General features: G+C 34.0%; 6 protein-coding genes and 1 pseudogene across 8 annotated transcripts; 2 read left to right on the forward strand and 5 right to left on the reverse strand.

Annotated features, from left to right (window-relative positions):
* Window positions 1–408: 408 nt before the first annotated feature.
* LOC114193522 (chaperone protein dnaJ 1, mitochondrial) lies at window positions 409–21,496 on the reverse strand. Of its 2 annotated transcripts, none has more exons than XM_028083353.1 (20): window positions 21,204–21,496; window positions 21,004–21,112; window positions 20,833–20,919; window positions 20,631–20,722; window positions 16,361–16,444; window positions 16,173–16,211; window positions 15,878–15,988; window positions 15,544–15,585; window positions 15,371–15,458; window positions 15,123–15,187; window positions 14,982–15,044; window positions 14,807–14,879; window positions 14,338–14,429; window positions 13,022–13,093; window positions 5,550–5,606; window positions 4,361–4,409; window positions 4,190–4,259; window positions 1,871–1,960; window positions 1,251–1,453; window positions 409–818 (listed from the first exon to the last, which is right to left on the reverse strand). In XM_028083353.1, the coding sequence occupies exons 1-19, from the start codon at window positions 21,228–21,230 to the stop codon at window positions 1,354–1,356; spliced, it is 1,410 nt and encodes a 469-aa protein (XP_027939154.1). In that variant the 5' UTR covers window positions 21,231–21,496; the 3' UTR covers window positions 409–818; window positions 1,251–1,353. The 2 variants fall into 2 exon arrangements, with proteins under 2 accessions (XP_027939154.1, XP_027939155.1); XM_028083354.1 differs by having other exon boundaries at window positions 1,251–1,489.
* Window positions 21,497–43,039: 21,543 nt separating this feature from the next.
* Window positions 43,040–49,737, reverse strand: LOC114193143 (phosphoribosylaminoimidazole-succinocarboxamide synthase, chloroplastic). Its single transcript, XM_028082847.1, has 12 exons — window positions 49,327–49,737; window positions 49,143–49,244; window positions 48,239–48,368; window positions 47,370–47,462; window positions 47,207–47,295; window positions 46,663–46,743; window positions 44,914–45,003; window positions 44,728–44,817; window positions 44,426–44,476; window positions 44,298–44,344; window positions 43,502–43,559; window positions 43,040–43,429 (listed from the first exon to the last, which is right to left on the reverse strand). The coding sequence occupies exons 1-12, from the start codon at window positions 49,642–49,644 to the stop codon at window positions 43,370–43,372; spliced, it is 1,209 nt and encodes a 402-aa protein (XP_027938648.1). The 5' UTR covers window positions 49,645–49,737; the 3' UTR covers window positions 43,040–43,369.
* An 8,420-nt stretch (window positions 49,738–58,157) lies between these two features.
* Window positions 58,158–61,786, forward strand: LOC114193242 (annotated as a pseudogene).
* Window positions 61,787–69,199: 7,413 nt separating this feature from the next.
* Window positions 69,200–72,973, reverse strand: LOC114193222 (bet1-like protein At4g14600). The gene is made up of 4 exons (XM_028082941.1): window positions 72,673–72,973; window positions 72,481–72,598; window positions 70,221–70,277; window positions 69,200–69,584 (listed from the first exon to the last, which is right to left on the reverse strand). The coding sequence occupies exons 1-4, from the start codon at window positions 72,732–72,734 to the stop codon at window positions 69,423–69,425; spliced, it is 399 nt and encodes a 132-aa protein (XP_027938742.1). The 5' UTR covers window positions 72,735–72,973; the 3' UTR covers window positions 69,200–69,422.
* An 11,827-nt stretch (window positions 72,974–84,800) lies between these two features.
* Window positions 84,801–87,147, forward strand: LOC114195464 (esterase AGAP003155-like). 2 transcript variants are annotated; one of them, XM_028085946.1, is made up of 7 exons: window positions 84,801–85,143; window positions 85,334–85,432; window positions 85,694–85,735; window positions 85,877–86,006; window positions 86,421–86,522; window positions 86,862–86,960; window positions 86,996–87,147. In XM_028085946.1, exons 1-6 carry the CDS (start codon window positions 84,928–84,930, stop codon window positions 86,924–86,926), a joined length of 654 nt encoding a protein of 217 aa, XP_027941747.1. In that variant the 5' UTR covers window positions 84,801–84,927; the 3' UTR covers window positions 86,927–86,960; window positions 86,996–87,147. The 2 variants fall into 2 exon arrangements, with proteins under 2 accessions (XP_027941747.1, XP_027941746.1); XM_028085945.1 differs by having other exon boundaries at window positions 86,862–87,133.
* Window positions 87,148–95,493: 8,346 nt separating this feature from the next.
* LOC114195238 (mitochondrial succinate-fumarate transporter 1) lies at window positions 95,494–100,019 on the reverse strand. Its single transcript, XM_028085636.1, has 2 exons — window positions 99,311–100,019; window positions 95,494–96,260 (listed from the first exon to the last, which is right to left on the reverse strand). Exons 1-2 carry the CDS (start codon window positions 99,719–99,721, stop codon window positions 95,727–95,729), a joined length of 945 nt encoding a protein of 314 aa, XP_027941437.1. The 5' UTR covers window positions 99,722–100,019; the 3' UTR covers window positions 95,494–95,726.
* Window positions 100,020–115,924: 15,905 nt separating this feature from the next.
* Window positions 115,925–119,215, reverse strand: LOC114194166 (transport inhibitor response 1-like protein). The gene is made up of 3 exons (XM_028084255.1): window positions 118,244–119,215; window positions 117,626–118,139; window positions 115,925–117,519 (listed from the first exon to the last, which is right to left on the reverse strand). The coding sequence occupies exons 1-3, from the start codon at window positions 118,861–118,863 to the stop codon at window positions 116,758–116,760; spliced, it is 1,896 nt and encodes a 631-aa protein (XP_027940056.1). The 5' UTR covers window positions 118,864–119,215; the 3' UTR covers window positions 115,925–116,757.
* Window positions 119,216–144,179: the final 24,964 nt, after the last annotated feature.

Consider the following 144,179-nt stretch of genomic DNA (forward strand, 5'->3'; position numbering starts at 1 on the left):
ATTATATTTAAATGTGCTTAGTATAAGTATAAATAAGTTATACAGAAATTTAAATATAAATAAAATAAGGAATGAGTGTTAGTCTATGTATAACCTGGCAAATTCTAAAATATGCGTAGAAAAATTATGAACGTGATTTTGAAAGAACACCCTAAGAAGGGTGGATGCTAGATGCAATATCTCTATAATTAAATCTTTTAGGTTTTATTCATAAAATAAATTTTTAATTTTTTATATTTTATATTTAAAAATTTTAATTTAAAATGTTTATAGTTTTTAATTAAATTTTATCTTAAATGTTATTTTAAAATAAACTAAGAAATAAGGAACATTCCATTAAAAACATAAATGGAGGAAATATTAGTTTATCACAAATATAAGAAAAAGAAAGGTTAACATTTTTTTTTCTAAAAGCTACAAAGTGTATGACTATTATTTTATTAAAATTTTAAGTCTCTATCCTAAAATTAGATAGAGTACAAGTGTAATGAGATTTTAGTAAATGTAATTTTCCCTCTTTTTATCTCACTTTTGGCATCTAAATTACAACATCAAATGCACTACAAATATATCACTATAAAGCCAAGGGAAACAAATATACATCGGAAGTTCCCATCTTCGATAGGTGTAACCCACGGCGACCTTCGCATTAATCAGTAAAACTGTAGAAGTCTCATGAAATAAATTTTCAACGTTGTCAATCTTATCCATTGAAAAATTGAGAACATTTAAAATAACTGGCCTCCATGAAAGAACATCATTCAGCGATAGCCCAACTCCACAGATGTCAGTTGCAACTTCGTCCACTCTATTCATAACTGGCACAATGGGACAAAGTGAGTAATCACCAAAATTATCTATTGTTCCAAGTTCTTAGGATAATTTAGTCCCTTGATCAATCTATGAATGGACCAAGTATAATAATGAATCATGCTAACTGCTTGACTGTTAAAAAAGTATATTATGTGATTTGCTTTTCTTGGCAAACTAATCTTATTGCCTTTCCTTTCTCCAGATGATTGGCAAGAAATAATGAAACTTCTAAAAACTTGATTAGTATAACAAGTGCATGCATGCAAACTTTTCGATTAATTGATAGGACAGTCAACAGCATTAATTGGCATGTGCTACTTCATGGAGCTGCATCTAGAACAACCAACTCTTTCTGCACTTTTTTTGAAACATGCATATGCATCAAATGAAAGACATAGCTGAAACTACCAGTGAAGGAGATAAATTCAGTAATATACCTTATAGTTTACTTGGTTCCTAAGAATGAAGAACTTAGCAACCACAAAAACTTGGTCTTTGGCTAGTCTGCTGTGCAATCCTATTTGATCTTTGATCCAGCTATCAGGTCAACACTTTGTTAATGAAGACAAGGAATAATATCAGCACAGATAGTTCCAGCATAAACTTTGGAGCCGTCGTGTGTTCAAGAATTTGCTGCCACCTGTAAGTTCAACCAGTAGATAGCTGCTGGTAAAGCCTGTTATCCATTTTTGTCTCCATTATAATCAGATGTCACTCAAAAACACAGATAATCACACAAACCTAAACCAAACAAATAAAGCAAGCATACTCAAGAAATTATCAAGTAAATACATACAAGGGTGAGGTCTACGCATGTCAAAACTGGTATCTGTGATGATTATGCAATTCATAGGATAAGACAAAGAATGCTTTACTATTATATGTTTTACAAGTTACTTTAATTTCAAAGCATTCTGACCCACTATTCTCTCAACTGTAATGTGTCCGTATTGTCATCTAGCCCAACCCAATTAGCCATGAAATCATCAAATATTTACGAGGACCACAGGCAACTAAAACTAGTACGGTATGCCAAGAACTTAGTGAATGTGCATACCAATTTCCCCCAAATGAAGAGCTGTTTCCCTCATTTATTTCTTCCTTCGCAAGTTCTTCAAGTATAGCACGTTGTCGTTCATTGATTGCACTAAAAGAATGAGTAGACCAGAAGTGAGTTGATGTAAATGCAACTTGGAAGAAAGCATATCAGAGTTTATTGTAAGGATAATCAAAGAAAAGGCAAGCACTATCCAGATACCATTTATCGTAAGGCACAAAAAAATCACACATAAGCAAATTCAATAAGATATGGTGCAAATTCAACACGTAGCAGCAAGCATTCACCAAACAAGCATAAACAGTAACACAATAAGTAGTGAAATGGCTTTAAAAGGTACTGCAAAATAATGGGTCATACACACGAGTTGCTACTCCTTGCATGGTATCTGTTACGTGTAACGGTTAGGCCCATCTCTTTGTACTTTTCTATTCATAAATACATATTCCTATGTGTTCTACACACATTAGAGATTTAGTCTATGCCTTTCTCTCTCTTTTATTTTAATATGCCATCAGAATTAGGTTTAATCCTTGCCTCCTGATCGGTTAACCTGTGCCAAATTTTTTTTCCTTTTTCTCCGACGTTGTTCTTGGTTTTTTTTCTTTTCCAGCCATTGTTTTTTTCAACCACTATATTACACCACCTAGTTTGATACCCCGTCTTTTCTTTTGAAAACTTTCTCCGACATTGTTCTGTTTTTCTTTTTCGAGCCATTGTTTTTCTCCACCACTATATTACACCACCTAGTTTGATACCCCGTCGTGTCGCCGCTGCCTATGCCATCTCCATGCTGCTTAGACCAGTGACATTACACCACCTAGTTTGATACCCCATCATGTCACCGCCTATGCCATCTCCATGCCACTTGGACCAGTGACACCACAATTGTGATCGTCCAAGCCAAGCGACCACCACACAATAAACATTGTTGTGATCAAAGCTCCAATGCGCTTGCATTGCACATGTCGCATCACTTCCTATTGCACATGTCGCATATGGCCTCAAGCAGTCTCTTAGATGAGGCAGGTTCAACAATTTGGTATGACTTACAATGAGACAAATCATTCAATATTTTACTGTCACTCAAGTGTTGGGTGTATGTATATATAATATTATATTTTGATGATATTGTACTTACACGTGATTACCATGGCATCTCACAGGTAAAGCAACACCTTTGTCACCACTTTCAAACCAAAGACCTTGGCAAACTTAGATATTTGTTAGGAATTGAGGTAGCACAATTGAACAATGATGTTGTTATTTCTCAAAGATACTATACATGGGATATTTTGGAGGAATTTGGGTTGATAAATTCAAAGTTTGTTGAAACACTCATGGATCCCAATGCCAAACTCCTACCTAATCATGGTGAGTCACTCTCAAATCCTAAGAAGTACAAAAGATTAGTTGGAAAATTAAACTATCTTACAGTTATTTACGCTAATATTTCCTTTATAGTTAGTGTGGGAGTGGATTTCTTAATTCTCCATGTGTAAATCATTGGAATGTTGTCATTCGTATATTGAAGTACATTAAAGGTTCTCCTAGACATAGCTTGTTATATGGACACAATAATCATACTAGAGTTGTAAGTTACTCAGATGCTTCTCCTAGACAAAGCTTGTTATATGGACACAATAATCATACTAGAGTTGTAAGTTACTCAGATGTTGATTAAGCAGACTCTCCTTATACGAGATCCATTTCTAGATATGTTGTATTCATTGGTAATAATTTGATCTCTTGAAAGAGCAAGAAACAAAATGTACTAAGATTTAATGTGGAAGCAGAATATAAAGCTATGCCCTAAGCTACTTGTGTGCATATTTGGCTTAAAAATTACTTAAAAGACTTGCAATTTGGATAGGTCACTCAAATGACCCTTATATGTGACAATCAAGCTACTCTTCATATTAGCTCAAATCCCATCTTTCATAAAAGAACCAAACAAATTAAGATTGATTGTCATTTTATTCGAAAAAAGATTATATATGGAGAAATAAAAAATGAGTTTGTTAACTCTAATGATCAATTAGCAAATATTTTTATTAAACTATTATGAGGACCTAAAATTGATTATATTTGTAACATATGCTTAATACATATGATTTATATTAACCAGTTTAAGAAAAGTGTTAGACGTAACAAACTTTGGCTCGTCTCTTAGTATTTTCCTATTTATAAATGCATAAACCTAACTCTATGTGCTCTACACACTATCATATTGCTTCTTTACATTATAAATAACACATTCCTCAAAGACTAAGGTCTTTTAAGTTAAACTACAAAAGAAGATGAGTGCAAGGAACGTACATTGGAAGGTTAACACGAAACCGTACATATTGATCCCCATGATGTACAAGAAATCCATGCTTTGGAAGTCCTACATCAACAATGATGGTAAATATACTTTTCGAGCACCACGAAAGAAAAGAACTAAAAACTCGTCAAAAAAACTGTCTATAAGAGAACATTTCATTTAACCTTTGCCTCTTAATACCAGAAGCTGTCCATGTTGAACACCCTTGGGTATCTGAGGGGAACACAATCGCAGAATATTAGGCAAAGCATGGTCAAAAGAAGCAGTCATGTGAACAATAACTCCAGCAAGTTGGAAGTCAAAATTTGATAATTGAAACAATATGATAGAAACCAGTTCAAATACAAGTGAATGAATGAAATGTATTAAGACCACTCCTGGACTCTCAAAAGGTCGAAGCCTCCCTCGATTCCTATACAAATTCTCACACAATGTATCACCCAACTATCAATCCCTATGTATATTTATATACATCATCAACCACTGGATTCATTAATTGAATAACCACTTAACTAACAAACAGCCAGGCTTGTTTTTCTCCCACCACATCCCTTCAGCATTAAGATTTAGAACATAAATTTGGAATACACAACACAACGAAGTACAATGCTAAGTAAGCAGGGAAGTTATCTTTTTGACAAAAAAATGTTACAATGGCTACTACTGTCCTATTGTGTGTCACTTTAACACGTGAATGACTACTATGGACTTAATTGTGTACACTGTTGTACTGTAATTCTTTAAAGCTTAAGGGATTTAAGGTCAGAGGAAGGAAAAGAGATCGAAACACTAGATTGCATTGCATCTATTAACTAAGATGCATTGCAATGTATGCACATAGTGTGATCATAAAACCTAGGACACTAACTCTTATTTATATTAATATAATCCCAACTAGTTAGGGAAACAAACCATATGACAGAATAAGGAGTATAATAATCAAGCCTAAAAAATATTGAGAGGATAGGTGAGAGTAATCATTGGAGATAATGTAAGGTATTGTGTGATAAGATATTTTCATATATTCCAACATTCTGGAGGTTTAAAAAGAACGTCTCTCAAGACACGACTCAGGAGGAAAACCTTTACAAAAGAAAAAGAGGGGTATGCTAATCTTATATATCATTTCCATTTCAGTCTAATAAAAATATTATATTGACGAAGTTGTCTAAAATCACTCAACAGGAAAAGATCTTATAGTATCAGTAAAAGCTGTAGGGATTCACTGGTAGTAATCTATAATTAACATGCCTTGACCTTTAAATGAGCCATACTCCATTCCTTTGAACTACTCTTTGCCAAAAAATAAAAATAAAAAAACTAAACTAACATTGAAAATAAATCTTGTCTTACTTTTAATTGCGTCTTCCCGGATAAAGTAGGCACCTCAACTTCGCCACCAAGAATAGCCTGCAATGTTAAAGCTTTTGTCTGATTAATAACACTGATATCAACTTAGGTGCACTGTCAATCAGACAATTAAGACGCAAAAGGTATGTGCAAGTCTTTTATAGTGGGACTCATTTAAATAATATTTTCTAATAAAATGCATGTAATGGCACTTGAGAAAAAAATATAGAGGAGTTAGAGGGAATTTGAGAGAGTATGTAATCCCCTCTCCTAAGAGTTTCATATTTATAATATCTTGGGATAAATCAAATACAATGAACAAAAGAGAATTCTAGAAGACATTTCTAGGAACTAGGTTTAGTACAAAACACACAGCACCTAATGATAAATCATATTAAAGATCATTTATTCTTACACTCCCCCTCAAGCTGGAGTATACAAATCAAATTGGAGTATACAAATTATATGTACCAAGCTTAGAAAAAATAAATCCGGTCTAGGGACTTCTAGAATTATATGTATCAAACTTGGGACAAATAAATCCAATTTAGGGACTTCTCAATGATTTTGTTAATATATATGCAAGTTGATCATATGATCCAACAAACTTGGTGCAGATTTCTTTGGAAAACAACTTTTCTCGAATAAAAAGGCAATTTATTTTTGTTAGATATATCGCGTTAATTAGGGAAACATAGCGTTTATTATTCATAAGGGAAAATAGACATTGTTTGATATTGGTAAATATTGTTGATATTGTTTATTACTCTTAGAAGAGTAGTTTTAAGCCTAACTCAACCCCACAAAACCGGCTTACAAGGTGAGGTTTGCACCTCACTTTTATATTATGAAATTGTCTAATCTCTAGTCGATGTGGGACTTCCAACATAACCCCCCATGCCAAGGTATATACATCTCGTGCGTGGGACTAGAAATTAATGGGTGGTCCATTAGCAGCCCGATAACGAGTGCAACAGAATATCCAAGAAATTTCGCTAGGATAAACTTTAACTTGGCTATGATACCATGTTAGAAGTGGACTTTAAGCCTAACTCACTTATATATTATGAAATTGCCTTATCTCTAGTCGATGTGGGACTTCCAACAATTACAATATCTTCTATTTAGCATATTCATATCTGGTTGCCATATATTCTTGTATCAGTATTATAAATACATTCACCCTATGTGTATTTTACACAAGAGGGAGATTAACCCTATATAGTTTTTCTCAATATTCAACATGGTATCTAGAGCTTAAGGTTATTTTGGCATTATTTTTTCATTGCCCCTGCCACAACAACCATTGCCACTGTCGCCCACCGTCGTCGTTGAAGTGTCAGTTTCGACCGGTAACCACACAGTTATGATCGTCTTGGCCAGATGACCTCAACACTGCAAGAATCATCGCCATCAGAGCAGCGACACGTCCTCACGCACCATTCGCAGTCGCGCCTCCTCCCGTTTCACTGCTACGTGTGGCGACATGTCGTCCATCCTCTCCAACAATGATCCCCTACGCCGAAATCGCCTCGTTCTACTTTTTTTAGGTCTGGTCTTGTTGATCCAATCAGACCTCTTTGGTGTTTTAGGGTTTTTCTCTCTCTTCCTCCATGGCATCTTTTGCTGCCTCTTCTAATTCTAAAATCTCTTCTATAACCACCCGTGTGTTTGACCAGTCCATTTTCACTATCTCAGTGTGAATTTGGTCATTGATAAGTTAGATGGCACAAATTATGCGACTTAGGCATCGAACATTAAACTTTGACTTGAGAGTCAGGGATATCTTGATTATCTTATTCAAAAAATGATTGATATTGCTCCAGGTGGTTTTTCTCGTTGGAAGAGAATTGATGCTCATAAATGCATGGTTCTCAAGAACATGATCCAATCCTCTTTAAAACAAATGTTTCGGACTTACGCCACATGTTCTGAAGTCTGGGAACAAGCCAAATTGTTATACACTAATGATACTCAACGTCTTTATGGTGTTTGTCACAATCTTTTTGATATTGTTGCTCTTCGCAATCAGGACCCTATGGCTGATTATTTGGGTAAGATGCATCCTCTTTTTCATGAATTTAATGACTTATTATCTCCTACCTCTACTTCTGCCCAAGAATTAGAGCAATGGTCAAAGTTCTTCATGGTTTTCATTTTACAAGGACTTCCTGATAAATATTCCCATGTTTGTGATCAGATATTGGGTTCCCCTGTTATAGCCAATTTTACTTCTACTTGTTCCACCCTATTATGTGTGTTATGCAAATCTCTCAATGATCCATATGTTTTTGCCAATAATTTCTCTACTTTGACATCTCAACATGATGATCGCAATCGCTCTCACAACACAAGCAAAGGGTGTCCCAAGTGTGACCATTGTGGCAAGCTAGGCAACAAAATTGATAAGTGTTATGCTTTACATGGTCGTCCTCCTCGATATGTTGCTTTTGCTCAGACTAATCCTCCCTCACAATCATCTCTTGTGGATCCCCCTTCATCTGCTCCTATCGTCAAATCTACTCTCTTCAATGAATTTCTTAAATGGTGTGAGGATCGTAAGCCCTCTAGTTCCATTGCTTTTGTTGCACGCACAGGTATATCTTTTGTTGATCTGACTCAATCTTCTTCTATTGGTCCTTAGGTTTTCGACTCAAGAGCCACATATCACATCACTAGTAACAAATCTCTACTTACTGTACCTAGTTATGTACCTAGAATAGTCCCTTAACCTTCCATCTCCCTATTGTGTCAACTCTTTATCAATATAAATAGAAGAACATGAGAAGGGTCCTTAAAGCCCTCTAGAGATATATTTCCTGTTTTTAATCTCAAGTTGGTATCAGAGGAGGATTGCTAGCAGGTCAGTCCCACTTTGGTTTTTGTCTCGTCTTGTCAGTCGGACATAATCACTATTGTCTACGATTGTCTAGCTTTGTTCGCTACTATCCACCTTTATCTACAATTGTCCACTACCTTCTGAAACTATCCAACACTGTCAACCACTGTTCTCTGCCGATTCATCATTGTCTGCCACCGTTTACCACCAGCCATTTTCATAGTTAATCCAGCGACCACAGAATCTGGATCGTCACTCTGAGCGACGCCAACCCCACTGGTGTAGAAGGCCAGTTCACTGCCATGCTCGCCGTCTATGTTTGCGACAACCAGGCGTGTGTAGTCCACACGACATTGTCCTCTCATCAGAACGTCACCACGCCCCCTCCATACTTGTCGTCGAAGCCCCCTCTCTCTGTTCTATCCCTCGAAACTTCATTTCAGAGAAGTCTAGAAGCCACTATTGTCAGACATAATCACTATTGTCTACGACTGTCTAGCTTCATTCGCTACTATCCACCTCTATCATGGTTACCACACGAGGAAGAGGAGGACGAGGCACTAGAGGAGGACGTGGAGGTCGAGGGTGTCCTCAGTGCACATACTATAAAAGGATGGGTCACACCCAAGAAAACTGCTACTCCTTGCATGGTTTTCCTTCCGAAACAGCCAATGTCTCAAAGGCCGAAACTGCCGACTCCTAGTTCACTAAGGATGAATATCAAAAGCATCTACAGTTAAAGTCTAACAACTTGGCATAAACATCTCAAACTCAAAGCACATCTATAGCTTGCATTTTCAATCTAAGGAAGGTTAAAATTCATGAGTAATTGACTCAAGTGCTGCTAAACACATCTCTGGTAATACTTCTTTGTTCTCAACCATTTTCTTTCAAAAAAAAAATCATTTACAACCCTTACAAATGGCTCTAGTAAACAAAATATTAAGAAATGGCAATGCCAAAGAGTACTTCTCATCCATTTTTTTTGCAGTTTTGAGTTCACATAGTATATTACATCAGTCCACTTGTCCTCATACACTACAGCAAAACAATATAGCAGAAAGAAAAAATAGACAATTGGTTTTAAGTGTTCGTACCCTTTTGCTGGGTGCCCATATTCCCATCCATAACTAGGGGATGTCATCTTAACTGCATGTTTTCTTATTAACAAGATGTCATCCTCCTCTCTCAATCCTTTCTCCATTTTGTTTGCAAATAATCCTCCAAGGTTTTTTGGTTGTGTATGTTTTGTTCATGACATGTCTCTAGGGTTAGACAAAATTTATGCTCGTGTTATTCTTGGACTACTCATGACTTCAAAAAGAATACTAGTGTTACTCTTCTAAAACCAAGAAGTACTACATGTTTGCCAATGTTACATTCTTTGAACAGACTCCTTACTTCTATCCATCTATTCAAGATGTTCATGTCATACAGCAAGTCCTACCTATTCCAGTGATTTAGTCCAATATCTCCAATGTCTTTGTCAATCCAAGTCTTGATCAATGTTCTCCTGAACCATCATCTCCACATATTGATATCCTCCAACACAAGACACTGATGGATAGTCCAATTCTCCAAGAACATGGTGAATCCCCTACTTTAGATTCTCCTCCCTCATCACTTGATATCATGACTCCTGGTGAAGCTGATTCAGGATGGTCCACTGCTCTCAAAAGCGTTCCACTCAAAACCCACATCCCATTTATAAAGTTCTTAGCTACCACATATTGGTGCCTTCCTATTTTCCCTTTTATCCTCGGTATCTTTTGCTGTTATTCCCAAATATGAGAATGAAACACTTGATCATCCTGGATGGTAAGGAGCCATGATTGCAGAAATGCAGGTCTTGACCACAATAATACTTGGGAGCTTCTACCTCTCCACCTAGCAAAAAGGCAGTTGGTTGTCGATGGTGTATGCAATTAATGTCAACCCTGATGGTGAAGTTGATCGACTCAAAGCTGGTTAGTTGCAAAAGGGTGCACTCAAGTTTATGGCCTTCATTATTGTGACACTTTATCACCTGTGGCCAAGATGATTACTATTCATCTCTTCTTTGCAATTGTAGCAATTCGTCACTAGCCAATTCATCAATTGGAGATAATAAATGCCTTCCTCCATGGAGATCTCGAGGAAAATGTTTACATGGAACAACCTCCTGGGTTTGTTGCTCAGGGGGAGTTTGGTATGGTATGCAAATTGCATCACTCTATAGATGGCCTCAAGCAATCATCATGTGCTTGGTTTGGAAAATTCAGCTCCATTATTCAAAAATTTGGGCTAAGATGCAGTAAAGCAGATCATTCAGTCTTTTCCTATCATACTTCTCTCGGGAAAAATGTTTACTTAATAGTATATGATATAGTGATTACAAGAGATGATACTGCTGAAATATCTCAACCGAAAGAGTACTTATGTAGACATTTTATAACCAAGAATCTTTGAAGCCTCAAATACTTCTTTGGCATTGAAGTAGCTCAGTCAAAAGATGGAGTTGTAATCTTTCAGAGGAAGTATGCTCTTGATATATTATAAGAAAATAGCTATGATTGATTGTAGACAAGTAGACAATCTTATGGACGCAAATCAGAAATTAATGCAGAAGAAAGTGAATTATTCTCCAATCCAAGGAGATATAGGAGGCTGGTTGGAAAACTAGTTTATCTCACTATTACAAGGTCTGATCTATCTTCTGCAGTTGCATTGGTTCGTCAATTCATGCACACTCCATATGTTGGCCATTGGAAGGTTGTTTCGCATTCTAAGGTACCTCAAAAAGGATCTTGGGCAAGGGTTGTAATATGAAGATAATGAAAGCATTCAGGTCTCTAGGTACTGTGTACAAATTGGGCTGGTTCGCCAACTGATAGACAGTCTACTACTAGATAGTGTTTTACTTGGAGGAAACATTATTTCATGGAAAAGTAAGAAACAGAATGCAGTGGCCCGATCGACAGCTGAAGCTGAATATAGGGCAATGGAGCCACTAACGTGTGAACTTACATGGGTGAAGCAGTTCCTTCAAGAGATTAACTTTTGTGACATCCAGACTATGAAGATGTATTGTGATAATCAAGTAGTTATCCACATTGCATCAAATCCAACATTTCACGAGAGAACTAAACATATAGAAATTAATTGTTATTTTGTTCGTGAAGAGTTGTTGACAAAAGAAATATGTACCAAGTTTGTTAGATCAAATGACCAACTCGCAAATGTTTTCACCAAGTCGTTAAGGGAACCTCAGATTGAGTTTATTTATTCCAAGCTTGGTACATACAATTTGTATGCTCCAGCTTGAGAGGGAGTGTTGGAACAATTATTAAGTCTAACTATGTTAGTGTGGTTAGTATGACTAAACTAGGGAGTAATGTGTTGGGTTATATTTACTTACTGTACCTAGTAGTCTAGGACAGTCCCTTGACCTTCCATCTCCCTATTGTATCAATCAACTCTTTATCAATATAAATAGAAGAACATGAGAAGGGCCTTCAAGCCCTCTAGAAATATATTTCTTTGTTTTTAATCTCAAGTGAAACCTTGGCCAAGGAACTAAAGTTCCAGTAATGCAAAAGAGAAGTAATTTTTTCCATTTAGTGTTTCAGAAGTTATAGTAGAAGGAGTCCCGGAAAAAGATGTTATAGCCCCTAAAGACATGATGAGTGGGCAGGAGCAAAGAGATCATCAAAAAAGTAGAGAACATAAAAGGAAAAAAACACAAGGGGTCTAGGATCTATGATTGGCACAAAGCACACAGCACCTAACAATAAATCATATTAAAGATCATTTATTCTAAAAATGGCAAAAGATAATTGTTGTGATTAAGCACATGTAAAATGTGATATAGCCGCTGTTACAGAATTTCAGAATTTGCAGAACTTACTATTCTATGTGTTAGCAGGATGACTTAGATATGGCAGAACATGTATGTTATAATCAATATGGTACAAAGATTACATAATAGATATTTGCAGCTTTCTAATATGATGAAGGCTTAGAACAAAAGCTGTACCACTTCATGTAATATGTGTAAATCTGTTTCCTCAAGCTGAAAGACTGAAGGTACAGGAGATACTCATTTCAATACTTTCTTTGATCACTACATGCACATCAACTTCTCAAGTGTGAGGCTCTATTATCTGAATTTTCCTCAGGTAAATGAGCACGGTGGCCTAACTGCTCTCAAGTAACAGGAGAGGACACTATTGCTTTTGTTAGAAATATCATATCGACTAGAGATAGAACCAATATAAAGTATATGAGAGTAATCATCATCTTACAAGTCAGTTTTGTATCATTAAGTTAAATCTAAGTGGTATCAAAGTCTATCCTAACAAGGTTTATTACCTGCTATTGGACCTTTCACAAAAATCTAGTCTCAGACTCGAGATGTTCAATCCTTAGAATGATGTGACATGTCAATTGCTTTCTACAGACAGACATGGACAGAACTTTTTTCCAGAAGAGTCTTAGGATAGAAAATTCTGCTTTATTTGGTGTATTATGTATGATTTAATATTACTCTTCTCTAGTATATCAATAAGTTTTATATCAGTGTTCAGGTCTTTCTCCTTTAAATCAGATGATTAGACATCCAACAGTAATGAAAGCGTAGAACATATCTTGTTCTCACCTGTGTAAAGCTAATATTAGACTCCACGTAGATATCCGCACCATTTCTGGTAAAGATTGAATCCTCTGCCACCTATATCAACAGAAAAAACAAAAAAAAAAAAAGATGCTTCAATAAGAATAGAAGTATAGAACATCATTTGGCACAACAAACAAAAATGTAACAGTACTATAGCGGAAAGCATATTACTGGTTTGAAATTTTAAACAGTGACATATAATCAAGATGGAAAAGAATACTGAGATATGCTAATGCATTATAAATATTGCCTCATAATTACATGATCTAGGAAAACAAAGCACTTCTACGATGTTGCACTAACCTGACCCTAACTAGACTACTGGGGGTAAATAACCTTTAGAGGTAATAAGCTATTAATCCTAAAAGAGTTAGATATTTGTTCTTGAGCAGGCCAAAGAAAAAGAAGCTTGTACACTTCAGTAAGATTATTTATATCAATAGTTTTCACTGATGACACAACTGTCATGGTGTTCAGGGTTTAACTTATCGAGCAAATTCAAACTTTACAAAATATTGAATATTGAAAGCATGACAATCTAAGAAAACATAAAAACAACTTTGTTGTTAAGTTATTTAAATTTTATGAATATTGAGTCAATTTCCATTTTGGACCTCCATACATAGTCTTAAAATTTTATGAGTATTTAAGTTATTTAAATGGTACACTGTTCTATTCATGAATACAGTTTTAGTTTACGAAATCAAATTGGTTTTGAAAAGGACTATTCATGGTAATAATATTCATTGAAGGACTAATGTAAAGTCAACAGTACCTAGAAGACCAATTTATGCTAAATGCATCCTCGGACATTAGCTCCATTATGTACGCTAAGAAGAATATAGTCTTTAATGTGTAGAGACATGAGAGCAAGAATGCTTAAATATGAAAGAAATAAAAAATGTATGAAGCAAATACTTATGAGTTAAGGAGACCGAGCATTGTACATTAAGTGAAGCAGGTTTTACAGTTTTGAACTTACAAAGAAGGAAGTTACATAAAAAAAAAAGAAAGTACTCTGAAGAGGCGAGCCCGAAGTTTTAACTAGAATTAGTATTTTCCTCAATAGCTTTTCAGGACCTAATTTTGAACTATCGAAGATAATTATGATGCGTGCCCAAATGGAATTCAGATTTTATAATGAAATATGTCACATTGAGGAAGAATTGATTGTGCGTGCTTCCCAAACAAGCACTATTTCCCTCTAAAATGCTAAAGTTGGTTAAAACCACAGATCAATAGGCCAGCAGATAGCATATTGTGAGATCTAACACAAGATAATTAGGACAGAAAATTGCCTTTATTTTAATGTATAAACTTCCAGGTCGGCCTACACTTCCAGCAGCATTCCCACCTTCTGGCACATGGATTGTATCTCCCGAATCCACACCTACCAATTCATGGCAAACTATGATAAGAATGGGGGAAGGGGAGGATTATTCTTTGAATAAAATATAGGAGGCCAAATGTAAACCAAACCCACGCAGGGCAGGTCAGCAGCACGGACAAAACTTCCATGCATAAAGGATTCTTCTATATAACCATTAACACCATAAAAAGGGCAAAAGGCTATTCCATATCATAATAAACTTGAACACAAAGATGAAACATGGGCTGAAATGATTATCTCTCAGTAAAGAATTTCCAATGTGAGCAAGAAGCTACTACAGCAACAACCAAGTTGTATTCCACTATGTTCAGTTCAAATTGATGAGCTCTAACCAACACAAAACTTTAGGTAAGTTTGTCACAAGTATCAAAACCAACCTGCTGGTATAGTAACTTTAACCTCTTTAATCCCTTCAACCACCCCAGATCCTCTACATGATATACAAAAGTCCTGCGCCAATTAGATAGAGAAAATACAAATTTATGCAAGATTATGGCACAAAATAGATAACCAACAATACAAAAACTACTTGACATGGCATTTATGACATACCTTAGCGATTCGGCCTGATCCTTTACAGGTTATGCATGTTGATGTAAATGGGGGGATTGTAACCTGGCAAAATACATCACAACCAAGATTAAAGAATATAATAATAATTAATAATCAACATTGCTTTTTGAAGGCACTTACTCGACCTAAGCCCCTACATGTTGGACAAACTATTGGAACGGCATCAAGAGGATGGCCCTGCCCATCTGAATTCATACAATGAAAGTGTTTGGCATCAAATTATTATGTGCCAAAATTATGTGCTAAACTTCTTTTGTAATCAGAATTTATTCATATGAAAACAATATTTTTCCATTTCCTAAACCAATAATAACAAATGGAAAATAAAAAAGTTTCCTTAATTCCCAGAATATACTAAATTCACTCACTGCAATAATCGCAGGGAACGTATGCATCAAATGACACGTGTTTGGTGCATCCTCTTGCTGCTTCTGAGAAAGTAAGAGACAACTCCACCTATCAGCATAGCATTAAGCAAAAGATTAAGTTTGGAAAAGTAGGAATATATGTCAAGCTACAGAGAAACAATGGTTAAGCTAACCTCTATGTTTGATGAGAATTGAGTAGTTGCTTCTTCAAATATCTGTTACATCAAGAAAATTGCGAGATTTCCTCTTTACATTATTCTACGAAATGAATCCAAAAACATAAAGAATGTGTGCACTAGTGTGTATAGAGAGAGAAGGTGGGTATCATGTAAGAGCATACAAGCAAGGTAAGAAGTGATAGTGACCCTTCAATGAATTCTCAATAACAAATCATGCAAAACCAATTTTGACCATTCATATATAATCACATGACCATGATAATATATATTCAATTAATTTATTTATTAATTAATAAAACAAGACAAGATTACAGGAGAAAAAAAATACCTCAGAGAATACTTTATGAAATGAATCCGAAAAATGAGAACGATAAGCATTTCTAAACCTTTCTGCATCACCATGATTATATTCTGTATCTTCTGAACCACGAGTACGCATCTTCAATTGAAAAAAGGGTTCGTTTGAGAAAATAATAGAAAAATGTTATTTAAGTCAACATTGCAAATAAGAGTTATTTATGAATTAAAGAAATTTTGAACAGCCTTAAACAATTGAAGCTCCATAAATTTTGAACAGTGGCTAATATTTTTAAAATAAAATTCTAAAGTATATAAAAGACTACCTCGTCATACTGTGCTCTCTTTTTAGAGTCTCTCAATATCTGGAATTACATACCAAAACAGCAAGTGAAAATATCAATGTCAGTTAATTAGTTTATACCATAAATAATGTAGCCTGAAGAAGGGAGGGGTAAACATGTCTGAAAATGCAAGAGAAGAAATTAAACTTTCATAAAATGATAATAATGACCTCATAAGCTTCTCTTATGTCTTGAAATTTCCTCTTAGCAGATGGATTGTTCTTGTTTGCATCTGGATGGTACTTTTTGGCGAGCTGCACAACACAGAAAAGTGTGGCATGATGAAGTATTAACTAAAATAAAACATTTATTTTTTTTAATATTGTTGTCAAAACAGTGTGATGATGGAATATATAGATTGAAAACCAACATACTACGCTCTAACCCCCAAAAACAGTTTGATAGATTAAATTGCAGAACAATAAATAGAATGTCCTCTTCTTCTTTGAACAATAAAATTCCATATTCCATTGTGTTTCCAAATAACCTCTTTTTTCCATTTCTCCTCAAGTATTTGGCTGTGTTTTGTTCATGGTATGTATCCAAGTTTGCACAAACTTTCCGTCTAAGCAATCAAATGTGTCTTCTTAGGATATTCTCATCTTCAAAAAGGGTATCATCTTATTCCCCTAACACTAAGAAATATTACAAGTTTGCAAGTATCACCTATTTTGAGGAAACACTTTATTCCCTTCCTCTACACAAGATGTAAACTTTGTCCAACAAGTCTTGCCTATACCTTTCGTTGAACTCTCTATGTATACAACTCCAAACATTGTTTCATCTCCTTCCAATACTCCAAATTCCTCACATCAACACAGTTCTCCTAGACCATCACCTCTGACTCCAATGTCTAGTCAAATACCACATGGTGAGTCCACTTGATCAAGTCCCTCACCATCATCGTCTGACGCTACGACTATTAATAATAAGGATTCTAGTTGGCCTATTGTCATTCACAAAGGTATTAACTCTACTCAGAATCCTCATCCTATTTATAATTTTTAAGTTATCATTGTTTGTCACCTTTGTATTATTCTTTTATCCCCTCTATCTCTTCTATTACCATTCCTAAAAATGTGAAAGAGACACTTGATCATCCTGGATGGCAACAAGCCATCATTGCTAAAATGCAAGCCCTTGAACAAAATGGTACATGGGAATTAATTCCACTTCCATCTGGAAAGAAGAGAGTTGATTGTCATTGGTTCTATTCCATAAAAGTTAGATCTAATGGTGAAGTGGATCGCCTCAAAGCTTGATTGGTAGCAAAAGTATATATTCAGATATATGGGATCGACTACGGTGATACTTTCTCTCTGGTGGCCAAAATGACTACTCTCAGACTTTTCCTTGCCACGGCAGTTATCTATCATTGGCCCCCGTCATCAATTAGATATTAAAATTGTTTTTCTGCATGGTGACCTAGAAGAGGAGGTCTACATGGAGCAACCTCTTGGGTTTGTTGCTCAAAGGGAGTATAGTTTGGTTTGTAAGTTACGTTGACCTCTCCATGGTCTCAAGGAATCACCTCATGCATGGTTCGAAAAGTTTAATCACATTGTTCAATCCTTTTGGCTGAAACATGGTGAGGTAGATCACTCTATTTTATTTTGTCACACCTCCCCTGGAAAATGTTTGTACTTAATAGTGTACATTGATGATATAGTAATCATAGGAAATGATGTTGTTAAAATCTCTTAGTTAAAGAAACACTTATGCCATCATTTTCAGACTTAGGATCTTGGAAATCTAAAATATATTTTGGGCATAGAGGTAGCCCAAATCAAAGGAAGGAATTGTAATCTCTCAAAAAAAATATATATACTCTTGACATCCTTAAAGATACAGGTATGGTCAATTGTAAACCAATGGACTCACCCATGGATCCAAATCAAAAATTAATGGCAAAGTGGGGAGAAGTTTTCTCTGATCCAGAAAGGTATAGAAGACTGGTTGGAAAACTTGTTTATCTTACTATCACTAGACCAAATTTGTCCTTTTGTAGTTGGTGTTGTAAGTCAATTCATGCAAAATCCTTGTGTTGATCACTGGATATTGTGACGCTAATTCGGTTGGTTCTCCAATGGATATTGTTCTAACACAAATATTGTGTTTTGCTTGGAGGAAATATTATCTCATGGAAAAGCAAAAAGCAAAATGTTGTTTCTCGATCATCTGCTAAAGTTGAATATAAGGCAGTGATGTCTCTTGTGAACTTGTATGGTAAAACAACTCATTCAAGAGCTTAATTTTGTGAGATCCAGGCCATGAAGATGAATTGTGATAACCAAGCTGCTCTCCACCAGTTCAATATTCACGAAAGAACTAAACATAGAAATTTATTGCCATTTTATTTGGGAAAAATTGTTGTCAAAAGAAATTTCTACTGAGTTTGTTGGATCTAATGATCAACTTGCAGATGTGTTAACCAAGTCCTTAAGGGGACCTCAGATTGAGTTTATTTATTCCAAGCTTGGGACATACGCTCCAGCTTGAGGAGAAGTGTAGGAATAAGTATTAAATATGGGTAGAAAGTAGTTATGTTGGGAACTACTACTTGTTTATCTAGGAGTTGTACCTAGTTTTGTACCTATGCTCCTAGTGCAATCTTTCAATCTTTCATCTTCTCCTTGTATCATATTTCTATCATTATAAATAGAAGATCATAAGAGGGGTCTTTTAAGCCCTCCAAAAATATTTTTTCTCTCTTATTAACTCAAGTGTTTTCTTCTTTCCTATAGTTTATTAAGATGAAAAGAATTTAGTTGAAAAAATATAGAAAAAATATAGCATGATAATTTACTATGGGACAAAGCTTTCAATTCCCCTTAATGCACACGCATTGGCGAAATATCGAAAAGACCATGTACCACCAAACTAGAGGCAGCCTGTACATTGCATAGGTCTTTGTAATACATGTTAAATGTGAAAAGGTATAAATTTAAAAAATATTGAAGAAAAATCATGTCACTAGTTTATAAAATATATAAATTAAAATATAAAAAATATAGTAAATTTTAATTTTGAACAAAAATGAGAATGGATTTAACTTCTTTTTCCATTCACAGAAAAAAATTTCCTCTCCTAAATTAGACAAAAAGTGAAGTAAAAACTAGAGAAAATGTAGTGCTCAACAAAATTAGCTTTCTTTCACAATATAATTAGGCTCCGTTGAAATCCAAATTTTTGGGACATTATTCATCATGAGATCCCTTCTAATAATTTCCTCCAAGGTCTCTCTAGCCTCCCTCTGTCCCTTTTCATAAAGGTAAAAAACCATGAGATCCACTCTCCTACCAGTTGCTGCCTTTGAAGATATCCAAACCATATAAACTGATTTTATATTATCTTTTCTTCAATCATTGTCACACAAAGCTGCCACAAATATCTTTTATACAATAATTTTGTATTATGTCCTTTTTTTGTACAAGAGATTCATCTTAACAAACTCATTTTTGCTGCTCTCATTTTTTTCTATCTCACTGTTTTTTAAAATCTCAAGATTCACAACCATAGAGTATATTCAATCTTACTATCATACTACAATACGAAAAAACTTCTCTTTTAGCTTTGTAGGAGCTTTGTGGTCACAAAAAACTCTCAATATTTTCTCCTTTGTGTAACATCTTCATTAATTACCTAAACATTCTGTAATATTGATCTATGTTGTGGTTAGGCATTTCTAATTTCTACTTTGAAGTCATTTTCCTATTGTTTTTTTGCTAAAATTGCTTATATTGAGTACTACTACTCAAGAAAAAACCTTTGTTTATAATGTCAATCTCCAAAACCCAAATTTATTGTTAACATCCACCTTGCTTCCACAATCAAAACTATATTGCCCACAGAAAACATGATTTAAGGATAGTTTTTATGTCTCTGTTATGCACATGGAAGACTAAATCAAACATGAACTCAATGATGAATCCTAATGTAAGCCTATCCTTATAAGAAAGTCCCCAGTATTACCTTCATGAGTTCTCAAACAATAAAATATTCCTCCATACATGTCTTTTATAGGTCAGTCACAAGCATATAAACAGTTAAATCTAGCTTAGTAACTATTAAGATTCCCTGTCCTTATAGTTAAACCTGGTTTGATAACATTAAATATTGTCGTGACTGAGAATAGATCATCTAATCTACCATTGCTGTCACTCTTAACAAGTACAAAACAATTGAAATAAAATATTCCTCCGACTGAGAATAGACTAATTTGCTATTATTGTCACTCCTACCAGGTACAAAGCAATTGAATGAAATTTCATCTCTCCAACAAAAAGTGTTCAAGATGAAAATTGAATCATCCCCATTGCCCAAACAAAACATGACAATCTTCCAATATATTCCACCTTCACTCTACCTAGCCAAACAAGCATAGATTTCATCAATGAATATGTCCTAAGCCAAAACAAGAGATTCCTGATACTCACGCACCAAGTGAAATGCCTTCTTTATCTCGTCCTGACTGGCATTTTCAGGAACACCAAGAACTCGGTAGTAGTCTCGGTCAGCTGAAGAAGACAATGCTGGAACAATACAAGCAGAAAAGGGAAACCAAATGAAGCCTCAGCGTATAGACATCACAAATCACCAATATTAATAAAAACAATGCAATTCACATCAGATTCAACAAAACCTGTCGCATGGAAATAACGATATCTAAACGGTATTCTCGGAATCAGAGACTCCTCTGTTTTCGTGACGAAACCGCAACTGACCAAAGCTGATACGCAGAACAATTAATTCCGTTTAAGAAATATCGAAAAACTAATTATTATGCAAAAAACAAGAGAAATTCGAAACGTGCCCCGAGCCAGTAAAAACGATTGGCCAGTCGACAAGAATTTGCTGAATGACGATTCTCCTTTGTCCATGAGCGATTCTGAGGCCGCAGACGAAAGCAAATGGCGCCGATACTGCATTGGAAAAATTCATAGTATGATCGATTCCAGAGAAAAAGGAATGGAGATTTTTAATAGTTTTGGGATTTGTCGTTTCTCCACTTACCGGCATTAAACGCATGAACCTTCTCATTCGCGTCAAAGGTTTGTGGATTAGTGATATCGCTGCGCAATAGAGATGAAAGAAGTGTGTGAGCCCGTAAATCTGCTTAATGGAGTATCGGAACAGCGATGAAGTGTTATCGGCGACTAAGTAATAGATTCCGGTGGCGGTGGTGGCGCGTGCTCGCAGAATTTTGGGCGTCGGGGTTTAGCGTACTGGGTTTAGGTTCGGGCTTAACACTTACGACTCGATGTAACGGGGTCGTTTCATTTCAGTTCTGCTAGCAGTCACTACATTACCGAATTTTGTTTTTCTTTGACAAAGATTCAATTACTGATTATACTTGTGATTTTTAGTTCATTTTTATAATTAAAATTAAAATTCATAACAAATAAATGTCTTAATTACTTCATTGATTTCAACTTTGATTTAACACTTGCAAGTAGGTCTACATTGTTTCGATCTAAGTTTTTATTTTTTTTAAATTGATTTAATTAGGTTTCTTCGACTGGTACTTGGTATACTTTCCAAACAGTATCATAGATACGTCGATTCATAATTCTTTTTATTTTTTCCTCTTAATTTTTTTTTTTTTGTAAAATTGTTTGTTGTTTACAAATTAAGTCCCGACACAGGACACTATCATGAAAAGATACCGTCAATTATGATTATTTTATATTTAATAAATTTTTTTATTTTTATATATATTTTCTTGAGTCAATTCAATACCAATATTTTTAAAATTGAACAACTTGATCTTCCTTTAATCTAGAATCAAATTTATTATTTATATATATGATATTTATATTAAAATTAACTTTTTTATTCACTATTTCTAAAATTACTTTTAAACCAATTCTTACAATATTATTCAATTTCATTTAAATTAATTACTTTTAATTTTATAAAAAATATAAAATAATAATAGATTAGTTCTAAATACTTACCTTTTTTAAATAAAGTTAAATTTATTTAATAAATATAATAATATTTATCCAATAAATAACAAAGAATTATCTCACTTAAAATTAAATTAAATTGAATATAAATTAAATATTTATTTGGTCAAATATTAAAATTTCAAATTAAAATAATTAAAAAATCAATTTTTATCACATAATTAAAAAATAAAATTTACGATAATTTAAATAGTTAATATCTATAAATTAATTTTAATTGTTATTGTTAAAATATAAAGTAATTTAATATGTAATTACCGTAATTATTTTAATTTCACACATCAAAAAATTTATTTTAATAAAAATAGTATTATAACATTTTGTTTTAATACCTAATTTCCTCCTTTAATTTTAGTGAAATTCTCAAAAAGAACCATAGTTTTTTATTTGTCCAATTTAATCCTCTAGATTTAAAAAAAAAATCCGATTAAGACTAAGTTACTAACGTAGTTAGAGTAACTAACAGAATAGTGAATAGGACTACATATATGGCACATTTTAAGACAACTAGGAAATTAATATTTATTTGATTGGGAAAGTGTTTTCTGTTAAAGTGAAAAACGTATAAAAGGCAAGGATTAAAAAATCATCGTGCTTAGTGGAAGAAGAAAGCGATTAGGGTTTTGTCGTTCGTGAAGATTTTCTGCTATCGTGGTGGAAAATGCGCTAATTTATTCTTCCTTTCTTTGATTTTTCCTTCTAATTTGGTCGTCGACTTTATGTGGTCCTCTAATTTCATCATGTGATAGTGATTGTAGAGATTGGGTTTCTTCGTTGAGGGTAGAGCATCGTTTTGCGATATTGCCTCGTTATAATTTAGAAGGTTTTGTGCATTGGTGGTGAAAGGTGCACTTTTAGTTTTTCATTGTTCGATTTTGGGTTTCTTTAGGAGTTCTCATTCTTGATATGTGTGTTGCCTACTGTTGTTGTGTCACTATTTATGCGTTTTGTTTATTCGTGCTTTGTCAGGTTGTCGGTAGTGGATTGTATTATTGCTTAAGGCCAACCACACACTTATTTTTGGTTTAATTGTGGTCCTCCATTTATACATTTTGTCTTATTGATTTGGGGGACATGGGTTGTAATATGTCTTAATTTTGTGGACATGTATATTTGACAGGGTAACTATTGTTTGTGTATATGTAGGTTCAAATGTCAAACGATGTATTTGAAATGGTGGTCCACCATGGTGGCCATTTTTTTAAAAATGGGGCATTGTAATATATTAGGGATACAAGTATATGGTCGTGTGACCCAGATAGATGGAGTTACGTTGAGGTAGTAGATATAGTTAAGCCAATTGGATATGAAGATATTAAAGAAGTATGGTATGCTATAGGTCTGGCTTTTTTTTTGGGTAAAAAGTTCCACCTATTGTGCGATGATACTGGTGCAATGGACATGGTCCATTTTGGCAAGTGATGGGGTCAAGTCCATTTATTTGTTGTACACACAATATCTACAGCTGAGATTGTTGAAATGTTGAAGTATCTGGTGAAAGATAATGTTCAGAAGAATTGTGAGTGGGAAGGTCAAGGTGAGGGTGGGGTTGTTGCTGAGGTTGAGGGTGGGGTTGTTGATGTCGTTGATGTCCAGGTTGAAGGTCAAGTTCAGGGTGAGGTTGAAGGTCAAGTTCAAGGTGAGGTTAAAGGTCAAGTTTAGGGTGAGGTTGAGGGTGGGGTTGTTGTTGTGGTTGAGGGTGAAGTTCAGGGTCAGGTTAAGGGTGAGGGTGAGGGTGAAGGTGGGGTTGAAGGTAGGGTTTAGGGTGTCAATCAGGTTGATGTTGAGGTTAAGGTTCAGGCTGGTAAAAATGTTTGTGGTAATAGTTATGTAATGCAAGGTAGTGTGGAGGTGGAAGTCCCTCATGAAGAACATGATGATGTTAGTGTGCCTTGTGGGAGTGCCTCCCGAAAGAGGAAAAAAGGGAAGTCCAAGGTTGGTTTTGACAGAGAAATAATGGATGAAGAGGATGAGGAAGTTAGTCATGATGATTTAGGTTGGTCTAATGGTGAGTGGGAGTCAGAAGAGTTCGGCAGTGTCTGTGATAGTGATTTAGAGGATGATAGACAAAGTTATGGGAATTTTCCAACCTTTACCATGCCAAAAAGCATGGCTGATTATGAATGGGAGGTTAGAACATATTTTGGAAACAAGGTTCAATTCATAGATGCAATTAGAACATATAGCGTGCATAATGGAAGAAGATTGAAGATTACAAAGAACAATAGGAAAAGGATTAATGTGAAATGCTTTGGGGCAAAAGGAAAATGTAATTGGTTTGCTTATTGTGAGTATATGGCCCCAATTAAGACATGACAACTACGAAAAATTTATAATAACCACAAATGCAGCAAAGAATTCAATGTTGGTTTAATCACTTCTAAATTGTTAAGTGGGAAGATTGGAAACTCAATAATTGAAAATCCAAATATGAAACCAATTGATATACACAATAAGGTAATTAGGAAGTGGAATGTAGAAGTGTCTAATAATATAATTAGGAGGGCAAAAGCATTAGCAGTTAAATATATTGATGGTTCATGGAAAGAACAATTTAAAAGGATTTATGACTATGAACATGAGATCATAAGATCAAATCCTAGATTTACTGCCAAGATTAAGGTTGAAGAAAATAATGGACAACCTATATTCATGAGATTGTACATTTGTTTGAAGGCATGCAAAGACAATTTTAGTTGTTGTCGTCCTATTATTTGATTAGATGGATGTTTTCTAAAAGGTAAATATAAAGATGAATTGTTGGTAGCCATAGGAAGGGATGATAATGACCACATAATGCCAATAACATGGGTTTTTGTTGAAGTAGAAAGTAAGGAAACCTACACTTGGTTCATGGATTTGTTGATTGAGGATCCTAGTGTACCACACGTTCTTGGTTTATGTCCACTCATCTCAGACTAGTAGAAGGTACTTTTTGCAAACCATTTAAATTTGTTTATAGCCATGATTGGCATTCAGTAGTGTACTAATTGTTGTATAGGGTCTCGTGCAAGCTATAGAGACACTTCTTGCTATAGCTAGTAACAAATTTTGTGTTCGCCATCTGTATGCTAACTTTAGGAAGAGATTTCCTGGTGCAAATATGATGCGGTTGATGTGGAAGGCAACTAAATGCACTTACCCATAGGCATGGGAAAAAGAAATGAAGGTCAAAGACAAACGATGAGGCATTCAAATATCTTATTCAAATTCCCCCAAGGCAAGTTTCAGTTGTTGCTATATTTGCTAACTTAAATTTTGTGCTGCCCAATTATGTTTTGATAAATACATGTCAATTTCTTTCAACAGGTATTGGTCAAGATCAAGGTTTAATCAAACAACTTTGTGTGAGACAATGATGAATAACATGAGTAAAGCATTCAATAGTCTTATTGTTACATCAAGGAGTAAGCCCATAATAACAATGCTTGAGGAAATTCGAACATACATCATGCGAAGATGGGCTAAGAATAGATTAAAGATAAGTACATATGAAGGTTCTATTTATCCAAAAATATTGGCCAAATTTAAAGAAGAAGCTAAAAATTCACGACACTAACTTCTAAGGTACTTCAATAATCATTGAACTTATTCCATTATTGCTAACATACTAGGTGATTAATTATACCCTCACCACATATAATAGTTGGTCTATAAATAAGATCTTTGAAGTGAGGCACACATCACACATTGGAGAGAAATTTGTTGTCAACATAGATAATGGTGGATATAGTTGCAAGAAATAGGGACTGATTGGGATACCGTGTTCACATGTTGTAGCAGCCATGAAGTTTCTTAACTTGGATGGTGCAGACTACATCCGTGTTTGCTCAGGAAATCAACATATGAGGAAATTTACTCCTCCATCATCTACCATGTTAATGGTTTGCATATGTGGGAAAAAACTGGTTTTGTTGATATATTGCCTCCAAATAAAAGGGCCTTACCTAGAAGACCAAAGAAGAATAGAAGACTTGAAGCATGGGATATAAAGAAGAACTATAAAGAGTTAAGTAAATGTGGAATTTATAAGGAATTGGGTCATAACAGAAAACAATGCCCACAACTTCCAAAGTTAACAACACCTTCTCATGTTGTTAAACAAATACTTCAGTGACACCAACACCTATAGAAAGTGAGATGAATGGACCATCATCCATTAGACTAACACAACAAACAACTGACTCTGACAATGGATCATAACCAACACCAGTTCAGACTACACAAGCTTCTCAAGCATCCATACCACCTCAACCAATTCCCATTCAACATCCCCCAAACCCAAGATGAGGCACATCCATCATAAGGCATAAATTACAAACCATAAGAGATCATGTGTGGAAACTATGAATTTAGTTATATGTAGTTATTGTTTAACCTACAAGTTTGATGGACATGTATTTTGTTAATGTAGTTGGTAGGCTTTTGGAATGTATGCTGAATGTTGCATCTTTTTAGGACAACTAATATATTCTGTTTCAATTCCTGAACACTTTTTATATGTGAATGGAAGTTAGTGCCATGGTGCTTGAAAGTCTTATTTAAACTCTATGTTGTTTGATAGGATCAATGAATAATGGTGCTTGAAAGACTGATTTTAGCTTATGTCCTTTTCTTGCAGGACTACAGAGCATTGTTCATTCCTTCATATGATTCTAGACTTGTTAAGTTACTGCATGTGGAGAATAAGACTAGCATGTCAAATGAAAACTAAAATCTGCATGATTTCAATTTTTTGTTAATTAGATAAAAAAAAATCAGTATTTGGATTTCTATGTGAACGTGTATGAACAAATACTAAAGTTGCACTCCTGCATCGTTTTGATTTTTATTCCCAAGTTAATTCCATAATCCACAATATAGGAAAACTTGAATTTTTGTTTGAACTTGTTCCACAAGGATTGTAAAAAAATTTGTCTGTATGAACCAATATTATGTATACATAAGTTGATCAATCGTTTAGACTAACAAGCACGATCTTCCTTTCATATTATGAATTGATATATTCATTTTTTTAGTCTAAAAGGCGAGAAGGATGTTTAAAGATAATGCCTATAATGTATTCTTTTCAAATATATAATGTAAGACTTCATCATCCAAAATTTGAAAATTCTTTTCAAAGATATTGTCCATAATGTATTCTTTTCTGCATACACGCTCATATTACAGGACTTAAATTTTGCATAATGTATTCAACACCTACAATATTCAGCACCTACACAATCACTACAACAAATTCATATAACCCATTCTTTCTTCATGGAATTCTCACTACCATTGACAGTAGAATCACATTCATTATACCAAAAATAGAAACCAACCCTATCAACAAAATAATCTACTTCTATAAAACCTTAAGATCTTTCTCTAATTTACATATCTTCTTCCTCTATCTCAAAATAGTAGAATCCCTTTGGTCACCAACATCTTCAATGCACCATTTGAAGTAATTTCATCCAACAAAATATAAGCTTCCACTCTTTTTTTCAAACAAAAAAACATAACCTTAGGTTACGAAAATGGTAAAACAAACCAAACGAATAAACAAAACAAATTTTTCATTAACGTTACCTTATAGTTGGGACAACCCCAAAATTGTTTTCCCCCATTCTTTACCGTTCTTGTCATTCTCAACACTACAAAATCTTCGCAATTACAAATTGGGGTTATTGCAAAACACCTTGACCCAGATCCACCAGAGGGAATGCTATGAGTTTGAATCACTGAGGCATTGCATGAATAAGATGAAGATGGAGGAGACCTAGCCATTCAAATGAATTAGGGCAACGTTCAATTTTTTCCTTCATAAAGGGATGACACGTCACCTCCACGATTTCCACTAATCATTCAAATAGGTGTCAAATTTTTCATACACATTGTGCCATCTCAACAAAATCTAAATGGCGTTTACATTAAATTAACGAAGAGGACCAACTAAAACATTTTTAAAATACTAGAGGACTAAATTGGACAAATGAAAAAGTAGGCGTTTTTTTTAGAATTCCACTAAAACTATAGGACGAAATTAGGTATTAAGCCTAACATTTATATAAATAATAAATTTGATCTCAATTTGGATAAGCAATACTGCTCCATTTAAAAAAAATGACTGAATTAAATCCAAAAACAACATATAAGAACTCAAATGAATACAAGACAATGATACTTGGTATGTGGTACCACCACTTGGCATGTCACATGACAATGACAATGCCACATGGCACGCCATGCACCTGACATGTGGACAAAAAATTTAAAAGCTAAATTAAACAAAATTAAAATAAAATTACAATCTGACATGTGACATGTCTTTCATGTCGTTAGTACAACACTAATGAAAATGACCTAATCGAATTAACTTTTCAAAAATTAAAATTTGATTGAAACAAAAACAAAGTAGGGACCTACTTACAACTTTTAAACCAAAATTAGGATGAAATGAGTAATTAAACCTAAATAAATACTTCGAAATATTTATGACCAAATTACACCTTTTTATTTTTCGCTTTCACTTCATACTCTTTCTTTTTAAGTTATTAGAGAAATATCTCTTTGTTATTTTAACTATTTTACTCTCCTACCTTATATAAATTGTTGGCACAAGCAAGTTTTTAGCAAAGAATTGATAAAGCCATGTGCAAGAAGATCATAGGTGTTTGATGAAGATTGATGAAGATCCACTTGAAGATTAAGTTTTAGTGTGCTAAATATGAAAATAACATGTTAAATGTAATGTTTTAGTGTTAATTTGAAAAAAAATAAAATTTGAAAAACTAATTATTAATTTTTAACATTTTTATTAAAATATGTTATTTTAATTTATTCATTTTAATATTTTTTATAAAATAAATCTAACTCATCTAATTATAGTTGTCAAAAGGATGTGATTAATATGGCTAATTAAAGAATATTTCAAGGCAGGAATCATTCAGTCAAGTTACAGTCCCTTTACAAGCCTAATTGTGGTTGTGGATAAAAGGATGGTTCTTGGCGGTTTTCCATGGATTATAGAGAATTGAATAGGAATACTATCAAAAACAAGTTTCATATTTCGTTGGTGGAGGATTTGTACAAGACTGCTTTTCAAACACATGGGGAACATTACGAGTAGGTAGTAATGCCCTTTGGTCTCACAAAACAAAACTCTTGCAACATTCCAAGGTTTAATGAATAAGGTGTTAAAGAATTTCCTAAGACAATTCTTACTAGTTTTTTTCATGATATATTGGTGTATAGCAAGAGACTTTATGACCATGTAAAGCATCTCAAGTTGGTGTTAATGACATTGAGAGATTACTATCAGTTTACCTGAAAAAGTAAGTCCTTCTTTGATGTGATTAAAGTAGAGTATTTGCGTTACTTTATTGACCCTCAAAAGGTAGAAGCAATGTGTAATTGGCCATTACCTCAAACATTCAAGCAGTTAAGGAGCTTCTTGGGACTTGTGGGCTATTATAGGCGATTTATTAAAGATTATGTAATTATTGCTAAACCTTTAACTGATATGCTGAAAAAGGAAGGCTTTAAATGGTCAAAAAAGGCTAAGCTAGCATTCAAGAACCTGACGGAATTGCTTAGTAGTACCACTATTTTGGCACTTCTCAATTTTAGCAAAGAATTTATGGTTGAGGTGGGGAAGGAATAAGAGTTGTGCTCATGCAATAGACACTATGAACATATGCCATGTAATGACTAGTTATAGTCTTTGCGGTCCAAGAGTGGTGCCATTCTTTTTTCAATAAGCACCTCACTATGAGGACTGGTCATTACAACCTCAAATACTTACTTGATCAACGATTGATGACAAAATTGGTTAGCTAAGTTGATGGAGTTTGATTTTACAATAAAGCATAAGAAGGGAGATGAAAACATGGTTATTAATGTTTTGTCTAGGCATGATATATTTGCATGTAATCTGGTGACACATCAAGCACAATTTAGGTGGTTGGAGAGAATTCAATTATCCTAGACAAATGATATGAATATACAAAAATTAATTCAAGATTTGAAAAATGATGTAGCTTCCCACAAAAACTATGTGTGGCAACGTGAGGACTTGCAAAGGAAGGGGAAATTGGTGATGAGTAATGACTCAACACTACGAATAGAGATGTTGCATTGGTACACAATTCACTCATTGGTGGACATTCTGGGGAAGGTGTTATTTGAAGAGGATCAAAGTTATGATTTATTGGAGATGATTATGAAATGATGTTAAGAAGTTTGTCCAAGAATGCACAAAATGCCAACAATGTAAGTATGATCCTTCGGCCTCTCCAAGATTGTTGCAACCCCTTACCCATCCCTGGTTAGATATGGCAACACATTATAATGGATTTAGTTGAAGGGTTACTCAATTTAGGAGGAAAACAAGTATTTTTTGATGGTAGACAAGTTGCGTGAAGTTGTCTATTTCATGGCTTTAACTCATTGTATACAACTATCAATGTAACTCAAACATGTGATGGTGACGCTCTGTCGCGGGATTAGCCGGATGTCCACTCCAATTGGTGTTCCACCGATCAAATCACGTGGAAACCTTTGAAACACGACGGAAGACTAAAAATAACCAAGCTCTGTTTATGGAACTTGGGATCTCATCAGTGAGGCCACTCTAGGGTTTACTCTCGATGAAGGTGAGCTAAGACAAAAGAGGGTTAAAACCACACTCTCATTTATAAAACTTGTCTTATACAAAAAAGGAGCATGCCTTTTATAGAGAAGGAGAAAGGCAACTCTAAACCCTAACGAAGGATACAAAGAACTAAGTGTTAATTTGTGTACAAGGGAATGAAAAATGTGAATTATAACCTCAGATAGCACACGTGAAGGTAGTGACATGAAACCCATAGATGGACGACGTGATGCAAGGAAACCTAGTAGAGGTATTTTTCATGGGAAAGGGAAGATGATGGAAACCTAGGTTTGACGTGCAAGTGATACAACAAGCATCCGTGCTCCAATAGATTAATTGGGCTACAAATCAAAAATAAATGTTAGCCCAAAATCCACAATGTTGCTGGAAACAACTTCCATACATGATGGTGTTAAATGACTTAGGTTGTATCAATGAGAGCCCATTCCAATATTGATGCACTACAGTAAAATGAAGGAAGAAATTGGAATGCGGGTTGCATATGGCTGAAAGGATTTGGGCTTCTCAACCCAAATACTTGAGGCAATTGGACTTTGATTTGGTGTGCTAGCAATATTTATGCTCTTTGGGCTGTACATTAAAAAAAGGCCAATTAAGTTGTAAGGAAAGAAAAACATGTATTTATTTAAAAACAAAGATAAACTAAATGGGTCAGGCCATTGGCCCAAGCCATAAGCCTTGGGGTGGATTCATCAACATGTCTTGATAATGTTTTTAAACTCCATGGAAACCCAAGTACCATCACTAATGATAGTGACACCATCTTCCTTAGCCAATTTTGGCAAGGATTTATCTTTACAGATAGTGTACGCTCAGTTGTCTTCTAGTTACAATCCTTAAACGGATGGCCAAACTAAAATCGTGAATAGGTGTTTACAAACGTATCTAAGATGCATGTGATCTAATTCCCCCAACATGTGTTCGAAGTGATTATCATTGGCTAAGTGGTAGCACAACGCATCCTATCATACAACCATGCAAGCTACTCCATTTGAGATAGTGGATGGACAACAACCCTATACACCTCTCATACCTTCTAGGAGCATTGAAATTTGAGTTGGTGATCAAAGTTTAGCTAAAAAGAGAGGACATGTTAAAGGTAATTAAGTTTTATCTGAAACAAGCCTAAAAAAGGATGAATCAAGTTGTTGATAAGAAAAGAAGTGATAGGAATACAATGAGGGTGATGTTTTATTTTTAATTTCAGAGTTCAATACATGCGTTACATATTTTTATTTTATTTTATTTTATTGTAAATTATAAACATAAAAATATATGTTTTATATTTTGAACTTAGTTTTACAAATATATTAAGCATAAAAATTATTTAAATCATATACTTTTATTTTATTTTTAAACTATAAATATATTAAGTAAATTCTGTATTTTCAATTTGTTTTATCATAGGAAATTAAGATGAGTATACCTAATCAAGCTATTGAACAAAAAGATGAAACAAAACCTCTTTGGAGATATGCTTCAAAGACAACAAGAAAAATTCCTAGTGGTGAAAATGATATGTTCAAGTGTAGTTTGCGTGATTTTGAACTTAATGGATCTTATCCTCAAGTGAGAGCTCATCTCTTAAAAATTAAGGGAGAAGGTGTTAGAATTTGTCCAAAAGTGAATTCGTCAAAACTTGTTGAGTTTAAAAGATTAGATAATGAAGCAACTTTGAAAATAAAAAATTCAAAAAAGAAAAAGGTTTCTCTACCACCTGTATATGAGGAAAGAAAGCGACAAAGTAGTGGTGTTCACCAAAAACTCAAAGGTCCTCTAGAAGCTTCTTTCAACATTCAAGCTAGAGATTATCTTGATTGCGAAATTGCAAGGATGTTTTATTCTTCAGGATTAGCATTTCATCTCGTAAGAAGTCCTTATTATAGGGTGCATTTTCTTACGTTGTCAATACTTCTAACCTTATTGGATATGTACCACCAACATATAATAAATTGAGAGGTCCTTTACTTAAGAAAGAAAGAATTCATGTAGAAAATTTTCTGCAACTGATAAAGATATTATATATCTCCTGCTTTTATTTATATTGATAGAGATATCATATATTTGATTCTCTTTTATTATTATCAAATATTCTTCTTTATTTGGTTTTACTTTTCCCTTTATATGATGAGACATTGTACTCTATATATTGAATAAAGGTTCTAATAAATCAAGAAGCAAGCAAGCTCTTTTTGAGTAGTTTTTCACTAAACTTTTCTTGGGTGTTTTTGTATGCTGTCTTTCTTCTTTCTCTCATGGCTTATACATATCTGACATGGTATCAGATTTAAATCGTCTTCCACATTTTTTTCCTTTCTTGCTGATTTCCTGTCATGGCCAACCCTACACTATCCTCTAGTTCTCCCACAAATCTTGTGCCCCCTAACCCATGTTCTGATCATCTCACTACTCCCGCCCATCCCCTATTTTTTCACCCCGGTGAGAATCCTGCTCTTGTTTTGGTGTCGCCTCTTCTTTTCGATAACAATTATTCGCAATGGCGACATGATATGCTCGTTGCGTTGGAAACCAAAAACAAGGACTGTTTTGTTATCGACACCCTTCCATGTCCACCCTTTAATGATCCCTTGTATGAAGCTTGGAAACGTTGTACCAAGATGGTAATTTTGTGGCTCACTCGCTCAATGATGCCCGCCATTAAATAATCTGTTATGTGGATGGAGTTTGCTCTGATATATATGAACCGATCTTCTTCAATGGTTCTCTTATGGGGATAAATTCTGCATTGCTGATTTACAAGAGGAAATTCAGAATTGTCGATAAGGTGATTCCACCATTTCTCAATATTACACACGCCTTCAAATCCTCTGGAAAGAACTCTTTTTGTATCGCACGATTCTTGTTTGTACTTGTGCTTCTCCTTGCACATGTGGCTTGATTTCCATGATTCAGAAAGAGCGTGATGATGATTGTGTCATCAAATTTCTTCATGGCCTGAATGATGAATTCTTTCAGGTTCGGTCCCAAATTATGCTTATAGAGCCTATGCCTACTCTGGTGAAAACTTTCTCTTTGATTCTTCAACAAGAACATGAATTTAAGGCTACTTTTCATTCTAATTCTCAAGATTCTACGGCCAATCTTGCCTTTCACGAGGGACATGGTAAAAAATTTCCTGGTGATTTCTGTAGCAATCGTGGATGAGGACACTTTCCTCGGTCTGGTGACCGCAATCCTAGATATTGTGACCATTGTTACCGAACCAACCATACCTATGATTCTTGTTGGATTAAGCATGGTGTGCCTCAAGGCTGTAACCTACACACTAAAGTCCAACCTCCTCCTTCCAAGCCCTCTACTCATGCTAGTATGGTTGATATTGTCTCCTCTACTGCCAATCTTGGTGCCGGGAATGATGACAAAGCTAGAGCTCAGTTTTGTTTCTCTAGATAGCAGTATGAAGCTCTTCTCGCCTTGATTCAGTAGTCTGACAATGCTTCTTCTTCCACAGCTATTGTTGTTCATCAATGTACTACGAAACCCATAGGTTTTGTTTTTCCCTTTTCTTGGATTTTAGATAGTGGTGCTACTGACCATATTTGTCATTTTAAATCTTTATTTCAAAATCTCAAACCTATTTCTCCTATTTCTATACAATTACTCAACCAAAACTCTATCATTGCTAAATTCTCGGGTACCATTGTCTTGGGCAATCTTATCCTTCACAACACTCTTTTTGTTCCCGAATTTTCAGTTCAACTCATCTTTATTCCTAAATTGCTTAATTCTACTAATTTTCTTATGGTTTTCTCCCAAAATACTTATCTTATTGTGCAGACAGATACCTTCCAGACAATTGGAGTAGCTAGGAAACATCAAGGCATGTTTTATCTCTTAGATAGTTCTCAAGACAGACGTAACTTGAGTATATCTGACACAAATATTTCTTTACCACATTTTGCTCTCATTAATAATGTTAGTCCTTGTAACTTGTGGCATATGAAACTTGGTCATCCATCTAATAAAATTTTACAACTTCTTGTTTCTGATCATTCTGATATTTTTTTCTCCTTCTATTATTCCTTGTGATGTTTGTGCTTTTGCCAAACAAAAATGTCTGAAATATTCTTCTAGCACGAGTAAATCTCTTCATTTTTTTGAACTTATCCATGTTGATATTTGGGGCCCGATTTTCGTCTCTTCCATTGATGGATACAAGTATTTTTTGACTATAGTTAATGATTATAGTAGATTTACTTGGATTTTTTTCTTAAAAATAAAACTAAAGTCAGATCTTTTCTTCAAGACTTTATTAATTTGACAGAAAATCAATTTTCTTGCAAGCTTAAGAAAATACGTTCCGATAATGGCAAAGAGTTTCTTCTTAATGATTTTTATAATACCAATGGTATTTTTCATGAAACTTCTTGTGTTGTAATCCCTCAACAAAACATGATTGTTGAGAGGAAGCATCAACATCTTCTTAATGTGTGTCGTGCTTTTCTTTTTCAAGCAAAAATACCAAACATTTTATGGGCCTATTCCCTTAAATTGGTTGTTCATCTAATTAATAGGTTATCCACTCCTTTTCTCAGTAATCAATCTCCTTATGAATTGGTCTATTCTACTAAACCCGATTTTTCTAATCTAAAAGTTTTTTGTTGTTTGGCTTATGCTCGTACTGCCAATACTGGAAGAACTAAATTGGATTCTCGAAGCTTAAAATGTGTTTTCCTTGGTTATAAATCTACAACAAAGGGATATGTTTTGTATGATCTTCACTTCAAGTATATTTTTGTGACTAGGAATGTTATCTTTCATGAAAATATTTTTCCTTACTCATTCTCTTTGCCATCTGATAACTCTATTGCTTCCATTGATGATTCTCATCACTGTGATATTAGCATGTATGATTTTCCAGCTTTACCTGTTTCACATGCCACTGACCTTACTATGGACCTTATTACTATTATTGTTCTGATAATGCTGAAGTTACTGATCTTGATCTTAGAACATCTCATATAGTGAAAAACAAGCCTCGATACTTAAATCAATATTATTATGGTGCTGCTTCCACTTCATGCTCCACTTTCTTCACACCTTATCCAATGCATTCTTTTGTTTCTTATGATAATTTTTCTTCTAACCATATTGTTTTTTGTCATAATATTTCTGCCCAAGCTGAACCTTTCTCCTTTAAAGAAGCTGCTCAACATGGCTGCTAGAAACAAGCTATGGATGTTGAGTTACATGCTCTTGACAGAAACCAGACTTGGACTTTAGTTCCTCCTCCTTCTAGCATCAAGCCAATTGGTTGCCGCTGGGTTTACAAACTCAAACATAAACCAGATGGCACAGTTGATAGGTTTAAAGCATGATTGGTGGCTAAGGGTTTTACTCAAACCAAGAGGATTGATTATTTTGAAACTTTCTCTCCTGTTGTTAAACTTACTATTGTCTGTATCCTTTTAGCCTTGGCCACTGCTAGTGATTGGTTTATTCATCAATTGGATGTTGACAATGCTTTCCTCCATGAAGACTTACATGAAAAGATCTATATGAAGCCTCCACCTGGTGTTTCTCTTCCCGAACCAAATCTTGTTTGTAAGCTTAACAAGTCTCTATATGGTTTAAAACAAGCCAGTTATAATTGGAAGCAAAAATTAACTTCAGAGCTACTTCTTCTTGGTTACACACAAAGCTCTGCTAACCACTCTCTCTTTGTGAAGAAATATGCCTATGATATTACTACTGTATTGGTTAATGTTGATGATGTGGTTCTCACTGGCAATAGCATTGTTGAAATTACTGTTGTAAAAGCTCATCTTCGTTTTAGATTTCATATTCAAGATCTTGGCCCTATCAAGTATTTTTTGGGCCTTGAAGTTTCTCATTCTCTTGAAGGATTAGTTTTGAATCAAAGGAAATACTGTTTGGACCTCATTTCAGAGATAGGGATGCTTGGATGTAAACCTGCACCAACGCCATCTGATCCTTCTATCAAACTTCATGCCGACGAGGGAGCTCTTCTACAAGATCCTTCTTCCTTTGAGCGTCTGATTGGACGATTACTTTACTTAACTAACACCAGGCCTGATATTAGTTTTATTGTCCAACAACTCAGCCAGTTTATTTCTTCTCCGCGTGAACAACATTTGCAGTAGGCTTTACAGATCATTCGCTACTTGAAAAATGCTTGTGGATATGGACTTTTGTATAAATCCAACACCTCTTTTAAAATTCAAACATTTTCTGATTCTAATTGGGTAACATGTGCCACTACCCGATGCTCTATTTCTGGATATTGTGTTTTCTTAGGCACATCTTTGGTTGCTTGGAAGTCTAAGAAACAAACCACTATTTCACGGTCTTCTTCTGAGGCTGAGTATCATGCCTTGGCATCCTTGGCATGTGAGCTACAATGGATTCAATACCTTTTTCAGGATTTGCATTTTGTATTCCCCCTCCTTACACTACCTTTTGTGACAACAATTCTGCTATTCACATTGCCAAGACTACCACTTTTCATGAGAGAACCAAGCATATAGAACTTGATTGCCACATTATTCGACAAAAGCTTGTTGATGGTCTTATTCACCTTCTCCATGTTCCTTCTAGAAGTCAACTTGTTGATATGTTTACTAAGTCCTTACATCCTTCTACTTTCCAAGTTGCTACTTCCAAGTTGGGCCTTTACAATCTTCATGCCCACCTTGAGAAGGAGTGATAAAGATATTATATATCTCCTGCTTTTATTTATATTGATAAAGATATCATATATTTGATTTCTTTTATTATTATCAAATGTTCTTCTTTATTTGGTTTTACTTTTCCCTTTATATAATGAGACATTGTACTCTATATATTGAACAAAGGTTCTAATAAATCAAAAAGCAAGGAAGCTTTCTTTGAGTAGTTTTTCAACAAACTTTTCTTCGGTGTTTTTGTACGCAATCTTTCTTCTTTCTCCCATGGCTTATACATATCTAACAACAACCTATAAGAAATTCATGGAACCAGAAAGGTGTGACAATTGTTAGCGATGGGTGGACGACCCTCAAAGAAGACTTCTTATCAATTTTATGGCTATCAATGAGAGTGGACAAATATTTTTGATATCAATAGATTGATCTCGTGAGATAAAGGATAAGGATTTCATTGCCAAACACATGAGAGATGTAATTATGGAAGTTGGACCAAAAAATGTTGAACAAATTATAACTAACAATTCAATAGTATGTAAGACAACATATATGATCATAGAATCAAAATTTTCTTCAATCTATTGGACTCCTTGTGTAGTGCACACCTTGAATCTTGCATTGAAAAATATTTGTGCAGCAAAAAGTATAGAAAGAAATAGTGATCTTTATCAAGAATTTTCTTAGATCTCATAAATTGTTGATGATGCTACATTTATTAAGAACTTCATTATGGGGCATGTAACATCCCTATTGGAAATTACTTAATTAAATAAATAAATATAGAAATGAAATTCAAACGTCGCAATATTATAATTCCCAAATGCGGGAAAATTTAAAATAATATCCGGTGTGCCAAAAATTCAAATGAAATTAAAATGTAAAGTTATTACAAATCTGAAGTTCCAACAAAACAAATAAAACATGGTAAAATCCCTAGCTTGAGTCCCCAAGCTAGCCCTCTCTCCGTCGTCTATGCATCCACAACATCACTTGTATTATCATCTACTCCCGTGTAAAGAAATACACGATCATCGCCAAACACAAACAGAAAGGGTGAGCTTATAAAAATAAAAACAACATATAATATAACAAAATGTAAGCAATACACCCATCTTATTCATCCTAATTAGTTCTTGGCCAAGACCTTATCCACAAGGCTTTTCAACCTTCACAACACGCAAATGGTTAGCCTCGGATTAAGGGTTTATGATGCTCACACAAACCTGCCCGCTCGTGGTCCTACCTCTATGAACCTCCCCACTCGTAGTCCTACTCTACGAACCTCTCCGCTCGTAGTTCTGCTCTACGGATCTGTCCGCCCATAGTCCAACACACGTGATCCACCAGCTACGTACCTCCCCGCACGCAGCATCTCTCAAGTGTGAGCACAGAACATACGAACCTACCACGCTCGTATCCCCACACGAGAGTAACATGATATGAACCTACCCGCTCATATCATCACGTGTTCACCACCATCCATTAACCTACCCACTCATGGCACAACATCTCTTGATCCAAGTAGAGCATCACTGCTTAAAAGCAACAAACACAAGCCATAGTCTGCAGCATTATCGTCTGGCGTAGCCTAAGCGCCGCCAGGGGAAACCTATGCAGACTGCCTGGCAGAACAAGCCCCGTCACCAAATGCCAAGCTCCAGACAGACCCACTGTTTCAAGGTTTTTCGCCTAGCAGAACACCCCTTGCCGCTAGGCGCCACGCGGTGTAGGGACTCCCCTGGAGGTCCTATCGCCTGGCAGGCATCAGCAGGCTGCCAGACGCCATACCAGTAGCTCACTTCTGCTGGTTTTGGCACCCAAAACTGGTATGTTCTTCAATCTAGATTGCTCGAAAATTATATGGCACAATTGCTTGTCAGAACATGCGAACTTCCCGACCATCCCACCATCGATTAAATTACCTATAACTTATAATCATAGGTCCATGTATTCTCACCATTTAATTCACCGGGTTTTCAATCCATGTGTAATAGCTAAATCAAGCTTAAGGAAAATGGTTGATCCATCCAAATGGACTTACTCCAATCAAACAAAATAGACTTCAGTCACCATCCTAGACGCTATAAAACTTATACCAGAATAACTCCTTATCTCCACTGTCACTAAATTCCAGTCATCTCCAATTCTTATACTTAACCAAATTAATATATTCCTTCATCCTTCAACTATTATTAATTGTCTCATCAAAACATAAAATCATATAACCCACTATTTAAATTAAGTTACTCTCTTCTTCCACCATTCCCTTATATCATATTATTTATCCTCACTAAAGTTTCGTTACGGATTCGACATCAACTCATCTCAAGCCCACTCTTCTAATCAATACATTACTTATATCATCTCTAACACCCCTTGTTTTCCTTGTTTTTACCATCTAATCATAGTGAATTTTCTCTTAAGTCAGTTCACTAGCACCCTCTCTCGCAGTAACTGGCCAATTTCCCATCAGTTCTTGGGTAAACACCCAGGTTTACTGTACCCGTGAAGATCCCTTCCCATTTCTCACAGTTTTGTTATCTCAACATTGGAATACTCAAGCTTTCAATTCAATGTTTATATAATTATATACCAACTAATATCATATACTTACAATCAAATATCGGTAAGTCATTGAACCCATCAATTCAAATGAGTTATTAATTCTAGCATGAACTCTCCATGTTCACATCTCAACCAATAACTCCAAACACCCAATACTCGGAATATCATAGCATAACACAAACAAACAGACATAAAATTCTGACAGCAAGATCAACATATCATGAAATTCAACAAAAACACAATGAACCAACCATAAACATCATACATCGCCTGGCGGTTCCACCTCGCCGCCAGGCAGCTCGTGACAGAACCCAGAATCTGGGTTGGATCTGATGCATCGCCTAGCGGCACCATCATCACCACCAGGCGATTTCTGGGCGAAACCCTAAAAACCTCCAAAAATAGTGTGAAAAGAAGGGGTGTTTATGCAGTCATGGTCACAATCAGACGCTATACATTAGATACGATTAAAATCATATGAAAACAGCTTCCCTTACCTAGAATCCTTGCTCCAATTTTGAATTTGGTGTGTATCTCAATCCCAAAATCTCTCTTAGCCTTTACTCCCACTCCAACAATGATTTCCACTCCAATTCTTTCGTCCAACCAGCACAAAATACTCTGGAAAAGCTCTGCCTAACCCTCACACGAAAAATGCAACACTTTTGTCTTTAATTCCCTTCTCTCTCAAGGTTAATCCTCTCTTAATCACCCTTTAATCCATTAAAACGAAATTTAATTATAATTTGGCTTAATGATTATTCAATAATCATTAACATAATGTTTTCAGCCCCCTAGGCTGCCTCTCATGGCTGTTAGGGTTCCTAAACCCTTTCATATCCATGCCAAAAGAAAATTTGGCAAAAAGAGAGTTAATTCGTTCTTAGCAAGGTTTGAACCCACAACCCCTCAATTACAAATCAATGCACAACCAAATTAGCCAATACATGTTTCATGATAATTCCTATAATTATAGGATTACATTATCACGACTCACATTCAATCATATCATTAAAATAATATACTTAATAAAATATCATACAATTGGCAACATAGGACTCGAACTCAAGTCCTCTCACACAATCAAAGTACTAACACTTCGCATTAAATGCCTTAAAGGCCCCTACTACCTGCATTTATTAAATAATTATTTAATTAATTATTTAAATTTCCCGGACCTTACAGGGCACTCTATTAGATTATCAATGTTTAATAACTTCAATTCATTGAAGTTGCTTTTTATTGCTTCAACCATTATCATGCTCAAAAGATTTAGAAGTTTGAAAAGAGGACTCCAAGAGATGGTAATTAGTAATGAATGGTCTTATTACAAAGAGGATAATGTGGATAATGCACGAACAATGAAAGAAACTTTATTAAATGATAATTTGTGAATCAAGGTTGACTATATAATTTCTTTTACTGCACTTATTTATGATGTTCTTAGAAAAACGAATATGGATATGACTACTCTTCATTTAATGTATGAAATGTGGGATTCAATGATTGAAGATGTGAAGATCATATATCAACATGACATAAAGGCACAAGTTGAACATTCATCTTTTTTTTTTTTATTTTACATTAGGAAGCTAATATCTGGAATAAAAGACTGGTTGTGACCTTTGCTGTGAGCACATTTTCTCCATGATAATCTTGATCTTCACTACAGCGTTCCTGCATGATTCAACTGCTGCTTCGATGGTCTTTCAATCCAAGAATTTCCAGTACTGTTAGTTTTGTCTCTTCAAGCTTTTCACGGTCCTGCCCATTGGAGCCGTTTTGGGCAAAGGCAATGAATAGCAAACTTTTGGTAGCCATGCCCTTCACAATGTTCCCAATTCAACCCTTTCTTCATTACCCAAGATCATGATTTCCCATGTGTTGGTCATCATAATTTGAACACATAGCCAATAACATCTCAGCAGCACCCTTCCAATTGCATTGCAACAAACCAAAAGGAGAATAATAGTGGTGTCCTTAAAAGATTCAAGAACAAAAAGTGGAGGTTCGGCGAACATGTTGACACCGAAAACACGTTTTTGGTGATGTTTGGATGTTGAGAGCTTGTTGGAAGCTGGAGAAGAGTCTTGAAGAAACAGATGGCATTCATAGCCATTCTCCACCTCTTCTTGCATGTATGGACTGTGATATGACACTTGGAACCCCAAAAGTTATAAAAATATCTGATGTGACAGGAGAAAGTACTGTGATTCTGCCAAATCTTGCAGCAGTTGTGACAATTGAACTGGAAACGAAAATGTTAAATTAAAAACTAAATTTTGGAATTTTTAAGTATAAATGAGGTGCAGGTTGACATTATGGAGATGCAAAAAGAAGGAACCCACAATGTGGACGTGATATAAGGACCTCACTCTATTCTTTAATATTGTTGGCTTCTGTTCTAGAGCACTGACTGATAAAGCTGGCACCGCTCTTGCAATTATATGAAAAACCTGCATATTCACATGCAATGTAAACTTGAAAGCACTCCTTGGTATCCTGCAATTAAACATTTTGGATGGATGTTCAGTCAAGGGGGGCGACATTATGAAAACATTTTGGATGGATGTTCAGTTAAGGGGGACGACATTATGATGCTGTAGCACAAGTTTTGATATTTGTGTATTTTAAATTATGATGAGAATGGTCATTACTTCTACTCTATTCCGTGCCCCATCATTTTGACAATTCTAAATGATGAAAATGCTTGTGACGGGAAACAACATTATTCTATATTCAGTGCACCCTCATTTTGGCCCTTCGGATCGGTGCTAATGGGGATGCAATGATATTCTAAGTGGCTAAACTTTAACGTTACAATCAAAGTTTAAAACTTATTTATCATAAATATGAAAATTACAAGACAGTAACTGAAATTGCCAGGATTTTAACACGTAAGACGGTATAACAGTACATTCAGACCACTGATGCAAACGCACAAGGAACATTTGCTCTGCCTTCCGAAGGCCGAATGAATGCTGAACAACGGTAGAAAAGAAGAGGAAATTTACTTCCCATAGTGTTGTCACGAGGAATATACAAGAGAAAGAATAACACATTGGGTTCTGGTTTCAGAAACAGCTCTTTATTCGTTTCTGTTTTAGAAAAACAAGTAAACTGCAAGGTGTCAAATTTCCGACCACTGTCGTCATGACAAGCTAGAAAGTATTCGAAGAGCATTGAAAATTGTTCTCTCTCTGTTTTAAGTTACTTTAGAAAAATAAAAAATTGTTTGGAGAAGTTCTCCATTAATTTAAGTTTTAATATATATTACAGTAAGAGATTACAACACGAGCTACAATATGGCCCCAAAATCCACGGCTACTTTAAAGATGACAGTGCAGATGCAACATTTCGAGAAATTCGGTCATGAATAGGCTCCTGCAGGAAGAAAAGTGTATTAGTGTCGATTGCATTAAATAATAATTTAAAAAATACATATTTATGAATTACCTCTGTCAATGGCATCTCAAACTTTGAGTTTGTTATAGTCTCGTACAAGAAAATGTATCTGTCCAGCAGAATAGTATGATGCTCATTTAAATGAATGAAATAAAAATAATGTATCCAAATCAAGCACAAGTTGATTTACAGAAGTAGGTATATATACAAACAAGAATGAACATGTCATGAAATTGGGACACTGAAAACTGATGATCACAGTATTCATTTTAATGCATACTGGCGAGTTAGAAAATTTCTTAAAAATAGTAATGTTTTCCTTTTATCAACTAACGCGACATTATGTCGTGTCAAGAGAGGGGATCTGCTATTTAACATTCAAACAAATATAAACCTCTTATAAATTATTTAGAATGAAAAGTTAAAGAAAAACCTTTCATGCAAGTGAAAATAAATAGCATAAAAGCACCAGTTTAAAGCAAGCATCCATATGGGCATCAACTACTAGTATTTTTGGTATCGAAGAGCTTAGGCAGCTTTTAAATGAAGAAAATGAAAGACTTTTTTCCGTTGTGGTTTTATTCATTTCTTTATTATTGAGCGTTCCTTATCTTCCAAATTGGACTTCTTTAATTTGAGAAGAAAAAAAAAAAAAAAAAAAGAGAAAGAGAAAGAGAACAATACACAGCACAATTCTTCCATTTAAATTTGTACATTATCTCACTAGAATTTCTATCACGGTCTTACAAAGAAAAATCAGAGCACAACTACTTCAGGTTCATTTCTAGAATTAAGCTTCAATGCAAAATATATCAAGTGTAAAAGGAACTAGCTCCAGAAGACATACCGCCAGGATAACTCACAAACAAGATCTTCGGGAGCATCGGGAAGGACCTAAATAAAATTCACCCGTGTGCTGTGATGCAATCTTTACAACTTACAAGTTAATCAATAAGCAGTATAAAATGTAAATACCTCATCTTCATATGGGTTGCAGTGACTTTTAAACCACAGCCTCAAGAACTCCTAAAAAACGGATTCTTAAATATTAGGGAATTGGTGACTATCTATATTTCATAAAAAAAGGTTAAACACATTGAAGGCAATGCATCCACTATGCTCATGTTTGGTTCAGCTTATTTTTATTTGAGTGAGCTTGAAAATAAGCAAATATTTTCCTAAAAATAATCTACACCAAACATGCATTAAATCTATACAGTAGAAAGAAAAACAACTCACTTAATGAGGAAAAGTAAAAGTTGATACAGATAAAATACCTTGTCAATATTTTCAGGCTCAAGACCATTTTGAAAGCGCTCCAGGTAAGAATTGGCAATCCAATATCTACTTGAATCAGGAGTATGGACCTGGAATTTGGAAAGAATTTTATCACATTTGTATAATTAATATGTGAGTGCCTTTGAGAGTTCAATAAGTATTATCCATCCGGGATAGCGTTGCACCTCATCAATCAACATAATTGAACCATCATTTGCCTTCCCAAACTCATATTTAGTGTCTACCAATATGAGGCCATGCTCTGAAGCCACTTGCTGCAAAGTCAATCAAATGGAAAAGTGAAACAAAGCAAAGGGAAAAATAATTTAACAGCAGTAAAAATATAGATTGTGCACATAGGATCAAGCCATCAATCAATGGATCAATCACCAATATTCCTAGGGGGAGAACACTAGGCTCCTTTTGCACACAGGATCAAGCAACCAATCAATGGATCAATCACCAATATTCCTAGGGGAGAATACTGGGCTCCTTTGATGAATAGATCTTATAATCAAAATTTGGTCAATAGTCAGTGATGATTTACACATAAATCTCCATCAATTACTGTGGAAAAATGAAATTTGTACGCAAAATATGAGATTGGTAGAAATACAAGGAAGTTGTTTGAGTGGGCTACAGCTCTTGAAGTTGCAGCAAACTGACCACTAAAGCAGCCTTTCTTAGATATTTCGTTGACAAAAATGACTTAATTGATATTAGTGTCGTTGGAATTGTGATGATGACTTCAGTGATTGAGTAATGTATTTACACTTGGTTTGACATCATGATAACATAAAGTTTGAAGCAAGTTGCTCGTACTTATGCAGAGACACATTTCCCATGCTTATACAAAGTTTGAGAACAAAGCCATCTATTTTATAATTAAGGAATGAAGATATGTTCCTAGCTTTTATTTCTTCTCTACTATGCATGGCAAAGACAAATGAGAGAACATGGGAACAGACCAAGCTAACTATTCCAACATGCTGCTAACTAGTGCATACAATATATTCTATAATTTCAAGAATAGTGCATCCAATACCCTGTGTGCTTCCTAAAGATCAAAAAAGGCTTAAGAAAGCACTAGGATAATGGGACTCTCATTTTACCTTTTTACTTCTAAAACTAAAAAAGAACCTCTTCAAAACTATGGTCCTTTAATGTAAGATATGTAACATTAATACACTATGGATCAGAATTTTAGAAAGCAAGGTTGCTATTAACAGAAAAATGTATAAATGATTCCGACCACAGACTTTCACGAGGGCTGGACTCTCCCCCAACAATTGGAACTCTACAATTCACAAGATGTCTGTGCCTCTCAACCTTTTTCCTTGTTTATAGGAAACATGCCATCATTTTCTAATTATTTCAGCTCCCAGCTCCCTAACTAACTAACTATTCCACTAAATATGGGTTAACTTAAATAACCAAATACATGAAAAACAATATAGAAATTAATTTCTACAGAATAAGCAAAAACATCTTGGTATTTGAACCACCCAATATCATAATCAAAGGTGTGACTAACTTGAAAGAACAAATGAGAATATGTACATCATTGAGTATCATGGAACTCTCTTCCAGAGAAGAACAGTTTTTACATTACACATACTGATTCATAAAAGTATACCCTAACTATAGAACAGACGTCGTACAAAATTTAAACCATAATACTTTTTGTCTTTTACTCCTTTTTCAGTTTCAAAATGAGTTGCTGACACATCATCTATCCAATGTAACCCAGATAAAATATAATCTTAGTTATATATATATATATATATCACATTACTTAGAAGTTATTTCTTGTTTTGCACAAAAGAAAAAATGTCAGTTTACAAGTGTGATTTTAGTGGCTACAGTGAGAAGGCACTTCATTGTGTCCTGTATTTCCCAAATTCAAAAATGACTTAGCAACCGTAGCTTATTACCTGTCCATATTCAAACAAGGATAATGCTTTTTCACTCACTGCTTCATAATCAGATCGAGTCATCAGTCCCCTTTCTATAATCTGCAAGGGAAATGCATCAAAAAAGAAAGTAAAATTTGAGATAAAAACACTGTTATCAAAATATAATCATTTTGGTGGAACTCCATCATCACACCTTAGTAACTCCAAGAACAAGAATATTCTATTAATAATCATGAGGATATCCTAGGCTTTTTATTCATGCTTCCTTTTACCAACGTACCAGGTTAGTCCACTACTCCACTGTTTAACAAGAAAATCTACAATCATAATTTGCTCATTTCGTCACTGATCTTGGATGACATTTTCACAGAAATAATCACATAAAAGCTGCAATGTAAAGCAAACTGAAAAGAAACATCATTGATGATTTAACACAAGCATCCTCTTTTATAAGGGGGGCAGGAACTAATTGATAATGCAAGTCAATATTATAACAAGATCATCATTCGCTGTAAACCACACTGAAGAAGCTGGTTGCAAGAAATAAAACTAGGCATCATACCTCATCTGGAGTGACTGGAACATCATGATCTGCAGCTTTGGTTGTAGGAGTGAGTATATTTTCAGACAACTTCTGATTTTTTACCATTCCTGTCATGTTTAATGTCCTATTAAATCTAGGAACAAACATATTTTAAGAATGAAACTCAAATAAGATATCCCACCATCTGGGAGGACATTTCCACAATAGTTCCGAGAACCCTTGTTGTAGACTGTCCATAGAGATGTATCAGTACTTCCAGTTACAAATCCTCTTGCTACAAAGCCAGTAAAATGTGTCAGCAGATGGTTGTTAGAATCCAAACCTTCCATTTTTAAGAGATTTAAATATTTTACAACACATCACAAACACAATAAAATTAAACTTCAAAGGCACAAGACAATATGTGGATGTTCAGCAAAAGCCCAAAATAAATTTAGATAATCATGAACCGGGAACTGTAATCAATGTCTATCAATTACTCAAGAAAACATTATGGATTCTCTTCCAAATTTCAAAATAATAAAACAAAATGCTGCCAAGGATATATCCAGAGTATCTATTATTTTCCCAAGTTACCTTTTATAGCAAAAGTACTCCTCTTCTACATCCTACATTAAAATATATCTCCCTAGCAGAAAAAACATCTGTTTAAGTTACTCCAGTATAATATGCCAATTAATCAACAATCACAGTACCTATCAAAGCATTTAATAATTAACCTGACAAGCCCAACCATCTTTGTTATTTTCACCATTTCTCAGAATAGTATTGGCATTTCCAATAAGAAATTCTATTATGTGAGAGTTCAGTATTTAAGTTCAGACATATCATAAGATAGCTCGGATCCCCACTTGCTCCAATAAAAAAAACTCTCTCATTTATTCTTACATAGGAAATCACATGATATGGTATATTACAAAATAAAATGGAAAAAGAAAAACTGCAATTACATGATAACACTCTTTCACGTTATGGTATCAGAAGCTAAAGGTGATTAATCAAGTCGTCCAATAAGCCAACAGAAATTGTTTGGATTAGCAAATTACTCACCAACAAACTCAACAGGGAAAACTGAGCATTTCTTAGCTATTGTAACATTTTTATCCGGAGCCGATACAACTGCATTAGGAACTATCTGCTTAGTTCTTTCAAACCACCACAAACTTGTTTCATTCAAAACCTGCAATTGGGAGGGAAAATGATCAGGTTATTAAATGCCAAGTGTTCAGTAACCACCACTCCACCAACCAAAAATAATTTTCCAAGCATCCTCTTATTCATCTACAACTTCTACATCAAAACAATTAGTTTAAGGATTCAGATCATCTCCTTTCCCTTAAGTCCACAAAGTGTTATGTTAAGAGCAAAAACAAAAAGAAACACAAATACAAATACCCTGCTCAGATACTGGTTATTCCTCTGATAATGAAAATTGTGCTTTCTTATACATTATCTGCTAAAACGCATGGACACAACACAATACTACACTGGACATGAATATGGCAAACTTAAAAATTTCAAAACTTGACATGCCTATAGCACAACACACGATACACATTTCTAAAATTTAGAGAGAGAAATGCAGTTTGTCTGATTCACTTTTCATCCAAAATCTATAAGTTTTAAGAAAATTATTTCAAAAACAGGTGTTCTAGAAATCAAGAAACAGAATTAGATAAATGTTTTGTCATCCCCTTACATTATTTTCTTCAAATGCTAAGAAGATAAAATTTTAGAAAACAGCAATGTGTTCGAAAGAACAAACAATTTAAGATGAGCTCATAGTACTGAAAAGTTTTCGAAAAAAGTACACTCAAAAGGTCTAATATTTTCAAATTTACCATGAGTGACTGTAGACATAATAAAATCAATAACATTTATCTAATCATTCCGGTATCCTAACTCCTCCAAGAAAAGAATTCGTAACCATTCAAACCCCGAAGTAATCACACACCTGGCCTTTGAAAGGAATGGAAGCAAGAATCCTATCAAACGCACTCTGCCGATCAGTGGTCACCAAAACAAGGTAATCCCCGGCGTCGTAAATATCTCGAACCTTCAAACACATAAAAAAAATTTCTCAATCCAAACGACACATAACAGCGAATAAATAAATAACGGTTTCAAAGATGGCACACTTTGCCGCGGGTTTTGGACACGAGACCGGGAACGGTGTTATGGAGATTAGTTTCGGAGAGGCAGTTAGAGAGTCCGCTCCTTCTGATAACATCAACGACGTCGTTTCTGTGAGGACTGTTCACGAGAGAGTCTCCCAGAGACGGTTGTTGCTGGCCTTCTCTCGGCATCACCGAGGCGCGGATTGCTCGAAATCCGTGCGGTTTGAAAGCGATTTTGGTTACGCGCCCACGCGCCGCCGCAGAAGTGCGATTGATGGGTGATAGAATCTCGGCACCGAAGGTTTTGGGAGGGTTTAACGCAACCGTAAAATCGCCCATTGTTTACTGAAACTGAAGCTGCTTCTCTTACTGTGTTGACTACGGTTGCGTTGCGTTGCGTTTTGCAAAGGGCCAAAAAACAACTTGACTTATGATGCAATTGAATGGTGAAATAAATAAATATGCAATATAGTAATATAATATAGCTAAAGGCAACTAAAATGGACGGCAAAAATTATGAGACAGAAATTAAAAACTAAAACATACAAATCAAAGCAATATAAGAAAATAATAGAACATTATTAAAAAATAATAAAAGGATATGTCATATACGTGTTTTTCTTTCCTAGGAAACAAGGAAAATTAAAAAATTAATCATAATATTAGTATGGATGATTCGGTTAATAGCAAGTTTGTACTGTGATTGATTTAATAAGATAATTTTTTTTTTTAGAAAATAGTTTACAAATATTTCTTTTCAAAATAGTGTGATATATAAGTAATTTTAAAATATAAATTAAAGATAGCATAAAATTTAATTAAAATGAAAAGTTATCATTAAATCTTAATAATAAAAGGCTATATTTTAAAATAATAATATATTAAAAATAAATTTCTCTATATAATATGAAAAATTAAATTAATTAATTATTTTAATTATTTATTTTTTAATATAAGAAATATATAAACAAAATATTTAATTTATATTATTAATTATTTGAATATTTTTATTTTAATTATTCATTTTTTATAATATAATATATTAATAAATAATTATTAAAGTAATTAAAATTACATTATAATTGACTGTATAAATAAAATATAATTACGTAGAGGAATATTTTTGTACCGTCCAGGAATGGCGACCTCAACGTGCTCATCAGGATTCCGACTTGATAAATATTTTTCATAAAACAACGTGTTAGTCATAGGCCGAGGTGACGAGCATTTAGGCCGAGGTGACGAGCACTTGGGCCGAGGTAACGAGCACTTGGGCCGAGGTGGCCAAGGTAACGAGCACTTGGGCCGAGGTGGCCGAGGTAACGAGCACTTGGGCCGAGGTGTCCGAGGTGACGAGCAAATATCACTGGATTTTAGGAATAACCACCCACATGCGAGATTTCAGGAGAGAATAATGGAGAAGTGGGTAGGTTGGCTAGCTAAAGATCTGGCATTAAAATAGCAGTTTAAAGACTGAAGGACTCTATATATACATAAGGGATTAAGGAAAAAAGGGGGGTGAACTCAGGAGTGAGAGAGAAAATTATTGTTCTGGTTTGGCCATCATTCCTAGACCGGAACATTGGCGCCCACCGTGGGGCCCGATAAAACGAGGTCCCAACCACAATAACGTAAAAAAAGCACGATGATAAAGTACTCCACGAAAAGCATCTACGGCGGAGTTGGCAACGTAGAAGAGACGACAGAGGTCTTTTGATTCTCGACAACAAGGGCTTGTGATGATCTCTGATGAGGTTTTAGCGGTGACAGTCTTGACGAAACTAAATGGAGAGGTGAGCTCTAGGCCGACCTCGAGCAAGAAGGGGTTCAACATCAGTCAGCCTAAAATCACCCACACAAGCACGATGCTAGACAGAGAGGTAGGCTCTGGACCGACCTCACTACGAGCAAGTTGAAGCCTCAGTACGCTGAGAGTTGGCCGACCTGACCGACCTCGCTACGAGCGAGTTGAAGCCTCAGTACGCTGAGAGCTCTCCTTGGTCTGACCTCGCTACGAGCGAGTTGAAGCCTCAGTACGCTGAGAGCTCTCCTCGGTCCGAACTCGCTACGAGCGAGTTGAAGCCTCAGTACGCTGAGAGTTGGCCGACCCGACCGACCTCGCTACGAGCGAGTTGAAGCCTCAGTACGCTGAGAGCTCTCCTCGGTCCGACCTCGCTACGAGCGAGTTGAAGCCTCGCTACGCTGAGAGCTCTCCTCGGTCCGACCTCGCTACGAGCGAGTTGAAGCCTCAGTACCCTGAGAGCTGGCCGACCTAACCGACCTCGCTACGAGCGAGTTGAAGCCTCAGTACGCTGAGAGCTCTCCTTGGTCCGACCTCGCTACGAGCGAGTTGAAGCCTCAGTACGCTGAGAGCTGGCCGACCTGACCGACCTCGCCACGAGCGAGTTGATGCCTTAGTACGCTGAGGGCTCTCCTCGATCCGACCTCGCTACGAGCGAGAGAATACCCCAGTACGCTGAGGACTCAACTCGGATCCGACCACGCTACGAGCGAGAGAATACCTCAGTACGCTGAGGACTCAACTTGATCCGACCTCGCTACGAGCGAGAGAATACCTCAGTACGCTGAGAACTCAACTCGGATCTGACCTCGCTATGAGCGAGAGAATACCTCAGTACGCTAAGGACTCAACTTGATCCGACCTCGCTACGAGCGAGAGAATACCTCAGTACGCTGAGGATTCAACTTGATTCGACCTCGCTACGAGCGAGAGAATACCTCAGTATGCTGAGAACTCAACTTAATCATTTTATCTTACTTGTGTCAGTACGCTGAGAACTCAACTTAATCATTTTATTTTACTTGTCTTATGTTGAGGTCTCCCTAAGGCCGACCTCAGCTCGATCATTTTATATATTACTTGTCTTATGTTGAGGTTTCCCTCAGGCCGACCTCAGTTTAATCATTTCTATCTCGAGGTCTCCCTTGGGCCGACCTCAGGTTGATCATCTTACTTGTGTTCTTTTGAGGTTCCTTCAAGCTGACTTCAACTTAATCATTTTACTTATCTTATGTTGAGGTCTCCCTCAGGTCGACCTCATATGGTGAGGTCTCCCTTAGGCCGACCTCAGCTTGATCATTTTACTTATTTTATGTCGAGGTCTCCTTCGGACCGACCTCAGCTTTATCATGTTATATATTTACTTGTCCTATACTAGAATATGTGGACGGCTTATGACAACCTTTCATCCCAGCAAGTTGAGGACTCAATTTTGGAGGACTGTGTACCGTCCAGGGAATGGCCGACCTCAACGTGCTCATCAGGATTCCGACTTGATAAATATTTTTCATAAAACAACGTGTTAGTCATAGGCCGAGGTGACGAGCATTTAGGCCAAGGTGACGAGCACTTGGGCCGAGGTGGCCGAGGTAACGAGCACTTGGGCCGAGGTGGCCGAGGTAACGAGCACTTGGGCCGAGGTGGCCGAGGTAACGAGCACTTGGGCCGAGGTGTCCGAGGTGACGAGCAAATATCACTGGATTTTAGGAATAACCACCCACATGCGAGATTTCAGGAGAGAATAGTGGAGAAGTGGGTAGGTTGGCTAGCTAAAGATCTGGCATTAAAATAGCAGTTTAAAGACTGAAGGACTCTATATATACATAAGGGATTAAGGAAAAAAGGGGGGTGAACTCAGGAGTGAGAGAGAAAATTATTGTTCTGGTTGGCCATCATTCCTAGACCGGAACAATTTTATAATCAATTATCCCACTTTGTAAATTTTCGTATAGCATCAAGGAAAGTTTAGAACTAATTTTTTTCATGTTTTCATTTTCCAACTTTCTATATATTACAAACGTTTGAATATTTCAATAAATCTAAAATCCGTTTTAGGAGTGGGTTTTTTTTTTTCATCTTTGTAATGAAAACTGGCAGTCTCTTACCTCATTTAATTATATATGTTTTTTCATATAAAAAAAAATTGTTGTGCCAATATGTTATTACAATAACAATATGTTGCATAAAGGACAAAATGAAATAATACACATTAGATTCGATTTATATACACAGAAAAGTAATTAGTTTTCAATTAGAAAAGCCATTAGTTAGTTACATGTTTATTGTCATATACACACATCTATTAATATTAAGAAAAGAAAATACTACCAAAATTACTACATTATCCATTTTCTTTTATTGACACGTGTCATAAAAATTAGTTTTTTCGTCATTTTAAAATACTAGTACAAAGGGCCCTGGGTTCGAATCTTACAAAAATAATTTTATTTTTATTTTTTCATTTATTTATGATTTCAACTATAATATTAATTATAAGTAATATTATTATTTGTAATACTTTTATAAGTAAGTATTAGAATTGTTATAAATATTATTTGTAGTGACAGTAGTAAAATTATAACCACTATTAGTATTGTAATAATAATAATTATTATTATTGTTATATGCTACTATTATATATTATTAATATTATTAACAGTATTAGTAGTAAATTTATTACTGTTATTAGTAACAACAATAACCATCTTGAAGAGTTTGATAAACTTTGAGACATGAGAGTCATTCCTCGACACAAACCTTGTTCTTTTTTGTGAGAATCATTTTTTCAAATTGGGTTAGTTAACTTTGTTAGTAGTTAACTAAGTCAAATGTTGGTAGATGACGTGTTTCTATTTTAACATAACACTTTTGCCTTTGTATAGAATTGTCTTCCTACTATTCAAATAAAATGTGACACATCAATCATTCAGTCTAAAATTCCTAGCTTTCTCTAAGGTTCCAATAGAAAGTTGTATCAAGTTTGGTTCTCTAGGACCATGAACAACGTTTTGTGCTTTAGAGATCACACCTGAGTTGCATCCTATAGTGTGCATGCAACATGGCTTCACTACGCATGGGCATGCAGAGTGACTGAAGTGGGAGTGGCTCATTGTTACGTTGTGTTGCTTGTTGTGTGGATACGAAGGATGTTGTGGCAAGAACCAGAGAAAGAATGAGGGATTGTGACCAAAATGGTAATTCTTGATCAAATAAAAGTACGTGAAAGAATTATCCTACACTTATTATAACTACTGGCTAGAGGGTATAGTCATATTCCATAATTGAATCTTCCAATTTTAAAAAAGAAGATCTGGAATCAATGGAGTACACAAGTGAAAATGTTGTTCAAATTCCAAGAAGTGAGTGATGTGGTTGAAAACAGGTGTCAGGCACTTGGTTCAAGTTCTACAGAAGTGCAAAAGGCTATGGTCAAGAAGAAAGATAACAAGGCACTATTTATACTTCATCAATATGTTGACGATGTTCATTTTGAAAAAATTCAGAATGCAACCACTGCTAAGGAAGCTAGGGGACATTTTGGTTCGAAGTCATGAAATTGGAGACAAGATTAAATAGGTGAAGTTACAAATGCTTAGACTTAGTATGAGGTTTTGCAGGTTGAGGACGATGATAGAATAAGTGAGCATTTTAACAAAGTGCTCAAAACCACAAATCAAATGAAGAGCTATGGGGAATCCATTATAAAACGCTTGATTGTTGAGAAAATCATGAGGTCTCTACCACAAAAATTTGATTGCATAGTAATGGCTTCAGAGGAGTTTAAAGATCTTTCAATGATGAAGTTTGAAGAACTTTATAGCTCATTGGATGTACATAAGATGAGATTGGTCGATAGAAATTCCATCAAAATCATAGAACAAACCTTATAGGCATATCATTTTGCAAATGATGAAAGAAATAAGCATAAGAAGTTGAAAGGAAGGAGAATTAAAGAAGGTTGGAAGAATGAAAGTAGGTCTGATTCTTCTAATAGAAAAAAAGGATCATAAGATAATCACAGCAAGAAAGATAAAAGAAATGTGGAGTGTGTTATCAACAACAAAATGGGCCACTAATCCTATTAGTGTCATGCAGAGAAGGGAAAACAAGTGAAACATAAAGATAAGGAAGATTATGTGGCATGGGAAGAATCTGACTCAGAACCACTAATCTTGATTGTGAGCACCACCGTAGAAAATTCTCATACTGAATCATGGTATCTTGATTCAGGATGTTTGAGTCACATGATGTGCCATTAAGAATAGCTGATCAACTTTAATGAAGCAAAGCAAAGAAGAGTGAAGTGAAGTTTGTTGATATTATGAGACAAAATGGATTAAGACTAGTGATTTCAAACATATTGCTTGTCCCAGAAATGAAATGCACCTTGCTCAGTATAGGTCAGTTGGTGCATAAAGGATTCACAATAGTTATGGGAAACTATGACAAAATTGAATTGTTTGATGTCAATAAAAAAATTGATTCTAAGGAGTAAGATTTCCAAGAATAGAACATTTTAGTTAAATATGAGAGTTGTTGATGTTCGGTGCTTGGTTTTTATGGAGACCAATGATGATAGTTAGTTTTGGCACTCAAGGTATGGTAACCTTAATTTAAAGGCTTACAACAACTTGGTACAAAAATTATGGTTTCTGGAACGCCTGTTATCACACTTCCAGAAAGTGTATGTGAAGTTTATTTAGATGGAAAGCAAACCAGAAAGCCATTCTAAGCACACTTGAGCATTAAATCTAAAGATTGCTTAGAAATTGTGCACTCTAATAGATGTAGACTATTTGAGGTTCCAGGTTCCCTCGCTTGCTTGAAGTAGGTACTTCGTTACCATTATGGATGAGTTTAGTAGGATGATATGGTTGTATGTGATAAAATTAAATAGTGATGCATTTAAGACATTCTTGAAATTCAAGGCATATGTAGAAAGGGTGAGTGGAAAGTTGTCAAAGATTCTAAAAACAGATGATGAAGGTGAATTTACCTCTAGTGTTTTTGAACAATACTGTCAAAAAATGGCATTGTGCATGAGATCATTGCACCATATCTCTTAGCTACACCAGCTCTTCTAGGGAAAGGGAATCCCCGGTAAAACCATTAGTGAGGGTTAAAACATTCAAAAACGTTAAAAATAATTCCATTAAAAACAAATTATTTATAGTGAATGTTCTTACCTTTCTTCTTGTTATTTCCCTTTTATATTAGTTGTAATTTTTCTTTATTATAGAGGGCACCTGTTTACCTACATTGCCATTTTATGAGTTTTAAAATTTTTGGTCAGGTGTGAAAAATTATTGTTGATATGATATTTCTTTAATCAAGGACTATATTTATAGACGATTTTACTTGAGGCATCGAATTAGATAAAAACTCTACGGATTATGGGTCACATATTGAAGATTTCTAGTGAAACTACCATATATATTTGTTTTGTACATTGAGTTTTTAATATTTCTTTACTTAGCTTGATATGATAAATCAATTTAAAAAATAAAATAAAATAAATCTATTTAATTCATTACTGACAATATATAATTACATAATTAATGTTGTTCTTTGATATTATAGACTTAATTTCTTAATAGAAAAAAATTCTATAGAAACTAAAAACCAAAACAAAAGTTATTTAGAGACTAAAAGAAAAATAAACAAATTTTAGAGATAAGAAAAATATATTAAGAGTTAAAAAGTAGTTATATCTTAATAGTTATCTTTACGTTTATTGGTTAATATTGACTGATTATCTTATTTTCAATCATTTACATTAATTAATCACTATTTTAATCATACATTAATTTTGACTTATCTTTTTATGCTGGCAGCAAATAGTAAATGTTCATCTTTAATTGCATTTTTTTAATTAGAAAGAAAGTTAATTATCAGCATAAAAGATTCTATTATTTTATTTTATGATCACCATAATTAGGAAAGTGGACATTAAATTATCTCCATATGAGATTAATATTTGATTAAGGACTAATTGATACTTTTAAGGTCTTTGTCCCTTCCTAATCCTCCAGGGAATCAAGCCCAAATCTTTCTAAACAAATTCAATGCATTATCAACTAAATCACACTTATTAAGTTTTCTTATAGACTTTGAATAATCTAATAAAGTATTTTATGCAATAACATTTTTCTATTTAAAGTGGGAAAGTTGGGAGGCTTATTGTTTCCGTAGATATTTTTGCGGATATCATTCATAGTTTCTAAACCGAATCGTAACAAAAACCGAAAAATGCCACATAAAAATGGAAATTCATGCAGTTGTTTCCATAACTAAGGAGACTTTTATTCATTTTAAAATTTGAATCATGATCAGATCCTTTAAAAAGTATTATTTTTAGATACAATAAAATCAACGTGATAATTAAAGTAATCGTACTCATAAATAATTTGTCAAAGATAATATCTAAATGGAGATCACAATGAAAACAAGATTATATGCAGACAACAAACATGTAGAAACTAGTACAACTTTTTCTACAATTCAACAAATTTTTATTAATTTTTAAATACTAATTGAAAACTAAATCTAAAAAATAAACAATCAATTAAATCGTAGAATAAGTTATGGATTATATGAACCATTAAGAAAACATAATCGTAATTTTAACTCTAATATAGACCAGGAAACGACTTTCGCCGTTAAGGATGTCTTGTGTTGGAATCAGTGGATTGCATGTCATAGCGACCAATCCAACTTCTTATTGCTTAAAACGGGTCTATTGAAGTTGACTGGGCTTGATTTGGGTCATTAAATCAGCAGAGGGCCCAATTGGACAAACAGATGGGGCCCATCTGTTAAACCACGTGTCAATAATTTTTTCGGTTGGTTTATCCAACAAATAAAATAAACTAAAAGGAAACGCCACGTCACGTAACCTCAATCTTGTCCGCACATCTAAGCCCTCACTTGGGCCGCCAAAATAATCAACCCCCAAAACGAGGCCCTCTCTATATTCTTATTGTGGTATGTTCCACACCATAATATCCCCCAGAATATCTTAAGTATATATATAACCTCTAAGCGAAATGATAGAGCGAGAGTGTCACAGTGAGAAGACTCTTTGACTCGAGAACAAACAAGCACCGTCGTGGTTCTCTTTTCTCGCGTGCCGTACGGTAATCCTAACCGAACTCACTCGCTGCTTCACCTCTTCACTCATTAACCCCAATCTCCGATCCCTTAATTTTAGGGTCTCACACTCGATTTCTGGTTCTCTCACTGTATCTCACCTGATAATCTTTTTTTTTTCTACAGATAGTTTTTTTGACGAGAGACAGGATCGTGCACTATCCGCGAATGCGATCACCGAATGAGATGAAAAAGAAACGAAAAGAAAGCGAGGCCAGTGAGCGGTCGAACTGGCCGGAGGTTTCGAGGTCGCATTACTCGCTGGAGCGTGGTTCGAGGTTTAACAAACGGTGCAGGGAAGACGGCGTGGCCACGGTTCCCACTCGCGGCGCGTCGTCACTTTTGACCGCGGCGCGGGGATTGAAGCGGAAGATAGGGTGCATTGACGATGCCACGCGGATGGGGAGGAGCGTGAGGATCGAGGACGATTACGTCATCGGGGGGAGCACGATCGGGCAGGGGAAGTTCGGGTCGGTGACGGTTTGCCGCGCACGTGCGGGGGGAGTGGAGTACGCGTGCAAGACGCTGAGGAAGGGGGAGGAGACGGTGCACCGCGAGGTGGAGATAATGCAGCACGTGTCGGGGCATCCTGGGGTTGTAACTCTGAAAGCGGTGTATGAGGATGCGGAGTGTTGGCACCTTGTGATGGAGCTGTGCTCCGGGGAAGGTTGGTTGATAAGATGAGGGAGGGGCCGTGTTCGGAACACGTGGCCGCTGGGATACTGAAGGAGGTAATGGTGGTGGTTAAGTATTGTCATGATATGGGCGTGGTGCATAGGGATATTAAGCCTGAGAATGTTCTGATTACTGGAACTGGGAAGATAAAGCTCGCTGATTTTGGCCTCGCCATCCGAATTTGTGAGGGTAAGTTGACACGTGATAGATGTTTGGGTGATCGGTTTGGTTAGATTAGGTTCAATCAAGGTCTTAGAATTTGAGTTGTAGTCAATAGGTTGTGATATGGGTTTGTGATAGTTGGCATTGCAGATAAATGTCGCCGCAACCGTTATTGCGGCTAACGATTGCGAATTTATCGTGATCTTGAAATTATGGGAAATTGCGCAGAGTTGAGGCTGAGACTGTGGTTTTGGTTGCAGATCGGAGTTTTGTGACAGATGTGGTTGTTGCAGATTGCAATTTCTATTCAATCCTTAACTTGTTTGGAAATTGCAAGCATCGACCGCTGCAATTATTGTTGCAGTCTTAGTTAGGGATTTCATGGTGATTCTTGACATTGTAGTAATTGAATGTTGTGGTCAACTATAATTGAGGTGAGGATTGTCTTCTTTGTTTACATATTTTGATCATCTCCACTAGTTCATGTGATATCTCTGTTTCAAGATTTTTACAATGTCTTTGCAACTGCAATCGCAGTAGCATTTTCAACTATTTTCTGCTATATAGGATTTGTGATAAAAACAGTAGCTGTGGCTGTGACCGCAATTTAAAGTCTCCCGTTTAATTGACGGTCCTTGTTGAAATAGATTGAAAATAGTAAATGTTGTCTTAAACTTGTTTGATAGAGGAAAATTCTACCCTGGTTAGTCTGCTGGTAAAATTTCTAGGCGGGTATGCAAGTGTTTTTGACTATGTGATGAAAGTGTGAAGAAATTCTAATGAGCTTTTAACTGAAACAGTTGCTGATGGTGTTCGTTTGACTGGTATTGTTAGTTACAAGAGTAATTGAATTTTGGAATGGATCCTCTCATGTTAAAAAGATGATATTCTTAAGTGTGATGATGTCACCATTGACTGTGTAAAATTTTCACTTTATGTTTCAATATTTTATTTACAAAATTTATATAAGTAGTGAAAATATCGCTGGAGAGAAATCATCCCCACAAAGTGTTGTTTCTGTTGCGACACTAAAATCAAATGCAAGACGTTGTAGAGTCGAACACTAATGATAAAGTACATATTTAGTTTGACATTTGGAGTATCAAATCCACGGACGTGAAAAATATAAGTTATTTATAGTAATTTTAGTTTGGGTGGGGAAATATGTCATGATTTGTAACTTATACAGCGTTTATTGGACTTGTGTTCAAACACACAACGTCATTGATACCTTGCCTAATTGTCTGAAAATTTATATTGCAGGTCAGAATTTGAAAGGTGTGGCTGGGAGCCCTGCATATGTCGCACCAGAAGTGTTGTTGGGTAGCTATTCTGAGAAGGTGGATATATGGAGTTCTGGGGTGCTCCTGCATGCTTTGTTGGTTGGTTTTCTTCCATTTAAAGGCGATTCACAGGAGGCAGTTTTTGAGGAAATAAAAAATTTCAAACTACATTTCCAAACGGGGGTGTGGGAATCGATATCTAAACCTGCTCGAGATCTTGTTGGGAGAATGTTGACTAGGGATGTTTCAGCAAGGATAACAGCAGAAGAAGTACTGAGTAAGTTTATGATAGATATATTATTGAGAGCTTGCCTGCTTTATCTTTTTTCCCTCGACTATGAACATACCAAAGATTTTATTCAATTTGATTTTTTTTTTGTTTAGTCTTGAAATAATTAACATAGATAGTATTTCCTGGTTTTATTGAAACTAAGTTTATTTCTCTTGTAGATTCTTACTAATGAGAGTGGTTTACCTTGTTTTGACAAGCTGAGCTGATCCCTTGAGATATACATTTTGTAAATGCTTGTGTATGGGTCAGTTTTTCTTTTTTTTTCTTGTTTGGAATAACAGTGAGAACCTACTAGTTTTACATAATTTTGTCGTTTTTATTACATGCTGCTGTTTTATGTGGATAACGTCTCTTTTCCCCAATTGCTTTACTTTTAAAAACAAAAAATTAAAGCTGTACTTTTACGGACTGTATTCAGTCTTTCGCACTCGTCGTGTGCATGTTAAATTAACACCGGGTGGTTCATTTTCAGGTCATCCATGGATATTGTTCTATACGGCGCAAACATTGAACACGCTGCCCGTTAAATCAAAATTGAAACCCGAAAATGCTGCTACTTTCCACAAGTTTGTTACTGCACCTGAATCTGGATTTGGAGGAAACAGGATGGATAGTTGTTTCCTAAATGGTTCAAGCTCGTTTTCATCCTCTGAAAGTTGCAATTCAGAATATGATGATGACTGTGAGTGGATTGATGCCCTTACCACTGCGGTTTCACATGTGACGATATCCGAAGCTAAGAGGACCAAGCTGTGGGGTCCTACTGGTCCAATTGATCCACAAGGTTCATCTAACTTGAAGACTAATCTCTGTAAAGCATTCTGACCTACTGACAGAATGACACCGACCGCATGCACCACATTATCGACTGCTTTAGCTGCGGCTTATAATAAACTTAGCCCAACAAATTCTACAGTTGGCAAAAGTGGATTTCATGCTAACATCCCATATAAGGTTGACCGCTGGGTACCAGTTTCTCTGCCTTTTATTTTTGCTGAAAAATCTAATTACATTAATCTTCTTTTGTTCCTTTGTCCATATAACCTACTTGAGTAACACCAGTTGTACAGAACTATTACATATAATGTTAATGTGTGGTTGCATGATTTTACTGTTGCAGGAGAAGAAGGGGTTTCATTCGGATGCAATATGTTATTAATTCACTTAGTGAAAACTTCCAATAAATTTTACTTGGTACTTTAAAGGTGTAGCCTTCATTTTAAAGAATTAAAATTCTAACAGGATAGAATTTCATTGAAGTAATTTGGTAATATCTCAGAAAAAATCTCTAGCATGACTTGATAACTGCACTCTTCTGATGATGAAAACATGCAGTAAAACTTAAACACTGATGCAAAAGGGACCATTAAAAATGGACAGTTAGGACATTGTGGGGAGGTGGAGTTATTACTCCATATTTGGCTGGGTTCTGTTTTTCTCTCCATTTGGTTTGACGGGATGCATTAAATAGGTCCCATAAGCAATACTGAGAAAGAGGGAAAGAGGGAAAGGACTAGGGGAAAACGGGAAAAGCAGTGAAATGTTGTTCCCCTCGATGTCAAAAGAAAAGGACACATTTAATTCATAAGGACAATAATTTAGGGTTGTGTTTTCTTGACTTAAATAAGATTCAAGTTTTTTATGATTGATTTTTATTTTGAATATTTAATATATTTTAATTGTTTACTTAATAAATAAATTAAAGATTTTGATTTAAGCTTTATATTTACTACTTTTTAGGAACTTATATTAAAATTTTATAATTTATTAAGCTTTTAATTTTATAAAATTTGTATACTCAAACAGAAGTAGTCATACATATTTAGAGGTGAGATTTATTGAAGTTATTTTTTTCAATCTTTGAGAAAGCTGGTTGAACATAAAAGGTTTGTGGAACATGATTCCCATACATTTGAATTAGTTGAAATCTTGATCATTGTCAAATTTGAATTAATATGGGATGTAAGTTTAATCAATATTAGGGGAATGTTACCAACATTATTTACCACTCTTTATCATCTTTTACTGGCAAAATTTTATTGAAAATTAGAAATGGAAGAGGTACTCATTCAATTTGTAATTTCTAAGAAGTTTCAATAAACAATAGAGAATATGTTAAGAAAATGATATTTTTCAATTACTTCTTTTCTCCCCATACTTATATTTCCACTTATACTTTAACTAATATATTAAAAAATTATTGGACAAAAAATATACATATTTAAAGATAATCTGAGATATATTTTTTAATATAAATATTCATATATTAACCATGCATATAACCAAATTTCGATAATTTGATTACATCGTAATATTCTTTAATAACTTCTTCCATGAAATGAATACACATTCTATTTTTTATGAAAATTTGATTAAACATTTTTCATTTATTAAAATAAAATAAATATTAATTATGTTTTTTTATCTAAACTAACAAACCCTAAAACTTTTCAATTTATGCATGAAGAAAATACTATACATAAAATTCAACATAAGTGTTAAATTTTAGAGAAAAAGAAATTCTGAGTATTCATTAACTTTTAGGATTATATATATATATATATATATATATATATATATATATATATATATATATATATATATATATATATATATATATATATATAAAGGTAGATTTCTAAGGATTGTTTTGACTAATTGATGTATAAAGTTGTAGATAAGGATATAAAGAAACTCATTTTACTAAACTTTATAATATTTTGACATTATAAAAAATATTTTTATATTTTTTTCTTTATTTAAAAGTGACATTAAATCTTTTCATATAATTTTTTTTTATAAAATTATTAAATTTATCATTTCTACATTATTATATCACAACGAGACACGTTTATCTAAAAAACTTGTTATGAAGACTTTCAGCATAAGGAATCCTCAAATTTGAGATTTTTTTGTTATATTGTTTGTTCTCATTGTAGTTGATAGTTTTTTCTAAAGAGATTTACAAGAGAATATACAATGTTAATGAAAAACAAATTCAGCTCGTATAAATGATTGACACTAATTTCAATTCAAAGCTTTAAGACGATAGGTTTATAGACCTTCAATTTATAAGATGTTCAACATTTTCATTTTTACATAATATGAGACTTAGATTCGCTTAAATTTCCAATAATTTTTAGAATTATTTTACATTATATTTACATTATCTTTATTAAAAGTTCAATTGTTTTAATAAGAGTTCAATGATACTTCACAAACTTTCGTTGATTTTCTTGTTTTTCAACATTTTTCTTTTCAATTAAAATAACTCATTTAACATATAGCCTACCTTCTTTTCAAGTTTTCAATCAATAATTCTTTTTCTTTTTTACATTTCCAAATGAGGATTACACCCTTCTATTCTTTGATGGATTTTATTCCATTTTATCTTGATATTTTTTCCTTACGATTACTTTAAATGGACACTTCTTTTAAACATAAAAATTATCTTGTAGAAATAGAGCATAGAGTCTTAAATCAAATTAACAATCCTCACAATAATACCATTTCAAAAAGTAAATGATGAAATCAAATTCTACCACCACACCTCCTCCTAGACCCATCATGGATAACAATTGTTCCTAAAGAGAATGTTATTTTGAATAGTTAGAAAATGTAAGGTTAAATTATTCAATTGGTCCCAAATTTCGTATGAAAATTTGAATTTGGTCCCTCAATTGGAAAAAGTGTTAAATAGGTCCCTAATTTTGATAAGTTGTCTCAATGAAGCCCCTTCCGTTAAAAATGCAGAAACGGCGTTAAGAGCACAGTGACGTGGAAATGGTAGATGGAACTGAACAATGAAGTGGCATATTAAATGTGGTAGACGTGGAAATTTGAAATGCTTTAATAATTGCTGTTATTAATAATTGCTTTATTAAATGATGTAAGAAAATATTTTTGCCCAAAAACGCTGTTGGACTTTACATAATTGCCGTAATTAAGCTGTAATAAAAATGAAAGTGAAAGGCATGTAATAAAACAGAAAGGGTGAAATTGGGGCTTTAGGGTTTTTTGAAATCGGACGAACAGGTGCTGGAAACTTCGATTTCGAACAGAAGCATCGCGAGGGTGTGGGATGTTTGTGCTGGAAACGTGGCTTTGGAACAGGTGAAATCATAGTGTTCGTATTGGAATTGCGATCTCGGTGGAAGCGGTGAAGTGTCAGGTGAGTTATACATCTCAGCTCGAAGTTCCCATTTTTGTCGGCCTGCACCGTTTAATTGATTGTTTATTAGGAAAGCGAAGTATGATCGTGATTGTTTTTGGTTTAAATATTGGAACTTTATTAAAGTTTGGTGTATGACCCACCACCATGTTCGAATTTGTGTTCCCCTGTGGTCCCCCCCTTTGATAATTGTTCTCCCTTTTCTGTTTGGATGTTTTTTACTTTATTGTATAGTTGTATGTGCTTATATAGGTGTATGTGGTTATATAGGTGTCTGTGGTTATATATTTTTGTGCATCATGGGGGACGACAAGTTTTACGTCATTTTTCACCATGGAGGGAAATTCGTTAATGATGGTAAACTGAAATATGAGGGTGAGGTTTCGAGACTTTCGTGTGACCCTGACCGCTGGAGCTATTTTGAGGTTTTGGGTATTTTGAGGGAGATGGGGTATATGGGAGAGAATGAACTTTGGTACTGTGTGGGAGGTGGTTCTGTATTGGAGGATAGGTTGGAGATTTTGTGTGATGATCGTGGGGCCATGAAAATGGTTACCTTAGCTAGGCTAAATGGTGAGCGCTGCATCTGCCACACATCCAGAGGCTTGGGAGCAGGAAATGAGGAAAATTAAAGAACTGAATGTTGAGGCATTCAAATACTTGATTGCAATTCCGCCAAGGTTTGAACTCACTTCTTAACACACCTTAATTGATTATTATGTAATCACATTAATGTATTGTGTATTTTTTAATAGATATTGGTCACGTTCTCGATTCATTCCTGGTGCCCAATCTGATACAATAGTGAACAATATGTCAAAGGCTTTTAATAGTGTCTTGGTCAGTACAAGGACTAAGCCAATAATCAAGATGCTTGAAGAAATCAGAATTTACCTAATGAATAGATGGGCAGCCAACAGAGAAAAGTGTCAAAGATATAGACGTGCAATTTTTCCTAAGATTTATAGCAGGTTTGAAAGTGAATCAAAGATGACAAAAAATTGGATCCCCAAGTAAGTTTGTGTTTGGTTGTCTGCTTGTAATACTTAACATGTACATGCATCTTTTGTAACTTGTTTTTCTTCCACTTACACAGCTGGTCAGCAGAAAAAATCTTTGAGGTCAGGCATGTCTCACAAATTGGGGACAAGTTTGTGGTTAACATAGACGAGGCATCATGCACATGTCGAAAATGGAGCATAAGTGGGATTCCGTGCTGCCATTCTCTTTCTGCAATGAAGTTCTTGGGGATTAATGGAGAAGAATTCATCTCTACTTGGTTTAGGAAGAGCACCTACGAGGAAACCTATTCCTCAATCATATTCCCCATCAATGGTCAGAATGTGTGGGATATAACACCATATCCTGATTTGTTGCCACCTAAGAAGAGAATTATGCCAAGAAGACCAAAGAAAAAGAGAAGATTACAAGATTGGGAGCTTAGGAAAGATGAAACGCAGATGACAAATGCTGGATTAAGAAAAAGATGTGGATTTTGTAGGCAACTTGGTCACAACAAAAGCAAGTGCTCCCAATATAAGGCACATTTGAAGACAATATCTGAAGCATCCAATCAACCAAACCCACCAACAGCAGTGCCTTCTACTCAATCAACTCAACAACAGAACCCCCCACCACCAGTGGCTTCTGCTCAATCATCCTAACAACAGAACCCCCCACCACCAGTGGCTTTTGCTCAATCATCCCAACAACAGAACCCCCCACCACTAGTGGCTTCTGCTCAATCATCCCAACAACAAAACCCACCATCAGTGGCTTCTACTCAATCATCTCAACAACAAAACCCACAACCACTGCCTTCTGCTCAATCATCTCAACAACACCCACCCTCATCTGCCCAACCAAACAGACCATCACAAGCACCAAGTCATACAACACCAATTCGGCCCAAGCTCAATGCAAGGAGGGGACGCATATGGAAACCATGATATGGATCAAGATTTGATGTAGTTTTTTGTTTTGAACTCCTATTTTGAACCATATTTGTAAACACTTAAAAGCAACTGCTGTTTTTGTTGTGTGGATCATCAAATCCATTTGTGGACCATTATTTTTGTGCTATAACAGGTTTACATGGTGGACCATATTTATTTTGTGATGTTCAATGTTTGAGTGTTGTAGCACTACATGTTTATCAATATAACCAGGTGTCATTATTTGTTTATCAACATTAAGTGCTCAAGCTTATTTCTCTTTTCCTTATTTTGTTACTTATAAATTTATAAAACCTCAAACGAATAATGAAACTACAAGTTCGGAAACTTTTCATTCATAACAAAACATTACAATAACAACACAAACCACGTACCTGAACTAAAAAAAAGACTCATGCTTTTGTAACCAACACATACACTACAATGATATTCAATACACACAAAACCCCAACTACCACTGTCAACACAGTTAGCCTATTTTCAATTGACTTCATACATTTCTCCATTTCTTCTGCCACCACAGACCTCACTGCAGCAGTGTTTTCAATTGACTTCATACATTTCTCCATTTCTTCTGCCACCACAGACCTCACTGCAGCAGTCTTTTCTACATTCTTTTTCCCACCACAACCCATTTCTTCAACATTCTTTATACTCAGCTTCCCATCACAACCCATTTATTCAATTTTCAGCTTCCCACCACCCATTTCTTCAATTTTCTTACTGCTCCAACCCTTTTCCTCGATCTCATTATCAGTAAACCATTTGAAATAATTGCACCCACCACATTGATCACTTCCACTCTGTTCCAAATTCACAAAATAATGTTAGCTTCAACAAACAAACGTTAAATCCTCAGCTTCTTCAAATCAAAGTTTCCATGTAACTCACCTTATACTTAGGGCAGCCCCAAAATTTTTTGCCCTTGTTCTTCAATGTTCTTGCAGTTCTCAATGCTGCTTTCTCTCCAGAATAGCACATCAACGACACGCCCAAATCTATAGACCCACTTCCACCACATAAGGACGCACTTAGGTTTTGATTTCCGCTACCATTGCAGGATGAACACTGTTCACAATACATTTCTCCCACACGCAGACACAGCAAGATGAACAATGGGGTTTATGGATGATTAATTGCACTTATATATACCAATTCTAAATTGTTTTTCAATAAATTTAAATATAAATGACACGTTTCAGTCTACCATTTCCACGTCACTGTGCTCTTAACGCCGTTTCTGCATTTTTAACGGAAGGGGCTTCATTGAGACAACTTATCAAAATTAGGGACCTATTTAACACTTTTTCCAATTGAGGGACCAAATTCAAATTTTCATACGAAATTTGGGACCAATTGAATAATTTAACCAAAATGTAACATTGTCTTGTTTATCAATTTCACAAGACTTCTCATTTTTATGAAATGTTACTTTTCTACCTTCAATTAATTATCTCCAATGATTATGCCTTGAAGTGACATTTAATTCCTCAAATATCTTACACGAGATTTAAAAAAAAACATTAAATATTAACAATTCTTTTAGAATTTATAACAATTTAAATATAATTAATTTTCAGTTAACCTTACGTGCCAATTGTTTTATCCATGATTTTACCCACGTGATATTAACATCCTTCTCTTCTGATAATATAAAAATCATTTATACCTTCTCATCTTTTACTCCTTGTCGTTTTTCTTCTTCCTTCAAATGGTAGGTTTTCAAATGAAAGACATCAACAACATCTTTTCCTCGATTCCATAATGTAATCCCTTTTAATTCACTTCCTTGAGTAAGGATTCTCGAATATTTATTTAACTTATTTAATCAAAAGATATGAAAGTAGGGTAGAAGAAAAAATGGGAGAGAAGAAAAACGTAGTTTTTTTTAGAGAAAGAAAGTCCAAGTGATTTGATTTGAGAAGTATGACAAAACCATAAACACGAAAGGTCTATTTTTTTTTTTAATAAAAGTAATAAAATAAAAACAAACATAATAAAATTAGATAGAAAAACAACTTGAAAGAATGGAAAAGTGAATTGATGATATTTGTTCAAGCTAAACATTCTTTTAAATAGTAATATATATTAGACATCGTGTTACAAGAAATTGATTGAATAGATTCCTACAAAATAGGACATTACAATTGCTGGATTATAAAATTCTAATAAAAAATTTTATAATTTAAAAGATAAAAATTAATTAATGAAGTAAGAGTTACAAAACAATATACCGTCTCATTCCATAAAAACTGATCCCGCTGTCGCTTCTCACAGATTTTAATTTCATTAACAAACCAGTAATTTGGGACTTTCCAGTTATAATCAGTTTCACACAGAACTATGATTCTATCAAACATAAATCATGGTTGCAACCTCCGTAGGTTCTTAATTTATCACACAGCATTTATAGAGAAAAATAACAACGCAAACTATTAAGAACTTAAATCATTCATCATTTTTTAAATACAACAACTGCTTTAACTACGTCATATATCCAAGAAACTCATCTCAAAGTCAGATACATTTCAATAGAAAACTCCAAAGGGTTATGGAGCTTTTTCTCTGCACTAGAATACGTAATCATGTGTTTTAGCTGGATTTTTCAACCAGGAAGCTGGTCCGAAAATCACTTTCTGAACATTTTGGACCAAAGGTACACAACAAAGAAACAGACTAACGCGAAAAGAATGACATGAATGATATGGTTTGAACCACTTTGGATGATGCTCTTGTTCAATCTTCTTAAGTTGTTCTTCACTCCCGCTTGAGCCTTTATCATTGTCATTTGCTGCATTGGAAAAGATAAAGCTAAAATATTAACAAGAATGTTGGAGATTTTCCTGTTAAAGAGAAGATAAAGACACTAATTACTATGAATCAACAAGCAACAAAAGCAAGCCAGAAGATTTTCCTGTGAACCCTGTTAAAGACAGTACAGGTTCAGAAAAATATGGATGGAAGCATGAGCACACAGTTTTCCTTTCCTTTAACTTCTAAAGTTCTTACCATTACAACAAGCTGACCATAGTTTCCTGATTGAAGAACGTTTTCTCTCAGTTAGCATTAAGCTTTTAAAATCTAAAGACAATTTTAATAAATAATTCATTTTGCCTGATGCCGGCAACATTAATTTGGTGAATTGTATTCATTTTTCTTTTGAATTCTGATTTTGAAATGCAATGAATTGCCTTATTCTCTTTAATATTGATGGCTTTATTTTTATTTTTATTTTCACATTTGTTTTGTAGGGAATGAAGAATATGGACAGATTAACTTTTAAATTATAAATATATATATATATATATATATATATATCTATATATAAGTGTCACCTCAGAACCAAAACATGCCCTTTGCAACCCACACGTCAGACACTAGTAGAAACAAATTAAGAGAAGTGAAAATTATCAAAGAAATTGTGTACCAATTCTTCAAGAAAATTTTTCTGATACTTCACTTCCGTTCCTATCTCCTCAGCAACCTGCATCAGAAATATGGAAGAAGGATAAGAACAAAGGAAGAAGAAACGGAAAACAAAAAAATATAGAAGACAGTTTTGAAACATGATATAGTTTCATCCAACTAGCTCCATAAAAGGAATAACTAGCAGGATATGATTGAAGTAATCAACGAGTCAATCTGCAATGATAAAACACCGTATAACTTGTAATTGGAAACTGAACATAATGTTTTATCATTGGAACCAGCATGCATGCATCAATTGTAAAATATTCTAGTAAATATTGTTATGTGGAATGGGGAGAAAAATCCAGGAAGAATACACACCAAAAGCATATTTACATGGCTCTCTTCATGGACAATTCCTATTGGGGGCCAAGAAGATGCACATTGTATCAAGAATTAAGTACCTAGAAAATGTAGAAATTTTTATTTCCCATTCCACGATTCATGTCTTAAGGTGTAATCTAAAGCCACCGCTTGTTTAATTGACAATGACTGCAGAAGATGGTGGAAAACGAATAATATGTTATTTTCAAGGGCGGATCTTAATAGGGACAGGGTAGTTTCCAGTCCCCCAACCCCGCCACCAGATCCACAACTTCCAACGCTTCTTCCATCAAGACCAAAGACTTGGGACAATGTTGTGAGTGATTAAGAAGGGTATATTTTTTTCGTGTATCTTTGACTCACGGGCAAGGTGAGAGTGGTGCATTATGCTTGTGGGAGAAAACGAAGCCCGTCCATGCTACCTTGCAATGTGTGGAGAATGACTCTAGAGGCTTTGCACGGACATTAAACATTAAACATTAAACCTAAACTTAGTTTGAAAATATTATTTTGTTGCCTCCAAAATTATTAGTGAAGATTTGGCACTGGTTACATTACTTGGAGGATAACATTATGGACAACTAGCAAAAGTTGCATTAGGGGTCAGAATATATGATATACTTATACATGTATAAAAATTTATGTTGTATGTAAATAAGATAAAATGCATAAAATTGACACAATATTAACTAAAATATTCAATTGGCCAGAGACTTGCTGAAGATGACAAGAGGATACAGGATGCGTGCCACCACCACAACACCTACAAAAGCAGCAATAGACAAACAGAGTGGCACCGCAGACAAAGGAATACTGCAAAAAGCGCTATGTAGTGGCTATCTAACAAGTCCAGGTTGTTTTCACAACTAAGGCTATAAAAGATGGTCTATGACCGCAATTACATCATAATTATTTTGGTTTCCCCCACATCAGCTGCATTAGTTTGTAATTTTTTGATATTTCAAAGACTGTGGCAAGGTTGTGATCACAGCCACAGTTGCATATCATAACATAGTTCACAAACCGATTATCATTATCATGGAATTCAGAAAAATTAAAGTAGCACAGAGAATGATTTTTTTAAAAAGGTAATTTTCCCCTTTAGAGAATAAAAAAATAGAAGGTATGGAGCTGATACACGACTAAAGAGCAAGGAAAACTAGTAAAATGGCGACCCCCATGATACAAGAACCACAATTTGGCGAATAGGGGATTACTTACCTACAAGTTGACAAAAAACAGAATCATAGAATAAGAGAAATCCCTATTAGCTGTAGCTCATTGTTGGGTTAATTTATGCTGAAAAAAGGTTGTCCCCAACTCAAAATTTTGCTCTTCTTATTTAACCTCAAATCTTGGCTATTAAACATAACCAGTCCAGGTGCTCTCTACCAAGGTTTTAAACTGCAGTGGTGGTCAAATATTCAATTTTATCAGGACCGATGCAGCTGCAATTGTAACCACCCCAAATACCTCAAACCTTGAACATTAAAGTTAAAATTGCAGCAGCGGACTATTTTTTAAAACTTGCCCTCTACTAAGTTTTCATCCATCATAGCATGCAACACCTTCAAGTCTTCAATCAACATCTACTTGTTTAAATAGCAAAGAGTTAAATTTTCCTAAAAAACAATGAACCGGGCTTGAGTCTTATCAAACTCCATTTCTTCAAATGCGTCCAGTCCAGTCCAATCCAATCCACTCCCTGATTCTGATTGATCAGGTCTAAACGAATTTCTAAAGTGCTCAATTGATAGAAAAAAAAAAGAAAAAGAAAAGAAAAGGTGACATCTTTCGAAATTTCACACATGCCCAACAAAAACAAAGAAATAACAAGCGCAGAGTGAATAAATAGAATAAGAAATAAAAAAAAGAAAATGGGGGGAGGTACATACATGTTTCAACCTTCTAACTTGGCGATGAAGACCGGTGATTTCCTCGTCCAAGTCCAAGGGATCAATTCGCAATTGGATCTCCTCAGAGGCACCAACCGGTCGAGTGCTAAGCCCATCTCTGCAATATCCATCACATACAATTAACTGCACAGATATGATGAATTCGAAGACACACACAAAATACACACATACCTTGATCTGTAAGAGGCGGCGCCGCCGTAGGAAGAACCCACTCTGTGGGAATTGGCGGCCATTGTGGGAAATCAAAAGAAAGCCAATTGGGTTGGTGGGTTTTGATTATTTGAATGTTTAAAGGGGAATGAGTTGCGCAGACAAAAAAATTAGGTGGATGGAGTTAAGGTGTTGAAGAATTAATGAGGGAGAAATCTTGGTGGACAAGAAAATGGAAGGAAGAAGGAAAGAAATAAGGATTGTGCCAGACAACTGGGTTCATCCCTCTCTTCCAGAGTATCCCATTTCCACCCATGTTTTTATTTTAACATCTTTAAGAAAAAATATGATGGTATTTTTGTTTTGAGGTAATTTTTAAAAGTAATTTTTCTTTTAAAACAAATCGATTCAAATTAGAAAAATCTTCATCTTTCCTTATCTAAATTAATTCGATCGTGTATGAAGAGATAAAAAACAAATTTGGAGATATCTCTAACATCTTATTTTAATAGTCAAAAGCAATTAAAATAAAACATTTCATAGATGAAAATTTGAAACAGATAATTTATAATATAAAGTATATTAAAATAGTCTTTCAACGTATAAAAGTATAATATAATTTTATATATTTCGAAATAGGCTAAATCATTCCTAAATCCTAAATTTAAATCATTTTAGAAATTTTCATTTTTGTAAGGAACTTTTAAGTATGTCTCTTTCTTTTTTTTTGTGACTTAATTGAGTTCTATTTTTGTAAGAAACTTTTAAGTATGTTTTTTTTCTTTTTTTTGTTTGACGTAATTGAGTTTCTATTTTGAAAAATTTATTACAATTAGGTATTGTCTGTTAGTAGTACAACCGTGTTAGTTATGTATCACGTATAAACAAGTGATTTTTTTTATTTTTTTTTAATTAAAAAAAAATAAATTGTCACGTATCAATCTGACATTGTATCATGTGACAGAAATAATGTGATGTGATAGTGACAGTTCCACGTGTCACTATTGGATGTGAAAAGTCTCAATACAATATCTACAATCCCTGTATTTGTTAAAATAACAACTTTATAAATTGAATTGTAAAATTTTAAATAAATATGTTTATTTAAATTGTCATAAAATTGTTTTAAAATTTTATATTTGAATTTATAAAGTTTTAAAATTTTTAAAGCAACTCTAACATTTATCTATAAATTATAAATATATAAATATTTAAAAGAAAATTTAAATAAAATTCAATGCAAAATATGCATTTAAATAAACTTAATTTTGTTAATCAATTATAATAAAAATACCATTGTAAAATTTATATAAAAATTAAATTCGATATAGGAATGAAATTGATTCTGTTTTACAAAAATTGTGACCAAATTGAGACAAAATAAAAAATAGAGGGATTACATTGAGACTTTTCACATCCAATAGTGACATATGGCACTGCCACTGTTACATCACACAGTCTCTACCATGTGGTACAATATCAAATTGACACGTGAAATTTTTAAATTTTTTTAAATTATAAAAAAATACACGTATTAACACGTGGCATAGTTAACACTGTTAGTGTACTACTAACAGAAATGACCTAATTGTAACGAATTTTCCAAAATAAAGACTCAATTGAGTCAAATAAAAAGGAGGACACCTACTTGAGATTTATGGAGATCTCTGAAATGATTTAACCTTTCAAATACTATACCTTTATTCTAAGATAAAACTTCTTACCACAAAAGATGTAATAAGTTCTAACATCTTGTTTAGCTGACTTCTCATCTCTTAAAGTAAATTCTAAACCTGTATGTATCAAAGGATGTCAAACTTGAGAGTTTACGTAAACTTGTGGGAGTTTCATAAACTCGAATCACAAACTCGAATCGTAAACTCGTAAGAGTTTATTAAAAAAATATTAAAAATAATATAAAAATTTAATATTATATGATATTATAAATAATTTTTTATATATTTTTACTAAAATATTATTATTATTTTATCATATTGTATATAGTTATATTTTATAGTTTTTTTATATTACTATTCTATTATATTAACTTTAATTATATGATATATTGAGTTTTATAAAAAATAAAAGTTTTTGGGACTTGAGTGGAGGCCAAATGGTAAGAATAAAATAAGAAAACCCTAAAGCTCATTAAACAACTTCATTGCACAATAAAATAAGAAAACCCTAAAACTCACTAAACAACTTCATTGCATAGTAGAAAGAAATAGAAGAGTTACATAATGTCTCAATTTCTACCGTCGTCCCTAAATTTAGAACTCCAGTAAAGAAAGGAAATGGAAGAAGTGAATGACAATGGCGAGCATACGACCACCCACGAAAGAGACTATTAAGGCAACCACCAAAGACAACAACGACAACAAGCAACTTGCAACCATGAACACGAGACTCACGAGTAGAAACATGACGTTTCAGGTTTAAAGAAGAAAGCATATTGACTCGCCAACTCGACTGCAAACTCGCGAGTTCAACAAAGTTCACAGTGAGTCTACCGAGTTTGCTCCAAAGATGAGTTTTCTTCTGAGTCAACTAGTTCAAGGTGAGTGGAAACATAAACTCAGATGACTTAACGAGTTAACTCGCGAGTTTGATAACCATGCATGTATACTATCTCTACTCACACCCAACAAGGTGATCATTGTAAGAGAAAGAAGACAAACAACATAAAACAACAAGACAAACACGAGGGTAAGCTAATTTATAAAAGAAAGCACATACCAACACACACATACACACACATACAAAAGGATACACCAAACTAAAATAGAATTACAAAACAATATGGCAAATACACCAAACTAAACAGTATCAAATAACCCATCACACAAAAGGATACTCTAGGGATTGATGTATGATTCTGGGTGATTTTTGCACTTGTGGTAATAAAAGAATATTGCTCGACTTGAGTTGCTCTACCTAAGCTTATACACACAATTTTAGTCCCTTTAACTGTCATAAGAACCGTGGGGCCGTTCTTAATGATAAGACCTTCTGCCCCTCTCACCACACAACTCATTGTACTCTACATGAGTCTTGATTAGGTATTAAAGTATCAGGATAAACCTTCAGCACTAACTCCTTCCATCAATGCACACACTACTAATTATAATAAGCAGACTTTTTTTCCTAGAATTCCTTACATTACCATCATTCACACCAAATTCAGTAGAAATAGATCATTAATATATTAGACAACCTAAATCAGAGATTAGAAAGCAAAGAAATCATGAAACACAAAGAAAGAGAAAAGCCATGAAGGTTGGCGTCCAATGTAAAAATTTCACATTATTTATACACTTATCTTGCATTAAATCAATGTAAAACTCATCAGAATTGTCTTAATTGCATATAAATACGAAATGTGGTGATTAGAAATTATAAAAAGTGGAATTTAATACATTTGTTGCAGCTCAGCCAGAAAGATGAACTGAGAAAAGTTAAAATTGAAGCTTGTGGCTGAGCAGTGATATTGGCGCTGAGCCACACTTTAAGAAACCTTCACTGCAAGAAAACCTCAAGCTCTAGATTTGAAGCTGAGCATCAAAGGAAAACCTCCATGGCAGGGAAACCTCCATTGCTCATCATCGAGGTGGTTGCCTAAGCTTGGAAGAAAACCCACTCATGAAGGAAACCTCCATGGCTAATCTTCAAGAATGGAAGCTATAACAACACTTGATTTTCTATAAATACAAGGCATGTCCATGTGATTCATATGTTGATTTTGTAAATCAATTTTAGAGAGAGAAACTCTCTATTTAGCTTTAAATCTTATTATATATCTTTGTAAAGCTATGGAAGGAGGAAGGATACTTCGTATTCTCATTGTATACATCATCATGAGCAACTAATTCCTTCCTACTTGGGATTGAAATGTAACTTCTAAACTCTCTTCGTACCACACTTGATTAGATATTTTTTGTGTTCTTGTTTTATGTGTTAGTTACTTGATTTATATTGGTTGTTTTGGTGAGACATCTGGTTGGTGTTTAGATCCAATCAAGTCTCGTAATGCTTGGCATATACCAAACATGAATATATGACTTTAGTTGGTTTAAAGAGTCTTGTTCTCACCCTTAGGTTTTTCCTTTCACATGATGTTAAATCTACAAGTAAAACGTACTTCCAGGAACACTAAAATAAAGCACACAATTTATAGATAATTAAGGGCAATGTAATTGAGTTAAGAAGCCAAGTTCAATCCCAACGCCTTAATCAACATCACCTCTCTCAAACTAAATTTCAATCTATCTTTCACCACTAGTGCAAAATAGACATATTAGAACAAAATATTAAATCGGTTGTAAGGGAACCGATCTAAAACAAAACGCAGTGGCAATTTTGTAAATAAAAGGATGTATATTAGATCAGTTATTTATTTAACCGATCTAATATTTACATATTAGATCTAATATTTACATATTAGATCGGTTGCAAGGAGAACCAATATAATATATAACTATTAAATCAGTTAAATAAACAACCAATTTCATTACACGAAAACCCTTTTTTCGTGTTCTTCCTTTACACCTCAACGTCTCTTTTTCTCTCCCAGGCACTCTCATTCTCATTTTCGCCACCATGGTCGCCGCTCGTCATTAGGGTTTTGGATACAAAGCTTTTCGTCGCCATCGTCGCGTCCAACTGTAGTTTTCATCTCTTCTTCTTCCATTGTTGAAGCTCCACTTGACCTCCTTCATTGGTCTGCCGCCGCGCCATGTGTTGCAGCACCACTCAATCCCGTGCTGCACACCTTCAGTCCAGGCATTAGATCTAGCTTCACTCCTTCCGCAGAACCACAACCAAAAACCATTCTATCTCTTTCGTTCTTGATTTGAGTTTTTATGTTTTTTTTTGTTTCTTTCTCGTTAGATCTGTAGAGTCTTCTTTCCAATGATGCCACTATTATTCTTTGCATATCTTTTCTTGACGAATCTAAAGTGTATTTGGGATCCAAGATCAAAGGCAAGGATGGTGAAGATTTGGAAACCAATGTTGATGAACACCGCTGATGTTTCGAAAATGTTTTTATTTGGATATTAGACCGGTTGTTGCAGAACCGATCTAATATATCTCTAACATATTACATCAGTGCATATTAGATCGATTGTAGAACCGATCTAACATGTGCTTCAGAACCGATCTAATATACATATTTTCTACTAGTGCACTGATTTCAGCATGCAAAAAACCAAAAATCTCAAACCAAAACAACCACTCCGATTCAGTACACTCATCAATCAAACACATCAAGATGCAATCAAATACCAAGATAAACAATTTATTTCAAAATTTAAAAGGAGAACCTAGCTTCCCTTACCTAAAACGTAGACCAAAATTGAACCGAAGATGATTTTCAAGCTACAAAACCCCAATCAACCTAAAGGAACCAAAATAAAGGAAGTATAGAGAATCACGAGCCTCTAATCAAAACTCAAGCAAAGATAAACACCCCCCAAATAGAAGAAGGAGACAAAGGTTAGATTTTTAAATTACACGGAAGAAATTGTTCAGACAAATTTGAAGAGGACTTCGCTACAAGTTCAAATATGGCCTCTGATTTTAAGAGAAGATGAGAACCAAATGAGTAAATAGCAAGAATCAAGATGGAATGGAAGAGAGAGCGAGGTTGGTGTAGATAGAAAGAGATGTCTTATGTTTTTGTTTAAAACAAAGGCAATTGGATTCTAGCTTTTAAAAGAAATGAGTTTTACATTTTCTCCAACAACAAAAATTTTCATCCTAAAACATTTACTCATCAAGTGGAAGATAAGGACAAACTCTCATGATTCTCATATAACAACTACCTAGACTTGCTTGACTTACCTTTCCAACACCTTAACTAAAGGAAAAGCGTGCCTCTATGCTATGTGATATGATGTTCAACAATGTAGATTGGACTGACTACTACCCCCTTAAGACAATTTCTCCCCCTTTGTTCCAAAAGCTTGAACGATATTTTTGCGCCTGACTGACATTTTGTATCTGCTAAACAAAACTCATCTTCCATATGCTATATACTTCCTCTTGTAGGTTGTACAAAAATCTACAAAAAGCCTTGTTTCCCATTTTATTTAAAACATGTTAGACATCACTTTCACATCTCTGATACCATAAAATGACACATCCCATTTAATAGAAAATTTCCAATAAATAAAACATCACATATTATAATATAATATAGAACAAACAACAAAAAATATATTAGAATTAACTATTACAGTTATCCAAAATATACTAGAACAAAAGCATCATGGGCACAGAACAATGTCATACACAAGTCTTAAAACAAAAAGCAATTTTAAGAAGAGATTTGCTCAACAAAGCAAAGAAAGTCATAAAATAAATCCTCAAAAGGTACACAAATGGGAAATAGCTAATATGCATAATCTAAATAACAACATCTCCACCATCTTGACAATCGTCACGGGCTCCCTTATCTGCTCACACCAAAATTGGTGATCATTGCAAAAAGAAAACACCACAAGAAAACAGAGCACAAACAGGAAAAGGGTAAGCTAGTAAAAATAATTTTTTACAGATAAATAAAGTTATTGAGCACAAGCAACATGTGATACCAAACAATAGAAGACCCTCTAACTCGATTATCCGGATACATGTAATGAAATCATATTCACTGGAAACTTGCACTTATGATGGCCTTTATTGCTCTATAGAGCCATTCTTAATGGGTTTCACCTTACCACACACAAAGTTAGACCATGATCATCTAAGGCCATTATTTTGTCAAAGACTAGGACCTCACACTACTCTCACCACATGAACAAGTCTACTCTATGTAAGTCTGACTAATCCATTAGAGTGTCAGAATTTAACCTTACTTAAATCCTTAAGTCATTACATACACTACTTTATCACCAAAGGAATTTCTTCATGAAACTCTCACATACTAAACATTTTATCTTAGAGTAATATCATCCCATGCTAACCGTATCAAATACAGTTTTAAAATATCATGAAATACATGCATAGTCACGTACATCATGCAATTTAGACAACCATATATTCAATAGCAAAATTAAAACAAACTTGCACCATTCTCGCTTAGGTTAGAAGGTCTCGCTCAAGAGACAGGGTCCTCTCGCACAAGCTAGAATCCTCTTGCCTGATCGAGAACTCGAACAACAAGGACAATGAACATCTGCGAGTTCTCGCTTAAGCTAGACTTTGTCGATTAGGCCAGCCTGCTCTCGCTTGGGCGAGACTTCTAGCTTGAGTGACAACTCGTGCATAAGCAAATGAGAGTTTTCTGCTATTCTCGCTTAGGCTAAAGGCTTCTCGCCTAGGTGAGAATTTCTCACCTACTCGCGCATGCAACATCAGGAATCCAAGCCAAAACAACATACGGTGCATTTTCACACAATCACAAACATCAAACCAACATTTTAAGCACGATTCATGACCAAAAACATGCAAGACACTTAAAAAGCTTTAAAACCCTAGCTTCCTATGAGGGAAAGAAGGCCCTTGGTGGAATGAAAACCACGACCCTACAATAGCCTAAAGAGCTGAAAAACAAGCACAAGTAGACGAAAATGAGGCTCTAAGGAAGACCCCAAGACATAACCAACACTATTGAATTGGAAAAGAAGAAAAGACGGAGGTTTGGAGGTCAACTTACATGGAGGAAGGAAATGTTCGGTTTGATCAGTGGAGTACGCGCATAGAACCGATTTTCAGCCTCCGTTTCACAAAATGGTTGCAACTGAGTTAGAGAGGGAGAAGAACAATGATTGTGAATAGTGGAGATAGTTGAGAGAAAAAAAAATAATGTGGGGAACTGAAAGGATTTCTGGAAAAAGGACAAGTGGACTAGCTTTGCCCTTTAATTTAACTGAGTACAAATATTTTAAAATAAAAAGAAATGGGTTTTACATTCTCCCTAACAATAAAATTTTTGACCTCGAAAATTGAGACGTACTAGAGAACAAATGCAAATGTTACTTCTTCATATCCTCCTCTAGCTCCCACGTAGAGTCACCTGTCCTTCTATCTTAGATAACCTAGACTGATAGATTTTCCTCTAAGCTGTTTGGTTTGACAGTCCTCTATACTGACTGACTGCATCTCCACTAAGATATCTTCTCTAACATGCACATCTTCAACCTCTGACTAGAGTTGTCAAAATGGGTTGGAACCCGCGAGCCAACCCGGCTCACCACGGGTTCGGGTTGGGTTGAATTTTTTTTTACAAATTTCAATACGGGTTGATTTTTGACCCGGCTCATCCGGGTTGAACCCGTGGTGAGCCGGGTTAGTGAGCCAACCCACAGATAAAAGGGTTACACGAGTGTTTTTTTATTAAGTTGGGCTTTACATTTGGATCATGTTAAGTTTTTTTTAACCAACACATAAATAATTTGTATTTTTTTTTGGTTTGTATTTGGATTGTATTAAAGTTTATTTAGATTTTAATTAGAATTAGAATTTATTTTTGACTTAAAATAAAATAAAAAAAATTGTATTTTTTTTTACTTAAGTGAATCTGTACGCCAACCCGTTTAACTCGTCAATCCGTGGTGGGTCGGGCCGGATTCGAATTTTTTTGGCTCGCTAAGAAGTAAGCCGGATTGGGTTGGCTCACTAAATCATCAACCCGTGGTGGGTCGAGTCAGGTCGAATCGGATTACCCGTTTTGACAGCTCTACCTCTGACACATGAGATGATTTAATATTTTGAAAAAGTAAATATATAATTTAATATAATTGTTTATATGAGATTAATTATCAATTTAGTTTTAATAGAAATAAATTAAAGTAATCTTTATACATTTAAAATTCTCGTATGCACCAATTTAATTCAAACTCTCAATTGAAATTTCAATATTGGTTTATTAATTTAGTTTAAAAAATTCTACATCTCTATTAAATCCAATCTAATTTTCCAAACCCTAAACCAACAAATTTAACTATTAATGTTATTGCAATTTATTACACAATCAAATTACCTCCTACTCATAGAATATTGAAAATATCTTAAATTACATGTACCAACCATTTGTGATGAATCACATAAGATGATGCTCAAGGAGAGACATTTAGTGTTATATAATAATAATAATAATAATAATAATAATAATAATAATAATAATTATTATTATTATTATTATTATTATTATTATTATACATTTGCCTAAATAAGTAATTAAAGCTATTTTACAAGGAATATGTTAGTATAGATTATTGATTATTCAGTTAATTAATTTGTTCAAAAAGATCCGTTTATTTTCAATTAAAAATAATATAATAAAGTAATGAAGTTTTTAAATAATTATAATAAAATTTAAATTTAAATAATTATAATAAAATTTAAATAAAAATAAAAGAAGATAAAAACATTTAGTTCTTTATAATTTCTTTCAAGAAAACAAAATTGAATGTAAATGGTTTGATAATATAGAATAGTGAACTCAAGTCCATTTATTTAATGTGAAAATGAGTTGCTCTGATTAAAAGAAAAGACAGCAATAAGATTCACGCTTGATAACATGTCACACACCAGAAGATTAGGAAACAATAATTTTTCTTTTTATTTTAATATAGGTCAGCATCACATCACCCATTACTTCATTTTTCATTCCTCTCATCTTGTTAAAAAGGTTTAAGCTCTTCTCATTAATTTCTTTAACCCTTTGATTTCAACGACAGAGACATCAAATAAGGTCGGAGAGTGTAAGGACAAATACAAAAACAAAATTAAGATAAAAAATTAATTACAAAATAATTAACAAACCTGAAAAACAATAAATAATATTTTCATTCCGGAGTTGATGGAAAGATTTGCTTGTTATAGATAATATTGTCCGGAATAAAGATGCGTGGTGTTCGGAAGAGAACTAATTCAAAGTAACTATAAACAATTAAAATTGATGTTTATTTTTTTGACTTAATATGATTTTTTTTCTAGAACCATAGAGTTTGATTTGATTTGTAATTTTGAGACTCAGTTGTCCATGGAAACTAAAATAAACTATTTATTGCATTATTAAATATTTTATTCATATATATTAAAATATTAGTATATGAAAGGAAAATTTAATCTACGTACTTAGGTTAATTGCTATTCATAAACAAATTTTCTTTTATGGTGTCAACTTTAAATTTTGAGTCTTAGAAGAAAAAATGTTGAAGCAAAATAATATATTTTCGGAAGAGGACAACAGTATTTATGTCAAAATATATAAATGTAATAAAAAATAATACAATAAAAACTTAAAATCAATCTAAATTATCTGCAAAAATTTAGTTCAATTTTCTATATTTAAACCGAATTGCATATACTTTTTATGTTTATTTTGAATGTAAATTTATCATTTTCTTATTTTCATTTACATCTTCATCTTAAGTGACTAAAACACTTTTAAGTAGTAAACTATTTTAAAATTAATGTAATTATAATTTATTTATCGTTGAGAGAGAAAATAATGTAATTTTAACATTAAATTTGTGATACTATTGTTTTATTTATTATTGATTTTTTTATAAAAAATAATTAATATTTGGATGGATACAATATGTATCCATTACTTAATATAGAGACATTAAATACAAAATTTATTTCAGTTAGATATGAGAATAAGAGATAAATATACATTTTTACATAAGGTTAAATCATTTCAAGGATCTCATTTTTGTAGCGAAAACTCAAGTAAGTCACCCATTTTTATTTGACTTAATTGAGTCCCATTGTAATCATGTCCTTTTTGTGTACATTAACGATGTTAACTATGTACCACGTGTCAGCACGTGTTTTTTATTTTATTTTTTGATTTTTTTTAATTTTTAAATTTTTTTTTTATAATTTAGAAAAAATTAAAGTTGCCACGTGTCAATCTAACATTGTGCCACGTGGCAGAGACGGTGTGATGTGACAACGACAGTACCACGTGTCATTATTGAATGTAAAAAGTCTCAATGTAGTCCTTGTATTTGTTATTTTGTCTCAATTTGATACTAATTTTTTTCAAACTGATTCAATTTCATCTCTATATCAAATTTAATTTTTATATAAATTTTACAATGGTATTTTTATTATAATTGATATTTTAACAAAATTAAGTTTATTTAAATACATATTTTGCACTAATATTTATTTAAATTGTTTTAAATATTTAAATATTTATAATTTATAGATAAATGTTACCGTTGCTTTAAAAATAAAAACTTTATAAATTCAAATGTAAAATTTTAAAACAATTTAAAATAAATATATTTATTTAAAATTTTACAATTCAATTTATAAATTTGTTATTTTTAAACCAAATCTAACATTTGTCTATAAATTATTGAGACTTTTCATATTCAATAGTGACACATGACACTGCCACTGTCACATCACACTATTTCTACCAGGTGGCCCAATGTCAGATTGACACATGACAATTTTAATGTTTTTTAAAATAAAATTATAAAAAAATTAGAATTAAAAAAATTAAAAAAACCATGTGACACTTGCCACATAGTTAATATGTATTACTAACGGAAAGGACGTAATTGCAAAGAATTTTTCAAAATAGAAACTCAATTGAGTGAAATAAAAATGAAGGACCTACTTGAGATTTTTCTACAAAAATAAATGAGGACCTCTGGAATGATTCCACCTTTAATAATACAAACATTAAACCTCGATCCTATCTTTACATAAGTTTTTCAATAAATGAACAAAAATGAGGAGAAAGAACATTTAATTTTTTTAGATTATATTAAACTACATTCGTGTCATCATTAATTTTACACTAGACATTAATTTTTTTTACATCTTTTAATAACACTCATTTCTTTTATATTTTAGTAAAGTGATTAATAATTCCTGATTTTATGTATACAAAATATCTTTTCTATTACATATCCTTTGAAATTTTAATCTTAAGCTTTTAATATGTATGAGTGTCAATAAAATTAATTTGAAATACACAAAACTAAAAAAAGAAAAAAAAAACTTATTTTGCACCTTGGTGCTATCTAGTATCTACCTGGAAGAACATTCTTAGTAATAGCCAAACAGTGGAGGAGGTCCACACGACGTTGAATTCAATTGAAGAAACACGCAAAAAAGGAAAAAAGTAAAAAATAAAAACAGAGTCTCTGACTCCTATAAATAGGTGTCTCCGCCACCACAAAGTACAACAACATATACATTCGAACATATTCATTCTCCTGCGCCCAACCAACCCTTCAAATTAACTCCGTTCAATCCTTGAATTCCGTTATTCCGTTAGGGTTGGTGAACAGAAAAAAAAAAATGGGAAGCGATGGCGTGAGAAAACCAAGATTTTTGTGCCTTCATGGGTTTCGAACAAGCGGAGAAATACTGAAAACGCAGTTACATAAGTGGCCACAATCCGTTCTTGACAACCTTGATCTTGTTTTTGTGGATGCTCCTTTTCCTTGCGAAGGAAAATCCGATGTCGAAGGCATTTTCGATCCTCCTTACTACGAGTGGTTCCAGTTCAACAAGGTTCCCTTTCCTCCATTCAATTTTTCTTTCAACTTATTTTCTCTACTAATTTGGTATTCTTTTTCCAAGGGGCTTTGAGATTTGTAATGAAAACTAGCGAGTTTTGAGTTTTGATATGCAATTTCAATTCTGAAAGAGAATTAATATCATAGATTTGTTAGCAACCATCTAAACTTCTATGGCGAAACAGGAATTTACAGAGTACACAAACTTTGATGAGTGCCTTAAGTACATTGAGGACTGCATGATCAAGCACGGACCTATTGATGGACTTCTAGGTTTCTCACAGGTAATCTTCTGATCATTTTTATTCCTTTAATTTGGGGAAATAAGTTAAAACATGAAGTGAATCTGAATCTACCCAGTAATTAGTTGTAGCTTGTGTTGTATTTCTCTGGAATTTGTGGATACATCAATACATGAGACTTTTTTGTTCTCAAAATAAAAAAATTGAATGATTAATGCATAGTTAGTGCGTCTTTATATGGTTTGAGAATTTATGATGGTGAAGGATTTGAATATGACTCGGTGTTTGATTTTGACCAAACAGGGAGCGATATTATCAGCTGCGCTGCCGGGTCTTCAGGAGAAGGTACCTTTAAAACTGTTCCTCACTGATGCAATGAAAACAAAATATATTTAATGAATTGTATAGAAGCAGTAGAAGATACCTTTATGTTTCTTTAATATTTCATAAAAGTTTGAAGAAGATATTAAATTTATTTGTGTGCAGGGTGTGGCACTGACGAAGGTTCCGAAGGTGAAATTCATTGTTATTATAGGAGGGGCAAAGTTTAGGTCACCTTTTGTGGTGGACAAAGCATATTCTCCTCCCATTAGCTGTCCCTCTCTTCATTTTCTAGGTACCCACGTTGCCACCTTTTTTATTTTTGGCATTGTTTTTTGGAAAAGAATATTCTGGCTAGCCCTCTTTCTTGACTCAACATTTATCATCCATTCAATTTCATTAAATTAATAAACTATATGTCATTCAAGGTTCACAATTTAAACATGGTTGATTGTGTGTGCAAATATTGGGTTGCTTTCTAGCCTTTGACTTTGGCGTCAATTATGTGCTTTCAATCATTCCATGTCCTCCATTGAATGTAAAACTAAATTTTCGAAAACAACAAATATCAGAAGGAGGATTTATCAGAGCTATTATAAAACTTATGCAGATGAAAATTACTTACTGTAGTCCGAATCATTGCAAAAGGAAAGGTTTTATAATTCATTTTTGTTAGGAATTTTCTAAAACTTTTCGATGCTTACTGCAGGTGAAATAGATTTTTTGAAAAAATATGGAATGGAACTATTAGAATCCTGTGTTGAACCCGTGGTGATTCACCACCCAAAAGGACACACAATACCAAGATTAGGTATGATCATCGATATATTTATCTCTTTTATCTATTTCTATTCATGCTTGTGCTCAGATAGGTTCTTAGTTAGGTAATAGTGTGGTTTAAGTTGTATATTTTTTAAAACGTGGTGGATTAGGTTCGTAGTAAGATCAAGATAAAATATAAGATTAAGGATGAAGCTCATGACATTTCAGAAATACAAAGATTAAAATCATTATTTTAATATACAAGGATTAAAGTTATTATTGGCCAGATTTTGGAGAAACTAAAGTATATTTCATATTTTATTCATTTGCTCACAAAAAGTGTTGTGTATGAGTTATTGATATAAATAGTTTTCTATTTCTTTCTCAGATGATAAGAGCATGACGACCGTGATGGATTTCATCGAAAGGATTAAGAAAGAAGTCTCAATATAAGACATGAGTTTAGACAACGAGCCATTGCTTCAAAATGATTTTGAAAATAAATTTTCATTTTAACATCAAGTAATAATAGCTAGCATTAGTACTCGCACTCTTATTCAATTTTGTTACTGGTTTATAAAGGGTCATATTTCAGGCTCTAAGCCAATTGTCATACCTTCACTCTGATCTTCCCATATCTTCGATATTTTGGTTTATGTAGTTGGTATTTATTATTCTTGGTTGCTAAAATAAAAAAAAATTATCATAAAATTTATTATTTTTTTCCTATAAGTTGATATATGTTATTATTTTTCTTTGTTTACCATCGATATAGTTAAAGGTTGTGGTCCGGATAGTTAAAAGTGTAATGATAATTAAAAATGCTGAATCAAATAAAGTATAATTAATTTAAGAAAAAAAACCATAAAAAGTATGTAATGTTTTAATTAGCCATATTTGATAAAAAACATAACCACATATAAATAAGATCTAATTCAAGTTAAATTTTCAATATATATTTAATTTTTTATAAACTATGTAGATCTATATAATACAAACATTATATATTTAAGTAACAACTACTCTCTTCTAAAAAAAATCATGGTAAGCTTGTTTAATTAAAATTATATATATCAACCCAACATGACCTAATAATACATAACTCAAAATTAATAGCCCAACAATTCAATCCAACTTGGCTAAAGCAATTTACCAAACAACCCAAGGCTCAAACCTTATAGCTCTTACAACTTAAGATATTTGATTATACTTTGGAAAAATGTGTATTGAGTAGACTCAGAGATTTTGCACCTGTCATATCATCTTACATCCCCAAGGAGCTCGCTCTCACAAAGAAATAAGCCATGACCAATGTCTCGAGAAGTATGCCAGGGTAAATTCCTTACATCTATATCATTTGATCTTATTTCATATCGAAGCACTAGTTTGAAGGAACATCCTTCGACTCTCACGACTAGATATCTTTCTCTATGTGAGTTGGATACTAGTAGAGTTAAGATAATCTCATCAAATCACAATTCAATATACTCTAAACTCAAACTCAATATAGCACTCCTCCCTAGACTCACTATACTCTCATCATCCACACAATTCATGCATCACATTTCCATTCTCAATAACTAATCATATATACATAAATCTAAAATCTAAAACATATTAATTCAAATAAATGCAGATATTTGTGCCTAACATTAACCCATTTTCGTCCAACGAAGGTAACCCAAAGGACCACTAAAACTTAAGTTTAAGCTTGCAGCCAGTGGCGATCAATGCCCAATGCCCTCACATGGCACGCAATGAAATACACTTAACACCCAATGCCCTAAGCCTAGGAGCTCCGTAAAATTTAATTCTAGATGGGACCCAACATCATGCATCCAACACCCAGCGCTATCATGGAGTGCCCAACGTCCTAAACCCCTAGAGCTTTTTGTGATAATGGTGTAACATCCCGTCTGGATATTACAAATTTAAATAATATAACAAAGAAATAGTAAATAAACTTCATTTATTGAAATATCATTTCCCAAAAACGTGGGAAATTTAAAACTTTATTACACTAATAAAACCAACTCAAATCCAATTCTTATAAAATTCAATACATTATCAAAAATCAGTCTCATTATAAAGCCAAGTTCTATATTTCTAATGATTACAATAAAATCCTTAAAACTCATCAAATGATAAAACATTGCCACACAGTTTCCCAACTAGCCCACGTTCCGGCTTTACGCTCCACCAGAACCACCTGCAACATCATCTGCTCTCGTGTACTGCGTACACGATCATCGCCAAACACACACATATATGGTGAGCTTAAAATGAATATAAATATACACAATTTATATAACAAAACACACACATCAAGGAACTCCATCCTTTGGTTTCATCCCACATCGCCGCCAACATGTAATTCATGTTTTACGTCTTTGGTTGATAATCTCAAGATATCGTTGCTGCCAACCTATAACAATCGCTATACCGAGCCACAACTCAAAGAATGCTCATGTTTACCCTCCATGTCGAGCCACAACTCCAGGAATATGTTCTAAGTCACAACTCCAAAAACACTCCAACAACTGACCTTTGAGATATCGCCCAAAGCCTTGTAGATCACGCCCTTCCCAGGCACAACCAAAATCGTTGCCAATGTATTATCGCTTGGCGCTACTCCTGAACCGCCAGGCGAAATGCAGCTCCAGACCGCCTGGCAGACATTGCAACCCGCCAGGCACCAGGCGCCTTACTTCTCTCTGCCAGCACTCACCGCCTAGTGGAGCCTCCCCTGCTGCCAGGCGTCAAGCGGTTCCGATGGCCACTGCCTCTATTCTCTGCCACTATCGTCTAGCGGCTCGCCACGCGTCGCCAGGCGCCATACCAGTAGCGCAATGCTACTGGTTTTTGACACTTTTGCACATGTTCTAATGAACCTCCAACATACCCAAACATACAACACCCCATAGCTTGGAACAATTACAATTATCATTCATAAACACATGTCTAGATTGTAATTTATCACACATAAACATTCATGAATACACTAGTTGAACTCAACCCATCTTTAAAACCTTGCCAAACCATATTCCTCATACTTTTACCAGTGAAACATGCTAATCTAAATGGCATAGTTAGGACTCAAACGCAAATCCTCTGAGATAAGTAAGTACCCTCAACCATTTGAGCTAGTACTAATCTATATCATAACGATCCTCATTAAATGCCATAAAGGCTCCACTACCCGTATTTATTAAATAATTATTTATTTACTTATTTAAATTTCACGGGTCTTATAAATGGTCCCTAGCGGTCCCTAACTAGCACTTTACACCATAGACCACTAGAGCTCTCTAACTTCAAGTTTTTCACTTAGTGCCTAACAGTTTTATGGTACCACCCAACACCATATCAATGATCAAATCCTTACTAACTATAACAGGTTACCCAATTTGCTTATCTAGGATATTTTTTCACTTCCTTAGTTCAACATACCATAGTTTAATTCAAAATATACCTTATACAAAACAAATTAGACAATCTTGCTTTAGCAAATAAGTTAAACAAATACCAATCTTAATTCAATAAGAACAAACAATAACATCAATTCAATTAAACATACCAAAATACACATAAAAAATTACCAACAATAGACTTATATAATTAAACTAGCTTCCCTTGTCCGGATAGACATGTAAAATAAATTTATAGTTTTCATATGATCATATTCATTATAGAAAACTATTTTAGGATCTTTAAGATGTAAGATTTTCACACAATAAAGCATAATAGAGCACTAACCTTAATTCATAAGAGATCCTATGAGAATGCGTTGTTTAATTTGTTTGTTCTCTAACAATCGTTTCTCAATCTATCTCTTTACTTTTCTTTCTCCTCTCACACGTTCTTGATGGCTTATTGTGAAATAACCTTATGGCCAAAGATAGAAGCTTAAACCTCTTTTTATAAACCAACGTCCATCAAGTTGATTTTTAGTTTATCTTTATTTTATTTTATTATCACTTCCCATAATAATCAATACGTCCTTATATTTTATTAAATAAAAATTGGACCATCATAATATTTCAAATGAGTCACATAATAAAATTAATTTGTCAATTAATTCTAACATTCTCTCACTTGACTCATATGATGTCATAACATTATGTGATTTAATACATAAACATATTGTGCATTAAAGAACCTTACATAAATTGATTCCATCATTATTCATAATTAAAGTTACAAAAATAGTAAGAGTCATGACGGTCACTCATCATTTAGTTGACATGGTCCCTTCCATGTACTACTACATTATCCATTTCTCTTTAATATGACTTCACAACAAGAAGTCTATAACAAGTTCAAACATAACGTCATTTTTCAATAACAATAATTTGCATGCATAAACATAAGAAGAAAGTAGAAATTTCATAAACTTAAACATTAAAGAGCTTAGAGTGTCACATAAACATTAATAACATTAACATTTAACATTCACTAGTAAACATAATGTCCATATTGTTTACATGGCCAACATGTAATTTGGGTTGTAACCCTTTTGTCAAAAGGTCAACAATCATAAGATTTGTGCTAATATGTTCTATCGACACTCTACGTTTCTAAACTTCTTCTTTAATGACAAAGTATTTCAACTCTATATGCTTAACACAATTGGAACACTTCTCGTTCTTAGAAAAAAAGATTGTTGCAGAATTATAACAATAAGTTTTCAGCGGCTTGGAAATACTGTTGACTACTCCAAGTCTTGAAATAAAGTTCCACAACCAATTAGCCTGCACTATGGCCTTAAAGCATGCCACAAATTCAGCTTCCATGGTGGATGCAACAATAACAGACTACTTCGCACTTTTCCATCCTCTAGCTAAAAAATACACACAACCAAATGTAGATTTTCTTGTATCGGTACAAGCGACAAAGTCTGAATCTGTATAACCTATCACCTGAAGGTGATAAGATTTTCTTTAAGTAAGCATGTGAATCTTTGTTCCTTGTAGAAATCTTAAAACTTTCTTTGTAGTTTTCCAATGCTCCAGCCTTGGACTACTTTGGTATCTACCAAGCATACCAACTGCAAAGCTAATATCTGGCCTCGTACATGTTTGAGCATACACTAAACTCCCAACAACAAATGCATAAGGGATATCTTCCATTTGTTTCCATTCCAAATCATTCTTTGGACATTGCATGAGACTAAACTTATCTCCTTTCTATATTGGAACAGGAGATGCTGAACATTTATCCATTCTGAATCTCTCTAAAACTTTATTAATATATGCTTTCTAAGACAAACCTAATAGCCCTTGTGATCTATCACGAAATATTTTTATTCCTATCACATAGTATGCCCTACCCATATCTTTCATTTCAAAGTTATTAGAGAGATATCTCTTAGTCTCACTTAATAGACCAAAATCATCAGTCACAAGCAAGATATCATCAACGTACATAATCATAAATATAAACTTACTCCCACTGACATTCAGATATATACATCGATCAATAGTGTTTTCCTTAAATCAAAAGCACACAAAAGTATCATTGAACTTAAGATACCATTGTCGACAAACTTGCTTAAGTCCATATATTGATCTCTTAAGTTCATACACCATGTGTTCCTTTCCTTCTTTAGTGAACCCCACTAGTTGGTCCAAATAAACATCCTTTTCTAAATCCCTATTCAAAAAGATAGTTTTAACATCCATTTGGTGCAACTAAAGTTCATAATGAGCTACTAATGTCATGATAATTCTAAAAGAATCTTTTTAGAAAAAAGATGAAAATGTTTCCTATAGTCAATGTCATCTTTCTGAGTAAAACCTTTGGAAATAAGTCAAACCTTGTAATCATTGATGGCTACGAAGGGGTTGAGGCAGGCGTGGGGTGGCTACGATGGAGTCTCCATCGTCGACACCATTAATAGTTAGGCGTCGCCATAATATGGTGCTTCACGTGTATGAGGATGAGAACAATATGAGTAAGGATGGCAATGGGGCGGGGCGGGGACGAGTTTCGCTATCCCATACCCATTCCTGCAAAAAAAATTCATCCACATCCCTATACCCAAACCCAACGGGTATCAAACTTTTGTCACATCCCCATCCCCACCGGGTAACGGGTATAATCTCGTATCCATACCCGTACCCGTGTTCTAATTACTTAAATATTAATTTTTATAAAAGAAAAAAATTACAACAAAGAAAACATAATATTATCAAATATTTAATATTAGGAGGATGATTGTTTCTTCCATATCAAATACTTTGAAATAAATTATAATTATTTACATTTTAGATTAGAATATCAAATAAAATTTCATGAGAACCAAAACATTTATTAAATTTGCAAACTACAAACATTAATGAAACTTATTAGTTGATAAAATTAAAAAATATTAAAAAATATATATAAAAGGAAAACAAATATTAAAATTAAAATATATTTTAAATGTTTGTTTACTTCAATTGTTTTAAATTCTAATGAATCTCTTTTTTATACACTAATAAAAGTTATAATACATCACTTGATCAAAATGACACAAAGAAGAAATAATAAACATAATAATAAAATTTTGACATAGATTTTGTATCTTTTGAACTCCAATATATGTTGGATTGTGACAAAAAAATGTTCATAGAAATTACATTAAATTTTTATATTGTAAGAAAAAAAATTATTTATACAATTAAAGTGAAAAAATTATAATATTATTAATAATGAGTTAGAAAATAAAAAATAATTAGATAGAATATATCGAAATATTATTCTATATGATGAAAATAAACAATAAATAAAAATATTAAAAAATTAACAAATGTGTGTCTTATAAATAATTTGAGAGACTATTGAAAGAAATAGCTCAAAGGAAATCAAATGTATAATTAACGGTATGATAAAATGAAAAACCTCAGAGATCTAAGAAAACTTTTCAAATATCAACATATATACTCAATGGTTGAAAAATAACGAAAATTATTTTAACGAAACCAAAAAGTTCTTCAAATTAAACAAAAATTAATAATAATAAGTAAAGAATTTTTTTTATATTACCTTAAATTGAGAGTATAAACATTCTCATGTAAAAAGGAAAATATATAATAAATAAAAATATTAAAAATAATAGAAATATTCAAATGTGAGACATAAATTTTTTTTAATTAACATACATCATTTTAACATAATTACATAAAGGTTATGATAAGATGAAAAATATATTGAAGATGCGAATGAGTTTCATGAAAAACCAAATAATTAGAAGAAATAAAAAATAGAAAGTATATATATATATATATATATATATATATATATATATATATATATATATATATATATATATATATATGGTTACTTAATTAATTGTGAATATTATAATAATTTAAATGGGGACGAAGATATGGTGGGGACGGGTATTATGGTGGGGATATGTACATTCTCATACCCATCCCCATACCCAATTGAAAAAGTCGGGGATTCTCCATACTCATACCTATACCCAGTCAATGCGGGGATTCCCCATCCAAACGGGGATGGGTTCGGACAATACCCACGGGGACGGGTTTATTTGCCATTTCTAAATATGAGAGCCTTTGGTTTTTCCCTTTTTTGTGTAAGTGGCATTCGGTGTGGAAGGAGAAAGAAGAGAGGTGCAACATAATGTAATTAAAGATTTTACGGGACTAAAATGGGGATATTGAAAATTATATGAATGTGGGAAGAAAAAATAGGTGCAAGAAGAAAGAGTTGAAGACAAAAGACTAAATGTGTGCTCAAAAGATCAAAGATACATACCCATATCCAATCTCCTCTCTATGGCACGATGGATCTGGAATGCATGCACGGTGGATCTCGGTGGCTCAAGGGCAAAATCGAAGACACTCTTTCTGACGAGGGTTTAGAGGCAAAAAGGGATGGCCAATAAGCTGATTGCGGTGGTGGCTGCAACATAGACTCTATCATTGACATTGTTGATGGTTAAGCGTCACCATATTCTAGTACTTCACATGCATGAGGAGGAGAAGAAGATGACAGTCTCTGGTTTGCCCTTCTCTATGTGAGTGGCGTTCGGTGCATAAGGAGAAAGAAGAAAATTGCAACATAATTTTATTAAAGATTTTGCGAGACTAAAATGGAGATATTGAAAATTATAGGAGTGTATGAAAAAAGAGTTGGAGACAAAAGACTAAATGTGTGTCCAAAAGATCAAATATGTACCTATTATGCTAGTGAAGAGTTGTGGAGAGCAAAAAATTAGGAAAGGTAGAAGAGAGAAGACAAACAAGAAAATTAAAACAGTTAATTTATAAATAAAAATTACAACATTTTAAAACTAACGTGACTACTTTTACCATTTAACTTTTTTTAACTACTTTAACATATAATTTTATCAAACCCATGATATGCTAACTTAATAACTTTAGCTACCCACATCCATCTAGCATCCGATTTTATCAAACACATGCATTTTGTTGGAAAAAGCACCATTCTAGTCTAAGTTTTTAGAAAAAATACCAAAAACGGTAAATTTGAAAAAAAAATATGGATATGGATAAGTTGTCATCATGACACAATTTCATTTTGAAAAAATTGTGTCAAGGTGACACAATTTTACTGCACAACATTTTTAAGCTAAAATCATACTAAAGTAACAACTTTAGTTCACTGCATTTTAAATTAAAATTGTGCTAGAATGACATGACTTTAATTTAGTTTTAAGAGAAGTTGTATGAAAATGATATAATTTCAACTCAAAATGTCCTAAACTAAAGTTGTGTAATGTTAACACAACTTCAACTTTAAAAATGTTTTTAATTAAAGTTGCGCCACTTTGGTACAATTTCTTCACAATGATATCGTGTCTCTTGGCACGACTTACCCACTTTAGTAATTTTTTTTTTCAAATCTGCCCATTGTAGTATTTTTCCTAAAAAATTGCACTAAAATGGTGCAAATCCATTTTGTTCCTATTCATATTTCGTATATTTGCTTCCCAGAAAATAACACTTGGAATTTTCTTAGAACGCCTAACATAATAAAAACACCATCCATGAGTTTGCTGACATGTTGTTCTCCGATATTGAAAAGACTCAGAATAGTTCTTTACTGATCAAGACAGATGCAATAATGTACTGTGAAATATTAAATGCAAGTGTGGACACCGATGATGGCCCACTCAACAAATTCAAAGGAATAAAATCAAATGGAGGTTTAAAAGAAGATTTTTGTAGCGTTGCAATGGAGCTAATGTCTGGAGCAAGAAAAAATAATGCAATGGAAAAAGTTAGATTGATGCATGAAGATATCTCCTCTCATACAAACCAATTATTTGATCAGCCACAGCCCACATAATGGCCTGTCCAGGTGGGATCCTCATGAGTCGAGGCAGCAGACCTTTCCATAAGGCAAGAAGTCCTTCTTCGGCATATATTGTTCTAATGGCATGCACCATACCCTTGTATTTCAGTTCACCCCCTTCTCTGCTCTGAGCCATCAACCTTGTTTTCACCACATCAAATGGACCAGTACAGATAGGACCTGCTGTGCCTGCAAGGAATCCAGAAATCATAGATTGCCATGGTTGGAGGACTTTCCCATCCCCTTCATGCTTCTTCCACAAAAGCACATCAAAAGCATTTTTGGCAGTAAACATGGCAGATTGATTTGTCCCATTACGCATCACAGTAGGAGCAACACCTGCCCAAAGACCCCGAAATCCTTCTTCTCTGATAATCATTCCAGCACAGTGAACAGGGCCTTTGTATTTCAAAAGCTCTGGGCTTAGACCTTTCTGCTGCTGCAATCTTATCTTCACAACCTGCAATGAGACATGATACAAACATGAACCTCTCCATGACAAAACCAAACTATTTGCAGATGTTTGCTATTATAGGTACGTTATATGCTGAAAAGTCATACTATTAGGCTAATACTTAACAAAAAAGAATCATCCACTGTTGCAATCAATTTAGGAAACTAGAAAGTAAGCAGCCTCTGAACTAGATAAACATAAAGATAAATTTGGCAGTAAAAATATAATCTGACAAGACTAGTTTAAGTAATTAGAATATTTTATTTTATTTAATTTTTATGCATAAAGGTTTTGAGAGGGGTTGCCTTAATGCAAGGTCAGGTTATGTTATTAAAATGATGCTTACGAATGAATGATCTGCCAACGAGAGTTCACTAACTGTAATCAAATCCAAGACCTTGTCCTCAGTGCTATTGATCTTACCAATTGAATCAACTCTTGTAAGGTGAGGATTGCTTACTGAACTGTGATCTTTTCCTACCAGTTTAAATTTCATTAATTGAAAACTTACCATGCACTAGAAAAATCTAACATAATTAACTTAGTTTCCTTCTAGTTCTGACCCCATTCAAGGGAAATTTTTCTTTCTGATCTGGTATACATAAACAAAAGTGACCATTTTTTCATTTGATTGACCAATAAAATGCTTCATAACTCAAAAGTCTGTTAACTACATAGGTAAATGATAGGAATCCACAAACCAGAAAATCTTATATGTTCATACTCATTAATGTTTTCATGATCTTGCTGTAATAAAGAAATGTTAGCTGTCTAAATTTTTATACGATTCTATCTCTCCTAGTGTGTGGCAGAGATATGATCGAGTTTCAATCCTAAAAAAGGTAAGGACTGTTACCCCATCTGTATTTTGGCACTGTCTTGAATCAGTGTGGGACTTGGGTTTCCCGATACAACCCGTACTATTGGACTTTGTACATCGATAAAAGAGCAGGTAAACTTGGTTTAGGTTTAACTCAATCCTAAAATATGGAAACTTCTTGTAAGGTCAGCGTTCTCCTCTTATAAACTGTACTTTGATGCTATCTCTAGTTGAGTGAGACTTGGTTTTTTCCCCATAACCTATTTTGGTGAGATCCAGAGTAAATTAAGTGAGGAAGAAGAACAAGATTATAACTCAGTTAACATGATGAAATGGCACAATAGAGTACGGACTTTTCTTACGCTTTTGGCAACAGTATGAAACACATTTTCCTCTCAATCGAGAAGATCCAGACACAGACAACAACAACACATGTGGAACAACTTGGGATGTTAAATATTTTAGTACAGATTATTTGGCTAGTCTGTGCCGATTAACTGTGACCATTCTTCCCCAAACACCTTGACACTTGAACAAGACAAGATCAGCAAATGCTTGCTACAAAACAAAGGTCGTTTTGACTTTCAGGATGCATACAATACCACAACAGAGAATCTTGTTGAACTGCAGTAAGCAAGATCACCGAGCCTTTTAATGCTTGATTGGAAGCAGAAGAATTGGAGCGGTAGATGGGGAAGGATTGAATCAAACTCAAATGGGTGAAGGAAAAAACAGAAGCTTGAAAATCAAGCAAGAAAAGAGCAAAAAAATGAAATAAAATAAAATAAAGTTAGTGCCACACGTATTAAAATCAAGAACATTGTAATAATCACATGATAAAAACAAATGGCAGAGTAAAGTTGGTTCCACAACATTAGGCAATCTGCTCCCCCGTTAAAGGTGGAGAAATCATCAAGCCTTATGTCTTTATCGAGAGATGCTCTTTTTAAAGACCCAAGTACAATGACTAAACTCTAACTAACCTAACAGAAAGCACAACTGTCAGATAGGGACAGCTAACTAACTACAGATAAATGAGAGATTGATAGGAGCAGCAGGCACGATGAGAAACCACAGGAGAGTCCGGTAGCAGCAGCATGAGAGAGGCCAACAAATGGTGAATGAGAGGCCCAAGAGATCCAACATAAGCAGTAGGCTCGTTTTGTTTATCATAAATGAAATAATAATTAATGACTCAGATGATTCTAGACGAGCTTTATTATGATGCTGTTAGAAGGGAGGATCTTTGGTATCACGGGATTTGTTAAAAAGTGTTCATCTTTTATATAACCTATTATGCAGTGAGAATTCAATCCAATTTCCTTTCTTCTATTCCTTGCTTTGGAGGTCTTCTCTACCCTCCAAATCAGATAATATTATCATTCCTATCAGAGATCTCACCTAGGTGTATTACGGTATGCTTTTAACACTTGCCAGTGTAGCAACTATGTATAAGTTGTTTCTACAATCAAAGAGGAAATGGGATTAAACTGTTTTTATACAAGTTATTAGTTGTTTCATAAGATATCTTCAAAAAGTTTATTGAAATAAACTGAAAAGTTATGAACATATCATGTGCTATTTTTATAAACTAACTCAAACACTCAACACAGGGAATATGTCATGTTATAAAATAAGTCCAAATAAGTTGTAATAAACTCTTCCAAATGCACCATCATGATTAGGTGCTCGTGCTTTCAGTTCTATATAATAAGCAATGACAAATGATTGAATATCAAATTGAATAAAATAAAGAATAAATCAGCATAAAATTAAAAACTTCGAATGATCAGAATGCTTACCTAACAGGAATAACATTGAGTCAACAAATTCAGCAACATAGATTTCAATCAAACCATTAATAATTAAGCATACCTTACCACTATAAATATAAGAGATAAAAGAAATAAATATTATAAATTTATATAATCAGTACAACTAGTAAGGAAAAATCCAAACCAAGAATTTCCAGTGAACTAATAAGCAGACAAGTTTAGATTGATGGCCAACGTTGATGACATAAATTGTTAATTTTAAATTCAACAACAAAGCATTATTCCTTATTGAATGCAAAGAATGACACCAAATTACTTCGGAAGAAAACAGGGTCATGGCATGCATTTTTCCTCATTTTTTACCCTTGACTATTAAGTTTAGCTCAAATGTAATATACTAACAGTTTACAGGAACTCGAGTAATTACTGATTGCATATTAAACAAAATAAAAGGCTCTGACCTCAAATGGTGTGACAATAATAATAGCCTCAAGCACTCCAGCACCAAAACCAGAAAGGAACCGCCCATAACCACTGAGCTTACCAGTCTCGGGGTCCTTAAACGCGGATTGAAGAACGGCATTTGAACCCATTCGAAGTGCATACTTCAAGGTCAAATGTGTAGCAAAAGGTGTCAATCCTTTCCACAGAGCCCGCACACCTTCTGTTTGTGAAATTGTGGTACCACAGTGCAATATTCCCTTGTAATTCCCAGACCTATCAAGCTGCAATCTGGTCTTAATCACATCAATGGGTTGCAGGCAAGAAGCCTCCACAATCCCTCCAAGTGAACCAGATATAGCCTTCATGTAGGGTGGGATTGATTTCTTCTGATGCAAGTTGCTATTATTTTGGGCGTCATCTTTTTTCATGATTGACGGAGATTTAACTACAACCTTCAGCGAGCTCTATTTTGCATCACCAGAATCCAAAACCACACTGGATTTGTTTGTTTCTAGGTCACGATTTATGCACCCAGAACAATTTCTTGGTTCAATGGTTGTTTCGTAAAAGTTTCTGTGTGTTTTCCGTGTTGAAGTTGCGTTCTCCCATGACTCCCTTATGTGTTATTGATTCTCCTACACACCTTGCCATCTCGCTGCTCCTATTTCATTTCCCTTGACCAATCTTAAGGCCGGCACAACTTACAATGTAGAGTCTTATTAGGGATTTAGCTTCTTTTTTACTCTCTTTTAATGTGCCAATTTATTCCTCCACCTCCTTAATTTTAACCTTCATCTCAAAACATTTTAAATTTCAAATGTCTCTTAGTTTAGCCTTTTTATTTTTAATTTTAGATTATTTAATTTGGAGATGCTTCTAAACATCTAAAATATAAATTTTTATTTTGAATATAATACAATATAAAATATATTTTTCAATAAATATTCAGAGTATTGAAAATGAAAACAATTACAAAAATCAATCAATTGGTGTTTTGGGTCTCTGTTGGACTTTGGGCCTCTGTTTAGGTCCAACAACTTTTCTTTTTTATGTAAAGTATAATATATAATATATCATATAATTAACTAAAATTATGTTAAAAGGTTAATAATATTAGAAAAACATAAAAAAAGTTTTAATACATATATAATATTGAACTAATAATAATATTACAGTAAAAAACATGATTTTTTTACATAGTTTCATATGATATTAAATCATTTTGTTGTTTTAAAATAATTTAATACTTTTTATCTCCCAATACAAGGTAAGAAGAGGTAGGGTAGTGCCACTATTTTAATAAAATAAAAGGAGCACACAAAAATACGTAACAAAACTTAAACTCATCGATAATGACCTGGTATTTAATCGCATCTCGTGCCGACAATGTACTCTTGGTATGATTCCAATCATTTTGAAAACTACATGGCCCCAAAATTAGTGGACAAAAGTAATTAAACTATACTAAATTGACCTTGAAGTACATTAAATTAGTACTGTATGAAAATTAAATTAAACCTATCTAATAGTCAAATTTAAAAAATCTAAATTGTTCATTTTAATAGTTTAATGCATTGTCATTTTCTAAACTTGTCGGATGATTCAAAGTTCTTAGTTAATAAAACAAGATATTTACTGGAAACTAACAATAAAGGACTGAGAAGTGTTTAGTTTATCATTTATTTTAAGAATAAATATTTCATTACCATAAGAATGACAGTAATTAAATTATTATAGTTACAGCTTTACATCTAAGTCTAATTTTAAGAGAATAATAATTTTGTGTTTAAAGGAAAACAAAAGTGTTAATGTAGTTTATTTAAATATTTTTGTTTCTTCCTTATAATAAGAAAAAAAATCATGATTTATCGACTACCATAAAAAGATAATTGGATCCTAAATGTACATAAAATAGAATGGAGTTTATGGCATGTTTTTTAAAACGTTAGATTTCCAAAAGGATGTTTATTTAATTTCTTATGTTTTTACATAAACTTAAGAATTCTATAACTTATCATGAACGCTTAAAACAAATTCACTTAATGTCTTTTATATCTTTATCCTTCAATGAGATGAATAGTTGAACATTTACAAAAATAAATTTAACTTTATCAATATAAAATGAATTTCACAATTAAATAAGTAAGATGTTTGAGTAAAATTTTTTATTACCTCTCTCCATGTTGACTATTTGTCTCTCTTCCTATGTGAAGAAAAGGTTCAAAACTTGATAAGTTTATGTCTCACTTAACCTAGTAAAGAGGGGGTTGGAAAATAAAAAGAGAAACAGAACAATAGAGTGAAAATCCACTAAAAACCTTAGCATATTGAGAAAGGTAGAGAGAAAAATTTGTTCATATTTTTCACTGAGCTGTCATCGTAAAATCGGCACTACGAATTTGTTCACCGTTGGATAGTGCTGAAAATCTTACAGTTGGTTCAAACACATTGTTCTTCATTTTGAGTGGTCGGATCGTCAATATGAGGTTTGAGTTGATAGAAATTAATTTTGCACTACAGTAGTGATTTTAAAGGTTTTTCTTCTCTTTGTTATTCTCTATTTGAAACCTTTGTTGTTTTTCTATTTGGTTGATGTTAGCACTAATTTGTGCAATTGGTTAAGACTCATTTGTACTCTTATTGATCATAATGGAGCTATTTTTTTTTCTCTAGATGACTTGTGGTTTTTACCCGTACTTTGAGGGGGTTTCAAGTTAAAAATCTTGATGTCTTTATTTGGGATTGTGTGAATTTATTATTGTTGTTCTTTGATAGTTGCTCCTCATAGATTATTGCAAATTAGGGGAAATTATATTCGTTGCATTATCTAGTAAATCGGTTTTGTTGTTGTTTTTCCCTATCACTCCATGAGTTGGTAATGTTCGCAAATATGATTGTGTGCATGTGTTTCATTACTTAATATCAACACTCATAGTTTCCAAATTGACTTGGACACCGAATTGAAAATAATTAAAATGTTTTAATTGTAGCAAGACAAATAAATTACGTTATTTGCAATTAATTGTATCTTCTTCGTAGCTATAGATAGAAGACCTTGTTGACAAAAGAAGAAGATAAATATCTTGATTCAATAAAGAGATTTGATAATGATGACTTATGTAGAAATGTGGAATACATAATGATGATTCATTGAGAAATGTTGAAGACTTAAAGCTTAAAGAATGTTTGGATTCAAGAGTACATTGAAGACTTAAGAGTTTAGTGTTTGAAAGTTTGGTAGTTTGTATATCTTATTTAAAATAGTTAAATTAGTAGGTCAAGAGTCAAAAGGCATAATCCAAACAGTAGAGCACTAAGAGAGTTTTAATTTTTGCAAAACTCACTAGAATAATCGATTATCTTAAGTGATAATGAATTATCTCAGTAAAAATGATTTTCGAGAAAAGCCTCCATGATAATCGATTATCACTTATGATAATCGATTATCAATGGTAGTTGTGACTTGACTTTTAATATTCTTAACCTAATTTTGAAAGTGGCTTCTATAAATGAAGGTGAGAATTCATTTTACAAAACACAAAGTTTTAAGAAGTTTAAGTACTTAGAATTTCTATTGGTATAATTTGAACATTGAAGGATGTCAGATATGTTCCAGGACTCAAAAGAATGTTAATCTTTGTGGGCATGTTGGATGTTCAAGGATATCGAGTCATATTTGCAGACAGCCAATGGAAGGTGGTGAAGAGAAATCTAGTTGTTTGTCATAGCTAGAAGAAAGGAACCCTCTACATGGTAGAATTACTTGCAAAAGAAGTAAATTCAATTAGTGATGATGTTGGTCTCTTTGTGGCACCAAAGACTTGGTCACATGAGTGAGAAAGGTATTGGTATCAAAAGGGAAGATTCCAGAATTTAAAGAGGTAGAAGTTGGTTTTTGTGAGCCATGTATGTTTGAGAAGTGGAAAATAGTTACTTTTGCCAAGACAAGGAAGATGCCCAAGCATGAGAAGTTGAAGCTTGTTCATACAAATGTGTATGTGTATGTGCCAACATCAATCTCATCATTAAGAGGATAACAATACTATGTCACCTTCGTTGATGATTCCATTAGAAATGTATGAGTTTATTTTTTGAAGCAAAAATCAAAAGTATTTAATACCTTTAAGAAGTGGAAAGTTGTTGTTGAGAATGAAATAGGGTTAAAAATTAAATTTTTAAAGTCTAATAATGGTGGTGAATATAGTAGTTTTGAATTTGTTGATAATTATGCTGAAAATGGAATTAGAATGCTTAAAACTATTCCTAAAACACTATGTATGAGAGTTCATGCAGGGCTACCAAAGACATTATGGGCAAAAACAGTGAGCACAACAACATACCTCACTAATAGACGACCCTCAATTCCCTTAGGATTTAAGATTTCGGAGGAGGAATGGCAAGGCAAGGATGTAAGTCTTTCTCACTTGAAAGTATTTGGTTGTGTTTCTTATGTTCGTGTTAGAGATGCTGACAAAGACAAGCTTGATCTGAAAGCAAGAAAGTGAATTTTCATTGGCTATGGAGCAGATGATATGGGATATCACTTTTGGGATGATCAAAATAGAAAGGTCATTAGAAGCAAAGACGTTACATTCAATGAAAATGCAATGTGCAAGGACAAATTTGATGGAAATACTGAAACTAAAAAGAAAAGCCAATAGAGAAGGAAAAAACAGTGTTAGAGGACATTACAGAAGACGATCTTGTAGGAAAAAGTGGGAGTCCAAAAGACATGACAGTGGAGGAGACCACTCCTGTCACCCTAGTAGTTGAAGTGAGGAGATCCCACAAAGTTATTACGCCTCTCACACATTCTCTCTTTCAGCAAATTGCTTGTTGTTGACTGATAATGGAGTGTGATAATGGATGACGTAACTCAATTAGGCAAGAAGTAGTGTGACAATGCTCTCTATTGTGATAGTCAGAGTGTGATTCATCTTGCTATAAATCTTATGTTCCATGCAAAGACAAAGCACATCTAATTGAGATACCACTTCATTAGAGGGTTAATCAGTGGTGGTACTTAGTTCTTGGAGAAGATCATTGCGTCAAAGAATCTTGCATATATGTTAACCAAGGTGGTTACTACTAAGAAGTTGGAGCTTTGCATAGCTTGAACTGACCTTCATGGTTAATTGTTAAGAAGGCATCACACTGGTTTGGAGGTGTTACAATTTTGAGGTTTACTAGACTTACTTTGGAGTGCAATTGATCTGATCAGCCTCCAAGTGGGATATTGTTGAGTACGTGGAGGCTAAAGAGTTTATTGGGCCTGACCCATTTACTTGTTCTATTTTTGTAAATACTCGTGTAATTTATAAACTTAATTCATCAATCAAAAATATTATGTAGTACAGCCATTGTGAAAGTAGATCTTTCATCTTGAAATTATTCGTATATATATATATATATATATATATATATATATATATATATATATATATGTTTGTGATCCTAAACAATATCTAATAATATGTGTATGTGATCCTCAACAATATCTAATTGGACAATTTATTTCTCTATTGTGACTACCACTACACTTGATTGTTAAAGAAAAGACAATTGAGGTTTTCCATGACTAATTGCTTTGGATTTGTTATAATCATCCTAAATTTAATTGAAATTATTGTGCTAATTTAACTTATTCTAATATATCACAAAAGATGCTCACCTAATTAAACCATATATGAAAAACAAGCTTTATTATAGTCGACTTTGTTAATCTAGCAGGCCACGTGATAAAATTCCTTGTGGCATGTCCCACTATTTGAAGCGCCTTAAAGGCACATGAAATCGAGTAGAATGATCTCGAACAATTACAACTACCACTCACATCATGTCAACCTTTGGTGATGAATAGCCAATCCCAAATTACAAATTTCACTTAAGACCAAGAAAATATATCAATGAATAAAAAAAATATAAACCGAAAAAAGTAAAATTACAAGGATTATTTAGTATTTTTAGATTTTCAAATATTAAATATTTAGATTTTAACGGATATAGTTTATAATATTGAAAAATGTATTTCATATATACATAAATCTCCTTCTAGGAGTAACGAAAATAATTAGAAATTACAACAAAACATATAATAACATACATGTCCTGCTATCATAGAAAAATCTATATCTCCATCAATATTATTTTTGTTTTAAATAACATGTAGAGGGACGCTTATCTTTTTCCTGCACCTCTACATTTTCTACCTGCACCTCCATAGCCAAGGTGAAAATGTATTTTTGCCCATTTCTTCTTCCTCCATCCTTCATGTGCAACCCTCCATTCTTTCACTACAAAACCATTTTCTTTGTAAATATGCATTCAGGATCATATAATATAATCTGAAATACATTTTTTATTTTCTCTTTCAAACCATATATTCTAAAACATAAAACAAATATATATTTTTGGATTACATAATTCGAAATGTATTTTTATTTTGCATTCTAAAATATAAAATTTCAAAATATAAAATTTAAATTCCAGATTACATATTTTAAAATATAATATTTCAAATATTATATTTAAATTATATTTATATACCAAAATATATAATTTAGAATATAATTTTAAATTTCAAATTATACATTACGATACGTTTCTAGAATATATATATATATATATATATATATATATATATATATATATATATATATATATATATATATATATATATATTATGGAATTCAAAATGAAAAGAAGGTTAAAATGGAGTTTTGGAGTATATGGAGGTACAGGAAACAATTGTAGAGGTGCAGGAAAAACAGCCCATTCAGACAGATTAAAAAGGCCCACACTACATACAAAACCTTTCACACTTAAAAATAAGGGGTCTTTCTTCATGCTCCTCCAAAAGTTATTCTACACCCTCAAAATGATTTTAAATTTCAAAAATATCCTTTGACCATTTAAGTAAAGTCACGAATATCACACTTCCAAAAAAATTATTTTTTGATGAAAACTAATTTTTTAACATTATTTAATTTATTTTTTATGTTTTCATATTTCTTAACATATATATGAAAAATAAAATAAAATATTAATATCTATATGTATTATTTTATTTTTATTTAATATATTGAAAAATAAGTATAAGTATAAAAATAAATAAAACTAAAATATTATTAAACTTTAAATAAAAAAACGAAAAATAAAATTTTTTATTCTGTTTGTATTTAATTTTATTTAATATTTAATTTCTTTAAAATAATAAAACTTTAAATTAAAAAACAAAAGAAAAAAAAAAAATATATATATATATATATATATATATATATATATTACATATGGAATTCTAAAATTATAAGTAGATATCGACTTCCGAAAATATCTTTTACCAGAAATCGTAATCCGAAAATAATTTTGAAGTGTGATTTACGTGATTTCTTGGAAGTACAGAAGAAATTTTTGGAAGTGTAACAAGAAAGACCCGAAATGAGCAAAGATGGATAAGCCCATAATGTTTTTTATTTTTTAATTAAAATAGAAATTTGCTTCTGTTAAGATGAGCTGGCTCCTGGGTCCTCGCTATTCTAAGAGTATCTTCTTAAAATAATACCACTACGTGTTTATACTACTCAGATTAATGTTTGGAATAAACAGGATCCGTAACAAATATCCTAAAACATAAGAAACAAAAACTATTTTTAAATAAATGCTTTTATATTTTTTTATCGTTTCAAAGTGAAACAGGGTGTTTCAAACTAAAATGAATAAATTTATTGTTTTATTTACTATTGATTTTTTTTATGTTCCTTAACGTGTCGTGTCATGTTAAGTTAGCTTATCACCTACTATTGCTTAAACGTGGTTAATACAAATTTATTATCATAGACTATATTGACAATTTTTAAATAAAATTAGAAGTAAATTGATTTTTTTTCTTAAAATGATAAGATTAAATATAGATAATCTAATAAAGAAAGTATTGATCCTATTTTATTTTAATTAGTTTTTCTATGATGGAAGGCCTATTCTGATGTGCATTTTTAACATTAAAAAATGTTTAACGGGATTTTTATAATTAACATGTAATAAAATAATATTTTATTACAGTAATTTATTGATCATTTTAAAATATTAAAATAAAAATTATTTTATATTATTCTCTTACAAAAAATAATTTATGAAAAAATCCCGTAAAAAAATATTTTTTATATTATCTTATGACTTGTTAAAATATTATTAAACCTTTTTTTAATAATTTATATCTTCAGATAATATGCAGGAAATAATTTAAAATTCCTACAACTTTCTTATAGGTTTTTATTCGCAGGACGTTGTAGTAAATAATCTTTTGCAAAATAAAACTGTAATAATTTTACACAAATATTCACATGTATTTCCTTTCATATGGATAATGTTCTACAGAAAAAACCCAAGCAATAAGTTATTTTCAAGCAGTGCTAGTAAGTAGTGTAAGGTTCTTTTTTTCTTTTCTAAAAAAGAGTTTCGGCCTAGCCTTTTTAGGGTCCAAGTCAACTTTTTAGGGACCCCAAGACCTTTGTCGAGCTCCTAACTCTCACTTGTGCCTCATTTCTAAAAACAGTTCCCCTCCCTTCTCCATTTCCTGAGCAGTAGCTCTACTAGGGCATAACGAGCTTTCCTTAGAGCTAGTAGAAAGTTCCTTCCACGTAAGTTAAATACTTGAACTTTGTGCTTTCCCTTCCTTTTATGTTTGGTAGTGTTGGTCCAGCTTGGGGTCATTCTAATAGTCTTCTTTTCGTGTACTCTTGGTTATGTTACAACTTCTTAAGCTGCCATGGTGCTGTGGTGAACTTCTGTTAGGGTTCTTTCTCCCCGTAGTCCTCTTTTCCAAGTAAGGGAAGCTAGAGTCTGCATGTTTTTTTTTCTTATATATTCTGCTTGCTTTGGTTTTGTTTCATGTTTATGTGGCTTGTTTAGTTTTGTGGTTGCCTAGAAGGTGTTAAGACATTGTTTGGCTTCAAATGTCCGTTTGTTGCATGTGTGAATAGTGGTGAGAACTAATATTCTCGCCCAAACGAGCATGTCTCGCTTAGGCGAGAATAGTAGAAGCTCGCCCTGGTTTCTGCTCGAACTGTCGCTCAGGCGACGAGCTTTCGTTTTGAGCGATGAGTAATCTCGCTCAAGTGAGGAGGTCTCGCCTAAGCGAGAAATCGCAGAAGTCATTGTTCACTGCTCGAGCTCTTGCCTAGGCGAAAAGGGCTCGCCTTAGCGAGAGAACCTCTCTCACTTGAGCTAGGACTTCCAACCTAAGCGAGACAGGGACATGATTCATGTTCTAGTTTCGTTTTGTTCTCTTATGTGGTTGCTTGCTTGCATAATAGAGTGTTTCACTGTAAAAGCATGAAGTATGATGCCATGAACGTTGTATGAGATTAAATGAGAAAGAGATTTTGCTATATTGAGTATGAAATGATTTATGAATCGGTAGGTTGTTGGTGCATTGGCATGAGAATTGAATGCTTGAGATGACATGCGAAATTTGTTGGTAAAAGAGTTTTATGGGAAACTCTTGATGATGGTGTGGTTAGTGTATACCTTGATATAGGAGATGTCTAGATAAAGGAAGGTATTTTGAACTCTAATAATCATTCACACTCACATAAAGTAGAATGATATATGTGGTGAGAGTGGCAAGAGGTCCTAGTCTTCGAGACATATTGGACCTAAGACATTAGAGGACTAACCTTGTGTGTGGTTAGGTGATAACCCCTTGTGTCTAGACTTTGCAAAGTTTAGAAACCAGCACAGGTGCATACTTTCTTTAGAATTCTATATCAAGAGTATGATCCGAATAATTGAGTTAGAGAGGCCTTGCAATTATTTGCCATCATATGATTTGGGTGTCTACTGCTTTGTATGTTTATAACATGATTTAAATATTTACTTGCTCAATACCATAATAAAAAATATTTTACTCTAGCTTACCCTTTTGTTTGGTGTTTGTTTCTCTGTTTGACTTTTCTTTTTTGCAATGATCACCAAATTTATTTAGTGTGAGTAGATGTGAAAACCCCTAACGGTCATCAGCATGATGAGAATGTTATGGTTTAGATGGCCATGAGTTGGTGTTGGCTCATTATTGAGCTCCTTTTGAAGAACAATTATTGTTTTGTAATTCTGTGCTCTATGAGCAACCCTTATGGGAAATTATTAACTTAATTGTTGTGTTATTGACAATTGTTTTGTGCCTTACTTCCCTTCCAAGTATATTACCTATAATAGTTAGTACCTATATACTTAATGTCGTGTGCACTTTTATATGATATTTATGTGATGTTTATTTAATAAATTTATTTTATCTAAATGGGATGTCACAAATAGCATTTATAAATTTTGCATCATGTCATTGATGATTTGGTAAAATTTCATATAAATTTAGTTCATATATTTTTTTTTCTTATTAATGTTTAAAAAGATAAAATAAAATGATAGTATAAATAAATTTAAACTTTATAGTAAACATTGGTTTTGTAAAATTAAATTAGACAAAATCTCATTTAATTAAATATTATTTAACTTTTGTCATAAATTCAAAACTTTTAACTAATGAAACATCTTCAATGATTAATGATAGTTCATACTTATCTTATGTTGAAGTCAAAAGTGCTGAAATAGGTTAGCTATTGATACGTAGCGTGAGGGAAAAGAAAAGAAAAGAGAGTAATTCCTCGTTTGTGTGCAAATAAACATGCATTTGACACTTTAATTAATATTTCAACTTTCCAATTTCCACAACAAATAACTTTTTTCACCACTTTATCATAAAATACTAAGTTCATTTGGTTCAAAAAAGTCAATACCCATTTCATAAAAGGACTCATTTAAAATACATGTTTGCGAAGATCAAGTTGTTATGCTCTCCAACAACAACACTAAATAAATAATACGAACCTTCGTTACCATTTCAGCTTAATTAATTTAATCCTTTTCTTTTTTAAATAGTTTTATATTAAATCAGGTTAAATTAATAAAAAAAACGAGTTAATCATTTATTTATTTTAAATACTATGCATTATTTTTTAGTTTTGCTTTTGTTAATCAACTTTCAAAAATTAAAAAATAATAAAAATTATATATATATTTTTTAAAATATCGAACTAAAGACTTTTTAGTTGTTCTATTATCTTTTCTAAATTATTTTTGTTCTTATAATTTAATATGTGTAGAAATGAATTGTAAAAAAAATTATTTTTGAACAATTAGTGATTGATATTTAAAATAAATAAATTTAGATAGAAACAAATCCCTTCCTTTGATACTCTTCTGCTTGTTTTCTTGTATTTTCCCACTTTTTTTTTTTTCTTACAAGTACTTTTTACAAGAAAAGAGTCATGTTCAGAAATACATTGTCAACCTTAACTAAAGTCTTATATTAGATCTTTGTGATGAAGAAAAATGGAAAGAACACTGTACGAACAATAGTATTATAAGATTTTTCAATGAAAAACAGTTATCGATAAAATCAATAAACATATGTATTCAACATACTATTTTTCAAATCTTTCTACATTCTACGTATTGAAAATGAGGAATTTGAGATCCTCAAGGAATGGAGAAGTGCAGCTGTAAGTGAAGACACCGTGAATGTGCAATTCTCAGAAATCAATGAATCATTTGATATCAGGAATGAATCATCATAGCTTCAATTAGTCAACCTGAAATCTATTCACTTCGGAAGTGGCAAGTACACAAACATTTTGGTTCATTATCTCAAAGGGGTGTCATGTAATGTAAACGATAGTAATAATGATGTGAATGAACAAAGGAACCTTTCCTCTTTCAGTTTCTCCCCGTTAGAGTGATGTGCATGTTTCTATGATAGTGATTAATGCCTAATTGATTGGCATTGTTCAAGTGTTATCACTGAACAAGAGATAATGAAATGTGTGTTAATCCTGCTGGTATAGTTCTGGCGGCTACTCAATGTCACAAAAATTAGTCAATAAACAGTTTTATTTTATATCATTAGTTGTAATGAAACCAAACCCTAGTTTTACTCTCTTTGCATGCATTTGTTGCCATATTCAACATCTACCTTAGGTTGTTGACCAAGTTCAGCCACACATATCCTACACATTCTCTGTGCCATACCAGTATACTGATATTACTGTCTATGTATAATGAGAGCCACATGTTATTATTGTAAATTTCCCTTGAAAATGTAGCATTCTAAAGCAAGAGAGATATTTTAAGATTCTTTGACTAATGGTTTAAAGCAAAACAAGGTTTGATTATTCTTCAAAAGGGGACGTTTATTTGAAGTAGACATGTTTTTGTAATAACTGTTAATACAATTCTTGTATTGATTTGATCATTTTACCAATTAAGAGTGTTGTTTGCTTTTGTTGCTGAATTTGTGCATCTGGAAACTGAGGGAGGATGTGTGCATCATGGTTTTTGTTTGCATCTGATGTGTCCTATGTATCTCTTGCATATGCATAGATTTGTAGTGCAGTTGAAATATGATGATGGAAATATGAAATGATTAAGGATGATGAAGATGCAGTTCTTAATCAAAATGAGGCCCATTTGATTTTCTTAGCTGGGGGAGGGTCTATGTATGCTTGAAAAGTTTGTATGGTTATTGTGTGGAGTTTTGTTGGTATTAATTTGGAGTATTAGTTAGGTTAAGATCCATCATGACCAAATTGGGCTCCACCATGCATTGAGAAACCAGCAAATTTCATTTCTTTTGAGGTTTCATCTCCTCCTTCTTGACCATGTTGAAGCTGATACGTGACAGTCATAAATGGTAGCTGCTTTATCAGAGAGGCCAATTTGATTCAAGAGCTGAAGTGACCCCTGACCTGACGACACCACTTTCTTTTTTGAAAGTTAGGCTTGGGCTTCACCTATTTGTTGATTTAGAATGAGTTCCAAATGCATAGGGTATCATAGTTCCATGTGACTTTTGGAAGATATACCAAGTAGTTGAGATGGGACAGAGTTAACTTCAACAGATAATTCTAATGGATACTAACAGAGAAAGTTTTGAAAGTAATTTTAGTTTGCAAATTTGTTGTGAAAAACTATTCTTTTTATATAATATAACAAAAAGTTTAAATTGAATCATGCTTTTAAAGTTGAAGTCTGAAATAAAAACTTCACAAAATTAAACTGATGTTTAGAAACTGATATACTAAAACTAAAATGAATGGTGCTAACTATGTCAAGACCAAAGTAGAAGTTTCCTCGGTTGAAATGTTTTGTTTTTGCCTGTTTTCAAATAGTGAAACCAAAGAAAGTGTATGCCACTTTTAAAGTTGAATGAGAATTGTAGTTCTAATAGTTCATGAAACTAGTTTTAGATATCCCACGAGTGGTCGAAGCTGTTTGATACGATTAATGAGTTCATTGATTTAGAAGCATTGGGGCATTACAAGTTCAGAGTTCCACTTGAAGAAGAATATGACAGAAAAATGATGTCAAGATGGAGGCAAAGACTGAGATAAACCATCTATTATGGATGACCCATGTGTCAATTTTGTACAAGGAAGTGGTCCCTCCACATTCATCAAAATAAGGAGCCCTAATGGCAGTGTTAATGCTAAGGATGTGTTTACTTTTTGTGTGTGCATGTACTATATATGTAATGTGGGGGAAATGGATGAGAGTTCACAGGAAATGGAAAAGATAGATATTTGTAAAAACCAAAAAGTATTGTTGCGCATTGCACAAACGCTCATCTCCCAAAGTTTTCAAATCATGTTTAGGAATAGACAAAGATACTGAGGTAGGGGATGATGCTACTTTCTCTCTTTTGAAAACTTTTTCTTCAATGGCTATCTGTAATATGATTAAACTTTTGAGGGGCTAAATTGAGCAACTTATCTAAAGAGATTCCGACAATATGACTTGACTAGTGTATTATGGGTGATTTATGGACAAGAGCCATTTAATATTCTAGTGCATGTCTCATCCCTTCAATGGTCCACATATTTGTGATGGCAGGATCATTCGTGCATTGTTACACACCATGGATTTCAGCTAAAAGCAAAAATGATACTCTAAATCTAACACAGACCCTCCTAAGTTCTAATGACGTGTTCACTCTGCAATTGGACAGTTTTTATATGGTGGTGTAAACTTCAAAGGGAAAAATCAAGTCTTGTAAAATGTTAAAGCAAGTAGGGGGGGTTTCAATTGATGATTTGATTTCAACTGGTTGTGATTTGAGAGCACATTCCATGAACTGGAGATTAACTTGCTCATGATCAGATCCTTGAATGGACCCAAACATATATCACAGAAATCCCAATGCTCCATTTGCTACAAGAACAAGACCATCTCTGACAGCAGATGCAAACAAGATACCACGATTATTCTTGGGTTATACGTGTCTTACATCACTGTCAATCTCATCCTGCAGACAACAAAGACAGTGAGGCACACCCACATAATGGGTACTCACCCAACAAATCCTGATACTCTCCGCTGATGTGTACACAATGTGTATTCTACAACTATCCATCTACTTAGAGAGATCAAAGTAGGAGAGGAAGAAAACAGTAGTTGAGAAGGTATTCAATTACAACTTTGTGTGGGACCATGTTCCAATTTAGTACGTGTTTGTATTTTCTTAAGTGCTAAATCTACCGGATCGAGATGGACCATGAAAACAGACATGATTTCTCGGTGAACAGACTACAGGATCTGTTATCTGTTGAAGAGATTGTATTCATTTCTTATCAAAAGAATCGGAAAATATTATTGTGCTTAGAAAGCTCTGTGCTTGCATTGCACATGAAAATTCATCTAACTTTGTGAAGTTGCCATTCTGACATGGTCCAATACACATAAAAAATATGTGAAACGGGTTAACTTGGGAATAAGTGAAGATCAATCCTGGAAATAGTGCTCGGAAAGAAAAGAATGCGTGAGTGATTATTTAATTTGAGATAAGATAATTGCATAGTGAAGTAGCTTAATCCAGTGGTGTGGCACACTGAGGACAGCATTCTTTAGTGGTTGACCTCGTGCTTAGATCAGCTACGAAATGTGCTTAACAGACAAAAGTTGTAAAAACCAAAAACCCTTTATAGTAGACTAGGTTTCACCGACCTTACTAATTTTTCCTTCCTTCCCCCACCAAGGCACCAACACCACCCACTGCCACTGCCAACTAGTTGTTGGCTTCCTTGTTTGTTGTTTTGTATGTTAGATTCTGCATTCTGGCTCTCCACCATTATTTTTATCAACCTCGATATCATTATTGATAAATGCATGATTATCGAATATCTTAATGTGCACCATGTATCTGAACCCCAAAACCGTACACGTGGCCCACACAACCAAAAGATCAGGTGGGTGGGCCAGACCCTAGATGGGTCTTCACCAACCAGCCCAAAGAACCAACTTTTTAGAACTGCAACTCAATATAATTATTGTAAGTTATTATCAGAGCGTATGTGTGCTTAGTAAACAGTATAATGCATGTGACAACCTGATCGGGTTCGGGATGTGTGTTGTTGATACTTGTTTATTGACGACCATGCAATTTGATGAAAAATTATTTTAAAAAGCGATGGATGGACTTGATCTGAGGGGTGGCCAGTAGGTAAGATAAGACCATCACAGTGGTCATTCAAACGTATCGGACGGCTATAATTGAAACTAGTATGACAGTGGAGGGGAATCAATCTACTCGTGGAAGGTCATTATCAATTTGTTTTCTCTTATTTTGTTTTTCTTTTCTCTCAGGGGACAGTGATGGGTACTCGTAAAGAAGAACGAAAGGCAAACAGAAAAAGGATATGGTTAAAAGGCAAAGACAGCTATTGTATGGTAATGACCATCTCAGGGGCTATTCCCACCATGGGCAATAATATGGATAAGCCAAAGCCAAAGCCAAAGCCATGTTATGAGAAGGGAGTGTTTGGGTTGGTTCAGTGTTCCCTGCACAAGGCTCTTATCCTCCCACCAAGGCAATCTGAGTCAGGGACATGGAAAGAGAAGGGAAAATAGCCAATTGTAAGGGGGCCAGTGGCAAGGAGAGACCATTGCGTTCACTCCACTAGCTGCAGTAGCAAATGGATAGACAAAAAAGAGAGCCAAAGCTTTGCTTCCCATCACTTAGTTGCATAGTCAGATCCCACTTTGATGTTATGTTCACTTTTACCATTCTGCCTCATGCCAGATTGAATACCAACAAGAGAGGGAGATGGATTTCTTACCTAATAATGAGAGAGAGAAGAGATAGTCCGTTAGTGGACTTGGCCGCTTTATAACGCAAACGCAGGAGGGGAGACCAGTCATCAAATTATTGGTCCCCCTCACACACACCCTGTTCAACCCATATAATTTTATATCACCCTAATATAATATCTATATTACAACCACAACCAAATTATTATTCAGACTGTACCTAATAAATTATACTTCACTCTCTCTACACAAAGTAATAGGCATGGCAAGGCAACTAAGTGATGGAAAGAGCTTCTCACTGTTCTGATGGAAAAGTTCAGGACCATCAAACAATCCCTCCCTCCGTTCTTTTTTTCTGATAAGATATGGATCCTCACGGCGTGTAAATGGAACCCCACGAGAAGAAAGGGGGTCCTGCAACGTGTACTTGAATAACACTTTCCACACAATTAATAGGTCTCACTGTCGATCATTCCACATTCAGAAAACGAAAGATATAGACACAAGATGGTCCATGCATATTCTGGCATTTATTAACCATCTCACAATTGCTAACAACAACAATAAATTCAACAGTCAGGTGCTACAGCAACACATCCGTGAACATAAAATTAAAAAAGAAAAAAAAAACATTTTAGGGAGATAGAGATAGGTTTATATCACAGTCTGGAGTTTGGATTCTGGCCAGCCAAAGCTTCAACTAACTATCATTCGAATCACATACAGACTAAGTTCCTTACAAAGTGAATACGTTTTTTGCTTCCCTACTGGTAAGATATGATGGATAAGTTAGAGAACATCACCTCTCCAAAACCTCTGATTTGATCCTTCTGAATTTGCTCTCAATGTACCATCTATTAGACCAAGGAAATGAAATAATGCTTATTAACCAATCCTCATAGCAGCTTCAGCAATCTCTACTTCCCCCTCCTTGGGCAGTTTTTCGTTATGATAAATGAATATAAAGGAAAAAAAATTACATAAACTTAAACTGTGACGATACGACAACATTGAATTCTGCAGGTCTTCTTTCTGAATCATCCTCCACCTACCCCTTCCTATTATTCTATTCCCTCTTCCAAACCTCAGTCCTCTAACATGAACAAGGGCAAATGGAGAATTTTTCCCAACCCCCCTCCCCAATAGCAGCTTTGGGGTCTGCAATCGCTGCAGCCCACACCACGAACAGGAATTGTAAGCTTAACTTCGTTTGCCATGGATATCAGAGAAATCTTCCGGCAGATTTATTTAAAATCCCCTGCTCAATCATGTATCATCGACCAGCCACCACTGGAAAGAGTTAAAATCTTCTTGAATTAAAATGCAAAATCTAATGCAGAATGTTAACAAATCCTGGAGCATCATCCCGCGGTCCATCAAGTGACCGATACATGTACAATATCTCAATATCATCACCTGCATTCTCCACAACACTGTTGCTGATCACTTCCAAAACCAGGTTGGGCAATGCTTGTGCAATCTCTTGACAAGCTTGGCGTGTCAATTTGCAGCTCGACATCCAGAGGAATCTCATGTTGTAGTAATGATGCAAACCAGATCGCAGAGCTCCATCCCCAAAAGGACTATCCCTGATTTCAAGCTTTTGCAAATTAGGACATCCTTCAAGCACATACTTAAGGCCCATGTCGGTGTCCCCAGCAAAGGCAACCGACAGTGTCCTAACCAATTTCCCATACCTCCCAATGTACTCAAAAGCACGATCAGTCAACAAACCAGACACAGCTAGCCTAGTGAGCTTCTTGCAATTCATAACAATAGCACCAAAACCCTCATCCATGGGTTCCTGAGTCACAGGATCCGGCCTGTACCGCCCAATAATACACAGACGAAACACCACAAGATCTGGGCAGTTCTTTGACATAGCCACCACAGCCGCATTAGTCATCCTCTGGCAGAAATACAAAATCGATTCCAACTTCCTACAACCCTGCGAAATCGCTTCTAACCCAACCTCAGAGACAGGCCCTTCAGTATCCTCCCTTGCATCCACAGGAAAAACCCGAAGCTCCCGCAAGTCCTTGCAAGTAGCAGCTACTGCCTGAAGTCCTTCATCACATATCGAATCAAGTACCTGGAAAACAACACCAGAACAACCATAAGCCCAAATCTAAATTCAGATTCAAATCACTAACAATGCAGTCACAACAAAACTCACAATGCCACAACACAACACATACCCAGAATATCTGTAGCTTATGACAGTGGCGAATAACTGCCTTCAGCTGCTGCGCGTTAACATCGGCATAGCTCAAATTCAACGAGGTCAGATTGGCGCAGACCGGATAAATCGCGGGAAGGTAATCCGCCCAAATCTCCCTGAATCCAGAGAGGCAAACCAAGGATCTGCAGGCCTCAAACGCTGCCGTGTAATCCGGTTCCAGCTCGCCGACCACCCCGGGCTCAGCAGCACTGAAGGAGCCTGTTCCAAGGTGAGTAAGCTGCGGGGCTCGAAGCAACAAACGATGCAGCTGAGCCATGGAAACATATCGGTTCAACCGAAGCTTCTTCAAACGAGGCGACCTAGCCACCAAACTCTCCAAAGCCTCGAAATTAATAGGACACTCAACGCAATCAAACACAAGAGACTCCATGTTGGTTTGGTTCTCGGGGAAACATGAAATCCAATCCGCAATCTCCTCCTCGTCCTCAGAGTCCACAACAGATTCGACCAGCTCAAGCACCCTCAGCAGTCTAATATCAACACCACACCACACAACACACCAATGCTCAAAATAAGGAATCAAGTAAAATGAATCGAGTTCATGGGGTATACAAAACTTGATCGAGATCTGTACCTGCACTTGGCAGCGACGGAGGCCAGACCATGAGTGCTGAAGCCCTCGCAGCAGACGAGGACGAGTTCGCGGAAGCCCGAGAAGGAGTCGGCGATGAGGTCGAGGTCGTCGTCGGTGACGGTCATGCGTTTCAGATGGAGCTTCTCCAGCCAGGGGTAGGCCTGGGCCAGGGCAGCGGCCCAAGGCGTGAAGTGGGCCCCCCAATCGTGCGGCATCAGATCGAAGTCCGCGAAGCGCGGCTTACCCTTCACGGTGACGGACTTGACGCGCGTGAAACGCGTGGTGGCGCGGGCGGGGGAGAGCGAGTAGCAGTTCCCGATGAAGAGCTCGGATCGGGTGAGGGCCTCCGCGCGGTACCAGGAGCGGCACACCAATGAGGCAGCGTTGCGGTCGCGGCGCGAGGAGAGGAAGTGGAGGACGTTCTCCAGCACGTTCTCCAGCACCTGGTCCGGGAAGGGAGCCTGCGGCTCCGATGGACCCGACCCGGAACCCGGATCCGGAAAGGCGCCGTAGTTTCGGGTCTTGGAGGTGGAGGATTCGGTGATTTCCGCTCGCGCCAGATCCAGCACGGAGGATCGGTGGTCGTCCTCGGAGTTTGTGGATGGATGGTTCTCTCTCATTTGTGGAAGTGGGTGGATGATGATCTGGGACTGTGGCTTTGGATTCAAAAGATGGAATCTTTGATTGGTTGATAGGGTATTGGATTTGTGGGGTTTGATTGGTTAGAGTGGGAATGGGAGAAGGGAAAGTTGGAATTGGAATTGGAATTGGAATGGAGAGAATGAAGGAAGAGAGTGTGGAAGGTGAGATGATATGGGAGAGAGTGAGAGTGGGGATTTTTTAGTTTAATTGGTCAGAAAACAGGGCCAGGGAGTGACAACAGTAACCTCAGCTGTCTGTGTCTCTGAGCTTTAGCATTGGGATTCTCCATGCCCTCTCTCTTTCATCACAAATATCCAAACGCCCTTTCTCTCTCTCTCTTCTCCTTCATTATTTTCTACTTTTTTTTTCTTCTTTTATCTTTCCATGCTTCCCTTTGGTAATGTTTTTTAGCTCCCATTCTGGTTAACTTTATGAAATGGGGGAAAAAACAAGATCCAGTCCTAATTATTTTTACCTTTTGTGCAATTTTTAACTAAAAATGAATTTTCTCGTGATGATTTTGGTTTGAATACAAAATGGATGAGGGATAAAATAAAATAAAATAAAAATAAATAAAAAGAAATGATAATTGCATATGCTGAAAATGCTTTACACCAACTCAGATTTTGAAGAAACGGAGTCTTAGCAAGTCACATTATATAATTATAGACCGCGGAACTACTTTTAGAATAGAATTGACTGGACCACCACTTTCAAGGATTATCATCAATTTCCGTTGCGTTAGTCAAGTTTATATATGTGCTGCACTACTCATCACTTTCTTTCATTTTTTTTTTAATTATATTTCCCATTCTTCTTCGTCAACAACAACAACAAATTACTTCTTTTCATGCAGTTAAAAAATATCTAGAATTGACAGATTGGAAGAAAATTATTCCGTTTTATATCGTTTAAATGTGTAAGTAGAAAACTACTGAAAGCTGCGCATATTAAAAAAATGATACACTCAATAATTTGATGGAAGTAGATCATAAAATATTGGGAGCGAAAAAGTTATCGAAAAGATTTAACTTTAAATAGTTTCGGAAAATGCTTTTTAAACGGAGACGATAATAATTAATAATAATAATAATACGGTTTGTAATTAAAGCCGAGAGAAAAAAGCAAACGAAAAAGCAAGGCAGCATATCGTATGTACCAACGTACGTAAGAATGAATTAAAAAATATTTAAATCTATAAAGTTGTGAGTATTTAAGAGGAAAATGGCTAAAGAAAAAGAAATATGTACGTTTAATTTGGCCACATATACAATAGCATTAACTATGTTTCAAATAACTTTATGGGTATCCATTGGTCTTGCACAATAAATTACACATTTATTAATAGCATATTTAGAAATAATATGATTAATTTTCTTTAATGAAAAACTATTATGTTCGACTTTCTCGAATTTTACATTTTCGGCACTTCGTCTTTATCATAATATATCTTAATAAACCCATACTAATTAAAATGTTATATAATTAAAAAATGTAGGCATAAAACAATGTCACCTATCAATTTTATAAATCCTGAAATAGTTTTTACGGTGCCAAAAGTTTTTACAGCAAAGTGAAATAATTAGTGAATTAAAATGGAGATTAGCAGAATGAGTTTTTACGGTGGCTAAATAGCCACACATTTTAGTGGCAAAACAGTTAGTCACAGGTTTCAAAATCGGTTGCTAAATAGCCATTGAAATTGCGTTCAGTAATCGATCACTATATTATTTCACTAAATGAGTTTTATGATTCGCACCTTCGTCACAACCGTCATCGTCCAACCTTCCTTTGCGCTATTAGCCACTGCCGAGCCTCCTTCCACGCCGCCATGGTCATTTGGGAGCAATAGTGAGGAATGCAGGGTCATATGTGGAGAGATTGAAGCTGAACAAAGGAAGAGAAAAAATGGCAAAAAACGTAATGGGAAAGATGTCAATGGATGAACTCATGATGTTTCACTATTGTTATTGAACGATGTGGTTACTCCGATAAGCTTCTTTTTTGGAGAGTTGGTGGTTCATGGTTGCAGGTGCGTGAGAAACCTGGGTGGCTCGCGAAGTGGCAGTGCTGCTGTTCATGGTGCAAATTTGTGGTGAACGTTGGTAGTTCTATCTTCGGTGACTGTTGTGAGACGATAGTGGACTCGTTGATGCGTGAAGGTGCGAATGGTGGAGGTTCCTAGGTGGCGTGGTGGGTTTCGATGAATCGAAGATGATCGACGACTTCCATGATGGTTCGAAGGTGGCAAAAGAACCTAGGGTAGATTTTTTATCGCACTGTATGGCTTTAATTCTCATAAAAGCTTAGGTAGAATATGAGGTTTATGCTTTCGTTTACACCTGAGGCCAAAACCTGACTCATTTGACCTCATCCTAATATGCTTTAGTTCTAAAACTGGGACAGAATGACAAAAATAATCGCTGTAAAATCTCTTTCTACATTGGTGAGGGACTAATTTCTATTTTCATTGAAAGTTAATTAACTGACTAAACACATATTCAAGCCAAATGATAACAACATAATATTATATTACTTTCGGTTTTTTAATCACAATTTGTTACTTTCAGGTTTGTATTAGTTTTTTTTATATTAAATGATAATTTAATAACACAATATTATATTATAATCACGTTTGTTTTTATTAATATGTGTTATGTTAGTTGATAATTCGGTATTAAACTTTACATTACGGTCAATTTTATTTTTTATTACAATATGCACTACTGAAAAAACTCATATATTGCGTTAATTTTGTTTTGAAATTTTTTTTTAGGAAATATTATAAATTGTTATGAAAAAAATTTGTAGGAAATTGCTGCCAATTTTTTTGCAAAATATTTTCTATAAAACACTTTTCACAATAATTTTTATAAGAAATACTTACGAATTTTATAATTTTGTAGAAAAAGGTATTTTCTTACAAATCTTTTTTGACAAATTTGAAAAAAAATCTCATATAATATAAGAATTTTTAGTAGTGAAGTTTATATTAATATATATAATTTAATAGCAATATACACTACAATCATATTCAATTTTTGAGATTATAAATTTTGTATATTAATGATAGTTTGATAATAAATTATTAAAGTCTTAAGATATCATTGACAAAATTGGTTAATAAGCTAACTAGTTGATAAATTCATAATTTATAAGTTTGAAGTTGATAAAACTACTTGTTAATTAAAGGTATTGGTAAATATAAAAAATTGAAAAGGTGTAATCCTAAAACCTAAGGTGTATAACTATGTAAATTTTATTATATAATGCAATTTATATTTCTAAGAAAAATATATTATTATATAAACTAAACGTAGGAGTTAAGTATTCATAAGCATCTAGCAAATCAATAGCAATATCAACTCAATTCTAGAATCATTTTGAAAATCATTTTGGTGCCTAAAATTTGTTTGCATAAGCCTCTAAACACTTTTGAAGCCAGAAAAAGGCTTGGCCAAGAGCTATAGAATTTATTTGGAGAAGAAAATTTGTCAAATTTACATTTTATTTTGATTCTAGAGTTGAACCATTTAAGTTGCATGGATGAATATGACAAATTACTTTCACCATTGTAGGATCATAATTATCTTGGTTAGTGTATGTTGGCTAAATTTTATTGCATGTTTGAGTATTTTCTATTGAGTCTTGTTTCAAGTTTCTCTTGTGTCAGGTTTGTTAAAAAGTTGTTACATTCTCTTTTTCTTAGTGTGTCATTCTTTTAAGAGTTGTAATTTTTCTTCTTCTTTATGTCGTGATGGTTAGTTGCATGTCTTCATACTTGTACGCTAAGAACTCATGTCAAGATTGAGAAAAGTAAGACCATAAATGTGTTTGAGATTGATAGAGTATCCTCCTTGCATGCGATTAGTGTATGAGAATTTTCTAGCTTAAAATAGAAAAACCAATTACATCTTAACAATGAAAACTCCTAACAATGAAAGAATTGGACATCTTAACATCTTAAAACCAACAAGAATGGCATATCAAGTTCGCACTGTGTGTACTTAATGTTTTCTATACTCTCTACAATGTCTTTGACATTTGCTTCTGAGCATGTGCTATGTGCACTTTGAACTTAAGTTGCAAACACTCATTGTCTAGTGATAATTTATGTAATGTATTCACTTCTTAACATGATATGATAGCCATAAGTTAGAGCTTATCTTAGTGAACTTTGTTGTTTGTCGAGTCTATTATTTCATTTGTTATTAGACCACCCAATAAAGTCTAGTCTTACACATAAGATGTATATACCTCTGTGTGAAAGATGTGTATTGTTTTATAAGGTTGAATTAGGTTTAAAGTCCACCTCTTAACATCCAATCAATTGTTTTATTATTATAAGTTTATATTAAGTGATGATTTGGTAGTATGATTTTATATATATTATAATTATAATTATTTTTATTTTTATTGATTCTGATTTATTTATATTAAACAGTAATAAAATGGTAAACTATAAAGTCTTAATATTAGTTTTAATGTGTTTAAATTGTATTGATTTGAATTTAAAATAAATTATTGTAAATCTTCCTATAAATAAATAGCACTTTAATAAGGGTTATTGACTAATTTTACATGGATGAAGTCACAATAAAACTCTCTTCCAACTATACCTAACATTATATATTATATATATAATTCTTTATTTATTAATATAAAGTGAATAGGTTTAATGCATGACCATCCATAATCCTTAACATTTAGGGATCATTAAAGACATTATCCACTCCATTACTAGTTAATCCATCAAAGTGCGTGTCAGTCAATCACCATTTTGCTAAAGTAGACAACTACAACTCCAAAGATGCCAAACTCATTAATATATATGTGTATATAAAGTAATTTATTCACATATATTCTTTGTTTTACTTTTATTACATCATATCATTTATTATATTTATATTTTTTGTATTTTCCTCTCAAGGTGTTAAATAGAACCAAGTCCCATTTTATTTATACTATCTAACTTTTATACTACTTCTTTTACTAGTGTAAAACACGAAGAAACATAAAGTAATAAAAGTGACAAATTATCATATAGTTTTATTATACGAATACGATATTTCATATTAATTAGTATATAGACGTTAGAAGCTGTCATGTCTGGTAACAATCACGAATTAATAGACTCACCGCTCATTCTTCAATAGATACATATATACATAAATTATCTATATATAAATAGATATAGATATATAGATATGTATATATATCGACATCAGTTGTGACTAGGGTCAGAAGGCTATGAAATAATTAAGAAAACAATAACGTAATCATCTGCAGTTGTTCTACTCATGAAATCTTTAGGCTTGGGTGACGTGCATCATATTCTGATTAAGCTAGCAGTATCTGTCAAGCGTGATTATATGATTCATTATTCAAACTATTAATTACAATTGATAGATAATGACAACACCCTTTGACGTGTTCTATGAATGGAAACACAATTTTAAGGTTCCAGATTCGGATACAATCTTACGTACGTGGCACTTAGTGAAATTCATCGATCAAAACAAGGTTGTTTTTTCTTCACTTTCTCAAAGAAGCTATTGACATATACAGTACCATTCATTCTTCCATAAAACATGAAACGGAAGTAGCTAAAGTAGTATGAACCAAAGAAAACAGTCTATTTGCTGTTAATCTTTCCGTCTTCAATAATTTTTCTTTCTCTGTAGACAAAGAAACGATGTGAATGGCATGACACTGCTCTTTTTTCCATTTTCACTAATTCTAGTCTATTAAATATATATGTTCAAATAATCTGTAGTCGATCGTAATATAATTATAACTTGATCTTGTTCTTCGATATTAGGGTTTAAATTGTTGTCGTATTCAAAATTATCTTATATTACAATAGTCATTATTAATAAAACAAGCAAAGAAGTGATTGTAGGGAGCAAAACAATCGGAAAACAAGATAATAGAAATTATTAACAAAAGTTTCGTATTATTACGAGAGAGTGTTGTGAAGCAAGCGTTATAAACATTTCGACATATGTGAACGTTGTTACCAATCATAAATTCTTCGTTGTTGCAGTTTTGTTTTGGTGCAATATCATGCTTCTGTTTTGATTCCATGTTGATTGAAATTATTCTTGTTCATGAATATCCCAAATCACGTTGCAATTTTGGATTTGAACGTTGGTGAAAATATTTATGTTTTCAGCCCATCATTTCCTTCATTCATACCTATAAATAGGTGGTTTTGGTGCTCTCCAAGAAACACCATCTCTCAATCTTCTCCTTCATTCTTCAAGCTCTCTTCTCTCTCATATTTCTTTCTTCTTTTATCTGGGTTAAATACTCTTTCAAGAGTACTTGCTTGCTAGTTTTGAGATCCTCGAAAGATCCGAGAAGTTCATGGGGGGCTTGCGCAACACACCACGGATAAGTCCTTAAGGGCAGTGAATTTACACACCTCAGGAAGTACCTTTTGTTCGTGAATTGTCAGTTATTTACAACAATCTTAAGGACTTATGGCTGACAACAACAACAACTCTACTACGCTGGAGAATCAAAATAGTTCCGGAACTCCAACCATCTTTGCGAAACCATTTTCGGATGTATCAAAAATTGAGGTATTCTCTGGGCAGAACTTCTAACGCTGGCAAGAACGTGTGTCTACTCTTCTAGACATGTATGGAGTAGTTATGGCTCTCTCAACTTCAAAACCTGACGAATCCAGTGCCAAACAAGTTGAAGATTGGACTTATGCAAACAAGGTATGCCGACACACCTTACTTAGCGCCTTGTCTAATGATTTGTTCGATGTGTATTGCTCATATAAGGAAGCGAAAGAAATTTGGGATTCGTTGATTCTCAAATATACTGCTAAGGACGTCGTTCGACAAAGGTTTGTCGTAGGGAATTATTACCGTTGGGAGATGATCGAAGATAAAGACATAAAAATTCAAATCAACGAATATCACAAGTTACTTGAAGATATCAAAGCAGAGAACATACTTCTGCTTGATGAGTTTGTTTCAGAACTTTTGATAGAGAAATTGTCGTCATCCTAGACTGACTATAAACAACAGTTGAAACATAGACACAAGCAAATGACGCTTCAAGAGCTCATTACACACATCATAATAGAAGACACCAATAGGAAAGAGAGTGCTACTGCAAGGGCCAAAGCACTATCTGCAAAGGCAAACGTGGTAGAAGACAAACCTACTTCAAAAAGGTACGAGAACAAACCTGATCACAAAAGAAAAAATAACTTTTGAAATTCTCGTCCCAATGGATCTAACCCCGTCTTTAAGAAAAAGGGTAATTGCTTCGTATGTGGGAAGTCAGGCCATCATGCACCTCAGTGCAGACGTAGAGCAAGAAACGACAATCCTCCTAGGGCAAATATAGCCCAAGGGGAAGATACTATAGTTGCGGTTGTTTCTCAAGTAAATATGACGACCAATGTGAGCAAGTGAGTGGTAGACTCTAGTGCTACCAGGCATATCTGTGCAAATAGGAATGTTTTTACCTCCTACACTAGTGTAGGGGATGGAGAAGAACATGTATACCTTGGTGATTCCAAGACAAATCCAGTCTTTGGAAAAGGAAAGGTTCTTCTAAAACTCACATCTGGGAAGACTCTGGCCTTGAGTGATCTTCTACATGTACCCTCTATCAGAGTTAATCTAATCTCTGTAGCATTACTAGGAAAAGTGGGGGCTAAAATGTCATTCGAATCTGACAAGATTGTAATGACAAAAAATAATGTTTTTGTGGGGAAGGGATATTGTGATCAAGGTCTTTTTGTACTCAATATTTCAGAAATTATAAATGAATCATGTTCTTCTGCTTATATCGTTGACTCATATGATGTGTGGCATGCTAGATTAGGACATGTGAATTCCTCGTATGTTATGAAATTGCAACGACTAGGATTAATTAATATGCATGATAAACAAAGTGGTAGATGTGATGTATGTGTAGAATCCAAAATAACTAAGAAAACATGTTATTCTGTAGAACGTCAAAGAGAATTGTTAGGGTTAATTCATACTGATCTAGCTGATTTAAAACAAACCATGTCTAGAGGTGGTAAAAATTATTTTGTAACCTTTATAGATGATTATTCTAGATACACCAAAGTGTACTTAATTAAACGTAAGGATGAAGCCTTTGATGTGTTTTTAACTTATAAAGCAGAAGTAGAAAATCAATTGAATAAGAAAATTAAGAGGATTATATCAGATAGAGGTGGTGAATATGTTTTATTTAATGACTTTTGTGTAAAAGAATGTATTATCCATGAAGTAACCCCACCATATTCACTTGAGTCTAATGGAGTAGTTGAGAGGAAAAATAGAACTCTTAAGGAAATGATGAATGCCATGCTTATTAGTTCTAATGCACCTGATAACCTTTGGGGAGAAGCCCTTCTTACTGCATGTTTTTTACAAAATAGGATACCTCATAAGAAAATGGGTAAAACTCCCTATGAGTTATGGAGAGGGTATCAACCTAATCTTAAATATCTGAGAGTGTGCGGGTGCCTAGCTAAAGTAATGTTACCCGATCCTAAGAAAAGGAAAATAGGCTCTAAAACCTCTGATTGTATGTTCTTGGGTTATGCTGAACATAGTGCTGCCTATAGGTTTCTTGTTCTTAAAAGTGATGTGATCGGACATAATACTATTGTGGAGACAAAAAATGTTGAGTTTTTTGAACATATATTTCCATTAAAGGTTAGTGATACATCTGAACAACCTATAGATACTTACAGTGATGCCATGAGTGAGGGTTTAAGAAGAAGTAAAAGGCAAAGGAAAGAAACTTCTTTTGGAGATGACTTTTATACTTATCTAGTTGAAAATGATCCAACAAGTTTTTTAGAGGCTACTAGTGCTCTTGATGCAAAATAATGGGATAAAGCTATTAAGACTTAAATTGAATCAATTGAGAAAAATAATACTTGGACCTTAGTAGATTTGCCTAAAGGAGCAAAACCCATTGGTTGTAAGTGGATCTTTAAGAAAAAGTATCACCTTGATGGATCCATAGATAAATATAAGGTAAGATTAGTAGCGAAAGGTTTTACTCAGAAACCCAACATAGATGGACTTGGAAGGCTTATGAGATACTTAAGAGGTTCAATGGATTATGCCATTGAATATAGTGGATTTCTTGCTATAATAGAAGGGTACAATGATGCTAACTGGATCTCTGATTCAGATGAGACAAAATCCACTAGTGGTTATGTATTCACACTTGGGGGTGGTGCGATTACATGGAGATCAGCCAGGCAAATAATTATTGCAAGATCAACAATGGAATTTGAGTTTGTTGCTCTCGAAATGGCTGGTAGTGAGCCGAGTGGTTGAAAACTTCTTAGCAAACATTCCTTTATGAATGAAACCAACCCCATATGTATCTATACATTGTGATTGCCAATCGGCAATAGCTATAGCTAAAAACAAAACTATAATGGAAAGAATAGACATATACAATTGAGACATAATCTGGTTAAGCAGCTGCTAAAGAGTGGAACTATTTCCATTGATTATGTGAAGTCAGAACGGAATCTAGCAGATCCCCTAACAAAACCCCTGAGAAGAAATATGATTTTGGAAACATCGAGGGGAATGGGACTTAAGCCACTTGCAAACAAACAAGTGATGGTAACCCAACCTTTGTGATTGGAGATCCCATGAATAAGGTTCATATGGGTAAAAACAAGTCACTTGTTAGTTCTGATAGCACTAAATTGATTTTTTAAATCAATTATGTCCATTCCTATGGTGTGCGTGAAAGTGCTAAAGGCTGCATTTTTGAGAGGTTAAACTTTGTAAATTCAAATTCTATGTAGTGTAAGAATTTTAGTTTAAACAAAGTTTTAATGATTTTCATATCCCTTATGGGTAGTGTATGATTTGCAGCATACACTTGATGAAATCACCTATATGAGTGTCAAGTGGGGCCGCTTGTATGAGATCTTGGCATGATCTCTAGAGCACTCATGAATATCGGGCACGCGCATGGCCTAGTAAGCGCAACACAGCGTTAGCAGCAAGGATTGTGGGGGTGTATTGTGATCGATAAACCACTAACACACATCAAGTGTCTTTGGTTCATATAGCTTGCTATACCAACTACATTGTGTGATAAGTTTATCTGCCTAGGACTTGTTCATATAGCTTGCTATACCAGTTCCGATGCATTACATCTTATGAGACCCAGGTTTTCTTCTTTCAGTCTTTCCTTTCTTATCTTTTGCAATGTGTGGGGGATTGTTGTGAAGCAAGTGTTATAAAAATTTCAAAAGATGTGAATGTTGCTACCAGTCCTAAATTCTTTATTGCTGCAGTTTTGTTTTGGTGCAATATCATGCTTCTGTTTTGATTCCATGTTTAATGCAATTATTCTGGTTCATGAATATCCCAAAGCACGTCGCAAATTTGGATTTGAACGTTGGTGAAAATTTATGTTTTCAGCCCATCCTTTCCTTCATTCACACCTATAAATAGGTGGTTTTGGTGCTCTCCAAGACACACCATCTCTCAATCTTCTCCTTCATTCTTCAAGCTCTCTTCTCTCTCATATTTCTTTCTTCTTTTATCTAGGTTAAATACTCTTTCAAGAGTACTTGCTTGCTAGTTTTGAGATCCTCGAAAGATCCGAGAAGTTCATGTTGTATCCTGGGGGGCTTGCGTAACACACCGCGGATAAGTCCTTAAGGGCAGTGAATTTACACGTCTCAAGAAGTACCTTTTGTTCGTGAATTGTCAGTTATTTACAACAGAGAGTAATGGTATATACACAGTAAACACGAGTCACGTGTATAAGTGATTGAGACTATAAGCTACTAAAATATTACATTGAGACTAACAGAAAAATAACAAATTTGCTAATAATCTATAGTTTAAGAACCCCTCTTAGGAATAGATATCAAGCATTCTCAACTTGGTACAAATTGTGGTCAGTTTTGTTACAGGGAAAAAAGTATCAAGAAAATCAAGACCTTCCATTTGTTCATACCCTTTAGCCATTAAGTGGCACTAGTGCAGTAAGGGCTTTTTGCCCCGGTTATTTTTCTCATTTTGCCTCGGGTCTGGAACCGAGGCATATTGGGGTGAGGCCAAAAGGTACCCCTTTTGGCCTCGGTTGTTACTCGAAGCCATAGGGTCCATTTTATGCCTCGGTTCTAAATGAACCGGAGCCATAGGGTAAAAATATTTTTTTTAATTAAATTTTTTGCGACATCGGCAACGACTTTATCACGTTGATTACGGCCACAAAAGCTCTCTGAAGAGCCTAAACAGATGATCGTCGATGCGGAGGGAGTGTGTTCCTTCTTTTTCGTTGCAGTTGGAAATCTTTCTCAACGAAGAATCCCACGGTGGTGCAACATTGTCGGCGCTGTGGAGGCGTGCGAAGTGGAGCTGAATCGGCGGCTGAGTGAGGCGACAGAGAAGTAAAGGCAGAGAATGCAGTTCGATGGAGAACGAAGCGTAGCCCTTTGCACGAAGCAAGTGAACGACGCGGTTCCAGTGAACACCTTTCTTGGAGAGGGAGTGGTTGGAAGAACAAAAGGGGTGTGAGGTGTTTCTGATGGCGGAGTCTCTGATGGTGAAGATGGTTGAGTTTTGGGGCGCTTTGAAGAAGGAAGGGGAGTGGTGGAGAAGGTCTACCATGAGAAAGAAGCATGCTCTTCAAAGAGCGTTGGAAGCATTGCGAGAGAGTTCATGGAGGTATGGGTGTGCCTTCTTGGATTGAGTTCTTGGAATCAGAGGAACGAATTGTAGCGGTGCGCGAGGAAGAAGTAGAGGGGTTCGCGTTTTTGTGCCCTAATTAAACTATATGGCCTCGGTTCAATTTAGAACCGAGGCATATAATCCCTTTTGGCCCCAGTTCCCTAACACCCGAGGCCTAAAACCCCTTTTGGCACCGGCTTTTACCCAACCGAAGCCTATAAGTGCCAACGTCAATGGCATTTTTGAAATTTCTGGCAACCCGTTTTGGCCCCGGTTCCCTAACACCCGAGGCCTAAAACCCCTTTTGGCACAAGTTTTTTTTGAACCGAGGCCTATAACCGCTTTTGGCTTCGGGTTTTATGTGAACCGAGGCATAAAAGTTGCCTGTAATTGTAAAATTGCCACCGCGCAATTATATGCTTCGGTTCCTCGCCAACCGAGGCCTATAAGGCGAGGTAAAAATGCAATTATGCACTAGTGTGGACTTTGTAATGCTCTATAGTACCATCAACATTATCCTTGACCTTATAAATCCAGCGGAAATCGATTACTACTTTATGAGGAGGTAAATCAGTGAGAATCCAAGTATTATTTGTTGCATTGATTTCAGCGTGCATAGCCTTAAGCCAACAATCAAACTTGGAAGCTTCAACATATGACTTAGGTTCAGATATGGAAGAAACAAACATTATGTAATGATGAAAAGAAGGAGAAAGATGTTTATAAGAAAGAACAATATGATGACGAATACCTCTAGAAGAGGTGCTAGTTAATGTAAATGTACTATGATAATCCTTGAGGTAAATGGGAGGTTGGCGAGGACAACTAGAATGTCTAGGAACAAGGGGTGGAGATATTGGAGGGTCAAAATAACTATTGTTTGTGTTGTCAAGGTGAGAAGGACGAATGGGGAGTGGAGTAAAATTAGAAGGGTCTACTAAAGATGGAAAAGAAGTAGAAATAGGTAGGAAAAAAGATGGATAAGGCATGAGGGAAGATCTATGTATGTAAAGAAAATGGTCTTCATAAAACATTACATCTCATGAAATAGTAAGTTTACGAGAATGTAAATTGTAAAGAAGATAGCCTTTGGTATGTGATTTAAATCCTAACACAAAGGGATGTTCATGAGGATCAAATTTCTTGCATTATTCTATGATACTACTTGTATAACATAAGCATCCAAACACACAAAAATTAGAGATGTCACAAGTATGTTGATAAAGTTTTTCTAAAGGTGGTGTATTATGCAAAAAAGGTATTGGAATGCAATTAATAAGATATGTAACATGCTATAATGCAAAGCACAAAAAATTTAATGGGAGATGAGATTGAAAAAGTAATGCTCGGGTTACATTGAGAAGATGTTGATGCTTACGCTCGACAATGCCATTTTGTTGGGGAGTTTCTATACATGTGATTTGATGAATGATGCCATTGGAAGAAAAATAATCATACATTGAAAATTCAACACCATTATCAATGGAGATGATTTTAAGAGAGGTATTAAATTGTTCTTCTACTTGAGTGACCAAGTGAATTATATGAGAACATGTTTCAGCTTTCGAAATCATAAGAACAATCGATGTATAGCGGGCAACTATGGTTAGAAAATATTTATGACCATGTATGGAAATAGTGGAATAGGGTCCCCAAATAACCATATGTAAAAATTCAAAAGAATGATTGACATGAGAATTACTTAAAGGAAAAGATAACTTTCGTTGTTTAACATGATGACATGGATTAAAGAAAAATTCTAATCACTATACAAGCATGAATAAGTTTATTTCGTGATCTATAAACATTGATGGAAAGGATGACCTGAGTGAAAATGCCACAAGTCTATGGGTATTTTATTACAAAAAGGTTGAACAAGGGTAAAATGTTCAAAACAATTTGCACCAGAAGGAAGATCAATGGTGTAGAGCCAAACATTTACATTAATTGTACGAATATTTTGCTTGGTGTTCATGTCCTAAATGAAACAAGAATAAGAAGAAAAAAATGAGATCACAATTAAGTGACAAGACAAGTCTAAAAATGGAAATAAGATTGAGCATGAAGTTAGGGATATACGAGACATGTTTAAGACAAAGAGAATCAAAAACATGTACATTGTCGAAGTGTATAGCAAAAACTTGTTGACCAGTGGTTAATTAGACATATATAGGCTTAATAATGTGAAAAGAAGAAAACTTATTTAAAGAGGGAGAGACGTGGTCAATAACACCTAAATCTAAGATCCAAGTAATGGTGGATTGTGTGTGAATGTTACCTAAAAAAGAAGAAAAGGAATTTATTTTGTTTACACAAGAAGGAGAAGTTGAAGAACAATTGTTTGGTTGTTGATTTAAAGCCATCAATAAGGCTTGAAACTGTTGAGGTGAAAAGCAAAAATCCTAATTCTCAACAACTTTTTGTTGCTCATTTTGTGTGACTTCACCCTTTTCAATGACAATGTTATTTACCACTGTATGCTTGGCATTAAAAGATTTATATCCGGGAGGAAAACCATGTTTGAGATAACATGCATTAATAGTGTGACACGTACGTCCACAATGAGTGCAAATCTGCGAGGGTTATAAGTAGAAGATTTTCCATGTTTGGCATCACCATTTGTAGGAAAACCACGTTTATGATAGCAAAAATTCGTACTATGATCAGAACAACCACAATAAGTGCAAGAATTAACGGTAGCATCATTCACCAATGAATTTGATGTAGGATGAGAGATTGATCCAGGAAGTTAACATTCTTGTTGGATGACATAGGAAAAGATCTTGGTCATAGAAGGTAGCAAATCCATGAGTAAGACATGTGAACGAATATTACTATATTGTTCATTTAGGCCTTGTAACAACCTCATGGCCTTGTTCTCAAGCTTTCAATGAGTAATAATGGATGAAACGTCACATGAACACTTGATAGAACAAGTACAAACTCAATCTGGTCTGAATCCAGCCCACAAAATCTGAAGTAGTAAAGAAATCAGTCACGAATAAATCACCTTGTATCATTGAAGAAGCTTCATAAAGCAGATCTAACATTCGTAATAGGTCTCTTTGAGAATAAAGAGAGTGCAGATCGATCCATATCTCATCTGTTTTGTCCATCAAGAGGATGTTATGACGAATCGAAACTACAACCGAACGAACGATCCAAGAGACAACCATATTATTGCACCGAAGCCAAGCATTGTATAGAGGATCTGAAATTGATGGTAGTTGTACAACTCCATTGATGAATTCAACCTTATTCTTTGCACTTAAGGCTATAAACATTGAACGACTCCATGAATGATAATTGGTGGAGTCAAGAAAAGGAGAAACATGAGCAACAACTAGGTTTTCACTTGGATGAAGATAAAGATAATGGTGCAAACTAAGTGTTTGATCTAATTCTTCACTCATGATAAAAAGAAATACAACAAAGCTCTTCTAATGAAGAGCTCTAATACCATAACAAAACAAGCAAGATACCAATCAAAGGTAGCAAAACAATCAAAAAGCAAGATACACCAGTGCAGTAAGGGCTTTTTGCCCCGATTATTTTCCTCATTTTGCCTCGGGTTTAGAACCGAAGCCTATTGGGGCAAGGCCAAAAGAGGTACCTTTTGGCCTCGGTTGTTAACCGAGGCCATAGAGTCCTTTTTATGCCTTGGTTCTAAATGAATCGGAGCCATAGGGTCCCTTCCGCAAATTCTCTCGTGTGCACTCCTTCGAGTGTGATAGCTATTATAGCAGCCATCGTCGCCACCGCAACTGCATGGTGGGCTACCCATGGACTGCTTCCTCTGTGTACTCCACTTCACACACCCTTTGCGTGTCCTCCTGGACCACCCACTGCACCTCCATCCATGGCTCCCACTGAAACACAACACAAAATCCAACAAGGAAAGGTTAAGCCAGAAAACCCTCCTCTGCAAGATCAGATACTGGATCCCGAACAATCGAAAGTTCTGCAAGCTCAACACTCGGTTTCGAATTCACCAGGTGTTTCTTCATCGAAATCTGAGGAGAAGGGTGATACCAAAGTAAATACCGCATCAAAGGCTACTAATGATGAGATGAACCAAGCAGTTTTCGAGAATCCCGATTCCAACAAAACGAATGCAAGAAAACCTGTAGACCGCTCCTCGTGTGGTTCTAACACAACCTCTAGCGGTGAAGGGACTGAGATACTAGAGAAGGATGAGAAAGAAAAGGAAGATAAAGATTTAATCGACGATGCGCGACGGTTGATGACGGATGTTGTGCGACGACGAAGGCGGAGCGTGGTGGTGGTGGCAGCTGCTGATGGCATTTTTGAAAATATGAATACTGACGCTGCCTTATATGCTTCGGTTCTGTTGCAACCGGGGCCAAAAATTGGACAAAAATTGCAAAAATGCCACTGCCTCCTTGTACGCTTCGGTTCAGCGGCAACCAAGGCCTATAAGGCGAAGTAAAATGTCAAATTTGCACTAGTGATAATAGAAATGATCCAAAAAAGCTTCCTATTATTATGAACGAGAGTAATGGTATATATACACAATACACACAAGCCACGTGCATCATTGATTGAGATTATCAGTTACTAAAAAGTTACACTAAGAATAACCGAAAAATAACAAGCTACTAATAATATACAAGTTAAGAACTATTATGACCGAATAAAATCATTAATGTAGTAAGGAAATTGTATACAAAATATATAATGGATGTAAACATACATTCTTAAATGACTTTTTAGGTAGATTTAAGTAGGGATGGCAAATAAACCCATCCCCGTGGGTATTGCCCGAATCCATCCCCGTTTTGACGAGGAATTCCTACATTGACTGGGTATGGATATGGTCATAAGGAATCTCCAACTTTTTCAATTGGATATGGGGATGGGTATGAGGATGTACATATTTGTCCCGTCTTCGTTCCCGTACCCGCCAATCCTCGTACCCGTTTAAATTATTAAAATATTCACAGTTAAATAAGTAACCTTATATATATATATACACACTTTCTATTTTTTTATTTCTTCTAATTATTTAATTTGTCATGAAATTCATTCACATCTCCAATATATTTTTCATCTTATCATAACCTGTATGTAATTATGTTCAAATGATGTATGTCAATTAAATATTTTTTATGTCTCACATTTGAATATTTCTATTCTTTTGTAATATTTTTAGTCATTGTATATTTTCCTTTCACATGAGAATGTTTAACACTCTCAATATAAGTGTTTAATAGCATAAATATTTCATTTACTAGGTAATTTAAAAAATTTATCTTCTTTACTCTATTATTATTAATTTTTGTTTCATGTAAAGAATTCTTTTGTTTCACTAAAATAATTTTCGTTATTTCTCAACCATTGACTATGTTGATATTTGAAAAGTTTTCTTAGATCTATAAGATATTTTTCATCTTATCATACAATTAATTATACATTCATTTTGCTTTGTGCGATTTCAACCAATAGTCTATCAAATTGTTTTCAAGACTCACATTTGCTAATTTTTTAATATTTTTATTTATTGTTTATTTTATCATGTAGAATACTATTTTGATATATTTTATATAATTCTTTTTTATTTTCTAACTCATTATCAATCATGTTGTAACTTTGTCAATATAATTGTATAAATAAATGTGATTTATTATAATATAAAAATTTAATGTAATTTCCATGATTTTTTTTATCACCATCAAACATATATTGAAGTTCAAAAGATACATCTATGTTTAAAATTTTATTATTATTAGTTTAATATTTGTTCTTTGCGTGATTTTTATCAAGTAATGTATCATAAGTTTTGTTAGTGTATAAAAGAGATTCATTAGAATTAAAAAATTGAAGTAAACAAACATTTAAAACATATTTTAATTTGAAAATTTGTTTTTCTTTAATATTTCTAAAAAAATATTTTTATATTTTATCAACTAGATTTCATTAATGTTTGTAAATTTAATAAATGTTTTAGTTCTTATGAAATTTTATTTGGTATTCTAAGTTGAAATGTATGTAATTAATTTCTTTCTAAATATTTCATATCGAAGAAACAACACTTCTCTTAATATTTAATATTTGATAATATTATGTTTCTTTGACCGTAATTTTTTATTATTTCATAAAAATTAATTAATTAATACTAAAACAATATGAAAACCGGTACGTGTATAGATACGAGAATATACTCGTTACCCGGTGGAGATGGAAAATGAGATAAAAATTTAATACCCATTGGGTTTGGGTATTAGGATGAGGATAAATTTTTTCTATGGGAATGAGTATGAGATAACGAAATCCATCCCCACCTCGCCCTATTGTCATCCCTAGATTTAAGCGTGTCATTTCATATAAGGATGTTTTGACATTTTTTTACGTGAATATATGTAAATGGGAATTGCAAATCCATGCATATTAGTGACTAATTTGTAGAGGTTAGGGTTTTAAATTATAGTCAAATATTGATAAATAATTTTAATCTCATGATAATTGACACTCCAGAAAATTGTATATAAATATGGCACAATTGTGGTCACCTTAAATAAAAAACCGTATAAATCTTGGTCAGATATTGATAAATAATTTTAATCTCATGATAATTGACACTCCAGAAAATTGTATATAAATATGGCACAATTGTGGTCACCTTAAATAAAAAACCGTATAAATCTTGGATCTTGTCACAAGTTCAAAGGTTCATAAGTGGTGGTTTGAATGTTTTTAATGGCTAGAATCGAATATCTCCTCGTCCAGAGGAAGAATATTCACCTGCAAAAGACTACAAAATTTTCAACGCTCAAGTCAATAAATAAATTTTAAGATTTATGGAAGTAAAATAACTAGTATGAATTGTGATTCTAGATAAATACTATATTTCTTTATAAGGTTTATGAACCTTATAAAATTTGTTATAAAATAAAAATAACAAAAACTTATCACATTTATGATAAATAACAATAATATATTATTTAACTAGATTAAATTTATATATTTTATTGATACATGATATAAAAAAATATCTATGATATCAATATATTATATAATCAAATTTCCAATATTTAACTATATATTTTGTTAATATACGGTAACTAAACTAACCAATATGTCTGTTAACCATTTAAGGCCAATACGTTGAATGTGTTTTGTTGAATAGCGATTGTGAAATTAAAATTAACATATTATGAGTGAGTTAATAAAATAAGATGATACCTCATATTGACATCCATTAAAGTGTACATTGCAAAAGCACCGCGAACTTTTATGATGAGTAATTCTGTAATCATTTTATTGAGGAGTTCACAGTAACTGATGTTTTTCAAAAAAAACGAATTTCAAAGTAATTCTGAATCTAAAAGGAAATGTTAATGGTATAAAACAAGTTGTAGATGAATAATAGTGTGACATGTGTTTGGGCTTGAGATAATTTGGCAGCTATCATCCCAATTTGTCCCAACTCCTAACATAAAGAAGAGTTATGATTCAAAATAAGACAAAATGGTAATCACTCACTATTTCACTCACATCACTTAGATGCTCCTTCATTCACATCATGCATTTTTTTCAAATCACATTTTATTTCTTCCTTAAAAAATCATTACCATGCTACATAATATACCCATGTACAATCAGGATAAAATAAAAAGTTTCCATGTTTATAGTAGAAGAAAATTAATTATTTTATGAAAATGTAGAAGAAAGTCGTGAGAAGAAATTAAAAGTAAACGCAGAAAATAATATTTTGAGCCATAATAAACTGTAAAAAGTTATCACATTATCTTCATTTATTCTACTTCCATTAATGTTCTCGCTTACTTTTACTGTCACTATTCTTTTTTCTTTTCTCTATTCTGTAAGGTGGGTCAACGGGGACAAAGTTATTGCCACTATGAAAAAAAGTTTTATTTACATGTTATTATTATTATTATTATTTATGGGAGGAAATTGTAATGGTGAGTACACAATAATAAAGAACTAATAATAGCAAAACCTTATGTACTTGTCTTTTTGTTCATTGGTATATTCTTTGCGAAATGTTAACAGATATTTATCTATAATATTTGTAAAGAGAAAACAAAAATAAAGAAAAATTGATTAGTGGCATTGTCCAAATTATTGAAAAGATGAAGAGAGAGATGAGAAGACAAGAAGCAGGAGGCATGTGCGTATGAACAGAAGATGCAATTAAATTAAGAAGAGTGATTACAGAGGCGAAAGAAAGTGACTAGTAGAAGTATAGGTAGCAACAATAGTATCTGTAATTAATATTGTTAGATAACTACGAAATCTGATACATTCATGTTTTCAATATCCAATAATTGATGCCTGATTTACCATACCAGAAAGATTCTGGAAAGTTGAGTAAGGAATGCGAAAGCACAAAAACACAGAAAAGGATGGCTTATAGAGACATCACATTTTCAGTGTTTTTCTCACTTTTCTCTTTCTTTAGGATCATTGTAATTTTGTACATTAGTTAGACTACTATTTTCTTTTACCAACTTTCTTCTATTCTTTTCATTGGGATCATTTCTGATTTCTATTCCTGTACGATCACAAGTATTTCATATTAAAATTTTAGAATTTTATTTTTAATCTAAATGTTTCTACTCTCATTATCAGTACTTCTCATACATTTTAGTGAGTTGAAAACAAAATGTTTTCACTCTGTATGTATAATTTTATCTTAATTGCGTTTGCTGTTTTCTTTGTAAATTAGTGTTATTTTTACACCAATAGTTAATGCAAAAAAAGTAATGTTATTATAAATTTTAAATTAACTTTACTAAAAGTTAACGAATTTATTTTATATGAGTTTGTTATCGAATAATAATTTTGGTAACTTTTGTAAGAATAGCTAAAAATAAAGCTGAAGTTTCAATATTTTATTATTAAAATGCAAAATTTATAAATAGAAAAATAATTTAGTTGAGATTATTATAAAGATCACTATCTTTTTAAAAATTATTATATTTCATTTTTTTTTCTTTTCTTCTATATTTCCTATTCACTCTACTCATCCTTTGAAAGATCAAATACCAAATAATAGAGCAATCTTAGTCTATCAAAATATTCTTTTGAGTAAGTTCATTTTTAACTCTTATTTTGAGTCAATTTTAAAAAATTTTGCATGCATGTACTTTAGAGTTATTGCATGTGGTTCAAATGAGTTCAAAATGAATATATGTTTGTTTGAGATTGTTATAAGATATGCTAATATCATTGATATATGTTTCTATATACAAGTATAGTATATTGTGAGAGCTAGAATCTTTGAATCTTAGTTAAGTTAAAGTATAATAAGATAGGCTCGTTTGTTTTTATAATATTATTATAAATAAAATGATTTAATAGTGGTTGGTTGTTGTACAGTTGAATTAATTTGTTTGGTGTCCTTTAAGCCACGATTATTGAATATTGATGAAGATGTTGATTTGAAATATTATTATGTGATTTATTAACAAATTGAGGATATATATATATATATATATATATATATATATATATATATATATATATATATATATATATATATATATATATATATATATATATATATTATTAGTTTGGTTAAATTTGTTCGGTGTACCATATTTTAAAACTAAAATGTATCTATTGCAACTTAGAAAATAGATAAAAATATTAGGTGGAGTCAATGGATTAAATTAATATATTTATCAAATTTTCTAAATTATGCAAATCATCTGGCTAGCCCACCCACTCGTTTAGAAAAATTCAAGTATTTAAAAGATAGAAAACCTAAGTCACTTGTTGGGCGAGTCATGTGAATAAGGCTCCCAGGGTTTTGGTTGTTGACGAATAAATTGCTTGTTGAGTAAAATTCAAGAGGTCATGGTGGATGGGTCACTGGGCGAATCTAGTTTTGTTGAGTGAATTAAATGGATAAAAACTCCAACTACTTACTCATTGAGCAATTAAACTCTCGCGTTGAGTGAAATTCTTTTAACTAAAATCTAGAGAACTCAAGAAGGATTTGTCGTTGAGTGAGTCAAGTGTTCACTAGGTGGGTATACTTCTAAAGGTGTCTTGTTGGCAAGTGACATTCAATGAGCAAACCTTAATATTTGAAAACTATCAAAGTTGTCTAGTTGGGAAAGCTTAAGCGCTCGTTAAGCGAGAGGCAAAGATTTGGTACATAAAAACCAATGTTTTGACATTTTTAAGTAAAAGGGGTGGGTGTGTCGCCAAGTAGAGCCATCGTGTTAGCCATAATCTATCATTGGTATGTATGTGATGTTTAATAGAATCAGGTTATGTGCTATAATCTACTAGGAATGTTCATTTAATATATGTGTGATGTTAATGTAGTTATTTTTAAGGAAGAAATACTATGTTGAGTGGTTGTAGGATGTGCATTGAATAAGGGTTATGAAAATAAATTATATTGAGTCTTCTAATACCATACTCACTAGTGTAGGAAAGCCTTTTTATATTAGTTAAAAATATTTTCTATATCAATTTCAAAAGCGGCATAGATATCAGGCAGTACCAATTTCAAAACTAGTATAGAAAGTGTCACTTTTTTATACTGGTTAAGGTCACACCTGGTATAGGAAGTGCCACTTTTTATGTTCCTACATCCAGTTCCACTAAAAACCCGCTATGCACCCACGAAGGGTCCCTTGTGTTCCAAATTTAGCCTTCGAAAAAAGCTCCTTTCTAACTCCAACAACATCATTCCTCTTCATGAATTCATTCATCCATTGAAGTTATCTTGTTTCCCACTCTTTGTAAATTCCTTATCCACAGTTTTCTAATTCATGATTCATCCAAAAAACCCTAGAAGTATAAACAATCAACTTCATTATCTTGATTATTCTCAATCATCACCATGTTAGCGCTCTTCCAATTCCTATTAGAGATTCATTGAATCCACTCAATTTTGTAAAAACATCATCAAATATCCTTCCATAATTTTCATCTGTGAATCTCATTATGATTCATCATATTCGCACGGGTACATGACATTTGCGGAGTGACGTCGTTGTGGTCGCAATCTGGCGCTACAACGATCAGATTTCAACGTCGCTCCCTTCAACGATCCTGACTAGGAGAGGGACCTGCTTTACTGCGAGTGAGGCCTTCAACCAGTTCCTAGAGAAGTCATTGTATCTATCGGAGTTGACGCTACCGATAACGCACCTCCGACCGACGCCAACAAAGACCAACTTCTGGTTGCTACTGTTGACCTTCACCAATTTTATGCTGCACTCCGTTAGGGAGTTTGGTGCTTTTCTTGATCGGTGCAACGAGATCTCCAACATCAAGTTGGTTTTGTGAACACTGATCTTCATCCTCATCACTAGTGGTGACAACAACCTTCTTGTCATTATTAGCGGTAGGTGCCTCTACTCCTCCCGATGCTCGGGATTGGCACTCAACATCTTTGAAGAATGAGAGAACGCATGTGGTGTTGCCACTAGTATTGGGAAAGTGATAAAGGGTTTCAATGTAACCTAATTTATTACAAAATCACCGCAAACTTTTCAATACCAGTTTTCGGTATAATCGGTACAGAAAGTCTTTTACTTTATTTTGAATTTGCCACTGCCTCCACTTCCTATACCAGTTTGAGGTCTAACCGGTATAAAAAGTCTTCTACTTTGTTATGAATTTTCCAACACTTCCATATTCTATGTTAGTTCTAGTGATAATCAGTATAGAAATTATTATAATATTTAAATTATGCCACTGCGTCTCTTACTATATTGGGTGGATTATAGTCGGCATAAATTTTTTTTATAAAAAGTTATTTTTGCACTAGTATCACATACAGGAAGATATTAAGTGGTGAGGGTTGATGAAAGTTCCTATAACCTAAATCAATGTGAAAGAGAAACATATCAAGTAAGTTATATAAAATTTACACCTGTCATATGAGGAGGACTTAGTTCCTTAGATGTGACTTTGTGTGAGTGGATAGTTATATGACAAATGCATAGTCTAATTCAATGCACGAGTCTTTCAAAAATAGAGTTAATTGTTAGTGATGATTGATGTTTTGATTGAATGATATTAATTAGATGATGGGCAAAATGTGAAAAAATGTGACATGAGAATGTGATTTCATAAATGTATTATATTTTTAAACATAATGTTATCTTACCCTCTTGTGTGTTCTATGTATTTTAAACCTGTGATAATTTTATTTTGTATAAGAGCATATGATATTTCAAGTAAGAGGATTCAATTATGGTAAGTTGAGAAGAATATTTTTTTTTTCATGATGTAGATATATGTGTATGTTTGACTCCTTGTAAATGGATGAAATTTTATTTAAAAAAAAAATTATTCAAAGAAAACTATAAATATGTATGTGTTTATGTATATAATGTGATAATATTACAATTTTCAATACATATATTATTTTAAGGTACTCATATTATTTAATCAATGAAAAAAAAAATACACTTTTATATAATCTAAAATATATCAACAATCAAAGATAAGTTTACAAGTATGATTATTTGATTTTAAGAAATTAAAATATATAACTACAAATATTAGAATATCTTCATATAGTATAGCTCCATCCAACATAATATTTTGACCACTTTAATTCTAGGTTATTTTTGTGCTTTCCTAAACCCATACTAAATAAAAGCATTATAGGGCCTTCTCCCTGCACCTCCAATAGGTTCTTCAGTACCCCTAAATAATTTTAGAATTCCCGCTCTACCCCTACAATTAAAATACAATTTTTTTATTCTCTTTCCTATTTAATGCTAAGACCTCAACCCCACTCCCAATACTTTTTGACCTAATGTCGCAACTCACTCCCACATCCACAAGTGTTCTCCATCTGCTATCATCTTCTCTTCTACACCGTAATAGAGGCTTTTATCACATCCAGTGGTATCTTCTCCTTCCTACATTCGAAACCAGCCTTTAGGTAAGCCATTTTCTTTTTAATTTGTAGTTTATTAAGTTTAGGTATAGCCTAGTTTGCATCCATGAATTTGCTGGAAATGACTTGTGAAAATGCTTGTTTGTTTGTGATTGGTCAACTATATATGCTCACACACGAAAATGAAAAATTTTTATTTTTCACGTTATACGAGATGTGGACATTCGTTTCACTATTTTTTTTTATCTTACCGGATGTGGACATTTAATTTGTTGTTGCTGCTTGTGGATCTCGACATCCGTCTTATATTTTTTTGAAATTGGTTATGCATTATGGATGTCGACATCCGATTCAATGAATTGGCTTACGGATGTTGACATCTGTAGCTTACTTTTTTCCAAATTTTTGTGGTTTACGGATGTCGACATCTGGTATTAAGATTTGGCTTACGGATGTCGACATTTGTAGTTGTTATTTTCAAATTTTTGTGGTTTACGGATATCGACATCCGGTATTAAGATTTGGCTTATGGATGTCGACATCCGTAGTTGTTATTTTTTAAATTTTGGTAGTTTACGAATGTCGACATCCGATATTTAAATATTAGTTGGATGTAAGAGCACTTCCCTACATTGGGAAGGAAGTTGTTCCTAGGTACGTATGTCGAGATTGAACCTCGTGCTACACGGTTTGTCATTGGATGAGTTACTTCTAACCTACATGATGT

This window comes from Vigna unguiculata, chromosome 8 (assembly GCF_004118075.2).
Source record: "Vigna unguiculata cultivar IT97K-499-35 chromosome 8, ASM411807v1, whole genome shotgun sequence".
In the NCBI taxonomy this organism is placed as follows: domain Eukaryota; kingdom Viridiplantae; phylum Streptophyta; class Magnoliopsida; order Fabales; family Fabaceae; genus Vigna; species Vigna unguiculata.

Bases quoted from the DNA above. Each gene is read 5' to 3' on its own strand.
- LOC114193522 (XM_028083353.1), bottom strand. From the start codon at position 21,230: ATGAGAAGGTTCATGCGTTTAATGCCG. The intron at 21,113-21,203 runs GTAAGTGGAGAA...TTTCCAATGCAG, and splicing joins GGTTCATGCGTTTAATGCCG to TATCGGCGCCATTTGCTTTC. The intron at 16,445-20,630 runs GTGCGTGAGTAT...TGTGTTGTGCAG, and splicing joins TAAAGAAGGCATTTCACTTG to CTCGCCAAAAAGTACCATCC.
- LOC114193143 (XM_028082847.1), bottom strand. From the start codon at position 49,644: ATGGGCGATTTTACGGTTGCGTTAAACCCTCCCAAAACCTTCGGTGCC. The intron at 47,463-48,238 runs GTGAGTAATTTG...CTGGCTTTGTAG, and splicing joins TTTCCCTGTTGAGTTTGTTG to CAAGAGGATTTGTAACTGGA. The intron at 43,560-44,297 runs GTATGTCTTCTG...TCTGCTGGACAG, and splicing joins GTTTGTGAGTTATCCTGGCG to ATACATTTTCTTGTACGAGA.
- LOC114193222 (XM_028082941.1), bottom strand. From the start codon at position 72,734: ATGGCCGCCAATTCCCACAGAGTGGGTTCTTCCTACGGCGGCGCCGCC. The intron at 70,278-72,480 runs GTATGTACCTCC...TTTCTGATGCAG, and splicing joins AAGTTAGAAGGTTGAAACAT to GTTGCTGAGGAGATAGGAAC. The intron at 69,585-70,220 runs GTACACAATTTC...TTTCCAATGCAG, and splicing joins AAAATTTTCTTGAAGAATTG to CAAATGACAATGATAAAGGC.
- LOC114195464 (XM_028085946.1), top strand. From the start codon at position 84,928: ATGGGAAGCGATGGCGTGAGAAAACCAAGATTTTTGTGCCTTCATGGG. The intron at 85,736-85,876 runs GTACCTTTAAAA...ATTTGTGTGCAG, and splicing joins TGCCGGGTCTTCAGGAGAAG to GGTGTGGCACTGACGAAGGT. The intron at 86,007-86,420 runs GTACCCACGTTG...TGCTTACTGCAG, and splicing joins TCCCTCTCTTCATTTTCTAG to GTGAAATAGATTTTTTGAAA.
- LOC114195238 (XM_028085636.1), bottom strand. From the start codon at position 99,721: ATGAAAAAAGATGACGCCCAAAATAATAGCAACTTGCATCAGAAGAAA. The intron at 96,261-99,310 runs GTCAGAGCCTTT...GTCTCATTGCAG, and splicing joins TTATTGTCACACCATTTGAG to GTTGTGAAGATAAGATTGCA.
- LOC114194166 (XM_028084255.1), bottom strand. From the start codon at position 118,863: ATGAGAGAGAACCATCCATCCACAAACTCCGAGGACGACCACCGATCC. The intron at 118,140-118,243 runs GTACAGATCTCG...TGTTGATATTAG, and splicing joins TCCGTCGCTGCCAAGTGCAG to ACTGCTGAGGGTGCTTGAGC. The intron at 117,520-117,625 runs GTATGTGTTGTG...GTTGTTTTCCAG, and splicing joins ATAAGCTACAGATATTCTGG to GTACTTGATTCGATATGTGA.